We start from the raw sequence: 144,179 nt of genomic DNA, 5'->3' as shown, positions 1-144,179 counted from the left end.
CTGTTCCTTAGGAACACTGAGCTTTGCTATATTGCTTTTCATGTGTAAATACCACTATTTCTCTCTCTCTCAAAAAAAACAAAAAACCCCGCAGACATTAAATCTGCTCTCATCGTTTGATTCTCCTACGTCAACAATCAATTTGCATGCAGTGAAGGGAAGCACCACCCAAGGTTGTCATCAGCATTCTTAAATACTAATAGCACCTTCAGATGGGTGGGTGTGACTAACAGGTATATTCTACAACAAGTCATTGGTTTAATATTAATGCATTAGTGATGGATTGACACTGAGCCATCCACATATCAGTCCACTTTATTATGTGCTCTTCAATGCTTTCCCAATGTTACTGCATTATTGTCATCTGAAGGGGCAGCAAAAGCAGGGGAACACACACACACACACACACACACACACACACACAGGTGCCAACTGGAATAAAATATGGTGAGGCAGGTAAACCCTGCTCCTCATAATCAATCACATTACGTGACACATGCACACCATTTGACTAGCAATGCCAATCAACTTGGGGGGGCACGACCCCCTCAAATATTTTAGGGGGGCTGAAGGGACCTTGGCCCCACATATTTGACTCCTATGAGTCAAATGTGCACGTGCGCATGCACACACACACACACACACAGGATTTCAGCATAAATCATAGGACAGATACTGATCGGAAAGGAAGCAGTATGTCAATCCCAAAACCTTTTGAAGTGAAAATATTGGAAGTGGGGTTGCATTTAACCACCTTGATAGTATGATGAGCACAAATCATCACAAATACACTATAAAAAGGACATCTGCAGGGGTCCTGAGTGGCTAAGAGAATTAGAATTACTTGGCTGACTGGAGATATATTGTGTAAGTAAGGAAGTGCTAGGAGACAGATCCCATTCCCCCTGCCTGTTGCTTTGGAGAATTCATTTCCTTTTGATTATCTTTACGAAATTTTGCTGACTCTCAAAATGGTGGAGTCTATTCCATTAGTCTCTCCCTAAGAAAATAAAAGGAAGCCTCATTTCTGCCAAGTCATAGGTTTCATGGATTCCATAAAATGCTGCTGTTGAAATTCGCTATGATCTTTCCACCTGTGTTTGCTCAAAGATTGCACGTCTTTTCTGAGAAGTCTCGTAGGCGTTCCTCATTCTGTCCTAAGTATTCTTTTATGCTGAAAAGGGTGATGGAATCTCCACTCCTGCCAGAACTCAGGGCATGGCCCCATTTGGGGGCCAGTTTCATAAAGTGCCGGATTCTTTCATTAGTGCACCCCCAACTCGTATCTCTTTTGTTAATGAGAGGCATTTGGAGGGCAACACCTGGGGCATGTCTGAAAAGGCCGTAACTGAAGTGTTAAAAATCATATTGCATATTAATAACCAGATGTTGATTTTAATAATATTTTATTAAAAGTCTAAAGCTAAACTGCATAGAAAGTGAAATGTATCGGGCTGTGATTAAAGTGTATAAATCTTTCTGGGGAAATTAAGCTGATGACCAAGCAACTCCATCTTATGTCACTTTACTGGCTACTAGGGGCTCTTTGGGGAATGCACTTACCATATCAGAAGCTGTGCATTCAGCATGCACCACACCAGCCAGATGACTCTCAGTGACATGCTGAGTCTTAGCTTGTAACTAGAATCTCTTGCAAATATGTACTTCGAGTCTCCTTCTGCCTGGAAGACAGCTGCCAAAGGGTTTGCAACCCTTTGGAGGGATCCTTTGGCAACGGTAGACCAAGTATCAGAAATTATATTCATCTGGAGATCAGCAAGATAAGCAGCAGCTGGAACATATTATAGCTGTTCCTGATTGGTTAGTGCAGAGGCCAAAGGACTAAGCTATGAATCAGAAAGTCCCCAGCTCCATTCTCACCTCTACCATGAACTCACTAGGTGGTCTTAGGCAAGCCACACACTCTCAGGCTCCATTGCCCCTCTCAGTAATATGGAAGGTATGGATAAGATACTGACTTACTCAATCCACCACTACCTAGCCCAGCACAAAGGGGGTTTGGAGTGCTCTGCAAAATTCCCCAAAATATTGTCTCTTCTTGCATGGCTAGGTGCAGGTCTGAAGCAATTATTAGAGTTGTAACTAGGGCTGGGTGATATCTGGTTTTCAATATCAAGATATATCACCAGTGAAACATCCCAATGTACCAATATATCACAATGCCTGAAACAAGGACGAAGCTATATAGCGGCATTGGCTGGCTTCACGGTTATTCCTGCATCATGATTTTTGCATAGTATGCACGCACGCACACACACACACACACACGATTCACGATATATTGCCAGGTCAAAAATTATGAAACAGATATCACAATATTGACTTCAAACTGGTTGGGGACAATATATCAGTATATTGCCCAACCCTATTTGTAACCACCCTCACAGATACTTTCATTTTCAAAAGGTGCTGTTAGGCAATCTATTTTATTGATGCATCAGTGTCACCAAAAGAAGTCAATGCTACTGAAATAAGAAGAAAACTGGTTTTGTAGACTACTAACCTGTTTTATGATTACAACATAGTCTACCAACAGTGAAACTGAACACCCTAGAAGCCCGGAAAGGAACAATTTAGAAATACTGAATGAGATGTTCAACCTATAAACCCATAAAGAATGATAGAGCTATAAAACTGTTAAATATTCAAGAAAAGTCAGAAGCCCAATGTAACTTCATTTATTCAACAGCTCACTCCCATATTAAAACAAGAACACACTCTGAAAGCCCAACAACAAGAACTGCCCGTTGGCAGTTGACAGTTGACAGAGATTGCCATTAGAACTTTCGTCCACCTACGCTCTGCGATTGGTTAGAATCATAACGTGTTAAACCCAATACATAACACTCCTCCCCCCAACTTCCTAACAAAAGGAACAAACATAGTCATCAAAGTGTGCTGGCCTTTTCCGCTCCCGCTGGGACCGTCGTGGTTCCTGTGCCTGAATGGGTGACCCAGGAGGTTCCTCCGGTACCTGCGGTCTAAGTGGGGAGGCCAGCTCTGAAGGGGTCGTGGCCAATGGCACCATTGAGGACTCCGGCCTGAAGTCACCTTGCTGGGGTAACTCGGTCACCGGCAACCCATTTGGTTCCCACCCTGGCCTGGGCACAGATTTTCCCAAAGTACCCATTTCTCTGTACTCTGGTTCCGCTTGAAGTTCCCTGTTCGGAGGTGTCCTGGTTCTGATCTGGTCAAGGTGTCTCTTCCAAACCAGACCCCCCTCCAACCCTACCTCGTAGGAGACCGGACCTGTACAGCGGGCAATGGTACCTGGGACCCAACCCTGTCCGGGCCCATAGTTCCGGACGTACACAGTGTCCCCCGGGAAGAACCCTCTAGGAGCCCCCCGCACCACAGTCGATGGCCGTTGCTCAAGAGCCCGGTCGGGGTGCATACGATCAAGGAGGGTAGTGAGCCTCCTTCCCATAAGCAACTCCGCTGGGCTCCGGCCGGTCACTGCGCTTGGAGTGGTGTGTTGGGCCAATAAGAACTCCGCTAACCGGAGAGTCCAGTCACCATGCACTATGCGCCTAAGTGCGTCTTTGGTAGTACGGACCATGCGTTCAGCTTGGCCATTAGTGGCTGGGTGAAAAGGAGCGGAACGAATGTGGCGGATTCCATTCTTTGTTACAAATTCTTTGAATTCCGCCGAAGTAAAAGCAGTCCCATTATCACTCACCAGTGTGTCTGGCAAGCCATGTGTTGCAAATAGCTTCCTAAGCGCGTTTATAGTTGCTCTTGTGGACACGGTTGAGGTCGGCACCACCTCTAGCCACTTGGACTGAGAGTCAACCACTATTAGGAAGAGTTGGCCCTGAAAAGGCCCCGCGAAGTCCACGTGCACCCGGGACCATGGGGACTGTGTGGACTCCCAGGACTGTACTGGAGCCTTGGGTGGATCCGGCCGGGAGACCTGGCAGGGCTCGCAACGTTTCACCCAACCCTCTATCTCCGCATCTATGCCTGGCCACCACACATAGCTACGGGCCAATGCCTTCATCCGGACAATTCCCGGGTGAGACACATGCAGCCCTTCTAAGACTTTTTTTCTTAACGGGGTGGGGACTATAACACGGCTACCCCATAACACGCATCCTCGGTGAGTAGACAGCTCGTCTTTGTGGGCTGTGTAACATGAAAATTCTGGACCCGGCTTCCCGGGCCACCCCCTCCCCACCCAGTCCGAGACACGGGCCAATAGTCTGTCCTTTGCGGTTGCGGCGGCAATGTCCTTCACATGCAGGGGCTGGTCAGGTAAGTCTTCCAGCCGCAGGATCTGGTGGGCAGGAGCAGGGTCAGGGCCGCTCTCCGGCAGTGGCAAGCGGCTGAGCGCGTCTGCGTGACCCATGGCTTTCCCAGGTCGGTGCTGTAGTGAGTATTGGTACCCGGCCAGGAAAATGGACCAGCGCAATACTCGTGGCGAAAGCATCTGGGGTGTCTGGCGGTCAGGCGCAAAGAGTCCCAGGAGTGGCTTGTGGTCTGTAATGATTGTGAAAGGCCGACCATAAAGGAAGTCATGAAACTTTTTGACTCCTTTAACTATTGCCAAACCCTCCTTGTCGATCTGGGAGTAGTTGCGCTCTGCCGACGTGAGAGTTTGGGAGAAGTAAGCCACTGGAACTTCCCTCCCATCTGGGAGCTGGTGGCCCAGTACTGCGCCCACTCCATAAGGGGAAGCATCGCAAGCCAACACCACCGGAAGCTTTTCGTCGAAGTGTGCCAACACTGAGTTGGACACAAGCAAGTCTTTGACCCCTCGGAAAGCCTTGGCCTGTCGAGGGCCCCAGACCCATGGTGCTTTTTTGTCCAGGAGCCTGTGCAAAGGCTCAGCTACAGCTGCCTTGTGTGGCAGGAATGCATGATAAAAATTAAGAAGTCCCAAGAAGGCTTGTAACTCTGCCTTGTTCTTTGGGTCTGGGGCATCGCAAATGGCACGCACTTTGTCCTCTGCTGGATGCAGGCCATCCGCGTCAACCCGGAACCCCAGGAAATCCACACTGCTAACTCCCAACAGGCACTTTTTCTGCTTTACTTTAAGTCCTGCTGCCTGGAAGCGTTGGAGCACTGTCCGTAATCTGGTGGTAAAGTCCTCTTTTGATGATGCGGCAATCAGCACATCATCGAAAAATGGTGTGACTCTGGGAATGCCTTTAAGGAGACGATCCATTAGGCTCTGAAATAACCCTGGGGCCACGCAAACTCCAAACTGTAGGCGTTTGACCCTGAAAGCACCCCTGTGAGTCACGATTGTCTGGGCGTCTGCGGTGGCCTCATCAACGGGCAGCTGCTGATAAGCTTGCGCTAAATCTAACTTCCCGAAAATCTTGGCCCCAGCCAGGGTCGCTAACACGTGGTTCACTACAGGAACTGGGTATGCGTGGTCCTGTAAGGCCCGGTTCAGGGTGCATTTGTAATCACCACAGATACGGACTGAGCCGTCTGGCTTAACCGGTGTGACAATTGGGGTTTCCCAGGTTCCTGAATCTACCGGCTCTAAGACCCCTTGTGCGACTAAGCGATCAAGCTCCTCATCGATCCTGGGTTTCAGCGCAAACGGGACTCTACGGGCCTTGACCCGGATGGGTTGCACTGTGGGGTTCAGCCGTAGGGAAATCGGGGGTCCGTTGTACAGGCCCAGGGTTCCATCAAAGACTGATGGAAACTCCTGGCAGATTGATTCGAATTCTGCCCCTGGGGAAATCTGATTGAGCCCTGAAATGCTTAAGCCTAATGGTCCGAACCATGCTAGGCCTAGAAGGCTAGTGAATGGGCCTTTAGTTATGATTAGGTTCAAATTCTTGGTGTACTTCTTAAACTGGACCTTGAAGGTGCCCATACCCTTTAGCTGTATTCTTTTCCTCTGGAAGTCCCGCAGAACTATGGGGGCTGTGCGAAGAGGAGGACCGCTGTCAGGACAAAGCTCTTTCAGAGTCTTAGCAGATATTATGGAGTAGGATGAGCCGGTATCCAACTCCATAGTACACGGGGATCCCTCTATCTTGAGTCGCACCCTAAGCTTATTGGGCCCCGGGGACGGAAGTTGCAGTACCCTGGCTGAAGAGGTGGACTGTAACTCCTCCTCTATGTAGGCCTCATGGACACGTTGCTTGGGTCGTGCTCCGAAGGTCTTGGAGCGGCAGACTCGACCAATGTGCCCAGTTTTCCCACAGCGGCGACATGTAGCATTCCGAAACCTGCATGTCCGCCGCTCGTGGTTTTCTCCGCAGCTGGCGCAGGTCCCTTGAGGTGCGTCAGATGATCGCTGGTTCGACACTGTGCTCGTAGCTTGAGAGCTGTGGTGTCGGTCGGATCTGTCCGAAGCTCGGTGGACATCCCCATTGTGGGAATCTACTGAAGATGACCGGTCTCGCTGTATGCGGTGAGTTCTCACTTCGGCATGTAGGCTGTAGGCCACCTCATGGGCGTTATCCTTCTCAAAGGCTGTGGCCATATTTATTGCTTCCATCATTGTGATGTCATCTTTTGCCAGCAGCTTGCGGCGGAGATGGCTGTCTCGCACACCAGTGATGAATCTTTCGAGAAGTCGTTCCTCGATGTCAGTGAATTGGCAATACATCGCAATTGCCCGGAGCGCGGTGATGTATTCACTCGCTGACTCTTGCACTTGTTGCACTCTGTGCGCCAAGTCGTAGCGGCAGTGGTTCTTAGTTGGCTGAGGCGCGAGGTGTCTTGTCATAGCCTGTGTCAGCTCATCGAAAGTGCAGGCCTCTATGTCCCTGGGTGCCATCAGACCTTCCAGTAGAGTGATGGCGGAACTTCCCAGCACAGTGAGAAGTACATCTACTTTATCAATTTCCCTAGTAAACCCTTGAAGCCGTACATAGCTCTTTATTCGGCGGAGCCATTGTGGCCATTGCTCGGGGTGGCTCAAGTCGAAGTCTGGTGGTGGCCTAGTCTGCCCAGTGGCCATTTTCGTACCTTGAGCTGTCGCTTGTGTTGTGCTGGTTGATTGCGAAGGCGCTGCAGTGCCAACTCAGGCCTCAAATCCAGGCCTCCAACTCAAGCTCACTGTGTGTGGCAGGCCTCAAAACCGGGAGGGCCAGAATCCCATCCTCGTCGCCAGTGTTAAATATTCAAGAAAAGTCAGAAGCCCAATGTAACTTCATTTATTCAACAGCTCACTCCCATATTAAAACAAGAACACACTCTGAAAGCCCAACAACAAGAACTGCCCGTTGGCAGTTGACAGTTGACAGAGATTGCCATTAGAACTTTCGTCCACCTACGCTCTGCGATTGGTTAGAATCATAACGTGTTAAACCCAATACATAACAAAAACATTAGTCAACAACTGTGGCTTGATGTATCCTGCCTCAGATTTTCTTTGATTTCCCCAAAAGCAGCTGGCAAAGAGAACAGAATGGCAAACAGTGTAGCCATCAAATGTTCTGGTGCCAAAACTTAAATGCAGAAGATATAGTCCAAAGGAACATGTAAAAGATACCAGAGCGATTGACCTTCATTATCAATTTTCTAAAAGGTTGGATTATTTTAGATTCTAATGGAATACAGATCTGCCCAGTTCATGCATAACAAATACACACATCTTTATTAAAGGAGTTGATTCTGTTTAGAATAAACCCAATCAAATCTTTGCTTCTTTTTTGTAACACATGTGGGAGTTGGATGGTGGTTGTTTCATCAAGAGCCTAGTAAACAAACATCTTATTTCTATTCTCTAATCTTTCCTGCCTGGTTTGAAACAGCTAGCATCTGCTTTGGTATATGAGGTAAGGAGCAAGGTCCATTTGGGGGAGAAAGTGCACCATGTAAGCATAATGGGCAAACAGGTTTAAATAGCCAGCTGTGGGAGGGCTGTGAATCCAAATCACAGCTTCTTTGCATGTGTCCTTGTACCTTCCTACATTAAGAGTGTAGTCCTATACAATGAGTTCAGTGGAACTTACTTCCAGGTTAAGTGAGCATTGCAGCTTTGCAGATCTACCCAAACTATAGGAAGCCAGCATGATTTATTACGCCTGGGAAAATTGTGCCAGTACTGTATAACTTACCCCTACTTGAAACTCTGAGCGTGGCAGAAGGGAAACAAGCCTTTAAAACAAGTCTGACTTATATCACCCTTTTTGCCAGTTTAACATCTGCTGGATTGCTAGATCATATGACTAAAAGGAATCTGGAATAGGGGTAATTCTCCCCCTGCCCCATCCCACTCTCACCACTTCCCCAGAATGCCCCCTTCCCAGGACTTAATCCAGTCTTAGATGAGTCCCAGCTGAGCAGAGATGCTGGATTTGTACTAGTACTAGTGTATCCAGTTAAGCTGGAATGACAGACTTCAGCCAGCATAGCCCCAGCTGAGTCAGGGCAAGCTCAGCCAGAGACCCACCTATTCCAATCCCCCTTAGCCAGGTAGATCTTGGGCTTGGATTATTCCAGAACACTAGAATTGCAATCATTCTACACAGGCTCAAGACATACAGGGGCATTTGAAAGATTTTATTAGCAACCCCTTCCTCACAGCTTTGTACCATTCCAAAGGATAGATCCGTTTGTTTCTAATTATAATTCCACTTTCCTCCTTATATTCCCATTACAGTGGTACCTCTGGTTACGTACTTAATTTGTTCCAGAGGTCCATTCTTAACCTGAAACTGTTCTTAACCTGAAGCACCACTTTAGCTAATGGGGCCTCCCACTGCTGCCGCACCACCAGAGCACCATTTCTGTTCTTATCCTGAAGCAAAGTTCTTAACCTGAAGCCTTATTTCAGGGTTAGCAGAGTATGTAACCTGAAGCGTATGTAACCTGAAGTGCATGTTCTTAAGATTTAGTGTCAGGAATATAACGTAGTCCTGGACACAGCAGAGTTAACCGCAGGTTTTCTGGAAGCTTCTGGCTGTTGAGCATTAACTGGACAGCACAACGCAGGAACTCAGCAACTCACTTGGATAACTACCGGTATATACAGTATTTATTGAAGCAACTAGTATCCATAAGTTACTATGTACAGACTTTACAAATAAAAGAAACAAAACATAAAATCTCTCCTCTCTGTCTCTCTCTCTCTCTCAACCTACAGTACACCACTAACAACCAAACACCCAGCTCTCACACAGAGCTCATTCTTTAGGAACTCATTGACCAATCACAGGTCGTTGCTAAGGGTCTGGAGAGAGAGCAGATCTTGGCTTTCTGCCAACTGGTAATTGCTACAGATGAAAAGCTGACTTTCTGCACGTAGGCACTTTGAAATCTCTAACACATGTAACCCGAGGTACCACTGTATTGCAAACTGCTATAGATAATGAGAAATCTTACTGAACTGCTATCATGAAATGAATCATACACCATCTTTAGCTGTTCAGATTCTGTGTTAAATAAATACTGGGGATGAGCATGCCAGTTCTGCTCGCCACACCAATTATTGTCCTGGTTGCCCTTCATGATTTGGAGGGTGACTATCTGAATCTAGGAGCCTTGGTTACTCATGAAGGCTCTCCACATGCTTTGTCGAAAAAGAGGGGGGAGACAGAGAGCAATTTAGAATTTTTCCATTATAGCAAAAAGCAGGGGAGCCAACTTGGGCCCCAGGTTATGGGTGCCCAGTGCGCATGATATCACGTGCCCCCCCCCCGGCCTTAGAACCTAACTTGCAGTGCCACTGGAAGTCAGGATCCAAGGTCTTGCAAGGCCTCAGAGTTGACTTCCAGTGATTCGTGAGGCACCGGAAGTTGCATCGGGGGTCCTGTGGTGTGGGTGCTTGGGCACCCAGAGCCCCCTATAGTTGGCACCCCTAGTAAAGAGGGACAACAGCTGTTTGTTTTATGCAGAGCACCTCAGAGCCTGAAACTCAGACTGAAGCAGAGAGTGACTCAGAAACAAATCCACATTTTTTAAAATGTGCTAGGATACAGGATAAATCTTAGGTCTGGTGCACATCACTAGTAAATGTATCACTTCGAGAGCAAAAAATAAAGGAGACATTCTCTGAAAAGTGTCGTCAAGTCCGATGGGTCAGTTCTGAATACACTAGCGCTGTCTTTGTAGTTGGCGCAAGAGTTTAAGGTATCATATTCCAGCTCTCCAGTGCAAATACTTTCATTTGAATAGCTTTAGTTGCAGAGGTACCTTTGCTGGTTTCAATTAGATACACACACAATTTAAGACCAGATACCACTACTATTTACTATCAAGGAAGATGGCCTGAGGCACTTCTCGGTCCTCTAGTATCTCCCTAGTGTATTTCTGCCTCCCTTTCCTGGTTGAGAAAACAATACGTAGCATCCAGAAAAAATATGCATGAAAAACCTGTGCCTAGAAACTGTCATAGTTACATTGCTGCAAATTGTACTGATAAAAACAAACAATCTTGATTTGATTATGTGTGTTCTTTGGTATGCACAGGACTGGAGCTGTATATGAATTCAAGATTAATCCTGAACCAAAATCTTCGGATAGGATTTTGAGGGAGGGGAGTGTAAAAAAAAATAGAAAGCCCTCAAAGATGGAGTGGGTAAATTCCAACAAACTTTTCAGTGTCTGTGCATGTTGGAGTGGAAGGGTTTGACCTACTTTACTTAAAGAAGGTAACCCTGCTTATTAATTTTGAAAGATCAAACCTGATGGAGTCACCTGGAGCTTGGGAGATCCTCAAAAGTCATATAGTCCAAATCCCAACCCCCCACTGATACAAGAAAGGAAGCAAGCAGGTGCAAAGTGCACCAGAACCTACCAGCCCTGCTGCATTTCCTGCTGGCGATGGGCCATAATATATTTCGGTGCACCTAGTAAAAGAAAGGTAAAGGACCCCTGGACTGTTAAGTACAGTCAAAGGCGACTATGGGGTTGCAGCGCTCATTTCACTTTCAGGCCAAGGGAGCCGACATTTATCCACAAACAGCTTTCTGGATCATGGCCAGCATGACTAAACCGTTTCTTGAGCAACGGAACACCGTGACGGAAACTAGAGCGCATGGAAATGCTGTTTACCTTCCCACTGCAGCGATACCTATTTATCTACTTGCACTGGCATGCTTTCGAACTGCTAGGTTGGCAGGAGCTGGGACAGGACAACGGGAGCTCACTCTGTTGTGGGAATTCGAACCAACGACCTTCCGATTGGCAAGCCCAAGAGGTTCAGTGGTTTAGAGCACAGTGCTACCTGTGCACCTAATAGTAACCCATCCAGGTGGCCATATGAGGGTTCCCCCTCCCACCCCCCCAAAGTTAAAAAAAAAATAGAATGGTAGGACCTTGACTCTACATTTAAGTAAGGAAATCCAAACCTCCTCACCAAAAGGAAAACCTCCACAAACATAGGGTGTCCCTGCATTACACAGTTGCCCCCCACAAGTTGAGGAAGATGGATATGACAAAAGAGGGAGCAGAACTAGCATACTCATTTCCACTCCCTCTCACCTATGTTTTTTTGACACTTCATGGTTGTGCCCGCTTAGGACTTCTGTTTTCACCCATTCTGTGTTTGAACATAACTGCTGAATGTGCCACTAGGGAGTTTTTTTTGAAAACAATACCTGCATGGTGAATTCTCTGTCCCAGTTCAATGACAGGTAAAAGGCAAGTGCAGCTTGACAGAAAAAAATAAGCTTTCTGCTGTCCTTGATAGCATTATAAAGATACCAGCAATGTGTTCATTTCCACTGGCAATGTCTTTGAGAAATTTACCAGCTTTCTAGAGGCTCAAGGAATGGTTTTGAATGTGTTCTTTGTTTAAATATGGCACAGCCTATTCTCCATTTGCATCATGCTTTGTATATAGAACTGTCAAATGACAGTGTGCACCAGCTCCACAGAAAACACATCTTGCAGTGGACGGTGATGTAAAATGTCTGAGTGGAATCCATGCCATTAGCTTGCAACGTCAAGCATTAATTGGAAACACACTGGCAAGGCTTCCAGCCTGCAGATGTTTTGCAAGAAAAAATAAATTAAACTATTAAAATATGAAATCCATGGATTTCCCTGTGTGGTGTTCTGATTTTGTTGCTCTATGTAGATCTTTTAAAAACAAACAAACACACACACACACACAGAGAGAGAGAGAGAGAGAGAAAGAGAGAGAGAATGAAGTTTAAATGAAAAAAATGGTTCTATTTGTATGAGACTTATTTGTTTCCCGGCTTCTTTTCAGAGTGCTGAAGCTTATGTTGATTACCTTCAACCTCTAACCTCTTTTTTTCACTGGTTTTCTGCTGGTGAGTAGGGGCCCAACCCCTGGACAGTTAAGTCAAGTCAAAGGCAACTATAGGGTTGTGGCGCTCATCTCACTTTCAGGCCGAGGGAGCTGTTGTTTGTCCACAGACAGCTTTCCGGGTCATGTGGGCAGCATGACTAAACCGCTTCTGGCACAATGGAACACCGTGACGTAACCCAGGTTTACCTTCCTGCCACCACAGTACCTATTTATCTATTTGCACTGGTGTGCTTTCAGACTGCTAGGTTGGCAGAAGCTGGGACAGAGCAACGGGAGCTCACCCCATCGCACGCGGGGATTCGAACCGCCAACCTTCTGATCAGCAAGCCCAAGAGGCTCAGTAGCTTAGACCACAGCGCCACCCACATCCCATTAAAGTGGGTAAACTACAGCAGCACTACCATGGTACAAATATGTGGTAAAGCACTTAAAAAACGGATCTTCAAAGGCATGTTTGAGTTCCAGGTGGCACAGCAGAGACGCCCCTGTGTCAGTGCTCCTTTTCACCAATGCACAATGCATCCATTAACAATGGGAGCAGGGCGGGATTCAGATTGTACATTTTGTGCCTTAAATCCTGCAGAGATTTTACAAAATCTTTTTTAAAAAGCTCTCCACTGCCTGATTCACAGGACACCAGAGGCAAAGCTGACAGCTGAGGCAGACTTTCCCTTATTGAACGCTCTTATTATTAGTTATTGATTTACTTGTAAGAAACCGCAAAGAACAAGAAAAAGACATTGTCTAAGGCCACATAGTGAGCTTTGACAGATGAAACAGTCTATGCTCATGATTTCATGACCCCATGGATATGATTCACAACTACACAACTTTTGCTTTCATGCACGTGGAACAGGTGTCAAATTCTCTTTTTTTATAAATCATTTTTAATAAAATTTCCAAATTAACAATCCAATCAGAACCATATTAAATATTCCAAATTATACATATACATCAAATAATCCAAATATTCTATCAAATTATAATTTATATTTATTTTTAGGACTCCCCATGCTTCAAGGTTTGGAGGGTCTAATCTCAGGAACAGGTGTCAAATTCTCATTCTGTACGGCATATTGGTCTATTTATATCCCCCCTTTCACAAGTTTCTCAACTCCCCTAGTTAGGAGTCTGCAATTTTATATTTATTTAATTAGTTAATTCCGCAGGTATCGTATAACCTTGGCTGTCCTCCAAAGAAGAAGAAGAAAGATCATATAGCTGATGCGATACCATGTAGAGATTAGTGAAAGGACCACATTTCTGGCAGGAATAAGCACTGATTGAATGATCTGGTATGGATCTGTCAATCCTTTACAATGCCTGAAGTAGGAAACCGAAATACAGAAGAGCAGAGCATTCTGATTTCATTGTCAAATATTTGGGCCAGAAGAGGCGTGAGATGGGCCATGCGATGATAAGAGTGGCCCTGTTCTGCTGAGCCTACCCAGAAAGGACAGTTTTTCAAGCTTTGCCTTGCTTTAAGGAAGGCAGGATCCTCAAATGGTATGTGAGGAATTATTTGTCGGGCTGAGGGTGAACACAAGGGATCCCATATATCCAGGCTTAGCCACTTTAAGCCCTGAACTACTGATAATCAGCTGATAAAAAAGGTCAGAAGAAAACAGCATTATTTCTTCTTGAAATACTGGGTCTACTTCACTCATCAACTGACATCCTAAGCAAGTGTTAGGAAACTGAACTGCCCCAGGACTTAATGAGGATAATATTAGCCAAGAAATCACACACACACACACACACACACACACGTATCACAAGCACACACAGTAGGTTAAAAATTATGCTTACACTCTAAGGTGGTGTCAACAATGGTATACAGAAAATAAAGCTATCATTGATGGAATCTACCAAGTCTCGATAGCAAATATTCTTTGGGAGATATGATTGTGTATATCTACAGTTTGATATGCCTCAACAACAGTGAGTGTGGCCGCCCCGCACTCTCACAAGCATACTCTTGTACACACACAGGCACTCTCTCCTCAGATAATCCATGCCTACCCCAGCACTGTGTCCAATATTTATTTTTTGCTACTGCCACCAAATTCGCATGCTGTGAAAAATCCTAAGTGCAAGGCTAACTATATACACCCAGAGACAATACACAGGATGGTGCATGAGGTCAGTTCTGCAAGCCATGTTGATATTGCCTAGAGTGAGAATCAATTGCCCGTTCAAACAACATATGACCTTGTTTCAAACCTTTGTCAAATGGTTGCTGAAGCACTGACTCAGGAGCACAGCTCTATACAATTCAATTACAGTGGTACCTTGGGTTACAGACGCTTCGGGTTACAGATGCTTCAGGTTACATACACCGCTAACCCAGAAATAGTACCTCAGGTTAAGAACTTTGCTTCAGGATGAGAGCAGAAATCGTGTGGCAGAGGCACAGCAGCAGGAGGAGGCCCCTTTAGCTAAAGTGGTACCTCAGGTTAAGAACAGTTTCAGGTTAAGAACGGAGCTGTCATTGCAGCTTAACTGGATACACTAGTACAAATCCAGCATCTCTGCTCAGCTGGGACTCATCTAAGACTGGATTAAGTCCTGGGAAGGGGGCATTCTGGGGAAGTTCTTAACCCAAGGTACCACTCTATTATGATTTTTTTTAATAAAAAAAAAAACTAAGAGGCGACTATTATAACTTTTCTTACAAATGCAGAAGAGAAGTGAGGAGAAGGAGAAGGAGAGGGAGAAGCACATCCTTCCTTTAAGGACAGCTAAGATGGGCCATTATATGCCATTAAAACCACAATACAAAATGTCATATGCAATACAATATAACAATCAGTTTTGGATTAAGCATACAAAGCTACTCCTGTTATGCTCCAATGCTGGAAAAGTTTGGATAGTCCTGAATCCTGACATGCCAAACTTGACAAAAGTCAGGGTAAATGCAGAAAACACGTATCAGGACAAATTTAGGCAGATTGCTGGGTCTTTTTAGGACTGCCTAGGAGTGTAGACTGGGAATTTGCCGAACGTTAACCTGAAAATAAATTTATTTTCAGCCACTAAATCAGTATCTGGCAGAGGGAGTGCACCTTTGCATGTTTTCCTTGGGTGTATCTCAGTGCATTTGTGCTTCAGGTTTGTGCCACGACACGTATATTGCACAATTGCAGGAGAGTCTGGAAATCCCTTGAAGAGCTGCCTTACAAATTTAAAGCATCAATCTCCCTTATGCCACAGGGTTTGCTTAAGCCATTTGCTCTGTTTTACATCCCGCTAATACCTAGAGTCAAGATACCTGAATGGTGATTTGGGAGGAACTTCTGCAGTTGCCGCCCTTGCGCAACACTATAGCGTGTTTTACAAACGGAACATGCCTTGCATGCCGCTACCAATGCCAAATCGTGACGCAGAATTGCTATTACTCTGCCAAGTGGACACATGTTATATTTTTATGGGAATGCATTCTAATTTGCCCAGTAAAATCCCTTGCATAAGTAACCAAATACAGCACCAGTAGACTGTAGACAATAACAGATTTGGAGGGTGTTTCATGAATTGCTTTGTGTTGGTTTTGGTCATCTGTTTCAGAGAATGAAAGATGTGGAGTTAGCGAAGCAGCTTTTCTGAAAGTAGTGGAGGCTCAGATAGGGTGGATGCATCCATGTAGACAATACCCTTCACTCCCCTCTGTAACCTCTCTTAACCAAGTCATGACGTCATGGTATCTGCATTTCCCTGCTTCATATCATTGGCTGCTGCTGTCACGGAATGGATAAGTAACACTGGAACTTACAGAGGCAAGAATATACACATGGCTTCCATTTTTAGCAGCATTTGGATGATTCGGGCCTGTCTAGTTTGGGCCTAACTCAGTCCTGAACACACTTTATGAGCTTCTCCATTAGTGTGTCCATCTTCCCACCCACCTACCCAACCGCCAACAAATACCAGCTCCCTCTTCCTCCCCTTCCTCTTCCCAGAAAGAACACCACAAAAAAAAACCAAGGCACAGCATGCACCACAAATTCATCCGCTGCTTTGCTTTCTTTCCAAGTTGCATGCCCTCTATCCCACTCCTGGCTACTGTTTAATAAGGCCTTAAGGGCACATTGATTTGACACACCTGCCACTATTCAAGATCCTCCATGGTCTCCCTGTCAGAGGTCACATGTATTTAAAGCACTCTTGTGCCACTTTAGCATCATAGCTTCTCCCAAAGAATCCTGGGAACTGTAGTTTGTTAAGGGTGTTGGGAATTTTATCTCTGTAAGGGGTCGCAGTTGGTAATCCTGAGCTGCTTTTAGAAGAGAAATACCCCCAGAAGTTTTAAGCACAGACCTCCTACATACGGCTTGGCCCTTCCAAAACTTAGAGCATTAGCATGACAAATGGTTCTGACACATAAGGGTGGGCCCACCAGAGTGCTGGGTTTGGCCAGACTCTCCACCATATGCCTATGTGGTTGAAAATGATGGCTGCTGCTTCATATTAAGCAGACCAGTCCTGTACCAGTGCCAACCCAGGCTGCTGAGCTGATGTGGTGTTGTAGGTACCAGCACGGTATAACAGGTCATCTCTGGGGCTAGTACAGTTGTCAGACCCTGTCCCACCTAGAGATGGGAGCAGGAGAGAAAAATTTGGATCATAACCTGCACTTCCCAAAACAATACACAGATGGAAATACAGCTATCCTTTGAAATTTGTACTTCTCTGAATTTTGCAGTGCAGTTTTCCAATCCCAAAAATGTGTATAACAACATCATCTTAGGGTAGGGCTGGCATTCACCTGGGATTTGAAAGGTGGAATTAACATCTGGGGGGGGGGTTCCCAAAGGTGGAGCTTTGTCCTGGGTCTTAGACAATTCAGTTGGGGTGTCCTGGTTTTTACTTTTTTGAAAATGGCAACTCTATCTTCGGGCAATGTATGCATATAAATGCATATACTATAGAAAAAAATATATTTTGCTGGCCATATTGTGTGCATTAGACAAATTTCATTAGGTGAAACGTGAACTGAAATGGTTTTATTTGGTTTGTGTGAGGCCTTTTTTAAAAAATGCAAGCTGATTAAGGAATGTGGAGAACTGATTGGGAAAAAAATCTGAAAAAGATAGAAACCAAAATTGACAGTCACCCACCTCTTGTCCCACATGGTTATTTGCAGACCCAGCAAGCTTTTGGGTACTGTACATTGACCCCCCCCCCTTTACCAGCTAGAAGACTCTTTCCTTTGTTTACTTTCAGCCCCATATGTCCTAGCAAGGAAATGAAGAAGTCAAGATCATAGGAGCTTTTAAAAAATCACCTACACCTCCCTGATTAAAAAGCTGTGACAGCTTTCATTGCAGTGGTCTATGTCAGGGCTTAGCTGGTCATTATTTACACCATCCTAAGCTACGTGGTAGAGATGCGGGTGGCGCTGTGGGTTAAACCACAGAGCCTAGGGCTTGCCGATCAGAAGGTCGGCGGTTTGAATCCCCGCAACGAAGTGAGCTCCCGTTGCTTGGTCCCTGCTCCTGCCAACCTAGCAGTCCGAAAGCATGTCAAAGTGCAAGTAGATAAATAGGTACCGCTCCGGCGGGAAGTCAAATGGTGTTTCTGTGCGCTGCTCTGTTTCGCCAGAAGCGGCTTGGTCATGCTGGCCACATGACCCGGAAGCTGTACGCCGGCTCCCTCGGCCAGTAAAGTGAGATGAGTGTGCAACCCCAGAGTTGTCCGCGACTGGACCTAATGGTCAGGGGTCCCTTTACCTTTTAAGCTACATGGTGAGGATCAGCATTCACTCATTGGGTGGGGAAGATGCCTTTGAAAAAGAACTAGTATGCTGCCTGGATCACAAGTTATGTACTGCTACTCTCTCTCTCTCTCTCCCCTACACGATTCCTAATGTCAGGCAAGAAGAACTTGGATCATAAATCCTCTGTCCTTAACCGTTATTCTCCTCAGATGTTTTAGATTAGAATAGCTGTTGCATGAAAATTAGCTGCAGCTTGTTGGTATGTGGAGGAAGGTTTGTGTGGGTGATGACTCCCCAAGGTGACGGCTCATTTCAAAATTTACTAATGTGGTCAGGTGGCCTGGTTCATGCCATTCCGCAGAGCAATTTAAGTCACAGATGCTACTTGCAAACAATTCAGAAACAAAAGTATAAAAGCATGTTTTATGTGGTCAAGGGATACCGGGCCCTGCTTAGAAGATCATTGTTCCATGCTTTTTTAGCTTAACACATGAATCAGTTTTGGCTCCCTGTTTTGTTGAGTGAGTGACAAAATACCTTTTGATAAGCATGTCCCATTATGTGGGCTGCAGAACAAATAACATAACATATCAAACTAGGGCAATGTACCACTATTTCAGAACCATTTGTTTCAAGTTATGTGGGACTTGTCATTTTATTTGCACACAGATGTGAACATTAGGGTCATTTTTGTAAGAGGCACAGAAAGCAGTAGATATTAGTTCTCCCATATGCTAATAACTACCCACTAGTAATATATGGAAGTGAGAGCTGGACCATAAAGAAGGCTGATCACCGAAGAATTGATGCTTTTGAATTATGGTGCTGGAGGAGACTCTTGAGAGTCCCATGGACTGCAAGAAGATCAAACATATCCATTCTTAAGGAAATCAGGCCTGACAGATCCTGAAGCTGAGACTCCAGTACTTTGGCCACCTCATGAGAAGAGAAGACTCCCTGGAAAAGACTGTGATGTTGGGAAAGATGGAGGGCACAAGGAGAAGGGGATGACAGAGGACAAGATGGTTGGACAGTGTTCTCGAAGCTACCAACATGAGTCTGACCAAACTGCGGGAGGCAGTGGAAGACAGGAGTGCCTGGCGTGCTCTGTTCCATGGGGTCACGAAGAATCAGACACGACTAAACAACAACAACATGCTAATAACAAAGACAGGAACAGACCGACAGAGAGACAGACAGACAGACAGACAGACAGACAGACGGATAGATAGATAGATAGATAGATAGATACTCCTATCTGCACACCACCCTAATCTCCAAACGGTGCAAAATTCCAGGGGTTCCAGTCACTTATGTAGCATCCGTGTTTCCTTTTGGAAATGAGGCACAGTGGAGACTGTGGTGTCTTTATGATATATGGTTTATTTATACATATGCACATTCTGAGCCTACGATGGAGGGATTCACATTATTAACACTCCAAAAGGGTGTTGCTTCCTCCATAGGCACAGCTTAAGATCCAAGCAGAGATCCAACATCGTACTCTACCTGCTTCTGTGTGTCTCGGTCACATAAGGGATGGGGCACATGTGGCCTTCCAGAGGTTATTGGACTCCAGCTCCACAGCCTGAATGGTCGATGTCCAGAGATTATAGTCCCAACATCTGTAGTGGAACAACATCTGAATGGCCACACACTCCCTGTCCCCCATGTAGATAGGAATGATGGCACACAAGGAAGATGCTCCTGGCAGTGTATAACAACAGCCTTTATTTCTACACCCCTAAATATCAGAATCCTAAGGCACAAATTGGTGTTTCTATTCATAACCTGAACCTGAATGATGGATCTATCTGTTTATTTTACATGTAGTAGTTTATAATGCTTCTCTATCTATATCTATCATCTACCTACCTACCTACCTACCTACCTATCTATCATCATCATCATCATTATTATTATTATTATTATCTATCTATCTATCTATCTATCTATCTAGTTGCTGTGTGCAATAAATTACTGAATACTCTTGTACTTCCTTCTCATCACTCAACACTACACTGTATTAGTTAAATGCACGGCACATAACTTCAGAAATTTATTCCCTGACATTTGCAGGAATGCATTTGCAGTAGTCTGATTATGCAAAAAACAAAACAAAACAAAACGGGGAGGGGGAAACCGAAGAGAGTATACTTTGCCAACATTTTCTTTGGTCACTGCTACTGATTTCTCATTTCTTATGCCAGTGTGACTGAACAATAAGATAATTTCATTCCCTTGAAATATTGCCTCAGGACTTCCAGGTTATGGCAATAACAATCTAATATCTACTTGAGTAACAATGTTAGGGGAAGCAATAAAGCCAAAAAATACCCACACAATTATTAACATGCATTATATATAAATTGGGGGTGACGTGATTCAACGCCAAATTCAACAAAATTCATGAGCCATAAAAACACATCTCACGAAAAGCACTTGCAAGCTCCTATTAAAATATAGCGTGACTACAAATATTTATCAATTACTTTGCACTAAAGCTTGGCAAAGATGCTGAGAAAATGATCTAGCAGAAGTTCATGTATCTCCATGCTGGAATATGGAATGGAAAAATCTGCCATTTGGTTTACTGCCATCATTCTTGACAATGAAACCTTCAGTTCACACTTATATTTCAGTGTTTTTTTTTTTTGGTATCAATAAAGGTAAAGGTAAAGGACCCTTGACAGTTAAGTCCAGTTGTGAACAACTCTGGGCTTGCTGCACTCATCTCGCTTTACTGGCCACAGGAGCCGACGTTTGTCCACAGACAGTTTTTCTGGGTCATATGGGTCATGACTAAGCTGCTTCTGGTGCAATGGAACACCGAAACCAGAGCAGTGCACAGAATCACCATTTACCTTCTTGCCGGAGTGGTACCCATTTATCTACTTGCACTTTGACGTGCTTTCGAACTGCTAGGTTGGCAGGAGCTGGGACCGAGCAACGGGAGCTCACCCCATCGCGGGGATTCGAACTGCCAACCTTCTGATCAGCAAGCCCTAGGCTCAATAATACTACACTTATGCAGGAATAGCCAGCTGCACAAATATAAGATGGGGGACACCTGGATCACCAGAAGAACAGGTGAAAAGGATCTAGGGGTCCACAAGCTTAACAGGAGTCAAGCATGTGATGCAGCAGCAAAAAGAGCTAATGCTATTCTACGCTTCATCAATGTAAGTATTGTTACACGCACCCCACCTCCAAGATTCCAAGGGTCCCAGGTGCTCACCAATGGTCATGTTTCTGTTATGAATTCCAAGCATGACAGAGGCTGTAGAGTTTAAAGATATATTTTACACTTACATACTTCTAGAACTACCTACATTGAGAGGAAGAGACTTCACAACATTATATCTCAAGAGTGCCTCTCCTTGCTTCCCTCCTACTTTCAGCCCCCTTGAGCCCAGAACAGCTAACCTTGCTCCCCGTCTCTGAGCTGCAGGCTCTCCAGTTAGCAGCCAAGATAGTTCTGGCCCTCTAACCTGTGCCTGGAGTTCTGGCCTGGACTGCCTTTCTTCTTCCCAGCACACCATTCAAAACGCAGCCTCCCCACTTTGCCCCCAGCTACTGCAAGTGTGGTCCAAAAAGCCCCAAATCTTCCTGTGACATCATGCGCAGTTACCCGGGCAACCTTCCAAATCTTCTCTCTCTGTCCACTCCTCAGAGCAGGGGGAAAGGACAGCTCTTCTGCATTGCCAATGGCCCAGCATTATTGCTTAATGGCCGTGTACTTAGCTAGCCCAGCCAGGCTGTTTTGCATGGGCTAACCCAGAAATTGCTCTGCAGCTTGTATTTCCCCCTCATATTCCAAATATTATCTAAATACTACTGTTTATTAATTTCTGCTTTTCACTAATAGACTCTGGAACCCTAAATCTGTATCAGTGTCGTGTGCTGATCAAGGGGAAACTCTATTCTGCCTTGGTCAGACCACCCACCTGGAGTACTGTGTCCAGTTCCGGGAACCATAATTCTAGAAGGATATTGAGAAGCTGGAATGTGTGTGCAGAAGGGGACCAAGATGATAAAGGATCTGGAAACCAAGCCTTATGAGGAACAGCTGAGGGAGTTGGATACGTTTAGCCTGGAAAAGAGGCAAATGAGAGGCGATGTAATAGCCATCTTCAAATATCTGAAGGGCTGTCATGTGGAAGATGGAGCAAGCTTGTTTTCTCCTGCTCCAGAGGGTAGGAAGGATCCTTGGAGGTTTTTAAGCAGAGGTTGGATGGCCATTTGTCATGTTTGATCTAGTTGAGATTCCTGCATTGCAGGGGGTTGGACTAGATTACTTCCCAACTCTTTGATTCCATGATTCACTAAGTGCTTAAGAAAATTTTAATCATTAATGGGCCAACAGCCGTTACAGTTATTCGCTGTATTTTGACATATTGCTAACTCATGGTTTAGAATTCTTAGTGGGGTAGCTCCTACCCCACTGAAAATAATGCCAATATATTTCACATCTGGCAACCAATACACCCCTTTGGTTTCAGATGATACATGGGTAAACGAGTCTACAAAGCCTGGGACACAAATTTTCACAGCCCTCTAGCAGAAGTAATGTATTTAGTGTATACTCAATCCTGACCAAATGAAGCCTCCTGGGAGCACGGCCTTTTTTATCAGGGGGAACTCACAGGGGGAACTCACAGGAACTCAGTTCCAGCATCTCTCAGATGGAGAGTGGGTGCCATTGCCATTATAAGATAATGAGGGGGGTGTTCGTGGTTTTTTTCTAGAAAAATAGCACTGCCTATGAGGCTTTTCCTCTCAGAAGCTCAGCATCAGGCTCAAGGCCAGGAATTCACCCCGGGTCATGAACTGGGAACACTATGCCCCAGTCTTTCAATCTTGGTTACTGTTGGGCTCAAACTCATGGCCAAAATGTTGACAAGACAGGGTTCCCAATCACAGGGAGGTTTCTAGGTATGCTCAACCAATAAGGTTTTAAAGAGAAGTTGGGTAGCCATCTATCAGTGATTCTTTAACTCCACCTCTACAGTCCCAGGATTCAATGATCATGCTTACAAACCCTCTTCACACCATGGTAGACATGCAAAGACCCAAAAAGGAGGTTGGCCATGATGGCTCTGCTCAACCTACACTGTCAGATACAGTATGCCTCTTAATACCTGTTCCTGGCAATCACAGGTGGGCAGAGGGCTGTTGCTCTCATGTCCAGCTTACGGATTTCCTGTAGGGATCTGGTTGGCCACAGTGAGAGCAGGATGCTGGGCTAGGTGGTCCATTGGCCTGATCCAGCAAGCTGTTCTTAAGTCTGCATGTTCTGGGGACACTGTGGTGGGGCTTGCATGCTAGCCCTGACCCCACCCATGCTCATAGGCCTTTGCATGTTCAGGCAATCACCTGAATAGGGTTATTTCTGCATGTAAACTAGTTCTGCAACTGCAGCTTGATGCAAATCAGCCATGAGGGCATGACAGGAGCAGGAAAAATGGCTCCGTTTGCAATGCTGGCTAGCTGAGCATGTGTATATGAAGTCAGGGCTCAGCAATCATTGAAATTAGCATCTTTTCAATATGCAAGCGTTTTGCTTCCAAAAGCCCAGAGACAAAAGACAAATATGCTGTTTTCCAGTTGCTAGGCTTGAAGAGTAGGGCTTGAAATTTAATTGGCAGGGTTTCTGCATAGAGGCCTGTACAACGTGTGACCCACAAAGCTGAATGTAGCCCAGAAGACAGACATTTGTGCTTGCCAAGTGTTGGACTCAACTATCCTGCACATTCACCCCCATCTTTGTGGTCCAAGACAGGAAGGAAAATCAGGAGGTTTATCAAGACCTTGGTGGGATGCATTTAGTTTGGTGGGACACCAGTTTTTGCCGGCTTGATAGCGTGCAATGACCTATAAATATGATATGATATGGATGACATTGAAAAGCATGGGAGATACAGGAAGGAGACATTTTTTGTATTTTGCTTAAGGTGCCAAGACGCTTGAGGCTAACATTGCTCTACTCTCAATTCAGAGCCAGAGATTCAGAGCTGGATCAAGGCAGAATGGAGCGATTAAAGCAAAAGGCCCATTTCTGTAATTTTTAAATATAGAAATATTTACTTAAACTGAAAACTACTGCATAGCATTTTATAGGCATTTTTCAGTAACTGAAACTCTTGACAGCTTCTCTCATAGTCATCGGAAACAGATGTGCAGAATTCCTGAAAGGAGGAGGTGGTGTGTGTGGGGGGGGGGGAGATGAAGAACCTACAAAGTTTTACTGGAGGTTGTGTGTCATTTCAAATTTTAACAAGCTGCAAAGATCAGTGGAGATGCAGTCACTCCCTTTCGGATGACTGCACAACAACCTTTCGAGCAGAAGGAAGAGCAAGCCATGCTGGATCCAGAAGGAGATACCCAAAGTATCTGTTCCAATGGTAAGAATCCTGCTTCTCTCTAGAAACATGCTCCAAGACTGCAAGTGGGGGAACTAAATGGTTTTATGGCCATGGAAAAAAGAGAGAGAGAGAGGAGGTCTTTTCTTTTCCAGTCGGCATTTCAGATGCACAATCCTTTCCACTTTTCTTTTTGGTTTAATGGGCTTTCTGCACCATGCTATGTTAATGAGAGGAAACATATTGTTCCTGTTTATCTCATTTAAAACATAGAGCAAACTTGGGTGAGTTATGGCACATATGCAGTTTGGCACACACGATGCTCACTTGCCTATATAGAAAATCCCTTTCGCCCAGGCCAAAACTAAATGAGACGAACCATGCCCGCTGGCCCAATCCCACAAGGAGGCGCTCCATCACCGGAATATCTAGGCACCAAAATGCAGCAAACGAGACATATATGTTGTCTACCAGCTGTCTGGCAGCCCCACATTTAAACAGACTTCACCACCTGAAGAAACCTACACAGTTTTTCTGTGGGAAAAGGATTTAGATAAATCGCCATGGGGCGGTGAGCTGAATAAATTACTGCTGCGCCAAAATCTGTCCTTTCTCAAATGTTCTCTTCCCCTGTGAAACAGGCTGCCATTTTTCTGCCTCGTTCTCAGGACACCGAATGTCAGTTATTGGAAGATTCCAGACAGATAAAAAAAGAATGTAATTCTTCGCACAATGCATTGTCAAACTATGGAACTCACTCCCACAAGAGACGGTGATGACCACCAACTTAGATGGCTTTAGAAGGGAATTGGACCAATTCATGGGAGAGAGAGGGCCATCAATAGCTACCAGCCATCATGGCTATGCTCTACCTCCACAGTTGGAGATGGCAATGCTTCTAAACACCAGCTGCTGGAAACCACAGGGAGTGTGGAGAGAGTACTCTTGTGCTTGGATCATGTTTGCAAGTTTCCTAGTGCCGCACTATATGGGCAATTGGCCTGATCCAGCTGGCTCTTCTGACATTCTTATGGCACATTAAAACTTTGGTGGGTGCAGGATTTTCAGCTCACCTTTTCATTGCAAGGTGGCTGAGGATGGTATCATAGAGAATGGGTAAAAATTGTTTCAGTTTACATTTAAAGGTTAACCTTTCTTATTTGCACCTTATGAAACAAGATGTGAACTGAAACACAGACACTCTTTTGAAATCTGCACTTCAGATTTTGCAATGCCGTTCTCCAGCCAAGTAGCGTGTACAACAATTCACACACTAGGGCAAAGCGTGCATTAAAATGCACGTATTGGTGAAAATAGTACACAGAACACACTATAGCAGATAAATCTAGTTTGCACAAATATGTATATTAGGCAAAATTGCCTAAGAAAACTGTGTCTATGAGGAGAACTTTGTGCTAAATGCTGATGAATGTGGAAATGTGGAGAACTGAAGGCTGGAATAATGAGAAACTGGGAAAAGCTGAACTGGACAAATTCGTCCATCCATGGTCACATGTGTATGTTTTCCAGTAAAATTGCTTCAATAATCTGCAGTCTCCCTGACTGACTGCACTTCCAAAACTAAAAAAGCGCAATGGGAGGAGTTTCCTCATGGCATCTTCCCCTGAGCTTGGATGGCAGTAGAGGCACCTAGGAAGGCTGCAGAGAGCAGACCACTAGAGAGATGATTTGTTGAAGAATGGACACTTGCAGGCACACTTTGGCCAACACAAAAGTAAGGTAAAGATGACAAAATCCATGCTCCCCACCCCCCCCATGAAAATGTCTTTCTCCCCTTTGAGCATTTTCAAATCCCTTCTCAGTAATTGTTGGAGAATGGTCAAAAAACCATGGAAGAAATTTTCCAAACAGTCCTAGAATAAATGCATTCATTTTAACCTATTGTTATTGCACAAGGAAAGCTGTTCATAATAGGTCATAAACGAAGAAACTGGCATCATTTTGGCAATACAAATATGAGGAGTGAGGTCATATGAATCTTTGGGAGAGAGGGTGAGTGTTCTAACATACTTTAAAAACTGGATGCGTTTCTCAACATACATTAGGTCGAGGTAAAAACGCAGAAAACGAAAAAGCTATTATTGATACAAGCAGCCTATTTGGAAGGAAATTAATTAAAGCCCGGACCCTGATCCCAGATCTCAGCAAGCCAAGAAACACTGGAATGTGCTCAGGTTCCATCTTTTTGGTCCACCAAGCAATGTAAGCTCTTACGAAGCCAAATCATAGATAATTAAATTTCTATCTGATCGTTCGGTAAAAGAATACTGTGGAAGATGGGAAGTCTTTACAGAAACATCCCACAGACCAAATAGCTTAAAACTAATTTCTCTGAATCAGCAATGTGTGAGGGGTGCTGCTGCTGTGCTCACCGGAAAGGGGAATCAGGCAGGGGAAAGTGCCATGAAATCAGGGGTGCTCTGGGTTGAGAAGGCACCTGCAGGGTCATCATAGACAACCCAGAATCCCCCCAACTTCAGGCCACCACACCCTGCCGCATGTCTTTCCTGGTGAGCTCAGATCTGCTGCTGCTTCACCCCTTCACACGCCACTTCTGTTTCTCAGCGTAATTGCTAGTTCTGTGGCATTAAGGTTGCAATCCCATATACATTTATAGCAGTGGCACAGGGAAGTCAGCATTGCTTAACTGGCTTCCCAGTGCTGTGTGACAGGGCTGATTACTGAAGAGGGCAAAGACAATGGGGAGCTCTATGCTCCTCTACTCTTCCTCCTCTAGGTTACCAGCAGCAATGTGCGGCATCGGGGATGCCCCCCTGCCTGCACTGCCCCACTGATCGCTACTGCTTTGTTGAGTTCCATCAAACTCAATAGAGCTTACTTCTGAGTTGGCGCGTATGGGATTGCACTCTAATAATAGAAAATATTGCTCTGTGTGTGTTTGTGTGCATGAGAGAGCATTTGTGTGTATGTGAATATGAAGCCTTAGGTATCTCAGCCACACTTCGGTGCAACCAAGAGGTGGGTAGAGGTATGAAAATAAAGGACGGCTCTATGGAGATGCACAGGGACAGCAGGTTTCCTAGACTGGAATTTGGATCTAGAAAACCACCAATACCTTTCAGCTTCCAACTGATGCAACAGCAGATAGAGAGAGTTAGGTTTTTATCGCAAGCTGGACTTCATCAGTCAAAGAGTTGAGAGCAAGGCAAGATGATTAAAAAAGAGAGTTCTGGCTTAGAAGGAACAAGGTCCCCTCCCTTGCAATTGTTGTAATGGATTGCAGGGAATCCTTGGACACTACTAGAATTGGGGCAAAGATTCCCCACTGTACTGACTCTTGGGCCACCTATTGTCACAGCTAGGGAAAACATTTTTCCTCACTTAAAAAGTATCCCTAGAATAGCAGAAAGCAAAGTTCATGAGAGCCAGTGTGGTGTAGTGGTTAAGAGCGGTAGACTCGTAATCTGGGGAACCGGGTTCGCATCTCCGCTCCTCCACATGCAGCTGCTGGGTGACCTTGGGCTAGTCACACTTCTCTGAAGTCTCTCAGCCCCACTCACCTCACAGAGTGTTTGTTGTGGGGGAGGAAGGGAAAGGAGAATGTTAGCCGCTTTGAGACTCCTTCGGGTAGTGAAAAGCGGGATATCAAATCCAAACTCTTCTTCATGGCAACAGTAGATAATTACAGCAGGCAATCCAACAACCTCAATGAACTTTGTTGACTTGTCATATGGAAGAATTGCTATGGAGGTTTCTGGAAAAAACTACCAAAATGTGATTCCCCCCCAAAAGACAGAAGGAGGATCACATATGGAATTGTCCCAAGTTATTTCAAAACCTACAGCCCAATTAAGCTGTGATACTTGGAGTTTAGTGCATTTTTGCCTCTCCCCCCCCCTCCCCGGTTTAAGTTTTACATACCTTCTCTCAAATCCAGCATGGAGCCAGCCAATATCTCAACTAATGCACTGAATATAATCATGGCCTGCCAGTGAAAGCTAAGTTGATTGCATAGAAATCAACTGTAAATGGAGAACAGTCATCTTGTGTTTTTAGTGGGCAAAATATTAAAGAGCAGGCAACATTATACATAAATATTCACCGCAAAGGGTATGTTGCAAGGGTGAACATTGTAATTCATTTCTGAAATATGTTGTCTGCTTTATTCCGTCTCTTGTCTATGAACCCAAATGTGTTTTCAAGACTTCAAAGAAAGGAAATAAGATAAGACATTGAAAAATGACTGAGAAGGGGAACATTTTCAAATTACACATGCAAACCAAGAAATAGTATTTTAGGAATGATTTCCAGAATTACAGATAGAGCCTGTGAAGTTGTTGCAGATTTTGTTTTTTTGTAAGAAAATGAGGCGTAAAAGAAGGAAACAACACAGTAATGGAAAATGTCCATTTTGACATTAGAAAATATATATTAGGTCCTCAGCAGGCTCACTCTATGGATTGTCATGCCAACAGAAACAGAGGCATACAGCTTTGTCACATATGTGTCACTTTAAAATCACTTGTAAAGATTATTTATTGTTGATGTGCACACACAGCTGCTCTGACTAGAGGGATGCTGGGCTATTCAAACAGCTCTTTGGATGCAGTGCAAGGAACTGCCACAGGTTCCTGCTCTACCCCTAAGATTGCAAATAGTGCTCAGGATGAAATTGTTGGAGACTCAGGGGCTTGAATGTTGCAAACTGCAAAGCAGGCTCCTGTGAAATGTATGTGCGTAGCTCTCAAATCCTTTTCTGCAAGAAGGAAATGGTAATATGCAACACTGGGCCCTGCCATTAGTGTGAAACTTGTGGACTCGCCCCCCCCCCAGCCCATGGATTGAAATCAAACAACACAGACAGAGACAAAATGTTTTGCAAGCCCTGATAATCAGGTTGAGACTTCGAAGTTCTCTGCATGGGCTTTGTAGACGTCTGCAAACCCCCTTTTGGTCCAGCCACATCTTAATCTGCCCCACACCTAATGATACCTAATGAACCAAACAGAGAAGAAGAAGAAGAAGAAGAAGAAGAAGAAGAAGAAGAAGAAGAATTTGGATTTGATATCCCGCTTTTCACTACCCAAAAGAGTCTCAAAGCGGCTAACATTCTCCTTTCCCTTCCTCCCCCACAACAAACACTCTGTGAGGTAAGTGGGGTTGAGAGACATCAAGAAGTTTGACTAGCCCAAGGTCACCCAGCAGCTGCATGTGGAGGAGCGGGGACACGAACCCGGTTCACCAGATTACGAATCTACTGCTCTTAACCACTACACCACACAGAGGGCCTTCTTGGTAGTGGTGCCCGCCCTGTGAAATGCCCTCACATCAGATGTCAAGGAAATAAGCAACTATCCTATTTTTAAAAGACATCTGAAGGCAGCCCTGTTTAAGGAAATTTTTAATATTTAATGCTGTATTGTTTTTAACACTTGATTGGGAGCTGCCCAGAGTGGTTGGGGAATAATATTATTATTATATATATGACACCAGGTATAGGATAGTGGGTCTGACTTGTGGACCAAATTAAGGCTCAGGACTGGCAGTTCCCCACCCCGATATAATATTTTCAACAACTTTAAGAAACCTCAAAATTGAACTCTCTCTCTCTGCTTTAAACACACACACACACACACACACACACACACAGCAGTGTCTCTGCTAGGCATAAGAGTCACAGCACTTCACCAAAACGATGGGAGAAGAAACATGAAAGGAATCCTGCTTCTCAAGCAAATTAAAAATAATTTTCACGTTAAATGTGTAAAAAGAACACTGGTATTATCTAAGTTCATTTTCCCCTCAATAAATTAGATGAAACTATCATCTAGATAGTTAGATGAAACTAATTTGTTGTAATGTTGTTAAAAAACTGAATTTGAATGGGTTGGATTAATAATTGTTCTGTAGGATCTTGAGATCTGAAAATTCTATTATTGGTTTCCTATTAAAGCATGTTAAGGAACCAAAATTTTCTTGTCCACTCCTTGCTCTGCTAAAAATGCTAACACTACTTTTTTTTTAAATGTCTCACCCAATAGTAAATTTCATCCTCAGATATGGGGAATTGGTAAATGGAGAAGATGAAATGTTTTAACTCAAATAATATCCCTCACTAACTCTTCAGTAGTTTAATATATATATTTTTAAAGGAGAAAAAACATTAGGAGATTACAATGCCAAACAACTGTTCATGTTAAAATGTAAATGTTATGGATGGCTTACATGATATGATTGGTATCCAGCCATCTGCAAGGGGGGGTTAACAGACAAAGCAGCCTTTCCTGGAAGCCATCTGCACAAACACTGATTGAGCAACTTCATGAGATTCCTATTTGGAAATCTATGAATTGATGAGGTGGGAGACTGTTCCCAATTACTCAACTGCAGCTGAAACAATGAGGACATTATTATTATTATTTAGCTATTATAATTATTGCAAATATAGACACTGAAATAATAGCCAATGTAATCCACTGAGAGAGGGTCTCTCTGTTATACTACCACCAGGCTAAGGAATATCTTTCACCAACACTGAATTATTTTTCAGTTTCATGGTGCTTACCTAGTCCACAGGTGTGCTGGATTTGCCTCTTTGGAAGCTGTTCCTCTATCTGACTTCTATCCCCTCCTCCATTAACTGAATTACAAATGCTGAAAATCCAGAACACAAATGTCTCATTTGCCACTTGGGTTAGGAGGACTTATCTGGCTGCTGCAACTGGTTTTCCAGAGGTTGCCCTTGTCACAATGACACATGTGTTTATGATCCTTGGCTTGATTGCCAACTACAGAAAGCTGTCTTAAAGTCTGCTCTTAAAGAGGACTTGCAAAATGCCATGATATTCACTTTTCTTAAAAGGAGCCTTCTCACTTAGAGGTCCTCCTCTTCATTAATCCCCATCCCAGTGGTATGGACAGGTTGCATATTTACCTATATATCACAGCGTGAAACCCCATTTAGAGCTGCTCAAGATCATCCTCCATTTGTATTAAAATGTGCAGTTAGTGTAGGACACATATAAGGAATTTTTGGGAGCAGCCAATGGATGAGAAGTTTCTGAATCAAACCTTCTGAAGTAAGGTGAAGATGAGATCTGAGATAATGAAGGATTTTCTGTCAAGAAGCTGTTCTGCCTTCAATGTCATTAGGGGAACAAGCCATTGGAAGCTGACAGAGACGTTCGCATGTTCACCAAAGCTTATTTTTACCAATTAACTACTATAGGAAGCAGAACAGAGGCGTCTTAGCCTTAGAGGCTACTGGCGCAAGGCGCCAGGGCGCCACGGCCTGGAGGGCGCCTCCGCCACGCCACGCCACGCCACGCCACGCCACGCCACGCCACGCCACGCCAAGAGCCTCCTTCCTGCTGCCAGAGGAGCCGCCCTCCAGCCCCGCCGGCAGCACTGCTCTCGCCCACCTCTTATCGGGCTGCGGACTCCATCGCGGGGAGGCCGTCGACGAGCCTCCCGTCGGCATGGCAGCCAGGGCTTCCTGGATGGCAGCGCTGCTTTGGCCGAGCAGGTGGGGGCAGAGGCAGAGCACAGCTGGCAGCGTACCCAACCGCCGCGCCCTCCAGCTGTCTGCCGCGCCTGGCCCTCTTGAATGGGAAATGGGGGAGTGCCTGAGGGATCTTCGCGCCATAGCACCAGATATGCTTAAGATGGCCCTGAAGCAGAGTCTTGACTTCTATGAGAATTACCTGCTGGATACTGCATTTCCCCAGAGCCCTACGCAGAGGCCAAACATAGGTTTTGAGATCATTTATGACTAGGGTCCCATTTCCACTTATAATTACCACAGTCAAGAGAAATATTTTACTCCATAAACCGGTTTTCAGTGATGCCCTTAAGTTTATATATCATAAACCACAACTGTATTTCTATATGTCACTTTAAAAAAAAAATGAAAACGATAAACATCTGAGGTTCTACAAAAGCAGGAATAAGAGAGGGTTCCACTCTGTTGTATGAATGAGATGCTTATAAAGGTTCTCATAATGCATTTTCAATAAAAGGTTTATAAACGGAAACATCTGATTTCTATTTTTCAGGCTAACAACAACTTTTTAAAAAAACCAAAAACAACAACAAGGAAGTTAGGAGTAAAAGGTTCCATTAAACCACCTCATTGGATCTCATTTCTTGAACTCTCTAGGGAGCTATGCATTCATTCAGGGGGAGTGTAGTGTCCCTTTTATACACCAATAGAAAATAGAACTTACTGCATGGGTCAAAAGCTCCAGCAAACATAAAAAGGCTAGTTTTGTCCAAATCACAGTAGTCCTGAAAGTAAGCAAGGAGCTTTAATCTCAGATGTTTGATCAGGGGTACCAACTTGAATAAAATATTGGAGGGGTTGAGGTAAGCCCTGCCCCACATAACTGATCACACGACGCGGTGCATGCACACCATTTGAATGACATTGGCCATCAACTTGGGACTTTAAAAAAAAAATAAAACATTTTTTACCCCCCCTCACTGGCCGCCCCTGCAGCTCAGCCCCGGCAGCGCCGAAAATAGCCATATATTTTTTTTAAAAAAATTAAAAATTAAAAGCTCGGCATGGAGGCAAGGGGCGGGCCAGCGAGTTGGGGTGCCACCCCCTCCTTGCTGGCCCGTCCCTCTCCCTCTCCCTGCCCCGGCTTGCGCTCCACAAAGGGAGCCCGGGCGGCAGATTCGGGAGTCTTTGCAGCCCGCAGAGACTCCTGAATCCACCACCAGGCACCCCTTCGTGCAGCGGCTGCTTGCGCAGGCACGAGCAGCCACGGCACGAAGGGGTGCCACTGCTGAGGGGGTGGGGCGTCGCATGCGTCATGACGTCATGATGCACGCATGCACCGCGATGCCCCGCCCCCAGGGGTGCCGCTTGGCTTCCCGCCCTGGGCAGCCAAGGGGCTAAGAACATGGGGGAGCATTCGATTCTCCCATTTGGAGTCTGAATTGCGCACTTGAGCCTGAGCTGCACCACATGATTATCCTCATGGAGCTCAGTGTCGTGTATGACTTCTCAGGCAACTGAGAAAATCAAGACACCACATGTATCAGAGGTATTGTATATTTAGCTGAATTTGTAACTCATCAGCATGTCCGAAAATTGTCAGCGTTTTATGATAATTTACATACATATGGAGAATTTCAGGGATTTGATTAGTCATAGCCATGGAAAAAGAAAAGTCAGAAGTACCATTACTGCAGCAGCTGCTTTTTTCCTTTTCTTTACTTTTTAAAAATCTTTCATCTGGTTTCTCTTATTCACTGGCTTAACCTGTGTGTCAAGGGAGGGAACTTTCATCCATCATCTACTAAGCGTGTGTTGGGATGGCCTAGAAATGCAGTCTCTGAACTTCAAATTTTTGCTTTCTGTATTCCATCAGACAGTTCAATACATACTTCACTCTCACTACATGATTAATCGCTTTTTGAACCTTTGCATTTTTGGACACAATATCAGTACGCTTAATTTCTGCTTTGCACCATTGCGATGTTTGTTGTGGATCTTAAATGGCGGTTTCCATGTTTCACTTGAGGTTGTGACTAGAGTCAGTGTTGTTTCATGGTATAGTTCTACAAGATCACAGGGTTCAGAGGTTTAAAAGGCACAGAGACCTGCTGCAAGACATGCTTATACGTTCTTTGACTGAGCACAGTTCAGCCAACCCATGCGCAGATAGAAAATAGGCCTCAAAGTCCCACATTGAGCCACTCTGAAAGTGCCAACATATGGGGGATATTCAATGTGTTGAATCTTAGAAATCAATACAGGTTCAGCCTATGGGAAAGCGATCTTTGGTCCAGTGCCACTAGCTAACTAGGTCTTGGCAACGAGCTTGTGACCTACAACTGTCACCCTGCAAAATGGAAATGTTCAGCCAGCTAAGAATACTTTGGGGTTTTCATTGGCTACAATGAAGAAAGCACACAAAATATTTTCAGTTAGCACTGGAACAAATTCTGCATTGCACAGCTGTGGTGAAAGTGCCTTCCCTATGAGACCATCTAGAATATGGTGGAGACATAAAGGCATTTGCCTCCTCCATTAGGACTGTTATTGTGCTGACAATCACTTTTCCAGGAAAAGCATTTAAAAAATGAGATGGGAATGAAATCAAGGCACTCTTTACATTATCTCAGTGTATATGATTCTACCAGATCACTTGTGTTCTTTTAAATCCATCAATCAATCAATCAGTCATCGTTCTGAAAGAATCTCCTAGATGTCCAGTTCATACAATTAATTGTAGAAATAGCTTTGTAAGAGTTTATGAAAACGGACCCTCACTCGTGTAAGCAATTGTGCTGAAGCATACTACACTAACTGCAATCTCCAAACCAAGCACAAGGGAAGCCCCACTGCAGTAGTCCAGTCAAGAGTAAACAGAGTATATGGCCACACATCTTAGCCAGAGTATATGGTCACAAACCAATGTAAGCTGAGGATATGGTCACATATCATCATTCAATTTGGCATTCCGAAAGTTAATGAATATTGACCATTTCTCACACAGAATTTTCATGTGCCTGGATGTAGTATGTCAATTTATGCATTACAGATGTGCTCCAGATCCTCTAAAACAACACTCATGGCAGTGAGACTATGACATTTCTGCTGCCGCCAACAAATTTACAGCCATTTCAACACCAGTTTTAACAACAAATCCTGCCATATAATAGTATTGTAATCGTCTTGTCTGAGATATTGTACCCAGTTACATTTGTACCTATTGCCACATTTCCCAAAATATTTGTAAGGGATGCCACCTCATCAGCTGCTTCCTTGAATTAAGGGAGTAAAAGCTTAAAGGTCATACACTTCCACTGGCATCTAGAGTTTGGGACTAAGGGGGCAGCTTTGAATGTGGGATAGCTTTTTGAGTCCCCTCCACCCCGTATCATCAATCTCAATGCTTCTTGTTGACTTGAATAAATACTTTTGTACTCATGTTAATTATCAGGTTATGTGGGGCTTGGGTGGGGCAAATATTGCTATCCAGACATCCAAATTGGGGGTCCCAGTTTTTCTTGGATAGGGACTTGAGCCAGAAAACACAACCACAACCACCCAGGTGCTGAACCCAATCCCAGTGTAAATCACTCTGTATGGAGGTGAGGAAATTGATAATGTGATGTTAGCAGGCACATTTGCAAACAGAATTGTAGATGACTTGAATATTTCTTCTAAGACAGTGCACACATCATTATCTATATATTTTAAGTCAGATGCTGCTAGGAAATGCATAGAACGTTTGGAAGAAAGAACAATGGCTATTAGGTTGATTTCAGAATAATAACTTAAGTGCTTTTGCCACCTAGAGGACATTGCATCCGAAACAGGTTCGGAATTCAAACTTCTAGAAGTTGCAGATGAAGCTATGCATTTACAGTATTTAACTGGAAGAACAGAAGGTCTCATTGTTCACTGTAACTTGAAGAGCAGAAAGAATCCTTTCCTACCATTCGTATTACATAGTACAACCATAGTTGGGTTGTTGGGTTTAAAGCCATTTATAAATTTTATCTTAACTCTAAGCGAGTCTGCTCTTTAGCAGCAGAAAATACTATGATGGGCAGGGGCAGGGGAGCTGACCCTCATTCAGGATCCAGTATCTGTGGTGCCATCCATTAGTTTTCATAGGCATTGTGTAGCAGTTAACAGCCCAAGGATACATGGTGTTTATGGCCTGAATGCTGGGGCTGATGGGAGATGTAGTCCAACAATATGGGGAGAGTCAATGGGAAGATAGCATATGCACACATCCCCCTAATGCACACACTTGTGTCCATGTGTTTTGGTTGGGGAACTGCACCTAAAAAATTCAGAGAATTGAGAATTTTGAAGGATAGCTGCTTTTTCACTTGGCATGTTGTTTTGGAAGCTGTGAATTGCATTTTTCTCCCATCGCTACTTGTGACTTTAAAAAAATGTAAACAAACCTACACTTGGCAGTATTTTAAAAAATGCAGACTTTTCTTACTTAGGGCACAATCGTACACACTTGAGCTTTTATTTGGGATACTGTTGTCACAACATATATCTGTTCGCATTATTTACAGACTTTGCTGAGGCAGCAGAAGCAAACCAGAATCTGCTGACTCCACTTAATCAGAGGAGTCTCTGGTACAACAAGAGATTGACTCTGATGAAAAACCTAAGCCTTCCTTGTCAAGATGGCAATAGCCAGTAGAAAAAGAAGGCATCTGCTTTCATGTAAAATATTAAAATGCACAATTTATATAAAGGATTTTGTTTGAATTAATCTTCACCCAGACAACAAGGAGTTTTTAAAATATTACACAGCTGGTTTTACTTCTTGTTATCACCTGATATATTTTTTTAAATAAAAAATCTGCACAAATTCCTTAGCTACAATAGATTTATTACCTACAGCAGAGCTCCATGGTGTGACTATCTTCTCCCTCATTCATTTTGTCAGCCCGGCACTCATTCTGCATGCCAAAATCTCAAAAGGTTAATATTTTCAATAAAAAAATGTCTAACCCACAGGAAGAAGACATTTACTCAGCAATCCTGCAGAAAGTGGCATGGAAGGAAGTCCATGGACCTCCACTGGGCAGAGGAATGCAGCTTGGGGTGGGGGGGGGGAAGGGGAGGAATGAGAAGAAAGTACAGACAATTGGCTTCCATAAAGACGAAGGAGAACAGGACCACCCCACAGGCAGTCAATAAGCAAGTGGATGAAGTTACAAAAGAGCACATTTTAGGCACCGTAACACAAAAATCCCCCTAGCAATAAAAATGGTGGGGCAGTGGTCAGATTCCGAAAGGGTAGCCATGTCAGTCTCCTGTAGCAAAAATGGCCAAGAGCCCTATGGCATCTTGAAAACTAGGAAAGTTGGGCCGCTCTGTTTATGGGCTATCTTGGGCAGTGATGTTGTTATGCTGATTGAGTAGTCAGTGCACCCAGTTTTAAGCAATAATATATGGGAAACAGTGAAGTCTAAATAGTAATATACAACAATAGTGGCAAGACATGGTCTGAGATCACATTTTGCAATTGCCTTGCTCAAGCAAAGAGACCACCTCATCCCACTATATAAACCAGTAGGTTACCATGTTCTTCAGGAGAGTCACCAAAACATCAGAAGCCTAGTGATGAAGAACTTTCAGTGTTGCTCTCCCTGTTCTATGGAATAGCATTCCAGTAACCGTTGAAGAGAACTGAATGCATTTTTGTTTCTGCAAGTTTTCCCAGCTGGGTGTAAAATGGTCTCTGCCTTAGGTGTTTACTTTGCATTGTTTTTAAACTTACCTTTCGTTGGAGGTTTTGTACTGTTTTTAAAAAAAACTAATTTTGTTTTGTTTCTTTGGTGTGTTTGTAAATTGCCTTGAGACATATGTGGAAGGCAATTCATTAACCAAATAAAATACTGTAACAACAAATTTTATTAGCAAAGCACATCTAGGCCTAGTAAGGGCTTGGATAGGAGACACCTTGGATAGGAGGCACTGCCTTGAGTACCACAAAGGAAGAAAGGTGGGAGACACACACACACACACACACACACACACACACACACCATACAATACATTCTTTCACTAAGGGGTACATTTGTGCTTCTAGGTATGCACACATCAAATGGACCGATGGGAGCAAAAGAGCCTTCACTAAGGGCTTCCTGGACCAGGTTCTCCTCTGGAAGACACACAACACCAATTCCTGTTGCCATAGACTTTCAAGAGCTTGAGACCTTTGAGTATCTTTCAATCTCAATGACTCAGGGGGAAAATACCCCAGAATTTGTGCTTGTGATGTGTTCCGCCCCCCACCATCAGTATTTTTATGCATACCAACTCCATATCTTAATGTCTAGCTATGTAATGTGCATCCAAGGATCTGATTTTGTTGTAAATGGAAATAGACAAAATTTTCCATGTTCACCCTTCCAAGTAAGTGCTTGAGAATGTAAAAAAACATGAGCTCTGGGCAACTATTGCCTTTTTCATGCTAATTAGTGCAGAGCTTAGCAAAACGGATCGTTGTTGATCATTGGCATGGTGGTCTCCAGCATTCAGTACAATTCAGAAAAAAAAACCTGATTGATGTGATGCTGAGAAGTTGGATGCGTAGGTTGAAAATTCCTCTGATGAAAAACTACTGTAGGTTCATGTTGCAAGTCTTCATGATTATAGTCTTACACGTCTATAAAAAAACACTGAAGAAGCCTTACAAACCCATTATCCTTTTCCATCTGTATTATAAAAATCATCTTAAATACGAAAAGCTATTTTGCAAGATAAAACAGATGAAGAAGAAATAGTTTGTGAGTTTAACTGCCTAAGCTAGCTAGCTAGCCTGCTTATTTATTTATTTGTTAAAACTTATACCAACTTTCAACAGTAACAAGGACCCTCAAAGCGATTTACAACAAAATTAAATAATAAAGATGAATAAAAAATAAAATAGGTCATTAAAACATTTAATTAACACATAGCATTAAAAACCAAGAAAGGCAGAGTTAGCCTGGATCTAGACATGTCAAAGAAGTGATTCAGTTAAACGTGTTGTAAACTCATACAGGGAAATCCGGTAGTGAAAGACAGGATTCCACAGCGCCAACAACTAAACAACAACAACTAACATCACAGGGGCTTTCCTTACCACAGTGACTCACTCACTGTGACTTGTAAACTCTGCACCACTGAGCCTAGGGCTTGCCGATCGGAAGGTCAGCGGTTCGAATCCCTGCCAACCTAGCAGTTCGAAAGCACGTCAAAGTGCAAGTAGATAAATAGGTACCACTCCAGTAGGAAGGTAAATGGCGTTACCGTGCGCTGCTCTGGTTTCACCAGAAGTGGCTTAGTCATGCTGGCCACATGACCTGGAAGCTGTACGCCGGCTCCCTCGGCCAGTAAAGCGAGATGAGCGCCGCAACCCCAGAGTCGTCCGCGACTGGACCTAACGGTCAGGGGTCCCTTTACCTTTAACAGCAGCAACACTTAGGAGAGGAGCACCTGGCTCCTGCCTAGAATATCATTCAGGTGCATTGCAATTTAGCCCTTTCCTTGAAGCCACTCCGAGCAACTACAACTTATTCAAGCAAAATGCATAACATCCAACTTGCTTCCTGCCTTTCTACAGCCTTCAGTGGGAAGGAAGGAGTTTTTGTTTCCACACAGAACCAGAAGCAATGAAAATGCAAAGGCCAGCAGGGTATGTTACTAAACGGTCCTGGAGATGTGTGGCAGAAACGCCCTGCTCTTTTGAAATAAATTGTGGCTTCCTTGCCAACAAATTGTAATCCATTTACTTTAGAACTTTGAAATGGCAGAACCAGAACACTTGGTAACAAAACATGTTAGGTCATTTAGTGCTTTTAAATGGCAGTGGTTTAATGACCTTTTAAATGTTTAAAATGAAAGGAAGTGTGTTTATATATTCGCTAGACCTGCTTTCCCCAATACATTACATACGCCCTCCTCACTTTTACTGGACAAACATGTTTTTAACCATGACTTCAAGTATTTTAATTCTCTTAAGTTTACTCCCCTTGATATCATCCGCGATCGGTCATTCTGCTCCATTATTTGAATTTTTCCCAGAACTAGTAACAAAGTTACTGTCCATAAAATATGAAAACAGCCCCCATGTTCTTAGCTGGGCGTATTTATTTATCTTTGGCCAGCCTTCAACAGGGTTTAATCTAAGAGTCTCTTTCCAATGTTAAGTCTTAGACATGGCTTATGTAAAGAAGAAAGGATAACCATAACCAGCTGAGGCTAAGGAAATTACTTCTAGGGCTGGAGGTATGTTTTCTAGGTTTGGCCTATCATCTATATTTTTTAATTCAGGCCTCTGCTACACATGTAGTGGAGTTCTGGTAGAATCGATGTAAATGTGAGGTAAATATAAAACTAGAAAATATGTTTTATATTTTACCCCCCATTTGCCTCTATGAAGCCCTCAGAGTGGTTTATAATACACAGTCTCATAAAATACAAAGACCCCTATAAATGTAACAATAACATTTGCAACTACCCTTAAAATAACATCCTTAAAATAAAATAACAGCAGAAAATGGACATGACTCTACAGAACTCTGAAATACATATATGGGACATACTCTGAATTATCTCCCAGAAGCTTGAATGGATAAAAGTGCATTCAGCTGCCAATGGAAGGTCACCAATGAGGGGGACATTCTAACTTCCAAAGGGAGGGAATTCTGTAGTTGGGGTGCCAAAGCAAAGAAGGCCTAGACTACACTGCCCCTCACTCACTGGTGAGGCTGAGTAAGTGCCACAGGGTGCCTCCCCCTGCTGAAATTAGGCTTGAAAGAAGCATTCTGTTGTAGCCAATAAAAGATTTTATGGCGAGTGTGTGGTGCTCAGCATACACAGTTTTTCTGACTGGCAAATGTGCCTGTGAGCCCCAAAAGGTTGTTGAACACTAGCAGACTGTTGACACGGGAGCATTTTCTTACTTAGTATTAGACCACATGCTGGGACTACATTACTGAGGTTTTGTATGGGATGGTTTTGTTAGAAAGTGGTTCCACATCAACAGGTTACGTCTGAGCCATAAAACATGCAATATCATCCCTGCATGAGAACAGAACCATTTCTTTCTGCACATCTGAATCACCCCTTAGAATACATTAGAAAACAGCAAGGTCGGGAATCTGGCATTAACTCAATATTGTATGTGTACCCTTGATCCTAATCCTGTTCTTTGGAGATTTCAGTGAACGTTCAGGGACTTCTTTTCAAACAATACTTTTTATATTTTTATATAATCTGCTATTTCATGCATCTTCATAGCCTACTTCTCTCCCAAAGAAGGTGATGTGACCCAAAGCTGAAATTAAAATAATTGCAGGGAACAAAGTTTACTGACCTCTATTAAATTTCTAGAGGTTAAGTTCAGTTCAATTCAAATTCTGGGTGAAACTTTAACATGGTGCCAGATTGTTATCTGCAGTTGCCTGTTCTTCCCCAGTGTGGATCATATGGTCAGAGAATGTGATATGCTGTTGCCACCATGCAGGAACCTCAAGACATAAAAAGCAGAATTCACATCATATTTCATTGCACATTTTTATGTGAAACTGAATCAGGCAACAGATATTAGAACTGATGGAATAACATTAACCCTGTCTAGACACAATAAAAGGTACACTATATAACAGTATACATTTGATGACAGGGAGAAACAATAGATGTAAATACTATCTGGCTAACGTCTCCAATACATCTGTAGCAGACTTTTGTGGACGACGTTGATTTACAGCTTGTGTACCACTGTTGAGGATGTTCTTGCCATTTTTGTTGACACATTTGAAAATAAGAACAAGATTACCTACTAATGATCCTGGCTGGACCAGTTTTGCAGCAATGAGTAGGGTTAAGCACGCAGTTTCCAGGACTGAACAACTTCGCATTTGAGCTCCTTGATCAGTTACCTGGGGCTGCGGATTGCACTACAGATGGATCTGGCTAAGAAAAGCACAAAAACAAGCCTGTGTTTTGCAACAGGGATAGCATGAAATTATTTGGATACTGAGCAATGGAACAAGTGTGACTAGGCTAACTGTAAACTGTTTTGTGCTGTGTGGCAGCAAGCAGTTACCAGAGTTCATCTGGTGAGGACATGTGGTTAATTAAAAAAAGAAAAAAAAGAGGTTCTTGCATAGCCATCCTGCTCTAACCAGGAAACCCCAGGAAGCTCTAATCTCACATGTGCTAATATCTAGACACCAGGGCCGGACCAGCACATTTTGCTGCCAGAGGTAAAACAGAAAATGCTGCTGCTCCCCCACCTCTGTGGACCCCCACCTCCTCTTTTGCAGTCCCTGCACTTTGTAGGTGATGGGGAGTAAAAGGAGCCCAGAGAGAAGCAGGCAGTGGTTGGAAGCAGGCAGTGGCCAACAAGCCTAGGAGGCGGCATGTGGTGTGGTGTGCTCCTCAGCAGCTGTATCTGCTGCCTGAGGCGACTGCCTCACCACGCCTCATGAGTGGGGCAGCCCTGCTAGACATTTTGCAATCCAGTGTTGAGAAAATCCAGAACATTTAATTCACTGTGTAGTTTCTTGAAAATGTACTTTGTTCTATGAGGTAATGGCTATGAAGCCTGTTTGTTTGTTTTTTTCATTTTGTACTTTTCCTCCTCTTTATTTTACATTACTCCCTGGATTGTTATTTTAACTTCATAATAAAGTTCTCAAAAATTAATTCTTTAAAAAGTAAACCTTTTTAAAAAGAACATCTTTTTGTTGGGCCCTGGCAGTTTTGTTTTGTTTTGTTTTGAAGTTCCAAAGCTGTTGGAAAAGGTTCAGAAAAGGACAACCATGATGATGAAGGTGGAACAACTTTCCTACAAGGAAAGGTTGTAGCATCTGGGAATGTCTAGTTTAGAGAAAAGGCAGGAGTGCTTAGAATCACCCTTCAGACTTTCATAAATGTGGAAAGATTGGGGTGGAGTAGACACAGTGAGAAGGGCCAGTGCGCAAGGCCCCATGCTCCATACAGGCTTGACCCTCACAGATTCTTTTGAACACCTGATTAGGACTTATTTCATGCAATAATCTAACACTGTAAGTCATTACATTCTGTTGCATGTCATCTATGGAGTAGTGTCTAATAGTATAATACATTTCAAGTAAATTAAAAATGCCATCAAATATTAAGCAGTGTAATCCAATGTAATACCCAGAGGTTTAATGCTTGCTGAACATGAAGCATGAATTTGAACATCAATAAAATACATAGTGCATGTTAAACAACAACATTCACTAAGGAGATTTGTAAGAACTTTGGGGAGTAAGTTTGTTTCAACCCTAATTTAAATAAAGTTGTACTTTTGTGCACTAGGTAACTTTGTCTAAGAAAATGGCAGTAATTTCCTTTATTAACTTGTGTGATTGATTTTTAACAAATAGATCAAAAACATTCAGATCTGTTTATGTCCAGTGAAGTAGTTCACAAAGCAGCCATACATCTTCTCAAAGGTAACCGTGCTGCTGTTGCTGTTAAAATGTGGGTTAGAAATTGTGGCTAAGGTCCAATGAGCCTTTCAAGGCAAAATAATGAAAGACAGATTGGGAGGCAAAGAAAAACTATCTTTTCTGGCAGTCAAAACCCTCGCCTGTGTAACTTTAGTTCACTGATTTTCTTCCTTTAAAGGTTTTTAGGCAAACTGTTTTCCACAAATGGGGTGAATGCAGACAACTCTTTACCAAATGCTGGGTAAGTAGCAATATATATACAACACTTTTCATTTTGTGTACTTTTTGTTTCCTTTGTTCTCCCTCTCCCCCCCCCCCAATAGTAGTAGAAGTATTACTGCAAATTCCTGTCAGCACAGCTTTTCTGTATAAAGGTGACCTACTAATTCAGTTAATGAAACACATGATATTCCTTCACTGAGATAATCTGCAGAGGCTCGCTTAAGGTTAACTGCCTTAACATCTGAAGGCAGCCCTGTTTAGGGAAGCTTTTAATGCTTAATAGACTATTGTATTTTAATATTTTGTTGGAAGCCGCCCAGAGATGGGCGGTGTGTGTGTGTATATATATATATTACAGACAGGGCCTTCTCAGCTCTTACACTTTAGTACTTCTTCCTAGATAGGCTGCCTTCACACGCTCCCCATTTGTTGGCTTTTAGCAGCTGTGCAAAGACTTTTCTTTTTTTGATAGGCATTTAACGTGCTCATTTTTAAAACATCCCTGGTATATTATTCTCAGCTGTGTTCTTCTTCTGCTTTTGTATTTGTTAGAAATGTTATATTCTGACTATATTTATTATCCTATTTTTATGCTGAGCCTTTTTAAGGGCTAGGTGGACTATTTTTAAATATATATATATTCATAAATAATGTTGGGCATGGCAACCTGGTTGTTGGGGTCCTTTGACAATTTTCCTTTGAAGAAAAGTTTGCCACACAGAAATCTGGGGAAGCAAGGGAAGAGTAAAATTCTCCTCAGCAAATAGCAGGATAAGCCGTGTGTTTGCTTACTATATTTTTAGAATGCCTGTTATTTCGGAAGAATTTCAAGGTTGTGTCCAACCAATAAAACCTATGATTAAGTTAAAATGAAATTAAAACTAGATGCATAAACACAAAAAATAATCAGAGTAGCATTCTCCTACTCTCCTCAAATGCTTGTATGAAAAGGTGAGTCTTAAGCAATACCTCCAAGAGAAAGGAACTCCACAAATGGGAGACCATTACAGAAAAGGCCTTATATACCTGTTGGTGGGACCCTGCAATAGATCTCAGCATTCCTTTATTGCCCTCCGCCCATTAGATCTAATAGTAGCTTCCGAGGATTGATTGACTGAGGCAGAGATATGATACCGCCTCCCCTCAACATCACTTCTGTAATCAAATTCTGAGCCTCCTGCACCTGTACTGTAGTTTTAAGAAATGTTGAGAGATGCAATCCCGTATTTTTCACATAGAGTAGTTGGGTCTTTCAGCTGCTTCCCACACTGACAGCAGCTTCAGCTGTTGACCTCAAGATGAAAAGCACATAGTGCACGTGATGTACTGGCACATTGGGGTGGGGTGGGGTGGGGTGAAACGATCCACCTTCCCAAGGCCAATGGCACTACTGCTTACCTGTGTGGGGCTGTGTGGGTACATGGGCAGAATTGCCCTGGGATCCGCTGGTGAAGGGTGGGTAATAAATTTCTCATCAACAGCAGCAGCAGCAGCAATGATAACAATAATGCCCAAACACAATCCTATCTTTTTCTGTATCAAAGGTCTTGTCACAAAAGAAGCCAATTGAATTTTGTACATATGCACATGAAGAGTACCAGATTTGCCATATTAACTGATGATGTGTTATTCTATTAGCTCATCTTTATACTCAAAGCCAGTGAGGTGTCTGGTTTTTATCATACCCTTACCAGACTGAAAGAACAATATGCAGTGCAAGTACTACATGTATTATTTTCTTTTCAGAGTGATCAAAAAGAACTTTTTATGGGGCCAAACAAAACTGTCAACATGTCCGTTGCTCAACAAGCATTTCACATACCGATGAGCTAAATTCTTCCTTGAGTAAAATACCTTTTTATTGCAGCAAATTGTACTAGTAAATGATTGACCCAGGATGTTGTTTCTGCTACCATGCCATGTAATCTCTGTTACGTTGTATAATTGGACTGCTTAAGATATGCCATAAATGTAAGTTACAGCACCATAATTTATGAAAAAATGTGTGTCCGTGGAATAAGTAAGGTGAATTATAACTATCCTTCCTGTAAGAGCTTTAAATCAGCGGAGTTATGTGAACTGTGAATATGCCCAATTATACTTACATTTTGAATTAATAGGCACTAGGTGCTAAATAAACTAACTCAATAAAAACAGATTGTATAGCAAATGAACTTTCACTGGAATGCCCACTTAACTACATTAAATTGCACAATTAAAGAATAAGAAATAGTGTGTCATGCTTAGTATTGTCTGGGGAATATGCATTCATGTTCACACACACACACACACACACACACACACACACACACACACACATCCTTAGTCCATTTTAAGTAGAAAAAATATATTCACAAACTGAAGTTTACTTCCCCACTTGCTTTGGGAATGTTATTCAATAATATTATTGGCCTTTTAAAACTGAGATTATCAAAACCCTAAATACAGAAGAGGTTAGGCTTTGTGATCAGAATTGTTAACTGAGCTGTCTATAAGTGACTAAAAGGTATAGGTACCCCTGATCATTAGGTCCAGTCGCGGACGACTCTGGAGTTGGGGGGCTCATCTTACTCTATAGACTGAGGGAGCCGATGTTTGTCTGCAGACAGTTTTTCCGGGTCATGTGGCCAGCATGACTAAGCCGCTTCTGGCAAACCAGAGCAGCGCACGGAAATGCCGTTTACCTTCCTGCCGGAGTGGTACCTATTTATCTACTTGCACTTAACATGCTTTCGAACTGCTAGGTGGGCAGGAGCTGGGACCGAGCAACGTGAGCTCACCCCGTCGCGGGGATTTGAACCGCCGATCTTCTGATCGGCAAGCCCTAGGCTCTGTGGTTTAGACCACAGCGCTGACCGTGTCCCCTATAAGTGACTACTGTTGTGTTAAATTCACTAGGAAGAGATGGGAAGACATCCTTTTCTGAATTTCCAGTGGTCCCAGTATTCTTGAATCACTGGTCAAGAGTGTAAACTACCATGGCGTACTTATGTGACAGAACCAAGAGTGTGTGCTTTGATATGAAATAATGCAAGGGCAGCATGTGTAACAATCAATCCGTTCTTCGTAGTTCTGACAAACATTTGAAGAGGAGTCGTCACTTTTCCTGTCTTACACACTTTCCCCCCTCTCTGCACCAAGAAAGGAGATGCCCAAGCTGTCCTTATACTTGGGAGTTTATTTCACCAAGATGAAAATTCCACTTGTTCTAATGAAGTGCAAAGAACTGAAAACATAAGTGACTCACATTTCTTGTTCGTTTTATATGACGAAGGTGTTAAAGAATTCTGGGCTCTTGTTCAAAACAATGCACTTCAGGTTCTAAGGTATAAAACTTTAAAACTTATCTATATTTAAGACCATAAGAGTAGCCATACTGGGTCATACCAAACACCTATCTTATCTAGTATTGTCTTCTTACAATGGCCAACCAAATGCCCATGAGAAACAAGAAGCAGGACATGAACACCACACCAACATCCATTTGTGGTTCCCAGCAACTGGAATTCAGGCCCATATTGCCACTAATACTGGGGGAAATGTAAAGCTACCGTGACTTTAGTAGCCATTGCCTTATCATCCATGAATTTATATAATTCCCCTTTTAATTGTCCAAGTTGGTGGTCATCACTGTATCCCATGGTAACAAATGATCGCGGTTGAACTATGTGCTGTGTGAAGAACTTACTTTCAGCTCTCCCGAATCTCCTAACATTCAGCTTCATTGAATAACTTCAAGTTTCTTCAACTATGAGAAAGGGCAAAGGTTTGTAAAATGGGTGTCCCCAAAAATAATAATTCACCTTGCTCAGACTTTGTCCAGAAGTGTTAGCTTCTGTAGCACATCAGGTGCAGTTTGTTTACCAAGACTGTATTTCACATACTCTCTTACATGCAAACACTGAATGGGACATCAAACCTGAACGCCATTTCCCACACATTGAGAGATTATCATAAAATCTCACAAAGACTAGTCAAATTTTGAAATTACATGTATTTCTGCCAAAATATTTGGGATGTCAAAATACTCTTGCATCAGAAAATAAACAGTTGGACTATAAAAGAAAATCTTATCTACTCATTAGTAAGTCTATAAAGCTAAGATGAAACCAACCTCATGCTTTAGCTTCATCTACATTAGCAGGCTGAGCAACTTTGCTCCCTTTGAAACTGGTTTCAAATTACTTGCAGATGGCTGGAGATAGATGAAAGACTCTATAAAGGTGTTCCTTATTCTATTCTTTGGTCCCCAGACTATTGGACTATGTGCTGACACTTGGATGCTTGTTTTACAATATCGTTTGACATGTGGGATTTATGTGTCAAAATTTCAGTTAAAGCCAAGAAAATGTCAACTGGTAAGTATAGTGAAACAGCAAAAAGGCTGTGTGTGTTGTTGTTTTTTCAAACAAGGAAAAAAGGCAGAGGACAGAAGTTGGCGAGTGCCAAGTCTCCTTAACCCAGTACCAAACGCACACAAATTTGAGTTGACTGCCAGCAAACTCTGATTCCTTTGGTGTGCTCTGCTGAGATTCCATTACTGCCTTTATCATTAAGAAAATATTGTAATAAAAATGGTACCTTTTCTCTTGAATCCATTAATAAGATAAACTTGTTGGTCCAACTCCAAAACCACTGGAGCCACATTTAATTTGCTGCTTTTTTATGGATCAAGGTTTTAGTATGCTGAGATGTTCACTAACATAATGTGAAATTGCAGCAGCTTATTTGAAGAGGTTTTGGGATCTGTAAGCCAGCCTTTACAGCCCCACCGTTTTTCATATATTCACAATTAAATGCAATCCAATTATTCTGTAATGGTACACATGGTGGTAGACCATCCTCAGATGAAAATAATGAAAAGAGAAATCAGCTTACCTTTCAGCTTCTTGTATGGGGGGGGGGGGAGAGCTCAGTTCTGTATTAAGCCCAGGACACACACCCCTCCCCCAGCCAATGCTGATGTGCTAAGAAATAAGCCCATGTTGGCTTTTGTGTTTGTTTTTGCTAGGGTTGGGGCATGGCTCCCACCTGAGTGAGAGAAGGTGGAGTTCTGCCAGAGTCTATGTGTGCATTTGCTTCATAAAATATTAGGTGACATATTTCTTTATTCGGAGACAAAGAAAAGCAGTGAGCTAAGCAAACATGTGCCTTGCATACTGCAACCCTCACAGAGTTGTTCGGAAAGGCAGTTCATTTTTCAGAGTTGTCCTCTGGCTTTGCAGGAGCTTCTCACCAAGACAAAGAACCTTCAAGGAAGCTCTGCAGCTGTGGGATTTACCTGCCAAATAAGATGGAGTTGAGAGGCTATGAGGAGCACCCTGATGGATCTGGCTCCCTATAGTTCAAGATCCATAGTGGCCAGAGAGATGCTTCTAGGAAGACCACAGCCCCTTCCCTACTGTTTGCTCCCCAGCAACTGTTGCTCAAAGGTTCATTGCCTTTGAAGCTGGAAGTTCCATACAGCTGTCACAGTTAAGAGACACAATCTATCTTCTCATGAATTAGTCTCATCTCTTCTTAAAGCCATTTATAAGCAGGTAGCCATCACCATATCTTGTGGCAGTGAATTCCATAAGTAGACTATGCATCATATGAAGCATTTTCTTTTGTTTTTCCTGAATGTGCTTGCAAGGGTTTAAGTGAGGATAATGGCACTGTTGTACTTGGTCTCGATGTTGTTCTACCAGTACGTGATCCCAGCAGCTTAAAAATGGGTGTGGTCAAAACACCAGGGATGAGCTGCATGTCCAAACTACAGTGGCTGCCCTATAACTGCCATAGAGGAGACAAGCAGGGGTGTTAAAGAGAGAAAACGGGAAGCCTGTGTTGCAAGGAATGATGTGGACTAAGACAGGTTTTGTATTTTAGGGACTGGGGGAGAGTAGAGAACTAGAAGGTATTTTAAGGTCAATGGGAAAATAAGGACATTAAATTTAGATGCTGTGTCTAGTTCAAACCAAACTTTTGTCCAAAATGTTCTTCCTATACCTATGTCATAATTCAAGGATCCATTATGGATCTTATATGCCAGAATTTGGTTAAGTCATGCAATTTGGCTGCCATTTCTAATTCTTCTACAATTACTTGATGAATGCCATCTTCTTCTGTTTTAGGAGCTGTTTATAACTACAACAACAGGCCAACATGAGCTCCTTCTCTTTACCAGAGGACTCTTCTCTTCACGAGTCCATGCCAGCTTATGCAAATATTTTTGTGCCTTTGCGTGATGCTCCAAATGAAACCTACACAGGGGTTCTTCTGGTTTTGTCCATTAGTTTTGTTGCAGCAAAGAAGTCACTTCAGCTTTTGTACTATACCACAGAGGTTAGTAAATCTGTCACTGAACAAGATACTACTTGAAGATACTATACATGAGAACTACTGTCTGTCTTCTCTGCACTTTGATTTAAGTCACTCTGGCTGCAAGTCTAATCCTGTCTACTCAGAAGTAAGTTTCATTGATTCAATTGGGCTTTAGGAGGAGTTAGGATTGCAGCCTCAATCTATCTTGAAAGATACTCCTCTTTGGTTGCATGTTTGACTTTGAGATTGAATATGAATGGTTCCATAATTCAGTTTCTCCACAGTAATTTTGAATACCCATACCAGCTATGGAAGTATTATTTGTTTTGTATCTTTAGATATATGTGGAGGAGTTTCTTCTGCCTGTGGTCAACCCTTGAGGGAAGTGGAAGTGAATCAGGGCTGATTCCAGGTCAAAGCCACAAGAGATGTCAACTACCCTCGCACTGTGACCTGTGTTGATGTTGGTAGTTAGCACCCGGTCTTTAGAACAGGGCATTATGAAGCGAATACTTTCTTATTAGCTTCTGGGCATTTCATATAAAAGTCATTAGCATACATGGTTGGGTTTCTTCCAAGTGAGAAAGCTACCATTACAAAGAAGGATGGAGAGAAAAAGAGAAAATGTTTGAAGATTTTTCTCTGAGCACAACTTTTAGACCAAAACTATTTTTTTAGGGGAGGTTGAAGTATGCATAACATTTGATGCAACAACAAGAGAAATACTGGAGTCTGTATGTCAGTGTTTGCTGCAAACAAGAAGCCTTTGCCAGAAAGGAATATCTGACTATGTGTTTCTTGACAAAGATTCAATGGGCCTGCTAAATGTGAAATCATATAAACAATGTGAGCAAATAAAGTGCTATTGATGCCGACTATTTTGCAAAGGGGACAATAAGCATGAAAATCAAGATAATACAATGTATCAGTTTCACGGGCACAATATATTAGAAACAGAGAATTGACGTGGTGTTTTAATTTGGTGGATAAAATACTTTTGCTTGCCTCATTGGAAACCCAAGTTTATTTTCAATAACACTCAGAACCTATTCGTGTTTGCCTTCTGAGATGTGTTCCCAAGAAAAAGTAGCAGACCATCTTGCTGCTAAATGGGCTTCCTATGGCATAAGAAGCAATTTTGTTAATATTGGAGATGGTTACAGAAGGTATGCAAAATGCTTTTCCGCACCAAGATCAAATTCACATTTTCTATCAATTGCTTGCCCTTGGCAAGTAGTCTTGGGAAGCTGCTGATGAAAGAGAAACAGGATACAGAGTCTCCTCTTACTGTCCTTGCCTCTTGGTTCTATTTGTCAAATTTACTGCAAAGAGCCTATCAGCATAGCTTGGAAAAGAAAATGCCTCTGTGGCTACCCTCATCTCTTTACATAGGCCCCAACCTCAAAGATATCAGTAGGATTTGAACTAAACTGAAGCCTGTCATCAAACTCCGTGTAGTTACAGATTCTTGGCAGTTTTTCTTCTTCAGGATGTTTTAACCATCTGTACAAACAACCCAAAACCTGACTGTAAAAGGTCTTGGGGTATTGTTAAAGTAGAAAAGAAAGAAAAGAACTCATGGTGTGAAAGTCTGAAAACATGAATTTTATATCAGCCCAGTATTTAGAGCCACACAAATCCCTAAGATAGTAATAATAGCTTCTCCATTCCTGTCTATAGAAGGGGGCCTCCCAATATGGTTATTACCTAGAAGTTGTGGAACTTTGCTGCATACACACAGCTTCCTGTGGCAACAAATGTCCCACTGGCATGCATATTTCTATGGTGCTACCAAATATTTACATATAGGGCATGTATGCAAATGCTCCATGGAGACATGACTTGGCAGCAGTAAATGTGAAAATGGTCTAGATATCTTAGTTGATTACAAGCCAGAAGTGATTAGGAGCCAGCATTGCAATGCAGCTGCTGGAAGGGCTAATGCAATATTTGGCTGCATGAGCAAACGCATAGTGTCCAGACCATGAAAAATAATACTTCCACTCTATTCTTCACTGGACAGGTCACATATGGAGTACTGTGTTCAGTTCCAGGCACATTGTTTTAAGGCGGACACTGACAAACTAGAACATACAAAGGAGAAGAACTAGGGTGGTGCAGTTTGACAGAAGATGATAAAGGGCAGATTCAATAGCTCATCAGATAGTGTAAGGGCTACCATGGCCAGTGGTATGCTCTCCCTTGCTGGAGCTGTTTTAAGCAAATGTTGAACAGCAATACGTGTTTTTGTGCATTGTTTAGAGACTAATTCAGTAGTATATAAATTGTCAAAATACATCCTGTATTGCAGATCCTGTCCAAGGTTGGACTACATGACTGCCTAGGTCCTTTCCAAATTCCAAATATCTTCCATGTCCATTTCCAGACACTATCTTAGGCAGAGATCATTGGCCTTTAGTCAGCTCAGTGAAACAGAGATGAGTAGATTACACTTTTTCCAGTTATAGCAAATAGATGAGGAGCTTGCTTCTGGAACCTCTCTCTTTAGTTTGTGTAGCCCTTTGGAACATCTGACCACCTTAGCAAAGTTTTGGAGCTGAATTATTTCTGGGCACTGGTGACTGGTTTTTCTATGCCAAACCAGCCTTTCTCAACCTTGGGTCCCCAGATGTTCTTGAATTACAGCTCCCACAATCCCTGACCACTAGCCATGCTGACAACTCCTTCTTTGTAGCCTGCATAATTCAACACTTGGCTTTGGCAGTCATTAAACCCTATGCTCAAGGTCTGTGCTTAACACTTATTATTTCCAGCTATCTTTAATGTACAGAATAGTCTTCCTGAATTTTCTGGCAGTTGGCACTACCATTTTTTTTACCATTCGGAAGAAAAGTGTCCCAGGGGTTGATTACTCCAATGTGGGCACATATGGAAATCTGTTTTGCAAAATGAATTATCCCTGGGAGTATATTTCTTAAAATGAAAGTTTTGGAATAAAACAAGCACCGTACTTATATGTCCTGAAGTTGTGCTGATGGACCTAGACAGTTTTGTGGACAGAGCCCAAAATTGGCAAGCCATGAAGCCCAGGAGTATAGTTTGCCTGTCCATCATGGGTTTTCCCTACCAGAAACCACCAGGTCAATACATTGACTATTCTCCATTGAAGCTATTTTAGCTATCATTTCCCATCTAAGTCAGTTTGAATTACATTTTTAAATAAAGAATGTTATTTTCTTAAACAAATTAATAATCTTTACTTCCGCCAGGAAAACATTTGCTGCCATATCATCATAGAACAGTTTTGTAATTTTATGGACAGTGACATTTTTTTGAACTCTTTATAAACCTCTACTGCTCAGCAAAGAGTCATGCATCCCACTCTCACCAAATGTATGCCTGCATAACCTGAGCAGTACTTCTCTCTTCTGCCTATCTCTCTCCTCTCAAATGCATGCTGGCCAAGATCCAGCAGACTATCCACTGCCATCCTATGGGGAAGAGACAGATCCTAGTAAGTTTTTTAGGAGATAGAAAGATTATTGGTGTCATATCACAGTCTCATCCTGGAAAATGATGCTAACGTATTTTAGCATTCTCCACTCAGCAAAGTCTTTCTAATAACTTGGGTGTTTGTGAACATATTCAGATATCTAGATCCAACTCAATTACAGTTTAAATTTGGTTGGGTAAAGAGGAATTGCAAAGCGGGGGAGGATGACCCCCCCCCCCAAGTCACAAGGTTTTCAATTTGAATAATTCCAGTGTGACTGTGGTTGTCCTCTATGACCAATCAAAGCATGCCTGACCCACATTTCGGCATTTGTATATGCCAAGAAATCAAACTTAAATGATATTTAATCACCATATACAGTGATGATGAGATTCCTGATGTAATGAGGAAGTCAATAACAAAAAAACTGATTTCTACAGTATGGGATGGACTCTTCAGACTCACATTGAACATGAACTTAATAAACAATGAATGAAATCTTTGTAAATTGTTTGAACTTTGTAAATAGTTATTTGATGCCGGTATGTACTCTTGCCTGATTATCAATTGGTAGTATAATGTATCAATTGGTTATCAATTGGTAGTATAATTTTATTGAGCTTTACTAACATTGTGTCCTTGTTTATGATCAGTTCACACAATGAAAAGTGAGTAACATGTTTATTTATGAAGTAAAAGAAATATACTATTCCCAAAACAATGCTCAATGGAGTGTACTCCTTGTATGTGCATTTAGGGCTTCAGCTTTAAATACTAGCACACAACTTTCAAACTCATATTCACAGTCTTAAGATTTTTCAAAGCATGCAATGCAAATGTTAGAAATGGCAAAGCAGGCAATTTATGTTATTTATTTACTTTATCATATATCTCCCATGTGTGACCACACTCCAGCAATCAGTTATTAACTCAGTCAAGAAGATGCTGAACACTGGAATTCAAGCAAGAAATATATACCTGATTCAGGACTGGTGGGCCTTTCAGAAAAGAATAGCAATCATAGTTCAGCTTTGAATGTATGGGACTCATTTAAAGACTATAATAAGAAGCAAATTACCTCTGTGGCATCAGCTAAAAAGGACAGCTGAATGACAGATTAGAAGAGACAGAAAAGGAAATGAAGGAGTTGGAAGCTAAATAAGCAAGGTCTGAAGACCAAAAAAAGAAGAGGATCAAGTTACTGGAATTAAGAAAAGAATGCAATTTTCCAATTATATATGAAGCAAGACTTTTCTGCATAGTCATAGGGGGATAACAAATCCAGCAAAATAAAAGCCCACTCCAAACTGAATTACAATGAAGTTGTCTCTATGGCACTTATTTTGATTCCTACAGAATATGCTTTATTGTTAGAAGTCTCATCCAAAGGCCAATAAATCCATGGAAAGACCCCTGCGCCAACTGCAATTTTGTTCTTATTGCACTGAGGAAAAACCTTTTGATGTTGTGTTTGAAACCTATTTTGAAGCAAGGTGGCATGATAAAAGTGCACATGGCTACCATAAGCCATTTTATTTTGTGGGCAAAGGTGGGTTGTTATTGTTAGTGGAGACCCTATTCTAGATGACTCCCAGTTGGGCACTTTCTTTATCTGTCTACATACAGAGGTCACATCCATGCTATAAATTCAAAGGACTCATACCACTTTAACAGTCCTGGCTTCCTCCAAAGAATCTTGGAGGGGCCGGCAGTTTTGTCAAAGGTGCTTGAAAAAGTAGCTCTGTAAGGGGTCCTCTAACAACTCTCAACACTTTTAACCACCCTTCCCATGTTTCTTTGGGGGAGCCATGACTGTTAACAGGAGTGTTCAAAATATATGGCATGGGTGCGACCTGGAGTGTAGGGATGTGGAACCTGCAGCCCTCCAAATGTTGCTGGATTCCCATCAGCCCTAGCCAGCCTGGCCAATAGTCAAGGATGATGGGAGCTGTAGTTCAACACCTGGAGGGTCAGAGGTTCCCCATCCGTCTTTCATCTGTATTCAATAAAGTTGTGGCCTTTTTTTTTTTACCCCAAACCCAGTCTGATTTGTCTCTTATTTATGTAGGTTGGGGTATGGGAAGTTCGATGCCTTGTCCTGCAATAGATTCTTGCTAAATCATAAGGATATTCGCTCCAATCTTGGCATACAAATGTGCGCACACACTCACATTTTTCTGTGTTAGATTCCAGATTCTTGATGTCTCTTCTTCTGAAACACATTCCCTGCTGTTTTATATCCACTACACTGAAGGGAATCACTTCAGTGCAGCCAATTACATCACTGGTACTCTGTTTCTCCCAGGTGCTGCGTATGGGCTGAATCCAAGTCCTCCTGCAATCTGTTTGTCCTGGCAGGGTTGGTTCAAGCCACAACACTATTCTGTTCTTTGATTTGAATCAATCTTCAAGTTTCTTTAAGAGAAGATTCTGGAGAAATGTGGCCATTTAGCCCTTAAAAATTAAGCAAGTTTAAGTTTTAAGAAAGTTTGTGTAAAACATATTCTTCTATATTACTGGGGGGGGGGATCAGTGAAGACATTTCCTCAAAACAAGAGACAGATTCTTTACTCTGAACAGGCAGAACCCCCTAAACCTGGAGTAAGGAAGCCCAGCCCGGTTCAGAGCATTCTGACAAGGGAAGAGATAATTACTATGAACATTCTGTTACCCAAAATTTTGCAAGGGGAGAAGACTAGGATGCAACGCACTCGTGTTTTGCAGCACATGAACTTTAACTAAACAAACCCCTACCAAACAAAACCTAAATGTTTATGGTCAATAAAATATGCAGAGGAATAAGTAATCAGTGAGTAGTTATTGCACTAGCAGTTGACTCTACAGCCATCACCTAGAGGGTTGGCACTCTTGGTGTAAGACCAGCACAAAATGCTGATAACAATTCATGTGTCCAGAATGAGTCTGAAGCCTGAAGCCTTCTTGTTTTCCTATCTTATCCTTAACAGGTGAAATTCAATTGCTCAGAGTAGAGGCATTAAAATTAATGAATAAGTCAGGTCCATTAATTTCAATGGCTCCACTCTGAGTAAAATTTAGTTGAAACACCACCCAACAGATTTATTATTATGGTGTATATTTTTGTGAGGCAGAGCTCATGTGTTAGATGCATAAAATATCACTTGAAATAGGTTAATATATTAGAAAGAAGAAAATGAAAAATGATTACTTTTAATTGAGGCCAAAAGGATAAGCTATGTAAAAAAAGAAAAAAGAAAAGCTGTATGTACGCCACTATACTAAGCAAAGCACTGTGAAATACTCATTCAGTTAGGAAACCAATTTGCACATCAGATGAAGTGGGTTCTGGCCCACAAAAGCCTTTGCTGCAATAAAATAGTGAGTCTCTAAGTGCCACATGGATATAATACTGCAAGCAACTCTTTGGAAATGACAGTGCATTTATATCTGAAATCCAATAAATGCAACTAAGTTCTTTATTTGAAGCAGAACACAACTTAATTAGGATTATAACTTATCCTATATAGGCTATATATAGGGAAATCCCTATGGTTATGGGCAGTGCTCTAGAAAAGGTTTACCCTACCTATATCCTTTAGGAATTAACGAGATGTGCAGCACATGCCTACATAGGCTAACTATGAATTAAAAGTTGGCATACTCACAGGCTCACTTCACTGCCTTAGACATAACCAACTTTCTCTAGATCAGGGATATGTTTTTCTTTGTGCAAAAAAATATTATGACCAATAGATCACATTTTCTATTCATTTGACCCTGAATTACACAACTATAATTCACTGGCTGTTAAGCAAGTCAATTCAGAGTGGCAACCCGCCAAAAACTCCAACAAACCATCTTATTTTATAGTTTTTGCACTTTGGGCTTAATATATTTTTCCACTAACAAATCCTGCTCCTCCACCACTAGTACATACTGATCTTTTCTCTCTCTCCACTGATCAGACAATAGACTTTTTCAGGCAAGTGAAAACTAAACTCACAATAACTTAAACAAATTACATTGTTTACACAGAGAATAAAAAAGTGAGGTGAAAAGAGCTGACATATGATTTACTGCAGACTCTTTCCTTGTATATTCACATTTTTCAGTCCAGCCACACATGAGACAGAAATACATCTGCTTAATGTAGTTCACAGTTTTGGACACAGAATTAGTAAATATATATATTAAAAAGAAAAATGATTTTTTTTAAAAAAAAAAAAAAAACCTTGACGGAACAAAGTTTCTTAAGTCTGATTATCCCATGCAGAGTGTGGCATATATTTGCTAAAGGGGGGGGGGGGAATCGGTTTACAGCTAATGTTTTCAAAAAGGAGTGCAACAATGACAACTAGATTCAAAATCAGGAGGCAGACTGCAAGGAGTACCAATGACCTTGTTGGCCAATACAGAAAATGGGCATTTTGTGATGAAGATGACTGGATAAGTCCATTGTTTAGCGTACTATCACCTGCAAATACTAATCTAGAACATCTACCGTGTTTCTCCTAAAATAAGACACCGTCTTATATATTTTTTCGCTCAACAAAACACAGTATGGCTTATTTTCAGGGGATGTCTTATTTTAACCGTGTCGCATCGGTACGCTGCATAGCCACGCCTCTCCAGGCTGTTTTAATGGGAGGTACCACGTCACTATGGCTTATTTTCGGGGTATGGCTTATTTTTGGGGAACGGCTTATATTTCGCAAATGCATAGAAATCCTGCTATGGCTTATTTTATGGCTATGTCTTATTTTAGGAGAAACAGGGTACCTGAAAGGGAGAACAACAAACCTTTAGCCTTGTCGTATCAGTTTTCCACCCTATTCTATAAATCAGATTTTTGAGGATGACAGCATGGTAATCCTAGGAAACAAAAAGAGCATGGGTGAAATCACTCACTGATTCCTGACAAACATGCCTGGATATGACAATGGCATACGATGTTCTACTGACATCTTCTGTATATAAGAACTGGTTTCTGGTTTCATCCTCATGTGTTCACATGATAGAGAAGATCTCGGGGACAGATCCAAACTGGTATTCAGAATGCAAAAGGGGAGACGATGATAGAGGAAAAGAGAGGTGCAAAGCTCAAGGTGCTGGGATAAGATTTGTTCATTCAAAAGTTCCAACAGCATCTTAGGTGTCTGGTGAGTTTCTAGCACTTGTCACCAATGACTGTTTGCAGATGGAAGGTTTATTTTATTTCATTATTTATTTCAACAATGTGCGTACAGCTGAGCAGCTGTGCACTCTCTTAGCAGTGTACTATCAGGTAACAAAAGATACATTTTTTAAAAAAATAAATGCTTAAAATAACCATAAAAATCAGAGGACCTTACTGAAAATGACTGCTAAAATGAAAACATCTTAGGATGCCCGGTGCTACAGCCATGGCGAACTGCAGATCCCATGATAGCGTATGCTAGCTGTGCAGTTAATTAAGGATAATCTGGGAGTAATTACCCTTGCAAGCCACCACCCCCAAGGGTCGGGGGAAGGGAGCTTTCACTAGCAGATCATCCGATGGAATGCGGGGACAGGGACGCAGAGGGCACAGCACTGCATGTATTGGAAACCCCCCCAACGCAGTCGCCATGAGCGGAGGTACTTCTGTTTCTTTTAAGATGGATCCGAATTTGGACTTAAGAAACAGACATTGCTCTGAAGGAGAAAGATAACCTGCTAAATGAATCAGTGCCAAGGTTTTGATCTGGAGAGGACTCTCGTCGTAATTGGATTGCTATGTAAGTGAAGGGGAAGCCTTTGTTCTCTTTTCACATTATATTTGCTTTGCTATGATTCAGCAAGCCTTCACTGAAGAATTAATTAATTAATTAATAATGGAATAAAATTACTAATGAATTACAATTACATATGGAATGCAAGAGGGATTCAACAAGAACAATAATTTTCTTTACGCAGTATTGGAAAGAATAGACAGTGTGAAATACTGTGATGATTTGTGACAATGCCTACTAAAGAGGGCTCTGATTTATTACGGTTTTGGAGAGACACCAGCTGGTTAGTAGATTGTTAGTAAGCCAGGAGTCACGGCTGGATGCTGGAATACTTTCGGTTTTGTAAAGGCAAAATGGAAGCTGTGGCATAATGAGAATTAAGTCCTTGAGGGGGGGGCAATGTTGAAGAGGATTGATCGATTACAACATGAAGGAAAAGAAAAATGTAAACAAATATTTCACACAGAAAACTACAATAAATAAATTCCCATTGCAAGTTAATGGATATGGATTTGCTAAATACGAACGAAAGTCATCACACCAGTGGCTGTTAAAATAAAGGATAAAGATCGGAATTGTTGTATTTGGACTAATTAAGAGAATTGGTGCAGGACAAAGGAATAACATCAACTCCCGACAGCCAGAACATGGGAAGGCATCCAAAAATGTTGAATTCGGAACTGATTAATTGGCTCTTTTGATTGTATTATGATTTGGTATTGTATTAATGTGGCCTCCATTGTATTGTTATTAATGAAAAATTAATTAATTTTTTAAAAAAATAAATCAAAAAGGTATTCAGCAAGCCTTAGAAGTAATGAGGACTAGAAGAAATGATCAAAATGCATCAGGCATCTAGAAAATGGTTGCATTTTTAAAAATAAATAAATCCATGTCCAAGCACCTAGGTTTCCTTCCCCTTCTCTTTTTTTGGGGGGTAATGGTGGTGGTGGTGGTTAGAACATGTCTCTAGAAATCAAATTGCTAAATAATCTACAGAGGGTGATTATTTCAGTATGGCACATTCCAGCTGCGCAGAGATCTTCCAATGGTAGCTACTGGGTGTCCAAAACTACATATATATATGTATTAAAAAGAGTAGGTCTGGGGATAAGCTGTGACTGGAACCAGGCCCTGCTTAGAAATGCAAAATATGTCAATTCTCTAAAAACCAGTTTCCAATCAGGAGAATTCAGGATCATCTTCTTCTCTTACAACAGTCTTCTTCCTCAACTGCTTCCTTTAGTAGGGCTGGGTCAGGAAATGCCCAGAAATCCAAAGCCCTTGACATCCTTACCGTTTAGTACCTTTTGTACATTAAAACCAAGAAAAATAAAAACTAAGTTTTCACAGTAGAAAAAAAATATAAAAATTATATTTAAAATACTGTTACATTATTTAGTTATGCAATTATATAAGTCACTGCCGTGACTTTACATTTTTGGTTATACTTTGTTATATACATGTATGTATTTTGCAAATACAGAATTCATAAATTAACATCGCCCATTTCCTTTGTTTTGTTTGGTATGCTTTCATATCATGGGAAAATAATTCTGCTATGTGAGGGAACTAGTGTGGCAGATCTTGATAAGCTTTCATGCTTCCTATAGCAAGTCAGAAGTTAGAGCAAAGGGTCCTGGCTATAATCCAAAAAACCACACAAGTAGATGGATCCCACTGTGGGTATGGAAAGCAAAGAACCATGAGTACAAGCCAGTGTATCCCTAAAAGCCAGAAAATCCTGGCTGCACTCAGATATCAGATAAATGTCACTCTGTCACTTTTCAAAGATGTCCAAGGGAATGTAGAATTGCACAGGTCAGGGGCCTGAAAGAAAGCACTCCAGCGACACAGAATACTTCTTTCAGACAATCTCAGTATAAACTGCATTGGAGATTCACTGAAATCAAAGGCAAAAATACCAGATGCCGTAGTCATTCTACATCCACTACGAATGTATCTTTGATTTGTTTTGCCATTCTGAATCTCTGTGATTCTACCATTACTTCCAGTGTTATCTGGAAACAATGTTAATTCTGCTTTTTTTATTCCTCCAGCCTTTGGTGGTGCCACTTCTACACAGAAGTAAAGAGGATCAAGATATTTTGAATCTTGAGCACAGTCATTCAGAATAAGCAATCGTTAAATGTGAGCCCAGAGGGTCAGTCTAGGAAGCATTTCGTTCCATTGCTTGTTCTAGATGAGACTAGGGGGAAACCAAACCTTTGTAGGGCCTTTTCATATTCACCAAATGCCAATTCTAACTTATCCTGGTTTCATTCGAGGTAATGTAAACAAAGGTGCAAAGACATTTACTTATATAATGAAGCAAAAGAAAGCTGTAAAAATATTGGCAACTATATGCTGATTTGATACAACAAATGTGCACACTCCAAATGTGTGCGTGTCTGTAAATATACGTCTACATGCACTGAATATTACGTAGCACCAACTTTTTTCTTTCTTTCTTTCTTTTTACTGCAGCTGAAGTGTGCTTGGCTCAGGTATCAAGAGTAGTTTGGGGGAAGGGACAAAAATGGCAATGCCTGTTGTGCCTGACTAGCAGCACCAGAGCATATGTTAGTCCAGCTAAAATAGCAACTCTAGGTGCTGCATTCTACACATCCTCAACTATTCACCTGAGTTTAAGAGTAAGCATTACGTGAAAGTTCTGTTCCACCAGCGATTTCCCCCTAGATGTCTAGAACATACAGAACACAAATAGCTAATGTAGGTAAATTCATAATGAATAATCAAGGAGGTCCCTAACAGATCTGGAGTACACCCTGCAGTGAATTAATTAGGCAGGTAAAATGTTTTAACTTGTAAAAAATATTTTTCTCCCTCTTACAGATACAGAGATGACATGCAATGCTCATTAAGGAATATGGCAAAAACATTTAGCCAAACGTTCATGTAACACTTTAAGTCAATGATAAATAATCTATACTTGAACTTCTTCATCTGCTGAAAGTTCACACTTTGCGCCACCAGGGCATATTCCCTTCAGGTTAGGATGGGAGGCCACTGGAGATGCTGTAGGGGTCTGTGTGGTAAGCAGAGACAGAGAAGGTGAAAAACTGGGAGTCATAGCAGATGGAGGATACCTCAGATGATGGATGAGGGGTGAGCGGGGGTATTTCTTAAATGCCTGACCAGGCAACAGATTTGGAATTCGCGGGGGGACTGTCTTTAAACCAGGCTGAGCTACAGAAGTAATTAGAGGAGGAGGAAAGATGAAAGATTTCTTCTCCTTAGGAAAGCTATGCATTTTTAAGCTTTCATCCTCCAGTTCTGCAATATCACTGAACACAGATGCAAGTGGCTTAAATCTGGGTTCCCAATTAAGCAAGTAATCCCAGTTATAGCTGCCTCTGAGATCCTCATCAGAGTCAACTAGGGTAGCAAGAGATCCATAATGGGAGTTCTGATCATCAGGTATGAAGATATATTCTCTTGTGATGTCTGTCATGATGTCTTTTTCCTTCATCCCCATGTTGTGAAGTGTTTCAGACAGCATTTTATTGCAAGCATACTTTGTGTCACATTCTTTTCCCTCTTTTCCATTTCCATCTTTGAAAGAGTGGGCAGCCTCTATGCTTTGAGAAATGGCCACGACATCAGTCTCCTCAGACTGACACGAAAGCTGGTCAGAGTCTCTTGGAATTCCTGAGTCAGGTATACGTGAGCCTCGGTCACTTAAAGCTGATCCGGAACCCTTCCTGCAGGGATGCTCATTGATCCTCTTTATTTCCTCATCTTCTGCAGTTTCTCCTTCTGCAGAACCATGGCCGCTGGAGTCCGAATGCCTACAATGATTGCCCATGTCCCTTCTCTCTCTGATGCCTACCAAATTTAGCCACTCTGCTATGGTGCCTACTGGAAGGTTACCGGTTGCATGGATTTGGGATTTCCGAACATCTTTAGGAGCACTATTCTCATGGTCTAATTTCAAATCAGCAGATGAGGGACATGGCATCTCTTTCTTCATGCTAGAGTTTGCTGTGTCTTTTCGTCTGAATCTAACAATAAGCACAGCAAGACTGATGGCCAGAAACAGGAATGCTACAGTTGAAGCGGCGATGCTAATGGACACTGTTTCCACTGGCAACATGGAATAACTCTCCGGAGCTTTAGAAATGTTCACCAGAATTGTGCACGTGCTAGACTTTGAGTCCAGCTTTGGGCTATGAGCTTTTACAAGCAGTTCAAGAGTATCGCCTGCTCTCTTCATGCCAATTCTCTTCCTGTGGAAAGGTCTAGTCAAGTAGAGGGCCCCACTGCTGTGGTTCACAGAAAAGAAAGGTGACTGTTTTAGCAAAGTGTAATGAATAACACCATCCAATCCTCCATCATAATCTGATGCTGTGACTTTGCCAATCAACTGCCCTGCTTCATTCCTTTCAGGGAAATCAAAAAAATATTGGTCTTGGTTAAAGACAGGGTCAAATTCATCTGTCCCCTCGACCTCCACTTGAACGGTGATAGTGGCTGTTGAGTCGCTTCTGTCTTTGGCCTGAGCTATGAAGCAATACTTGTCCTGGTCTTCAAAATCAAGCACCTGCTTGGTGCGGATCTCTCCAGTCAGAGGATCTATGAAAAACATGTCATGATCTCCAGGAGTTCCATGACCAGACAAACACGATGACTGGATGGAATATGAAAGGTGACCGTAGGGGCCGGTATCAAAATCCAGCGCAGAAATTCTGCAGACAAAAGAAAAAGCAGGCAGATTTTCATGGATTCTGCAGTCCTGGGTGGGAAATACAAATACTGGGACGTAATCGTTAGCATCGAGGATGCTGATAAAAACTACAGCAAAGGCCACATTTTTTATGCCAACTCCTCCATCAGAAGCTTGAATAGTCAGACTGAAATTCATTGTTTCTTCATAATCCAAAGCTCTGACCAGATCAAGGGAGCCGGTTTTCCCATCTAAACGAAAGTGTCCCTTGTCATTTCCAGAGGTGATACTGTACGTGACGTCTCCATTAGGTCCAGCATCGCAATCACTAGCTGAGACAGCAGTAACATGACTGCCTACAGGGATATTTTCCCTGACATGAACTTTATAGTCCAAACTGCTAAATATAGGTGGGTTATCGTTAATATCCAAAACAGTGATTGACACTGTAGCTGTGGCGTTTAAAGGAGGAGTCCCACAGTCAGATACAAGAATTAACAACTGGTAAGATGAACTGCTCTCGCGATCTAGAATGCTTCTCAACACAAGGTTTCCAGCCACTTTACTTGGAGATTCTGGCCCAATGATGCATTTTTCCACCTGGAACTTATTACTACCATTACCACCAATAATGGCATATTCAACATAGGTGCTGTCATGTGTCCTGTCAATAGCTGAGAATGTTAGCAGCATTTCTCCAATGGATACATTTTCACTGATACTGAGATTATACGATGGCACAGTAAATTGAGGGATGTAATTATTCACATCCTGGATCTGTATGAGCACTGAAGCAACAGCAGTCAAAGGAGGATTCCCACTGTCACTGGCTTCTACACGGAGTCGAATAACTGGATTCTTTTCCTGGTATGTCACTGTCTTAACCAGATATAGTGAGCCTAAAATAAAAGTTTTAGAAAAACACATTTCAAAACAAACTTTCAGTAATAGAAGCATAATGGTTCAGTTAAAATCCCCCCTCCAGCATTTCCTAAAAGAAACAGTCATCATTTGAAATGATTTTAAGGCAACAATCCTATACCCAACTGGGAGTAAACCACAAGAGTTTAAAACAATAGCAACATGTCACATAATTCTGCAAGGCTCAACATTTTCTTTTCCAGTTGGAGCACACCTAGGCTATAGCATAGGTGTTCCCAAACGTTCTTCCCTGTGGATCTCTTCAAAATTACTGAGGGTCTTGGCAGGCCATTTAATGTTTTTCCTGCTCACTGTAGCAATTGTAATCCACTGTGTTAAGCGCTGTATGAATCTGAACTGTACTTTTATTGTTTCTTTTATTTCTTATACATTTTTATTACAATTTGAATTTCATAGAATTCAAGTTGCAATACAATAAAATACAATATAAGAAATAAGAGAAACAATAAAACTACAGTTCAAAATCAATATGAATATTTAACACGATGGACGTGCTGTCTGCTATCTTTAGTTACAAATCCACACATGCCAGGGACCAGAGTTCGGGAAACCCTGCTCTAGTGGGCTTCCCAAAAAGTTTGTGTAAATTCTTTTTGCAAAATTATTATATGTGGCAGATCTCTTTATTCTTTATGTCTCTGGAAAATCCTGTTCCTACTTGAATGCCTAAAGGTATGCTGTAATTTAATGTTTTCTCATTATTACTTTTTTCTCATTATTACTTTAAGTAATAGCATGGCACGTTCAACAAACAGGTAAATAAACAGACTGCTAGATGCTCATTACATGCTCTCTGTTCATCACTTAAATCTTCCCATCACCCACTCTCCCAGTGCTGTAAAAGCAATTGTATTACAGATATGGATGACAATTTCGGCTGTGTTTGATGTGTGGATGACAAGAAGCTTCAATAGGCATCCCAGACAAAGCACTACATACTGTACGTTCCATACTACAAATGATTAAACATACAACGAACTCACCATTTTGTGGATCAACAGAAAATTCATCAAAGGGGGTCAGAATTCCGTAGGTTAGTTTTCCATTGTACTCTGAATCTCTGTCTGTGGCATAAACAGTCAAAAGAGCGGCAGGTACAGGCATACGTTCTGGTATCATCACCTGAAAGGGGGTGGGGAAAGTCCACAGCATCTCAAGGTCACATGTAGAGATGTCTTCACAACAAAAGCTTTAAATTACTTACTGTAAAGATTCTTTTCTTACCTGATATGCATCCTGAGTAAATACTGGTGGGTTATCATTAATATCAGATATAAATATCAGAAGTTGTTCTGTAGTTGGATGCACAGAATCCGAAACTCTGACCAACAGTTCAAGCTGAGTGATTTCTTCAAAATCTAATGCTTTCACCAATGTGATTGTTCCATGGCATTGGTCAATTGCAAATTTCATCCCAGGATTTCCATTCTCAGCAAAACTGTAGTGAAGGGGTGGTCCTAGGTCCACATCATCTGCCAATACTTGCATCACCAGGGAGCCAAGTGGGGCATCTACAACCATCATATTTAAGAGTAAGACTTATTTATCACTGTTGTTCTTGCAAGTTGTGAGCCCTCTGGAAATTTTCATCAACAAATTTATATGTACCAAAAAAACACATAATTGCCAGAAATCTTAGGAATATTTTAAGGGTAAGGTTAAAGATACTGTGGATGACAGTACTAAACTGTGTATATGCTGTTAAATCCTCTAGCAAAGTTTTGCAAAAAAAAAAAAAAATCCCTCTCCATACTGCAAATAAGAAAACATATTTGCTCAAGAAATAAATGGCATAATCTTCAATGACTTCATAAAATAACAGTTTAAAAGGTGGCTTATTACCTAAATGTTTATGTTGTGAACTGCCCTGAGATCTACGGATATACAGTGGTGTACAAATTTAATAAACAATAATAATACATGCTAGCTCTTCCCAGCCTTTTTGTATTTAGACTACTCAAAGCTATTCCAGGGCAGGGTACACATCTCTTACCCTTTGCAATCTTGGTCACAGCAAATGAAAAGCCAGACCTTTAACAATATACTGGCAACACAAACACTCCCATGTATATTTGGTGTTCATATGAGACCACCATTAAAAGGAGGAAAGGGGAACTAGTAGGAATGAAAAGCAAAAAAGCAAAGCAAAGCAAAAGGAAGTTAATAGCTTACTGGATGGAACTACTCTCTTCTTATGTCAGGAGTTATTTTGGAAGAATATAATTTTGTCCAGATGTTTCAAAACTGGTCCTTGTTTGACGCCTGAGTACAGTAATGAATATCTGGCATGCAAATTGCAGATTTTAAGGTCTAAAGTTCATCTCCCAGTCGATTGACAATTTTCATCCAGGTGTGTTCTTCAAGGTCAATTTGCCTGAGTGAAACTATAATTCTGGAGGAATAGCTACATAAACCAGATACGGATAAGCCAAGCTATTTCTGGATTATTGGCATCCCCACGTCTGGCTGGTGGGTGGCAAATGCATAAATGTTTTTCACTTCTGGGAGTGACATGCATCACTGCTGTGAGTGAAAAATCAAAACATAGGAAGAAATCTCAAAATGGACTTTATTTTTAATGGCCGATGTGTCACAACTCCTTCTTGTGCTGCTCTTTAAAGGCAGCAGTTCCAAGTCACATGGAAACTGTCCTTCTCTCGGTTCCCCAAAGTGGAGATGCTGGCATGGGGAGCCATAAGGAAGAGCCATTCCATGTGGCCTCAAACATGTGGTAGAAAAAGAGGCCCTTGGAATAGCTACTGTGCCACAAAATGTAACATCAGAAGGACGAAGAACTGGAACAAAATTGCTGAACATTCCAACACAAGCCAACAGCTTCAGTTGATTCACTGTAAAGTTACTTAACTTTCATAACAGGAGTGCTACTTTAGTCAATAACAATAGAATTGAAAAGTTAACAGTTGGGAACTCTGGCTTAAGAACTGTATTTCTTTCACCAAAAGGGAAATAGAAATTGAAAATAAATCTTAGGAATATGACATCTGAACCTCGCAGTAGGGTCTTTTACCAATGTTTTGAGATTTAATGCACCAGACGGCCTTCTTTTATATGCTGTTTTTAAGTTGCTCACAGATATAAGCGTCCCAGCCAGCAGAAATATGCCACAGAATATGTGCTACTCATTAAAAAAAAAAATCCCATTTGAGAAATTTCCCCCCTTTTTATTACAAAGGCGTAAAAAGACAGTGGCCCCATTTGCACAGAACTCTAAACCATGGCTTGACATGACAAACTGCAGTGTGCCCCAGGATCAAATGCTCCTCCCTCCCGTCTCATTCTATGGCATGGCTGCAAGTTCAAATTCTGCTTCTAATTTTGGTTGACCACATCTTGTGATACTTCTGAGCCTTACATAGCTAATTGTAACTATGGTTTGTTGAAACAAGCCACCCTTCAAAACTATGACATGAAGTTGACTTTCAATAAACCATAGCTAAAATTATCTACGTGACATGCTGTGATTAGTTTAAAACATAAGAGAAAGCCCTTGAATGAGAGGGAGGGGAGGGCAAAATGTGTGAGCACAAAGCTCCCTGTGGTTTATTCATGTAACCATGGGCTAGCATTTTCTAACTAGGTGCCCTACAGATGTTTTGGAGTATGACTCCAATTATTCCTGACCATCCCAGCTGCCTGTAGTCCAAACATCTGAAGGGCACTGGGTTGGGGAAAGCTGCAGTAAACTATGGTTTAGCAGGATTAGGTCCAAACAAGCACAATCTCTTTGCTTGGTGTTTGCCATTCTTACTTTCAGGGAGTTCAACGATGCCAAACGGCTGGAGAGTTGGAGCATTGTCATTGATATCCACAACTTGTATTTCTATTGTGCTTGTAGCAGATAGCCTGGGGGTTCCTCTGTCAACAGCTTGCACAACTAACCTGTTAAAAAGAGAGAGTCAAAAATAGGATCATTTTCTGTCAGGAGTATTACAGAGATTATTTTATATACCTATCCCTTTATGTCTCAAAAGCAGTGCTGGGCAATGGTTCATAAAATGAGAGGGATGTTTATTATCTATTTGCTACATTTGTACTTTCCGCATGTCCATAAAATGCCCAACGCAATTCGAATCATTTCCAAAGTGAAATGCAATTGTTTCCAAAAGGCAAGGAAAAGTTTGCACAGGGATGAAGAAAAAGCATAAGCACCTCTACAGATTGTTTAAAATAATATGTAAATGCATAAAATTCTATATCAGTTCCTCCAACAATTCTTAAAAGGTGATTAACAAAACCATAAGAAAAATAACGTCAACAGTAGTCTTACATTCCATACAGTGTGGTATAGTGGTTCCAGCAGCCTTTCTCAACCTTGGGTCCACAGGTGTTGTCGGACTACAACTCCCATCATCCCTAGCTAGGGGGACCAGTGGTCAGGGGTGATGGGAGGTGCAGTCCAAGAACATCTGAGGACCCAAGGTTGGGAAAGTCTGGGCAAGAGTGTCACAACAGAACCTGGGAGACCAGGTGCAAATCCCTACTTGTCTATGAAGCTCACCTTGGGCCAGCCACTGCCTCTTGGCCTAACCTACCTCACAGAGTTATCATGGAAATTAAACGAGAACCATGTGCACCACCTTGAGTTTCTTGAAGAAAAAGGTGGGATATAAATGCAATAAATAAAACAGTAAAATAAAGCTCATTTTTCTCAATCCAGAGGCATCAATATAAGAAAGGATGTACTACTAGTATTGCTCAGGACGTGCATGCATCTATCCTCACATTAAGATGTGGCTAGCTAGTTTGGAGGCTCATTAGATGGTGGCAAGTAAACAGAGCAAACTACCTGTGTTTAACAGCACAATCTTAAGGGTCTTCTCCTAGACTTTGGAACTCCCATCCTAGAGAAGCGAGACTGGCTCCCTCCTTGCTATCCTTCCACCAGCAAATGAATACTTTCTTCTTAAATCAGGCCATTGGGAACTGACTGCTTTTAATGAAAGGGTTGGTGCCATGCTGTTTTTATTGAAATTATTTGTATGGTTTTAATAGGTTTTACTTATGCATATAGTGGTGCCCCGTGTTATGTACACAATCAGTTCCGGGTCACGCCATGTAACCTGGGCGTACGTAAAGCAAACGAACAAAAATAAAAAATAAAAAACCCATAAGTTTGCGAGTTTCATTAGGGACAGAGGTGGGGTATTAATAATAATAATAATAATAATAATAATAATAATAATAATAATAATAATAATGTCTACCCAGAAGGAAGCTTAGTGAGTTCAATGAAGCCAACTCCCAGGTTAAGTATGCATATAGACCTGGATGTAAACTCCACATGTTTGGAGTAGACATATATAAGATCGTGGTGTAAATATTTTAAAAGAGATGTTCTGTATCTGTAAACCATGACTTTATATCTAATTAAAAGTTACACCAAAAATGATAAACTATTTCCAAAATTATCCTTCTGAAAATTGGGGGGGGGGGACCTTGAAACTTTAATCTTTATCATTTACATGACACTTCTTTTTCAACATGTGACGAAGGGATTCAGTTCAAGAACGACAGAGGGTTAAATGGGAACTAGAACAAAAGGAGCAGGACTCACGGCTGGCATTAACGCTTCACGGATGTCATGTGTTTTACATATTGTAAATAGGTTTAAATTGGTAAGCAGTATTTTTCTCTATCTCCCTTTGGAAGTATGTATTTTGTAGTGAATGTCATTATAATCCACTTCAAAGCTTGGGAAAGGGCAGAATATACATTTGTTAAATAAATATGCAGAATTCATCTTCTCTTTCATCTCTGACACAATAACTTCCTTTCAAAAGTGACAAACAGCATTGTTTCCCATTATTCACATGACAGCGCTGAACACAAAAAGCTGCAATTTGATATGTGGAGTCTAATGCCATTCATCTACCACACCAGTTCTGCTCTTGAGTTTTGCGGCTTCAAAATTGTCAGAACACATTACTTGAATTACAGACTTGCATTCAAAGTTTGTAAACATGCATAATTTCATATTTTGTCTAGAACATATATCAATAAGGTACACATGGAGATATTTACTAAAATAACCAGTTTCTTAAGTTTCAGTGTGCAAACACGCACGCACGCGCACACACACACACACATCCACACAAACCAACTTTCATGGGGAAAAAACAATGTTATATCCAATACATTCAAATTTAAGCTTCTGTCAGCAGTTCCCTCTGAAGCTCTTAACATTTAACATTTCCACCCAAGTATATTGTTTAAGTCAAAGAGGAGATCATTTGAATTTTGAAAAAGCAAAGTTCATAGCCCTACTGAATATTTTCCAAGACAATAATGCACACTCACACTACAAAGAGCTTATAACCCCCTACTCTCAGCAGCTAGGAGCATCATAGCTAGACACTGGAGGGACTGGTACCAAACTGTATGGGACCCAGCCTTACTAAAAAAGCTAACCAACAAACTGAAACTAAATTAAAGGAGGACACCTTCACCACCCCGGTGTGCTTCCCCTTCATTACATAAACAGCCCAACAAGATAACAACAAGAACCCACTGACAACATACAAATTGATATGGCTAACTTGACCCAACAACCCCTCCCCCCCATGCAAACAAAACTCACACCAGCTATAGATCTTGTATTTGTTATAAACAAACCTATATGATGGAATGTCTTCACGGTCTAGGATTGCATTCGTTGATATAATTCCTTGTGCTGAATCAATAAGAAATGCTTCATTTGTGTTGCCAGATAAAATTGAATATTCAATTTCTCCGTTAAGTCCAGCGTCATCGTCTGTTGCGTAGATCTGTATGGAGAGAAAACCCATCCTTATGGCAAGGCACTCAGCTCTACATCCTGGAGTAGAAATGGATCTTGGATGCACATGTGGCACTTGCTGCACTTTGTTTGTGTTGCAACTTTGCTTCTATTGGCCAGGTCACAGGACGTATTATTTGCCCACATACATGACAATAGGTGCATGTAGATTTCAGATGGTGTTGGATTACGGCCAATGAAGCTTACTCTCAAGGATCAACATTCCCTCACACTTAAGGCTGCTGCAATGTCACATGCAGTAGCTTGCCTTGCATAAGGGGAAGGATCTGAATACAGTGGTACCTAAGGTTACATATGCTTGAGGTTACATTCTCCGCTAACCCAGAAATTACGCTTCAGGTTAAGAACTTTGCTTCAGGATAAGAACAGAAATCGTGCTCTGGCAGCCCAGCGGCAGCGGGAGGTTCCATTAGCTGAAGTGGTGCTTCAGGTTAAGAACAGTTTCAGGTTAAGAACGGACCTCTGGAACAAATTAAGTACATAACCAGAGGTACCACTATACTTAGAACAGCAGGGCAAATTACAAGTGTTGGTAGTGAGTGTGTGCATGCAGTCCCATGGCTTCCTAAATGCTGGTTCCAGTTTTGGATTCAAGTAAAACCCATGTTTTCTCATATATGTTCAGCATATGGCTTTCTTAATTTTGTAGTGACCACACTACTTTTTATTGCTCCTTGTTGCAGAACAGTGCTGCATACTACAGAGCTGAAATTTACATTCATTTTCTTTATGAGATCTACATTTCCTCTTTTTGTCCCATGAAGATGAGCGCTCTCTCTCCTTCTACTTGAAGACAGACAGAATGTTCAGCCACCAGGGACCCTTGAGAGAAAGGATGCATTAAAAAATTGAGAGGAGTAACCCAAAATAGGTATTTCAAATGGTCCTGTCAATCTGGAAAGTTTGGTTAGATAAATTAACTGGCTTGTAATGACTGGTTTGTAATGATGATAAAAAGCGGACAAAAAAATACAGTATTCATTAAGAAGGGAAACTTCAGACAAAAATAGTTTAAACACAAGTTTGAGGTTACCTGCATGATGTAGGTGTTGTAGACTTGACCTTCCCACACTGATGTTTTGAAATAGTTTTGCTCAAATCGAGGTGCATTATCATTCACATCCTGTATAAATACTGTCACCCCACACACCGCTGAAGTTAAGCCATTTCCAGCTAAGACTGCAAAATGTACTTTTTTCCTCACTTCATAGTCAAGAAATTCAGCTCGTTTTACTGTGATGTCACCTGTTTTGTTTGATGAAAACAAATAGATGACTGTTATACCGGTATATTCAGGAATATACATACATAGTTAAAACAGCAGTGCATTCTACATAAAAAAATAAGTAAACAAGGTAAATACATTTGTAAATGAAAGAGAAGACAACTGTATGCCTGATTATCTATTTTAACCACTTTAAATTGTAGATCTAGAGTTTATTCATTCACTTCAATCACTCTCTAAAAAGTGCAGAAAAAATGAAAACCATAATGGCAATTTGGCAAAAAGCAATTTTTATTTTTTAGAGAATCTTAATAAAAGTAATCTAACCAAGCAATCTACATTAAAGTGGGACTGCATCTGCTTTTTATTAGTCTAATTCAGGATCCACAGCAGCCAAAGAAAGGCTAATGGAAGAGGTCCAGATGAGGGCTGGTGGCACACACTTATCTTAGTGAATTCTTACTACCCCAGAAGTCAACATTTACAAGGCAGGACAATCCTACCCTTCTGCCACAAATATTTGTCTACTCCACTACCATTGCAATGGGTACAGCCTAGAGCTCTCTCTGTGAAGGAGGCTGCGTTTCAAAGGCCTAATTAATGACCCACTGCCAGTTTTTCTGGTGTCTTATTTTATCATTTGCACATTCTTTTCTATATTACCCCTGCATCAAGGTTGCACAATGGGCATTTGAAGAAAACTCCTTATTCATGCACTGCATTTATGCTTTGCATTTATTCCAGCATGACATTCAAGGTGGTATACAAAGGACTCAAATCTGGGAAATGGACCAAACCCAGTCCAGCTAAGCTTCTGCAAAACCTGCCATGATTTAGACCATAACCTTGGACCCAGGTATCATACTCTGCAGCTACTGATATATGTTTCCACTAGCCAACATCTGCACTGTGTATGTGACCGGGCTTTTAGGCCTACTTCTCACCATGGTGGTAAAACTATGGGCTGTGCCACATCAGACTACAGGTGAGAGAAGGAACGGAACTGATAGGGAATTGTGCATCATAACAAATATTTTTACATCTCCCTCTTTGTCTGTCACAGTGAAAACAATGAGGAGTCTTAACACTTTGTTCTTCTTTTGTATCAATGGTTGGGGCCACAGTTCTCTTCTACCAGCACCCCCTGAACACAGTTATTTTCCTGGTGCTTGTATGCTGGCATGGGTAGGGGAGGTGGGAAACAACTTTTCCAAAGTCCTCTCTCCTCCTCGGGTAAATGACACTGGGAGCAGCAGAGGAATGGGAGAATTGGCAAGAGTTACTTCCCTCCTCCAACTAGTGGGACTCCCCTCCACTGGATCAAATGCCTCCCGTGGACAGAAGTACTTTTTCTGTCTGCAGTAGGTGAAGTCTAGATTCAACCACATTGATTTTTAACCTTTTCATAAAAGTATCAAAAACTGTGCATTGTTGGAACTTACACAGCATCTGGTTTGCACCACATCTGCTTTATTTACATTTTCATCTGTTGACCACTGGGAGAGCATTTTGAACAAGTAGTTTATAAATCATATCGAAACAAACAAACAAACAAATACTGGCCCATTAGGTTTATATGTTACAAGAAGAAAAACTTGCTGACAAGTTTACTTCCGGGAGCAATCAAACGGAGAACTGGGGCTGGGTAGCTTGATCTTACTCCACAAGCAGAGGCTTCCTAAAGGAACATCCTAAAAAAAGCAGAGTACTTATAAAGAATGCGTGTTCTCCTTCCTAGAGAGCACGGGTTGCGGTGGGGGCCAGAAAATCCACCCTTCCAGTGTGGGTTGGTTCTGAGTTAGTTGCTGTTTTGATTGGGGCATTACTTGTTGTTGGGGAGAAATTAACGTTGCAATTTTGGTTGATGGACAGCTACTGGATTAAAATCCTTGGCACGCCCTGTATTATTTCTCTTTGCTGCTTGCAACAGATCGCCCGCCCTCCCCTCCCTCGTTTTAGGCCTCTGCGTTGACCTTGCTATGCCTGTCATGGGGTCGTCTGCCGTTGGTGCAGGGGCCTGGTAGGAATTTTTCCAGTTGGCTGATTGGCTGGTGCCTTCTGGTTTTCGCCTACTGCGTAGCAATTAGTCACAACTTGTAAGGTTGGCGGTTAGGCATTGGTTTCGTGTTCGTTGCTGGAGGGGTAAAGATTGGCTGTGTCTGCCCCTCCAATGCTGCTGCTGCTGCGTGGGAATTCCGTTAAAGGAATCCAGGGGCTCGCAATGCTTTTGTCTGTATCCCCCGGTCAGGGGCCAGGGCCACACAAGAGCCCCTGGGAGCATTTGGGGAGAGTCGTTGTGTCTGACCCCCCCAGCTCCTATTCTCTCCCCAATATGCTTTCCCTTACTGACGGTCGTCAGTTCTGTCCCCAGTGGGTCAGATAGTCTAAACCAATGCCTACGCAACCACTCACATATCTTGTATTTTAATAAAGTTGTGGCCGAAATTTATACCAAAAACCAAACCAAAATTAATGTTTCTGTTGTGAGTTATTTACTGGAGGGTGGTTGGGGACCTCAACACGCAACCCCGATAAACCTTGCCACTAAGTTCTGCCAGCTGAAATCCAAGAATGCACTTAGGATTTCTGTGGCCGTGCCTCTTCTCTCCCACCTGCCCTGAAAAACCAGTTGGATGCTGGCGGCTTCCCTGTGCTGGATTGCAGGCACAGCAGTATCAAGGACACTATTTCCTGGTCTAGAAGAATTCAGTTATGTTCCTATAGTACACATGCTGGCACCCTGGTGCCACATGCTAATCAAGGCTTTACTGCACAGCAAAGTACAGGATGAGGCTGTATATGCGTGTAAATAGTCGCACTGAGCACCTATAAGCTCCCATCTCTCTAATCATGCCTCAGAATCATCTCAATGGAAATGGATCTTGGGTTGGCTATGATTATTCTGCCAGCACAAGTAAACATATGTGTACACACAGAGAGACAGACATATAGCTTGACTCTCCTCTATTAACAATCCAGTTGTTGAAAACATCTTATGTAAACGTTCCCAAATGCGTACTTGATTGAGATTAAATGAGACAGTCATGTTAATAAAATAATTGATTATTAAAAACATACTTGAGGTTTAACTAAGCAGTAGATCTCTTTCCACAGCCAGAAGGAAGTTCTTTTCAGCTATCAGATGGTATTCATTTAGCACACAGCGACTTTACTCATAAAATCTAGCCAGTGGATGGTTTATGTAAAAATCTTTTAAAAATACATACTTTTATGTTTCAATGGATTTTCCACAAATATGCAAAAATGTTTACAGCCCTTTTCACATCCATATTTGCAACACTGTTGAAGTTAAATATGAAAAATGTCACATTAAAGCTGGCTAATTAAAATTGTTATGAAGTTTGCAATCACTTTGCCTGATCACAATGGATGTTCGATAAATTTTCTTTCTGATTATTTTAATGAGAAACATAGCGAACCTAAATTGCAACCTCCACCTAGGAAAACAGCTGGTATTATCACAGATCAAGGCCATATTCTAGCCAGGCAAAAACATTTGAGGAGCTGCAGAGCAGGACCAGTAGGGGATGTAGCTTGGGGAGGGAACATAGCCAAGTGAGGATCCAAGTGAGGGTCAGACAGAGGAAGCCTGGAGGGCTGCATTTGCCCTGGGCCTGAGGTTTGCTACCCCTCGCCTAGGTGATAGAAAGGATGGCATCTGAAGGCTAACAATTGGCTGTTACCAGCAAGACACTAGTGTGTTACTACTAGCAAAAAATAAACCTTGTTTCAGAGGATAACTTTGTGAAATCTATTCTGATCATTTTCTCACCTAGGGCAAGTAAATAATGTTTCAGATCTCAGTTCCGCTGCTAATATTACCATGGAAGAATGAATCAGGCCCTGAATTTGTTTCGTAGAAAAGCAATCCTAAGAAAGTTTGATTTTAGCAAACACATCTTTGTTAAATTTAAAGGCCAAAAGCCAGCTTCCACTGGCACTTAAATAAACTAACACTAACCACTGAGATAATGTTTATACAAAAGCAATCATAATTCAAGTGTGGAAAATATTTTACAAAAGCCTCAAATGGTTTTTAGAACAGATGCAGATAGATAGGTTGATTTACCCATGATGGGATGGATGTAGAAAATATCTTCATGTTCACTGATGATTGTGTGTTTTAAATTCTTTCCCGTCAAACTACGGTCATATGCAGCCACAGTGAAAACAGAGGTGCCTAGAAAAACAAGAATATGTTGCAGTGACTAAAACTTGGAAAGATTTTATCTTAACCAGTTATTAATTTATTCCATGTGTGGTCGAACTATGAAAGTGTAGCCATCCGTCTCCTATCTGGAGAATTTTTGCACGTTGTTTATATAGTCATATAATAACGACAGGTATTATTCTATTCTCAAGAATAGCTCTTGTCAGCCTCATCAACCGGTCAAACCTATTCATCACACTAATTAATGAACATTACCAATCCACATTTTGACCGTGTAAGAAAGTGTTCTAAAAACTGCAAATGACATTGGAGAGCATCAAATATTGCAAAAGGCTGTGGAACTCATTTATTCTAAGAACAGGACACAGTTAAGCTTAGGAACTTAATGAGAGCCGGAGGCCTATCTCATTCAGCACTCCCTTCTCACAGTGGTCAGTCAAGTGGCCACAAGCAGGACATTAGCACAACAGCATGCTCCTACTCATGAACTTCATATGGCCTCTGATACTGCGTACAATATACACACCATGACTAGTAGCCATTAAAAGTCATGAATTTGTCTAACCCCCCTTTAAAGACACCCATGTTGGTGGCTATCCCAACATCTTGTAGAAGCAAATCCCATAGTTTAACTGTGTGACTGCTGCATGAATCAGTTCTTCACTTTGTCTGTCCTGGGTCTCCCAATGTTAAATTTCACTGGAAGACCACTGGCTCTTTTATCATGAGAAAAAGATGGGGGGGGTCCACATTATCTACTTTCTCCACACCATGCATAATTTTATAAAGCACTATCATATTCCCCCTTAACTTTTCCATAAACCTCAAACTTTGTAACCTTTTGTCATATACATGAGATGTTCTAGCCCCTTTATCATTTTGGCTGCTCATTCCTGAACCTTTCCCAGTTCTACAATACCCTTTTTGAGGTGCAGCAGCCAAAACTTTAGACAGAAATTTGGACAAGGATAATAGCACCACCACCACCACCACCCCCCATTTACAGTACATAAGCAGCAGGAATGGGTGGGTTTCCCTGGTTCAATTCCTCTGTTGATCTGTGAGTTCATCTGACCCTGTATTCTGCTTAATTTCCTTCTTTCCAATTTAAAATAGGGAAGTGCTAAAATTTATTCACATCCCCAGTTCGTTGCAGATTTGTTTCCTTTCATTTGTCCTTGCCTCCAGAATTAAGATTGCCAGAAGAAATATCAACAACCTCAGATATGCTGATGACACAACCTTGATGGCAGAAAGTGAGGAAGAATTAAAGAACCTTTTTAATGAGGGTGAAAGAGGAGAGCACAAAATATGGTCTGAAGCTCAACATAAAACAACAACTAAGATCATGGCCACTAGTCCCATCACCTCCTGGCAAATAGAAGGGGAAGAAATGGAGGCAGTGAGAGATTTTACTTTCTTGGGTTCCATGATAACTGCAGATAGTGACAGCAGTCACGAAATTAAAAGACGCCTGCTTCTTGGGAGAAAAGCAATGACAAACCTAGACAGCATCTTAAAAAGCAGAGACATCACCTTGCCGACAAAGGTCCGTATAGTTAAAGCCATGGTTTTCCCAGTAGTGATGTATGGAAGTGAGAGCTGGACCATAAAAAGGCTGATCGCCGAAGAATTGATGCTTTTGAATTACGGTGCTGGAGGAGACTCTTGAGAGTCCCATGGACTGCAAAAAGTTCAAACCTATCCACTCAGGAAATCAGCCCTGAGTGCTCACTGGAAGGACTGATCCCGAAGCTGAGGCTCCAATACTTTGGCCACCTCATGAGAAGATAAGACTCCCTGGAAAAGACCCTGATGCTGGGAAAGATTGAGGGCACAAGGAGAAGGGGACGACAGAAGACGAGGTGGTTGGACGGTGTTCTCGAGGCTACCAACATGAGTCTGACCAAACTGCAGGAGGCAGTGAAAGACAGGAGTGCCTGGCGTGCTCTGGTCCATGGGGTCACGAAGAGTCAGACACGACTGAACGACTGAACAACAACCCTTCTCTTTGTGAGTATGTACAAGCATCCACTGATGAAAGACAGCATGTTGAAACACATGATTATGGGGATAGAAGAACACACGAGGGCACAAGGTAATGATCAGACAAAGATTTCCATTTTGTACCATGTTTAATCAATGCATGCAAATGTACCAGTAGAGTAGAGGGCAAAAGAGATGTTAACGGAAACAAAAGCACAAGCAAACAATGTTTCAGCCCTTACAAAGTTCCAAAATCAATATAAAAGAATGGCAGTTTCACAATGCACTAGTGATGATCCACAAGCAAGACCAGGTCATTTAGAATCAAAAATATAGAGCAAAATTTGTATGATGTTCTAAGCAACCTGGTCTTGCTTATTTTCTGATGTCTGCTTCAAATCCAGCTTGTTCTTCATTTCAAAAAGTTACTCACTGTCACCTAATTTGTGCAACAAGTACCTCGCATAACGTCTGCTACAACGTTAATAAGACTAACTGGTCCTTTTGAAGGATGCTTGCGGCCCCTGATTTCTTAAGCAGCCTTATGCTTTCTTAAAGAAAATGTTTCTCACAGCACTACTAAGGAAAAGAAAGGAAAAACCCAAATAAACAAACATTTTTTAAAAAAAAAAAAAACCCAAAATATATTCATGTTTCAAAGAACCAAACCAAACACATTTACTTAAGTTTCTCCCAAACAGAAGACCCCCACCACCATATACCACATGGCAAATGCCTTTTGAAAATGAGATATTTCAAAGTCATTTTGTGATACGTTTTGAGTGAAAGGGGTGTTCAAGCTGGTCAAAGAAAAAAGTCAAACATTTCAGTGGGTTACACGTTTTTTAGTGTTGCAAGAATTAGCCTCAAGATGTTTCACAAAGATTTGCACAGTTTGTTATTAACATCAAAGAAAGTATACCGTTGTTCACTGAGATCCCGAATCCAGAAGAGAACTGATCTATCATAGCAAAAGGCATGAAATAAACAACCATTATGTTTGTAGCAAAAGTAGGAAGAACAAACAAAACACGAGGCATTATCCTAACCAAACACATCACATCTAACTGTGATTAAGTTTAGAAAACAGTTACCAACATAGGTTTTTGTTGTTAAGGTTTCCTCAAGATCTAACAAGATTAAAGCTATGGGAATTTTAGCCACTTGTGAAACCAATTCTGTAACATGGCAATTGATTTTAATCAGTTGTGATGGATTCAGGTTACTGTATATTGACCTTTTCCAAATGAGATTTTATTATATTACAGGAAACATTCTGTAAATACAAACAGACCCAGGGGTCAGGAACATACCATCTCTATAGTTTGGCTTGATGCTAGTACAAAATTCTCATGTTTGTACTTTACACTGTAATTTCTAAAAACAGGAACAAAGGAAATGTTAACTGCCTTGTTATTTGCTGCCTACCTGGCCACAGAAGCAACAATATCCACGTAGAAACTACACATGATGTTATCGCAAGGGCTCAACTGCTTCTGGGAAGTTCCAAACAAAGCAGGAATGATTTGAAGTTCTACAGAAGTAAAAAGGTGGAACTGACAGGTATGCAAAAGCTGAAATTAATCATGGGAACAGGAGTTCTGATTGCTGGTCAGAGTCATCACAACTACATTCTTAGAGTCTCGCACTATCACATAATAGAAACTTTCAGACAAAAATGACATAGGGTACATTCAGATGTGGGGATTAATGCATTTTCCTGATAATACTAGTGCTTTTAATTCAGATTCAAATGTTCCTTTTAAGCTGCATCACCTGTTGTGTTGTAAAACAGTGGCTTTTTGATCAATATATCACCACGTCACACTAAACTTAAATATCATCACATGAAATTACAATGCATGCAATTTTCCCAGGTTTTTTTCCTGGAAGCAAATAACCTGCTGGATTATTCTAGTTTTCCAGAAATGACTTTTATGTTGTGTGAAAGATTACATGTTGGCATCCGTCTGTCTTGGGAGACAATGGAGGAGCTGAGAGTGAGGTCCAACTGTTGGAAGGTTGCAGCACCTGCTGTGGCTGTAGACATGTTTTGTTGCAGCTAGGGCAGATGAAGGCATCTGGTTGTGCTGCTGCAGATGCACCATGGCGTTTCTTCTCTCTGGACGCCTCCCAGCACTCATTCCTCCTTTGGTCACTGCTATGGCTACATGACCTGACTGTTTGTCTGTCTGCAGGCACTGCTGTTGTCTGCAAGGGATTCCCACATGGCAGGGTAGATGTTGTCACATTTGCAGACATCTTTGTAATACAGAGTTGGTTTGCCAATGGGCCTGGTGCCTGAAGCTGGCTTCCCATAGAGCACATTCTCGGGGATCCTGCCATCTTCCATTCTGTAGACATGACCAAGCCTGAATAGACGTTGCTGAGACAGTTATGTGAACATGCTGGGCAATATGGCCTTGGGAAAGCACATATTTGTTTGAAACTTTGCCCTGCCATGTGATACCCAAAATCCTCCTGCCATAGGGCATTTGGAAGGCATTGAGGTGCCGTGCCTGATGGCTGTAAGTTGCCTACGGCTCACTTCCATAAAGCAGTGAGCTCAATACGCAAGCCTGGTAGACCTTCATCTTGGTATTGGACATTAGCACCACATTTTCCCATACTCTTCTGGAGAGTCGAGCCATTGCCACAGCTGCCTTGCCGATGCGCTTTTCTAGCTCAGCATCAATGGAGGTGTTGCAGGTTATGGTGGAGTCCAGGTAAACAAAACCACCTACCGTCTCAAGTGTCTGGCCACTAATGCTGATGCATGGAGTGCTGGCGACACCCTCACTCAGAATGCTAGTCTTTGTCAGGCTGATGGTAAGGCCATTTCCCTAATGTTGCCCTGCCTGATAATTTCCATGCTGGACATCTTTGGGAGAAGAAAAGCCTAAGGAGTAAGCCCTACACAAATCCAGAGTGGAGTCCCTAAGATGGTTGGATGGCATTTTGTACGTCTTCTTCTGGCAATTCCTGCAGCCTAGTTGGTGCCAAACGTATTGCTCTGCTCTCCTTTGGGCCATATCAGTGAGGCTGAGAAGATAGTCCTGTCATCTGCCCAGGACCTCCAAACACACTGCCAAGGCTTGCACCCCAGGGTGGTCACTTCGGTGCTGCTAACACCGAGGGATGTTTGACTTCACCCCCAGTTCCATTGTCTCTCAAGACAGACAAATGCCAACAATATCCCTCAGATTCAAAATGTTGCTATGTAGGACTGGGAGCCATTTAGATATTACAAGTGGGGCCCCACATCCAAATGTGTATCCCTAATATGCATACTGTTACCTAAGCCTGTGGGTGAGGGAACTGTTGCCTCAGAATTGAAATAATTCACCCTCTGTGGAGAGGTGGGCTCCTCCCATGGTTAAAGTGTGCCTTTTTGACAGACTAAGGTTCTAGTTTCCTCAGAAAAGCTGTAGAGTCTCTCTCTCTCTCTCTCTCTCTCTCTCTCTCTCTCTCTCTCTCTCTCGTCATCTCCTTTGCTGCTCATCCAATCTTTTTCCTCCCCTCCACCTCTGCTCTTGGTTTTTGCTTTTTCTTCCCCTCCTTTTGTATCTTTGTCTTTCCTCTCTCTCACTTGAGCTATGCCTCATCCATCATCTTCCAAAGCTACATTTAAAATCTTGCATTTCTCCACTGATTTCTTATAGGCAGGCCTCACTTCTGTTCCTGGAGAAATTTTAAAACATGTGAACCCAGAAATTACTTCTCTAAATAATGAGATAGTTCTCTTTGCTTTTTAAAAATATCTAATGCATCTCTTTCTCCACCCTCTTTTGCTGTTTCGACTCTCTTCTTTGTGCTTCTTGCCTTTTCTTTCAGCTAGCTGCTGGAGCCTTAAAGATTACCAGGAGGCTGCGACTGTGCACCTTGTTCTTCAGCTACTTCCATTCAACTGCACAATTTCATCTCTCCTTTCTTCTCCAGCAGATGCTCAATGTTCCATAGCTACTAAGCAGCTCAACCCTTATGAGGCTGTTTGCTTCCTTGCTTGTTTTACCCTCTCAGGTTCAATTTCTGAACCTGTACTTCTGCAAGTATCTTTGTTTCCCTCAAGCATGCTGGCTACTTCCTTCTTGTTGCTCAGTGGCCCCATTTGGGATCGAGCTCAGCATTAGAAGGAGTGGTGGTAAAAATAAATGAATGCATGTTGGGCTGGGATGGTACTACCTAGCCCACTGCAAATTCCCATGAACACAGTTTGCCATGTGTGGGAAAAGGTATAAAGAATGATTTTCCTAAATTCTGACTTTCTCCCTTTTGGTTGCCCATATTTTTGAGGGCAACCAAGTTCAAAACAGAGCAAAAAAAAAAAAGTCTAAATCTCTTCAGAAGAACTTCTAGATCCTATCCTGCAAACTGTTTCTCTCCAAGAGCCAATTCCCAAGTTAAAGCAGGCAGTCTCCCACATTTCCACTCTAAATATTCCCTCAGTGTGCTTTAATCAAAACTATCCAAATTTATTCTTATTTTTGTTTATTACTATTTAGCAGCAGGCTGTTTCTATTCTCTTACCACAACGCCTTAGGGAATTTCCATAATGTCAAACTACACCCCTTACAAAGCCATATTTGTAACAGACCATTTCAATAACAGATTATCTCATTGAATTTTAATAATCACATGCATATTTACTAAGCCTTGTTTTTTTATTAAAAAAAATGAAAGATGAAAAAAAATCATTTGTGAGAGAATTGAGCTTAGGAAAGCACCATACATTTTCACCACACACATGCACAGAGTTTAAAGAACCACACATCTCTGCAACCAAGAACTTGAAAATCCCACTTAATAGCGCCTTGTTTCAAAATGAACAAACTCACAGACAATCTGCTGATCCAGGCAGTTAAGGGCAATATGAAGCAAATGTTGTGCTCAACTGATGTACAGAAATGCAAAACAAAATTACTGCATTTAACAGAGAAAGTGAAATATATTTGCAAACTAGAAATCATAAGAAGGTCCTTCACTGACTATGACTTTTCTAGAAGACCAACACTTTGTTGTTTAGTCATCTAGTCGTGTCCGAATCTTCGTGACCCCATGGACCAGAGCACGCCAGGTACTCCTGTCTTCCACTGCCTCCCGCAGTTTGTTCAGACTCATATTGGTAGCTTCGAGAACACTGTCCAACCATCTCGTCCTCTGTCGTCCCCTTCTCCTTGTGCCCTCCATCTTTCCCAACATCAGGGAAAGTGGTGACCAACACTATTAGCTCCAATTAAAGCTTAGACAGGCTGTCAATGAGAAGACACTGAGCAAATAATTTTCCCAAGTGCTAAAACTTACACAGCAAAAGGTACAATAAAAATTGTACCTCCTATCAACTAGGTTATTTAAATAATACCAGATTCCCCCCCACACTTTTTTGCTCATAGGTACACCTACTGATTACATAGTAACATTAAACCATGATCGTGTGATCTCAGGCAGTTATGCAGCCTAATTTATTTCTAACCTGGTTTGTGTGAACACAACTCCCACCATTTTCAGTACTTAAAATTTGAGTCTGTGTCTGATGCAACACCTTTCTTCATCTAGAATGCACAGTACACATACAGAGAACAGAAAAATAAGGTAAGATACCTGAGCAACAACTCAGGCATGATTCCATCCAGACTCAGTCCTCAAGAACATAAAATTCTTATTCAAATACCAACAATTAACTAATGACTGCATTTGCTGTAAGAGGTTCTTCATGTCCCTTACACAAATCCCTACAATGACACATTTTTGGCTGTAGAACAAAAACAAAGATCATGATTAGGTACCCACCTATTTCACTATTTTCAGGAACTGCTGCTTCGTACTCAGTACGGCTGAACGAAATAATATCTGCCTGTGCTTCTGAATAGACGGCCAAAAGTGCAGTAGCTGTTCTAGCTGGGACTCCTTGATCAGAAGCCACTATCAGGAGATGTGAAACGAGGCCTTCATGAGGTACAGGTTCTTGAAGAAAAATTTCTCCCGTGCTTGGGCCCATCTGAAACATGGTTTCTGGTTTCAGGAACCTAAAATTCACAACTCCATTTAGTCCTAGGTCAACATCACTGGCTCTCACAGTAGCCAATGTCTGATTTACAGGTGTGTGAGAAGATACATGAACTATGACAGGATTCTGTAGGAAAAAGGGACTATTGTCATTGAGATCCTCGACATGCACAATTACAGTAACACTCGTGCTTCTTGGTCCTAGGATGCCAGAGTCTGTTGCCAAAGCCTTAAATACATACTGAGATTTTAATTCCCGGTCCAGCAGTTTGGTAGTAAATATCACACCAGTAATCCTGTCAATGGTGAAGGCTCCAAGGATGTCCTCTGTGAGAGAGTATGTGACCTCGCCATTTAGACCCTCATCTGCATCTGCTGCAAAAAGTTCAAGAACTGCTGACCGTTCTCCGAGATCTTCTCTCACTGACACTTGATACTGGTTTCTTGCAAACAAGGGACTGTTGTCATTTTCATCCAGGACTTTGATATGCAGTTGGGTCACAGAGCTTTTTGGTGGACTGCCCAAGTCGAAACACTCAATAACCAGGGTAAAGTTGCTGTCAGTTTCTCTGTCTAAGCTGCAAGTGGTGAAGAGGTCTCCTGACGTTTTGTGTAATGCAAAATATCCTTTAGCATTTCCACCTTTAAAATGGAGCAAGCATTAAAGAAAAAGAACACATCGGCTGAGCATTCTCTTTAAAGGACCACTCAAAAAACAAAAAACAATCCACCTGATAGCATTTTTTTGCAACTTATGGGCCCCAGGTATGCTTTTATGAGACCTGCATTTCATTTAAATCAGGTCACAGTAGTACATCCGAAGTACCACCTGAATTTACATAGCAACTGTTCTGCCAAATGGATTCTCTTCCGCTCTGCCCTCCTCAAATCAAACTTGCAAGATCTGTTGCTCCTGAGCAAGGTACTCTTTTGCCAACTTCAGTTACACAATGGAATCTACAAAAATTGTTGACCAAAAGGAGTTATTTTGACTTGCTACTCTCCCACAAGTTTACCTATGGGAAGCAAGGATATTTGGTGCTGTAATATCTATATCTATCGTTTCTTATATTCTGGGTTGTTACTGTTTATGCTTTGGCAACTAGGGACCCTTATACAGTGGTGCCCCGCTAAACGAATGCCTCGCTAGACGAAAAACTCGCTAGACGAAGGCATTTGTCTAGCGGGAGGCTGCCCCGCAAGACAAAAAAGTCTATGGGCCTGCCTCGCAAGATGAAAATTTTTGTCCTTTTTTTTCCGTCTAGCTAAAACCGCGGTTACATTGCTGCTTCACTAGATGAAAAACCCGCTAGACGAAAATACTCGCAGAACGAATTATTTTCGTCTAGCGGGGCACCACTGTAGTTATTTTTCCTTATCCAGACAGGAAGAACACCACTCCTCCTCATTGCAAGCCTATTTCCCATTTTGTTTATCCATGCCATTGCAAGATAAATACCAAGTGCAAACAATTTAAATAATAAAATAAATTAAAACCTCTAAAGAGATCAGAAAATATTACACTGTGACATTTTTAATATTCAGAGTATAAAGCAATTCAGCTTACCAATGATGTGATATTGCACAGTCCCATTACCACCAGCGTCCTTGTCTACAGCCAACACAGTTGATACTGTTGAAGGCTCTTGGTTCTCCATAATTTGGATCTCAGAAACTGGAAGGACGAACTTGGGAGCGTGGTCATTTTCATCCAGTACTCTGAAGGTTATTGTCGCTGTACTGGATAAAATGGGAGTTCCACTGTCTTGAACCAGCACTAAATAGAAAAGCACATTGGAAAGCTAGTATACAAAAGCAAGGTACAGTAGACTGCCTGCCAACAACATGAAAACAACAAACTTTGCATGCTGTTCCTCCTAAGACACAACACAACTTTATGTTTCTGAACACATTGCACTGCTTTTGTTTCATTAAATTTCGTTGACCTGGCGTAGAGACCACAAGTGACAACCTCTATAAAAAATCTCGGTTTTTTTTAAAAAAACAACCCACTGATTTACTTGCAAAATTTTGTGCAACACCCATTAAACTGAAGTAGATTCTTACCTTTAATAGTGAATTTATCTTGAGCCTCCCTGTCAAGCGAGATGACTGTTGCAATTCTCCAGTATCTGGGTTTATTTGAAAAGTTTCATATCCAGGACCTGGTAAAATTTCATACTGGAGTAGAGAATTGATTCCTTAAAATACAATGGGAAAACCAATAAATCATCTAAGTCTATCAAACCTCAGTATTAACAGTCCAGGTACTGGCTTACTAGCTATTTTCCTATGGAAATATTTTGGTACAAAGGTAACTGAATTCTTTACTACTTGTATAGAATCCCTTGTATAAAACAAAAAAGCTCAGGACAGCTTTAGCAATGAACTGAAAGACAAACATAAACCTATGAAAATCTGGAGAACTCTTGCTGGCTTGCACCAAGGACTTGTGTGAGTCTAGTGCAAGTTTTTTCTTGCCAAGATATACAGCATTAGAAATCATTCCTAATTCTCCAAATATTAAAAGGTGCTTGCTATGTAGCTCCTCGGGTGACCATCTAAGAGACCCCTGCTAATCAGGCAGAGCCACTGTTGTAGTTTTACGCAATACAAACCAGAATACTGTAAACAACACAGGGTTTCTGGTGTACAAGATCTAGTAATCAGCAAATCTCAGTAAGTCAGAAGTACCCAGTAAGGAGAAAATTTATGTGTATGCCCTAACCAACTTAAGAGAGTAAGAGGGAATTCATACAAGTCTTGTTTATCTCTTAATGGAGGGAAACTGTAGCTCTGAGATAGAGCACATATTTTGCATGAATTCCCAGGACCTCTATTTAAAAAGCATCAGGTAGATAAGGAGGTGAATGATCCCTGCCCAAATTCAGCTGCAGCCACTCAGAGAAGCCAATATTGGGCTAGGCGACCAATAGTCAAACTCTGTATACAACAGCTTTCCAAGTCGTTATGGACACATAGCCCCTGTATTTCTGCATTGCCCACAAGCAGCTGAAGCAGCCTTAATAAAACAAACAACCCCATAGTAAAAATAGGGTAGTTTAAACACAATTCTTATCACATTACGAGGTGATATTTTTAACTACTTTGTGGTGAAACCAAATGAAAATTGGCAATGGAACACATGGTGTTGGCAACTATAATAAGAACCACAAGCCAAACATACTGTTTGTTTGTTTGTTTGTTTGTTTGCACTTACGTTCCACCTTTTTCTCCAAGGAACTCAAGGTGGTTCTCCCCTCATTTAATCTTGCCCCCTCAATTCCACTACAGATTCAGTCTTTCACCCTACCCAGTTACACATGGACCTCACCATGAAAAGACTGATAACTCTGATCTAGAATGCACTTGTCATCATCCAGCAAATGCCCAGCCACCTAAAGGAGGTGTTTCACTACTTGAGAACCCTGCCCTCTTGATTGTTATTCATGCACCTTACTTGAGAGATGGGGTAGCTGCAACTACACAGTTTATATGACGTTCCGTAATACTTCGTTACCATGCAAAATCAATACCACTCTCCTCAGTGCTGCGGGAGAAAATGTTGTTTATGAACTTTAGCAGCTGTTTGCTTCTTCCTATAGCTGTATGCCTTCTGTAGTGGGAACTCTGTTTCCCATTCACATCCTTTATTGCTTCAGAATAAATTGTTCCCATATTTCTTGTGGTTTCAGTGCTCTCCCGAGGAAAGCATGGCACCATTTTCATAACGTGTTATACAGCAAAATAACCGGTGCTATTAAGTATAATGGATTTAATCCTACATTTTGCAGAGAGGATAACAAGTATGCATCTCAAGTTATTGTATATGACTTGCAGCTAGGTAAAAGTTAAATATTTGTCTGCATTACAGATACAGACAGACAGATTCAGTTTGCGGACCAGCTTGCTAAGTGCTACACTGGGTTGGAGGAGGTTTCCAAGGGAGATACTGAGAAACCCCACCTCTTGCAAAGTACAAAATGGCACAATTAGGCCATTTTAGATTCTGGATTCAATGCAGCTTATTGGTATGGTAGGGTTCCTCTTTGGAAGTTAATTTGAATTGCTTCACCTCAAAAACTGTCAAGTCAGCAATGCTGTGTCTGGGACCTGCCTATTCTTTTAACTGAGACCCTGGAGACCTGCCCAAAATCTTGCCCTGATGAAACCAGCAGCAGTGCACCTCTCTGTACTCAAGCCTCCATCTTTTAAGTAGTCTTGCTTATACTGCTGTAGTTAACAGCAACATTAAAAACAATGCAATATGATGATCTGGAACCACACAGGTCCACCAGGTAGCTGCTCCACTTTAAGGTTACTTGTATAAAGTCTATGTATAAAGTTGTGGTGCAAATTTATGGACCAGTCTGATTTGCCTCCAGGAGAGTGTTTTTATTCTGTTATCTCTGCAAGCACACATATGAAAAACATGACTTTGGAACTCTTCACGGGTAGTGCTATTTCATGGAACCCCGAGAGCAAGTTCCTAGGCCCTTCCTGGATTCTTGTAACAGCATCACCACACAAAAATTTGCATGGACCACTAATTCCAATATAATGTTTTCAGGTGCATGCTTCTGTGGGAATAATTACAAAAGCATTCTTCATCAGAAATGGCAATATTAGACATGAAGCTTACCGGACAAGAGAGAAGCGGAGAGGCAAATACCTTCCTCTTTGGCTTGATTTGCTCAGGAATTATGAACACCTATAGCCAATTTCCTATCAAGTCCTCTGTTGCTCAAGCTTCTTTACAAGACCAGCGGACGCTCTCCCGTCACTGTCGTTGCATGCCCAGCTAGGTAAACTTATTTCCCACTAAAATCCATGGGACATTAACAGATGCAAGCAATCCTGTACCCTAGAATTTTGTAAGTATTTTTTGCTTAGTGAAAATTCCACAGGAGCTGAACCTCTCCTTTTACTTCTAACGTTAGTATTTGGGGAACATTAAAATGCAAAGGAAGTGTTTGTGCTGTTACTTTTTATGTTTAGAAAAGGTTCGCTCCTGTAGGTCACAATCTCTTTTCAGTTATAATGGAGGGGGGAAAACAGATGCTGGGATTACAGTGCCCCACTCTGGCCAAATAATATTAATGCATGTTTGCACTTTGACGTGCTTTCGAACTGCTAGGTTGGCAGGAGCAGGGACCGAGCAACCGGGAGCTCACCCCGCCGTGGGGATTCGAACCACCAACCTTCTGATTGGCAAGCCCTAGGCTCTGTGGTTTAACCCACAGTGCCACCCACAACCCATGGCCAAGAAGAGTGCTCCTCAAAACACTAAATACCCAGTTATCCTCAGAAATGTAGTGTGGCTCACTAGTACACAACTGCTGGAGGCATTCAATCCATCCAAAGTTGGGCTGGTGGTGGATGAAAGACAAAACTGTCCTCCAGATCAGTGTTTTTCAACCTTTTTTGGGCAAAGGCACACTTGTTTCATGAAAAAAATCACGAGGCACACCACCATTAGAAAATGTTAAAAAATGTAACTCTATGCCTATATTGACTATATATAAAGTAATTCTCTTGAATAGGAATCAAATAAACACAAAGAAAGTATTTTATAATTACTTTATTATGAAATAGTAAGTAACAGAAATATGAAAAATTATAAAATACTTTATTCAGTGCGCAACCAGGGCCTGTTTGGGCTGAACACAAAGCTGATATTCTGGCTGGAATTTTTCCCACGGCACACCAGGCAACATCTCGCGGCACACTAGTGTGCCGCGGAACAGTGGTTGAAAAAACACTGCTCCAGATCATCCACTCTTCTTCATTTACTCCTTTCCACAGACACCTGGCCTGTAGTTTAACAACTACAGTCCCAAAGGATGGGCTATAGCAAAATGGAAAGCATGTTTTGCATGCAGAAGGCTCCATCTTTGATTATTTGCATCACTAGTTAAAAAAGAATCAGATGACAGGTGATAAGAAAAACCTGAGATCCTTGAGAACCACTGCTGATCACAGCAGACAATCTATGGGGGGAATCAATGTTCAACTTAGGAGCTTGTGAATGTATATATCAAAGCAGATGATTGTTGGCATTTTTTTCGATTCGAAGGTTGATATCAAAATAATGTGAATTTGTCATTTATTTATTTTTGTAGAAAGCAAACTACCTGAATCTTTATCTATGGCTTCAACTTTAATGACAACTGCTCCTGGATCTTCATTTTCACAGATGAAAGCTTCATATAGAGATCTGGTAAACACTGGAACTTCGTCATTTACATCGACAACAATTATTGTCAGACTCTGAGTTGCAGACAGAGCTGGGTACCGTTATCGAGGGCCACAACGGTCAGGTTGTATATTCTTGGCGTTCATGATCCAAAGCAAAGGCGGTAGTTAGCAGTCCTGTTGTAAGAGGGGAAATTGTTGTAAGGGTATAAATTATCCAAATGCAGTTGCTGTTTCAGTAAAGCTTTGCTATGGCATAGTTTCCCTCGTGTCAAATCGATGGTTTGTGCTAACTATAGTTTCAGATGCCAAGCCAAGGTCTGAGTTCCTAAAGTACAGAGAAAACATTACCATAAAAAAGATTTGCCCTTTGCCTGCTATAATCCACAAGGAAAAAGTCCCCTTTTAAGGGATCATTTCCATTTTCAACAAAATGATGCCCCATTCCTTGAGCCACTCATTCTCCACTGCAGCAGAAGAGATATTAACATAAGACTTTCTGCCTCAACTTCTCCAGGTCAGCTGGAAAGTTGGCCTCAAGGGAACAAACACCCATGCCTTATTTTCACACACCCTGTGCGATACACTAGATAGCTCCTATATCCCTGCTGACCTTCTCCCTTTGTAACCTGCTTTTTGTTGCACAAATCAGAGTGCAAAGCATAGTTTGCAAATGTGCTTCAAACCATTGCTTCCGACTCTGGATTGTGGACCAAGTGCTGCTAAATAAATTACTAGTATGTGCCTTTTCCCTTACAGAGGTGCTTAACTTGCCTGTTTGCTTCTTTCCTTGACACTTTGTCACTGGGGCTGAGACTGATACTCAATTGGACCATGCATTTCTACAGTCCTTTAATAACTGTTAAATTCTGTGTGGAATCTGGTGAATGTTTACAAGTTTCCACAACACTTTTGCTCTATGTTCAATCAAAAAGTTGCTTTCAAGAGTTCAGTTATAAAAAATGAGATGGAAATAATCCCCTGTGCAACTTCTATGGGGCTAACTTAGCCCTTTTTACACTTACCTGCAGTTTTATCTATTACAAATGGATGGTCTTCGTTATTCGAGAGAAGATAGTATGTGACTTGTCCATTCCTTCCTTGGTCTAGATCCCGTGCAAGTATGTGATGCACTAATGAGCCTACCGCTGCGTCTTCTCTAACGTAGGAAAGAGGAGATGAAACGAAGCTAGGGGGTTATCGTTGACATCTAAAATGATGACTTTTGCTGTCAATGAACTCTGCCTGCGATCAGTCAAGTTGCGCCTGATCTGCTGCCGACACTGTCAGGACAACAAATGGAGTCATCTCTCGGTCAAGGGGAACTGCTGTGATTAAGCTACCGTAAGAGGGGTGAATGAGAAATGGATTTTCAGTGAAGTCATTCCCGTGTATAGAATACTGAAGGTTGCTGTTTAAAAAACTGCCATCTCCATCTTTTGCATTAAAGGTGTACACCAAGGTGCCAACGGGCACATTCTCCTCTATCCCAATTACAACAAAGTCATCCTGGAAAGATGGTGAATGGTCGTTTTCATCTTTGACATCAATACTGAGGAAAAAAGTATTATTCTGTGGAGAACTATTCGGGTAATCATTCACAAACAACTCTAAGGAAGTAGTGAGAAACTGTTTCATAATCAAGTTCTTTGGAAAGAAACAGATCCCCAGTAGCACTGTTGATTTCAAATGGAGCATCAGAATCTTCTTCAAATATGCTAAAGTGCTGTTTTCTGTTGGAATACGGGTGCTGATGAGGCAATTTTAGTGAGCCCAGCATTTGCGCAGGCCTAAAAATTTTCTGGTAGGACAAAGTGTCTGATGTTTGGGGAGGGAACAGATCTCCCTTGGGGAAGTGGGGATTACCTGAAACGAAAGAACAAAGTTTGAAAAGCGAAACAAGCAAACAGCACTATACTGCTCTTATTTACTGAAAATAGACTTTACTTTTTCTAGGACATTCATTGCTCACCGCCTGAGCACATGTACTTCAGCTAATGCTAATATACCTCAGGAAATTCAACAAGCAGCACAAGTGTTACATTAAGAAGAGGCTTCTTGTCCACGCCCATAGTCCTCAGTCACGAATTATCATTCCCTAATAGCCTAAAGAGTTCCTGTGCTTGTAATAATACAGCCCACACAACACACGATAATGGTTTAATCTATCATTGATTTTGCAGAAAGGTTATCAAATCACAGCAGGAATTGCTTTAGTGCAAATCTTTCTAACAGTCTCAAGCACTTCCAAGAATCATGACCCAACAGTCGCATAATCAGGAAAACTACTAGAGGATTCTTTAAAACTAACTAAGTTACCTTCTTCTTGGTAATATGCTAATGAATCTTATATTTTATCTGGCAACAGAGGTCTTGATGAAGGCCCATAATTGAGGAAGGAATATTGGAAAAAGGAGGCTGCATTATTTCAAAAACAAATTAAAAGTGGCAAACTACAAAAGGTGCAAATCTCCTTAATACTATGCAATCTTGTGCATAACTGGCACAGTACTCACCCCAATGTGTGCAAACCATAAACATTATCTCAGCACAGGTGTGTGTGTGTGTGTGTGTGTGTGTGTGTGTGTATTTACAGTGCTCGTACTAGCAGGCTTCCTCAACCGTCAGCCCATCCAGATGTTTTTGGCCTACAACTCCCATGATCCCTAGCTAGCAGAATCAAGTGGTCAGGGGGTGATGGGAATTGTAGTCTCAAAACATCTGGAGGGCCGAGTTTGGGGGGGTGCCTGTCCTGCTAAAAAACGTAAATTATTGAAGGTATTTATTCAAACTTCATAAGGTATGGTCTTTCTACACAGGGCCTAGCAAGTCTCTTTTACTGAAGCTAATCAGTAATTATATCCTCTACAGAATAGCAACTGTGGTTTGAAATGCACCAGGTTAAATCATGTTCAACACTGCATGCATTTGCACAATTCCAATTTGTCCCTTTGTTTGGTCATAATGGCACAAAACCAACAACAGTTATGATAAGTGAGTGTATTCAGAAAAGCAATCTCAGGAGGTTCCCAGGTTTGGGTTCAGAGGACAGTAAGTTCTCTTTTAAAAGTCTCTGATCAAGCCAACAGTGTCAGGCAAAGGAACAATCTGATAAAGACAGAGAGTTGGAACCAGTCTAAATTACTCATACTGGTAATTAGGTCCCATTGATCACAAGCTGTAATTGATTACAATGAAAGTTATTTCACATTGCTTTCAATGGGACGTAAGTGCAACTAACTTAGTTTGCAACTAACACACACACACACACGTGTGTGTATGTGTGTGTATTTCACAGTGTTTGCAAGTTTCCCACTAATTTCTCTTTTTTAAAAAAAGTCTATTGCCTTTGTCACTCTCCCTGATGGCTTCCCCTTAATGGGGCAGAAATGTTTGGAACAAAATTTGCAGTTCCTATATTTAAAGTTGAGTGAAACATTTTCCCTTTCCAGTGTATTGGCTCAGCAGAGAAATATATGATTGTGGGGGAGAGGGTGCTCCAGGCATGTTCTAACTGGTTTGTGCTCCAGATACTTCAAGAAAACCATGTCTGTTTTAAATCAGTACCTCCACAGTGATGACTACTTGTCCTTGAAGAGGAGGGACCCCCTGATACAGCTGCAGTGATTGGCCATTTGGTAGCTTGAACCGCCAATTGTACAAAAGAGCTTCAGTGGTCCTTAACCTCACCACTGCTGCTGTCAATCTGAAAATTGCCTAACTTTCCCCTGGAAAAGATACATCACTATTAATATACTTGCACATTACGAAGTGCTATAGAAACAGCACATCACAGAACAAACTTAAGTCCTGAGGTCGTATCACAAAGTAGTCCCATTAGGTTCGATTTCTGGTTGCACAGAACTTCCCCTCATCCTCGCCTCCATATGCAATCGCCTACAATGTGTTATGGGGGGTTCCCTGAGCCAGAGGCAAATCTGGGAGGGGGAGAAAAGTAGCAGGAGAACTTCTATCACAGAAATGAAAATCCTTGTGCTAACAGAACTACTTTGTCAAATACAATCCTGAGTGCTACAACAGATGGACTTCAATAACATTGGGTGCATACTGAAGATAGAACAGATTGGTTACCGCTGCATAACTATCAATATAAATGCCCATGGGTATCCTTACGGACCATAAAACAAGATGAGAAACAATTTGGTGAAAAATTGGCACAAAAACTACATAAAAAATGGTTTCTTGTTGCTTTGGAATTATTTCAAGTGGTAACCAGAGCAGAACAAAAAAACCTGACAATGGGGATAATATATAATTTATGCAACCATTCTGCACTTGACGTCATTTTACAACAATTCCCAAATATTGATTCTGCTCTATTAAATATTTTCATAAATAATCTCCTGCTAAATGCTGAGTTTAGGCTATCGGCATCAACTGACACCTACAACTTTTCTTCAGTCTGCGAGGGAACAATTCTTGTCAGAAAACCTCCACTAAACAAGAGATGGGAGCCAGTAAACCAGTGCAGCATGTTCTGAAAGTCACTGGCTGCAACAGCTAGAGTGAACTGAACTTCCTCCCAAGCACCTTATGGGTGTACAGAACTTCTGTCTCTTGTCCTAATAGCAAGTACATGCATAGTTCAATGGACAAGACACAAGGGTCACAGCTGTAGAAAAACACGTAGAAATGATCCAGAGCAGCTGCAACAAGGTGTGCTTGCGTTTGCCCCTGCAAAGGCACTGAAGAGCCACTCCAAAATCCTTGTGTAGCATCCATAAGGATTTTAGGCCCTCTGGAAACACAGAGGGTGAGGTAACAGCTATGTTGGCCTTACCAAATATTAAAGGACATGGCCTGAAGAGCAAACAGGATGCCTGGGGGAGGCCTTCATTATAAACCTTTAAGTGCCAGGAAAAAAACGTTCCTCTTCAGCCAACCTTCTGGCTGATTAACATCTGATACTCTTTTAAATGTGTTGTGAGAGTGAGGGGGGGGGTTATTCGTTTTTGTTTTTATTATGTATTTGTGTTTTTTTATCTTGAAATTTTTATGCTGTGAAACACCCTGAGATCTATGGATGAAGGTCGGCATACAAATTTAATAATGATAACAATAACGTCCTACTGCCCAAGGACTCTGCAACACATGCTTAAGTCAAAACCATTTTACTCTCCTAACCCAGAATCCAAATCAGAAAGAAAAGTGCATGGTAATTGTCAGTGAGTTAAGTTTATCATGAAGAACAATGGATATTTCCCCCTTTTTTTAACCTAAGGGCCAGTGGGATTTCTTCATGCCTGCACCCAAGAATAAAAACAAGAAGAAGAAGCACCAGTATCTGACAGCCCATTCCCTCAGGAGCCAAACTATGATGCTCTGCACCAGCTGTAGTCTCTGAACAGTGGTGCAATTTTATAGCATACCCTAACCCTAGTGGTTCAGAAAGGCAGCCTCCAACTTCCATGGTTTACTTCCATGGAGAGGCCCAGAAAATAGGTTTCACATATCCAGTTTCTCACAATTAGGAATGAATGAGCTAGTCATTGTGGGGTTAGTGAAGTCTGGATTTCTTGCTTTCCCCCAAGATATCACATGCAGTATGTGAAAGTATGTTAGGCTACAAATCTTCCTGGGAGGACTTTAGGAAGTAGTTACTGTTCTTTCTGTTAAGGAAAAGAGGTAATTTGGTTTTCATGGTACTTTAGTTAGAGTTCATTCACCAACAAATAATTATGACAAGTATAAGCTGACTCTGGGATGCAAATTGGAGCAAAGTTGAAGCGTAGCAGTTGAGAAACGTAAAATTCATCTGTATTAGGATTGCGTTATTCTCTACCAGTTTTAAATTTAGTGACACCAGTTATTCTCGATTCAAACGGGCTGATAATCACAACTTTGCTAAGAAAAAAAGCCAACTCATTTAAGGTATATAAATAACAATGATATTTGAATGCGAATAATGTAAAAAAAAATGGTCGTTTCAAAAATGAAATTCAGCCATGTGTTTGATGTTGCAGAAGTGGAGAGTCATGTTTCAAAGATTAATAAATGTATCAAGCAGTGTTAGAAACTGAGATATGAAAGCTAGGAGCTAAATGGCACCTCTCAAACCTAAGTTATGGGTGCAACAACGGAATGTCAAGGCAAACTTTTTTATAACAATAATACAAAGCTGAAAATGAAAGAACTGCAGCTAAAATGTTGTGTTCATTTTTCACGTGGTCTGGTCCTTTCCCTGCCCATCCCCCTAATACTCTTCAGAGTGTCTCTTCCCCAGTCTTCAGAGAGTAGCTGGAAGTGGAGAGGCAGAAAAAGCTCCTCCTTTCCTTCCACTCTGCAGTTTTAATCCAAAATCTTAGGCATACTACTGCGGCCAGAGCTCAGAAACTGCTCGCGCCAATGAAATTCCCAGCTGCAAAATGCACCTAGAACAATGGGAGTTTCAAATACTGGTATCTAGGCATGAATTTTAATAGGCTATAGCCTAACTCATAAGACAGCAATAAAATATTGGTCTGTTAGGTTTCCATGGGACTTTTTTTAAAAGTTTCCTCCTTTTTCTCTTTTTAATAAGGACTGTAAAAAGCTGGAGGCTCTGTCACTGTTTTCTGTTCAATGACTCCAGAATAAATGTGCAGTGCATGATGACAGATAGCACTAGAGAGGGTCATTTTAGACCTGCAATATATATATATATATATATATATATATATATATATATATATATATATATATATATATATATATATATATATATATATATATACCGAAACTAGGACCTACTAAAAGGAAAGATAAGAACACTTCAGGATTAGACCAGCATACTGCTTTCAGAGTCCAGTGTCCTGTTCTCAGAGTGACCAACCAGAAGCCTGTGGGAAGCCAACGAGCAGGACATGATCGCAAACACAGTTTTGCTGCAGAATTCTCTCCAGCAAACTTTCCACCCAACAAAGGATGAAACAGGATCTACACAAGCCCCCATTGTTTGCTCACATTATCTTTTGATCCCTGTCCCAGACTGTCATGGTCAATTCCTATAGGAAGAAGATTTCCAGTTAGTCATGGGAAAGGAAAGGTCATTTTCCCACTGGGACAGTGAAAGCATTTGCCTATAACAGATGAAATCCTAAACTATACTGAACATGTTTTACTTAGTATTACCAACTTAATCCTGGGTGAGCTAAGTGAGTGATTTCGATTAAGAATTCTAAACGCAACGAAAACAAGCGTGGAAGGATAAAAAGGTAAAGAGAGCTACTCCCGATATTACAAAGATCATGAATTCATGAAGAGAGACATGTCAATAATAGTAAGTTTGAAAATTGGACATTTTTTCAACTCTCACATTTAAAACTATGAATATACCTCATAATAAACAGGCAGCTTGCCACACGTGATGGAGAGGTGTGGGAATTCCACTTAATAAACTTGAATTGGCGTTTGATGCAGAAAAGAGAAGTTTTCAAGTGCAGCCAAGAACAGATCTTGGCCCTCAGTTTATGTTGTACGGTTACAACTTTGCCCAATGTATCTGGATATCATGCACTTTCTTATCTGTACTTGAGAAGTAAGGATTTTTTTTACCTGAGGACAATGAATATAACACGATCCCACTGTTCCCAGAATCAAGGTCCTTGGCAAACATGGTGGCAACCAGGGTTCCTGCTGGTTGCCCTTCCAAAACCTAATAGCAAGCAGATTGATTAAAATTACACTTTCCACAGAAAAAAGACAACTAAATTAATATACATTAAAGAAAGGTTCAAAACTAAAGTGCTAAGAGGGACTGGCAGAGTGCAAAAGGAAAGGCTTTTTAATGGGCATCTGGTGGTGCTGTGGTCTAACCCACAGAGCCTAGGGCTTGCCGATCAGAAGGTTGGCTGTTCGAATCCCCGTGACAGGGTGAGCTCCCGTTGTTTGGTCCCAACTCCTGCCCACCTAGCAGTTCGAAAGCATGTCAAGTGCAAGTAGATAAATAGGTACTGCTCTGGCGGGAAGGTAAACGGCGTTTCTGTGCGCTGCTCTGGTTCGCCAGAAGCAGCTTAGTCATGCTGGCCACATGACCCGGAAGCTGTCTGCGGACAAACGCCGGCTCCCTTGGCCCATAGAATGAGATGAGCGCTGCAAACCCAGAGTCGTCCATGATTGGACCTAATGGTCAGGGGTACCTTTACCTTTAGACCCATTAAATGGGCTATTAGAGCGTGGGGGAATGGGCAGTTCAAAAAGAACATTTGGGCAGGTCAAAATTCCAAGTCATGCAGAAGTTGCATTATGTTAGGCAATGTGAAGAACTAATTGATAAAAATGTGAAAAGTGAATTAAGTAGTTTGGGTCCCCCAGACCCTGATCAAGCATTCCCATTCTGTGGGATAAGCACCAGCATATAACCAACATGTCTATGGGCTAGTAGCATATGCAGCAAATGTCGGCTACAGTAAACTGAAAATTAAGTTTAAACAGATTTTATCTCAGTAGTTTGTTATATTAGAATCAGGCTTGCCCTGATTATGTACCAACTGTGCTTTTCAGCCGTTTCCCCATATTCTAACCACAAGATGGTGCTCAAAACAAATTTTTAAAAAATTATTGTGTGCTGCAGTAAGACACTATGAGGCTTAAAAAGGCCTTTTTGCTTGGTCTGTAAAACGCAAATTTAACACCTTACACTGGTTGGAACATGCGTTTCATTTAAAAACAACTCTTTCGCATTCTGTCACACATTGATAGCATTCATATGTGACACAAAGGTGCTTCTTCAAGTTACACATGGATAAGAAATAAAGGAATCTCAATCTGTTCAAACCTTGACATGTAGCTCTGCTCCAGACAGAAGCTGTGGGAAGCATGGGTGGTTGTCATTGAGATCCGTAACAGAGATATAGACTGTTATTGTGGCATTATGTTGCGGGACCCCGTGGTCAGTCACCAGAGCAATCAGGTAGTGGTGAGCCTGCTGTTCATAGTCTAATGCAACCCAGTTTATAATTTCACCTGGTGGGGGGACAGGACAGTGAAAAGAAAGAGCATTATGGGCTGCATGTAACAGGTTTTAACAAGCTGTGCACGATTTATAGCACACTCTGCCTTAACCACGCCAGTCACTTGATATGCATACTGTATACTATACAAAGCCAAGAGAGATCCTGTCACTCAGCATATATTTGTGTACCCTGGGGTCATTATAACTTCGCTGGACTCCAAGTGACTCCACTTCACACAGAAACAGCTAACTTTAAAGCCAGATGGCTGCTCTAAAGAAGCCAAAATATTTCCTTCTTCCAGCCAGCAGAATAAAAGAGCGAAAATTATTTTAGTTGTTAGCCAGCTGGACTAGACATCATATACCAGGGACTTCTCGTCACAGACCCTTTGGGGTGGGGGGACCAGCCAGCATTTTATTCACTTTGCAAAGGGGCTGAGGATATTCTGCAGCCTTGCAGCCCCTTACCACGACCAGCTGGCCTTCTTTATCCCAGGACTTTGGGTGCTTCGTAATAAATCCACTCCTATGGAACTGTGCTGTATTTCTTTGATCTCCACACTATCTCTCTAAACCCAACTATATTAGCCATTCTGCTTTCCTCGTTTTCCAGACGGCAAGCAGTGGAGAGCAGTCTCAGATTCCACATCTGTGTAGTACAAGGTCTCTCCTGCCAGCTAGATCTGTCACTCGTGCCTGATTTTTTTATTATTACACAATCCCTTCTGATTGATTTTCAACGTTTCGTTTTATCTTGTTAAAATACCTGTCTTTGTTTATCCTGGGTTTTGGCATTCGAATCATCCAGCGACCTTCACCTCCTCAAATGCTAATCCTACATTTCACATAAGAGTTGCGATACAAAATTATTAGACATTTTCACACCAGTTTCCTTGAATCATGTCCAAAGCCACAAGAGTTCCAGCTACGGATATAGCACGGTGGAAGGGAGCAAGCAGTAGGTATAAATTGAAATCGGAGTAGATCCTTCACCGGGAAGAACAATGGAAAGTCAGCTGATAGCAACACAACAAACTGATCAGTGAAAGGAGAAGAGATGTCAGGTATGGTAAGGATGGGATAGTATTAGGAAGAGAAAGACGTAGGCAGGTCCCAGGGCAGGCCTGAGAAGATACAAATGGAAGATAGCAAATTGTTTAAGAAAACGTTTTAAGATTCAGAGATGGGTATGAAAAAAGAATGGAGGTATCAGACTGGTAAGTCGGACCAGCATCTGTCCTGGAAGTCATCTGCTCAGACCATATGTAATGTATGTGTGGAATAGTGGAACTGCTTGCCATCCAACTTTGCACTTTTGCAGGGGTTTGAGTGTTGTCCCTGACAGTGATTTGCAACCATCTTTGCTAGCAGTTTTCACAGATACTTGTGATGGCATCAGCAGTACCATGCTCATTCCTTTGAGCTGCTGATCACTGCTCAATAATAGCTCAAAGGTAAAAGAAAGAAAGAAAGAAAGAAAGAAAGAAAGAAAGAAAGAAAGAAAGAAAGAAAGGAATACTATTATGTGACCTGCAGGTTATATTATTTACATATCTGACTTAATATACTGACAATTCACTTTGCAAAGTCTATCATGAGTTTTGAATGTATGCAGAAGCTAGATCCACCAGTGGAGAGAATTCAGTTGTTCTCTCCTTTGTTTGCCTGTTACGTCCCACTGTTTTCACCCTGAATTCGGACATGCAAATTATATTCACACAGACACACACACACGACAAGCACTCTAGTTTAGCAGAAAACTTAACATCCCGCAAGGAGAACAGGGAAGATTGTTAAAACATATTACCTGTATTGGAATTGATTTTAAAATATTTTCCATCTGATAAGAGGAAATAGGAGAGCTGCGCATTTCTTCCAGAGTCCTTGTCAACTGCGGCTATTGTGCCAACCACACCTTGGGCCAACGAACTCTCCTCCACGTCAAAAAAATAGGCATCACGCAAAAACACGGGAGAATTGTCGTTTTCATCCACTACGTTAACTATCACTGATGTACTTGCATTCTGCCCTGACTTATCTGCTGCGCTAGTAACAAAGGCTCTAAAACTATGCATTTGCGTACGTTCGTAATCTAAAGCATTCCGTAGGTAGATCACACCTGCTTCTGGATCAATTCTAAATGAAGCAGAATCCGTGTTATGCTCCAATGAGTACACAACATTCCCAGGGGGACGCTGGGGATCTAACTTCCGGGCTTGGATTTGCAGAATTCTGACACCTATGGGTGCTGCTTCACTGACTTCCACCTGATACACCAAATTTTCAAAAGTCAACATGGGGTGTCCCTTATGCTCGTCGATTACCACTCGTAGGATCAACACAGAACTCAAGGGAGGACTTCCATGATCTTCTGCTGTAATGTGCACCACTGTGTGTTCATGCTGTTTATCACTCTCCAGAGTTCTGGCAAGGTACAGTACCCCGAGAACGGGATCGATGGTAAAAATACTTGATCGATTGCTTACAATGGCATACCGGACTGCGCCATTCAGCCCACTGTCTTTGTCCTCTGCATGAGCGATGTAAAGAGCTGTGCCAGGCACCGTGCTTCGCGATATATTAATCTGGTCAGATTCCGACACAAACACTGGAGGGTTGTCATTGACGTCAATCACGGTTATGTTGACCTGGGCGCTGCTGTAGACAGGGGAGCTTCCCAACTGTGACTGCACTGTGAGAAGGGTGTGATAATGGGCTTCATGGTCGAGCTGCTTCTTAGTGCGGATGATTCCATACTCAGGGTCAATGGAAAACCTTCCGTAGGGATCACCGGAGGAAATTCTGTAGGAAATCGTTTCCAATAAATCTGTAAAGAAGATTAAAAACAAAACACACCCCCGTGTCAAAGAAGAGGCATCCAATTTGTTAGAAGATCCACTTAGCTGAATATGCTCTAGAGCATTTGAGAAATGTATGGCACAGCAGTGTTATGCGAGTTGAGCAGTTTAAACGCCTCTCTGGATGTTTGTTTCCTAAGTTTTTGCATTTTCTTTCTTTCTTTCTTTCTTTCTTTTTTGCTGTAATCTCTAGGGTGTAGTAGGAAAAAAATGGATGCCGTGCAGACTAACTTAAAGGCACGCAGTTAGCCCATTTACGAGACCTGTATTTTCACCCCATAGGTGTGATTAAATTTTATGAAGAAATAAATATCATTTCTCACATTTAAAATTCTACAGGAACTCTTTCCAACTAGGTCAGGTTGAACAGAGGAATTCCACTCTAAGCAGACACATAAACATTCCAGTATAGCCTAATTTTAAGACTCTGGTATAACTGTTGTGAGAACTAAGGGTCAAAACCTCAACCCACTGCACAAACCAGGAAGCTGTAACATATAGAGAGCACGCATGGAGTGGGGGAAGGAGAGGCTCTCAAAGCCTAGGGAAATTGACTTTTCCCAGGAAACCATGGAGTGTCAGTATCAAACCTTCATAGGCCACTGCCAGGCCACATCCTGTAAGTGTTGCAATGTATTAAGTAATTAAAGCGTTTGCTTATGTAGTGGAGAAAGGCAAAATATGTGAAGCCACAGATGCATCTTTAGTTTCTCACTGTGCTTCTCAATATATATATAGTGTTCAAGCTGCCTAAAAAAGAACAAGAGTCCCACGGCACCTTAAATACCCACAAATTAATTGCTAAAACCTGCCATTTCACCTCACCTATTCAATTCAGTTTTAACAGGCTTGTTTGAACATAACACTAAGCCACTGTTTATCAGCACAGTGTTTGCCAACCTGGTGTTTTAGACCACAACTCCCATCAACCCTTACCACTAGTCATGCTGGCCTGGGATGATAGTAGTTATAGTCGAAAGCATCTGGAAGGTTCCAGGTTGGGGAGGCTGATCCAGCTTTGTTTGAAAGTGTGAACCCAGCCCAGCAGACTAACCATGGTTTGTTTTCTGGCATTAAACCATAGCACAAACCCACGGTTTGTTTTTTGGCTTATGAACCATGTAATTTTTTAACAATAGTTTAGTGTTTTGTCTGAAAACAGGCTTGCTTCATCATGGTTTGTCTGGGCACCCTGGCCCAGTTGCTTGTCAAGCTACAAAGACATGAGGTAGGAACAGACAGAAAACTAACCGAAAACCAAGGCGTGGTTTTGTGTGCTCATCTGTGAGGCAAATTATTGTTTATTGAATGAACTGCACCTTAGCGTTACGTGTGACTGCAGCTGTTGTGACAGAAATTCCTTTAAACATTCAGACTCATTTCCCCCAATTTTCATATATGCCATATTTGAACACTAATTGTTTCAAGCAACTTTGCCTACATATAAACAGTACTCATCTTTCACTACCACAATTTCTCCTAGTCCATTTAGGAATACACACATAGGGCACAATCCATTTGCATGCTAGCTACAGTGCCCACACACTGAAGATTCCAATAAAGCCTCCTTCCCTCTTTTCCTAAACCATGCACACACAGAGGGCCGTCTCGCCATAGGGGCTGGGTGGCGCGGCGCGCCAGGGCGTCGGGCCCCCCAGGGGCGCCCCCGCGAGCCCGCCAGCATACCGGGCGCCCCCTCCCCAACCCGCCCCCGCCCCCACAGACGGGCAGGCGCTCGTGCGCCGGCGAGCGAACTGCAAGCCAGCCGCCCTCCGGAGCCCCAGCTAGAGCGCTGGGAAGGGCGCACAAAGCCCCGCGCCGCTCCAGCGCCACACCCCTCACCCCCCACTAGCCCACCCCCCCTCCCGAGGGGCGGCCAGTGCAGGAGGGAGGCAGGCGGAGAGGTGGCACGCCGGGGGCGCTGAGGGATCACCACGCCACGGCGGCCGATCCCTCGAAGACGGCCCTGCACACACACAGCATGAAAGCACATTAGGGAGCATGGTGGAAGGGGGCCTGCGAGCCTCCCCATCTCCACATAGCAATATCCTACCTTGATATGCCTGCATGACTCTCCATGCGTGCAGGTGGGGAAACAATCCTTACCTCCACCCTGTCCATGGTCAAGTGAAACGAGCCCAGTGTATCTTGTAAAGTTTAACTGTTATAATGGGAGTACTTATTTTTAAAAAATACTGTATGTATGTATGTATGTATGTATGTATACATCTTTGCTTATATCTCTTTTAATACTGTGTCCCAAGAAACCACAAGGAAACACTCAAATGTGGGGAAATGCACTAGTTTCTTACTATTGCACTAATTCAAAACCTAGTTTCACATTTAGTTGTGTGCTTTCTCCACTGAAAGAATAAAAATAACATTTAACACAATATTGGCTGCATATGTTTGTAGCCTGTAACAAATCAGGGGACGCTGGAATCTGTCTTAATGTCTTCCAAGGCCACTTACTCAAGGGTTCCCTTGCTTTCACTGTTCCGACGGCACTTCCTTCAGGGGCATCTTCGGGGATGGAAAAAGTGTAACGTGATCTCTCAAAAACAGCAGGAGCCACAGCCGTCTGCAGGATCTTCACAGTCACAACTGCATTAACAGCAGAACCAAGGCCACCTCCATCCCGGGCAGAAACAGTCAACAGCACATTGGTAAGTTCCACATTACTGAGAGATGCTATCAGGTAGACAGTTCCTGGAAAGGAGAAGAAAAGGTGAACAAATGGGACAAGAAAATTATCTCTCCCTGTCATTTTTGAAGTTCAGAAGTGTTAGCCACAGAATTGATATGTACGTACTTAAAAATAAAAATCTGTTCAGAGCACCACTGCAAGAGTAGAAAAAACAAAAGGTCATTTATATCTTCTATATATTTTGGAACGCGGTTTCTGTTTGCTGTGGATTTGGACACCTCTTGGGATAGGATGACCAAATTTGGCACGATGGTTCCTGAGTTCAAGCATCAGGATAGAGTGGGGTGTTTGAATGTAGAAACCAGCCTACGGTGCAAGAGTAAATTTTATATTCACTGCTCTGCACACTTTTGCCTCTTGCCCAATGCACTCCATCCTGGCCTAGAAGAAGGCAATCCAATCTAGCTCTGCCTACTTGCTCATGTCTTTAACAATTGTCCTGATTCTTCCAAGCCTCCTAACCATAAAAGAATCTGCAATGCAGACTTTAGCTTCTTTGCCCTTCCAAAGAAGCCTTACCATTATTTCCATTTTGGATATGTGAGCAGTGATTTAAATCCAGTTCCTCCATTTCCCAATACCCTATCCATGGGACACAGGTGGTGCTGTAGTCTAGACCACTGAGCCTCTTGGGCTTGCCGATGAGAAGGTTGACGGTTCGAATCTCCGCAACAGGGTGAGCTCCCGTTGCTCTGTCCCAGCTCCTGCCAACCCAGCAGTTGGAAACCATGCCAGTGCAAGAAGATATATAGGTACTGCTTTTTATTCCTTTTTTATTCCGTCACGGTGTTCTGTTGTGCAAGAAGTGGTTTAGTCGTGCTGGCCACATGACCCGGAAAGCTGTCTGTGGACAAACGCCAGCTCCCTCGACCTGACAGCGAGATGAGCGCCATGACCCCATAGTCTCCTTTGACTGGACTTAACCGTCCAGGGGTCCTTTTTACCTTTTACTCTATCCATCCACAGGGTCACATGAATGATCCTCATTCCATGCATTCCCTCAGATGGAATAAAACACGAATTAATTTTAGAGAATCCAAGTTTGTTTGTTTGTTTCGTTACAGTCCATTACGGGTCAAAGCTGTTACTAAAAACCCAGATTTCACCCATTTTCATAATCAGGACTATCGATTGCACTTCAGTATCATACCACTCACACAGATACCAAAAGGAATAAACTTCGGGGGGTTGGGAGAGTGAATGCCAAGTTGGTGGAAACCACAGGAAGTGTTCTTGTGCTTAAATCCTGTTTGTGGGTTTTTCCCACAGGCATCTGATTGGCCACTATGAGAACAGGATGTTGGACTAGATAGGCCATTGGCCCAATCCAGCGGGCTCTTCCTATGTACTTAAGACCACAAGCATATAAAAAGCACTTTACTTTTTCTTCAGGACATCCAATATCTGTCTCATTTTGTTTAAAACATAATCATACACATATGCTTGATTCTAGGTGGTGTGTTTTCTAGCCAAATGCACTTGTGCGTGTTTTTCTCTTAATACGGTTCAAACTAATATGCTATTTCGTCTGTTTTGAGCATTATTGCAGAAGATACCATGTTAGGGCTGTTCTGCTAACACTTGCCTAAGAGTTCACCCTGTGCTAGAATAGGCAAGTTCTCACACTTCTGTCTATGCAAGGGAATGTGCAAGTGGAAGAACATATTTCAGCTAGGCTCTACTTGTGAAAGCAGCCCATCCATGAGTGGGAGATGCCTTAAACATCTGAAAGGGCACTTCTGGAACCAACCTATTACCTTTAATTCTCACCTGTTATAGACTGAGGCACAGAACTAATGACTTCAGTTTAGTTTAGTGCAACTCAAGGAGGCAAGATGATCACGAGTGCTTCTCTCCAATAGCAAAGCGCAGCTTTTCAAAAGAGAATGTAGGGCAATAGAAGGCATGGAAATTCCATGAAAGATCAGGTGAGAAGAAGAAGAAGAAGAAGAAGAAGAAGAAGAAGAAGAAGAAGAAGAAGCCGCCACCCTATATGTACTCACTGGAGATCAAAACCACTTCATATGCCTCATACAGAGTCAGACCATCAGTATTTTCTATACTGACTGACAGCAATTCCAGCATTTCAGACAGGAGTAGGAAGAATGGTGAATAACAAGATCTGACTTAACAATGTAGAATTGTTTAATCAGCTGAATGACTAATTTGGGATAAAGCGTTAAGGAGGAGAATGGAAAACAGATGAAGCAGATAAATACTTACAGACAACCAAAAGGTGCAGTTCACAAAATTTCCATTTTACACTGCCAGACCACTACAAAAACAAGCTGCCTCTTGATCACTTTAAGTGCGTGTGTGTGTGTGTGTGTGTGTTTTACAGAAAACACAGAAAACAACAGATATTGTTTACCCAGCGTGGAAAAACACTGCAGTAATTCAGCAGAGATGGAGTGAAAAACACAGCTACCTCCATGCCTTGGAGAGTAGCAGAAAACCCCCTGGGCAGCATGTACAACAAAGGGAAGGTAAGCTGGAGATGGACTTTGCACTTTGAGGATAACATCCCACCCCCACCCCAACCAGTAGATAATACTACCCAATTTGGCTTCAATTGATTCTTTCACCTAGTGCACCATCCAAAACTGTAGTGGACACTACAGTATACATACTGCCAGTGTATTCGTGTGATTTTGCATCTAGTCTACTAAACCATGGAAGGGGCATGCCAGCTAAGGTGCAGGTGTGCCCATTGGCTCTCTTGCTCCTGCCAAGATGTGACCTCAACACCTACAGCCTTTGCTGCTTCTGCCACTCATTTTATAAGGGAATCTCAGAGATCCTCCACTGCAGTGGTTCCCAAGGTTCCCCTCTCCCCACCCCATTGACCACTTGAAAATTGCAGAGCATCTTGGTGGAGCAATTAACTATTTTTCTGCCTGTTGCAGCAACAATAGTAATGTGCTCTGTTAGATGCTGTATGATTTTTTAAATTGTATTTTTATTGCTTCTTTTATTTCTTATATATTGCATTGCATTGTGCTCCACAGAATTCAAACAGCAATACAATAAAATAGATAAAATAAGCAACCAGTCTATTGAATGCAATGGATGTGCTGTCTCCCATCTTCAACTACAAATCCACAGACAGTGAACCACCTCAATGAAGCTCACAGACCACTGGTGGCCCATGGACCACAGCGTGGCACACCCTGCTCTACTGAGACTTCCACATTCACTTCAATAGCAGAAGAACTTCCATTCTGAAGGTAAGGAGAAAGCGGTGGAGTATGAATAGCTCCATTTGCACATTGGTGCTACTGAGCCCATCTGTCTCGTTCATGAGGATGTTTGAAGGTGAGGGATTTTCTTATCTCGAGCATATAATATTGAAGGAATTAGATCTGTTAAACAAGATCTACATAGAACTTTCACTCAAAATGGGAAACATATTTCATATTCAGCTTCAAGTAATCAGAGAAACCCTATACTAATAATAGGATTACTCTCAGTGCATATATTATTATTTTTTGCAGCACCTGCTGCACAGAAAATAAGATTTTACCCTATGGTACATGTAGGGTGGATTAGAGCGAATCAACGGAATTACCTTTGTTAGGCATAGGCTTGCATTTACCTGGATACAAATCTGCTTACCTCCAGGTAAATAACAGGCTGGTGGCTATACTAAGTTAAGTACTGGTAACCTGACCTTTGAGCAAATGCAGAAACCACCGCCCACATTTCCCAGCATGAGCCAAGCCTACAGATGGCTTCTACTTTGCCACCAGCAATTAATACAATGAAGGGCACAGATCACCTTAGTTCTGAGCAGGCGACTCATCAGTTCCTTCCTGGTACAGAAACAAAGAATAAGCTATGAGGTACACCCAAGCCATAACTGGGGAAGATTCTTCAGGTGCTTGACTGGTAAGTGAGACTCTCAGCTGGCTCACAGGGAAGATTAGCAGATTAGTGATCCAGCCCACCCGCCAGATCCCCACCCCTTGTGTAGAACTTTGATTCATTTTTACCATTCTTGCTGTTCCAGAAGAAACTAATCTACAGAATCCTCTGGCCAGCAGCCCTGTGGCTGGTTGGAAACCAAACTTACTGCAAACCTCAAATTCATCTGTGCCTGCTCTACCCACCACCCTGCATCACGCAGCATTGCATTCTGGGCATTGGGGATTTACTTTCAATCAGCTGCATGGTGCAAAACAGCGGCCATCTGCCTACAGCTTCTAATTGGTTGACTTGGTTGTTCTGGCAATTTATTTAACATTTCTGATACATAGCACAAGCTTTAGTTACCTGCCGTTAAAGAGCTAAGTATGCATATGTTAGTAGTCAACAGGTTTACTTCTAACCATTTAAAGGTATAATTTTCCAGATTTCTAGGCTCTTCCAATTAGTTATCACCTACAGTAGAGCAAACCTACACCAAGAGAGTTGTTTTGGGGTTTGGGTTTTTTTATTTTTAAAAAAATAAGCTATTAAGAAGAGGAAAAATTTAGATTAACTATAGGACCTACCCAGATGGCTTCCAACTAATACGATTTGACAGCCAACTCAGACAGAAGGCAGATGGCTAAAAAGGTATGCACAGTTCGTCACCCAAACTCACCTTCAAATCTGGCAGCTGAACCAACTTAACATTCAGGCAGGTCAATGCTCATTTCCAGTGACCTATTCAGAATGAATTTTTCTCCAACCTGCCTATTTGCCTGATCTATGAACTAAGAATTAAGTACAAAAACTTCAGTCTCTTGAGAAACATGAGTCAGCAGTGCACAAAGCCTTTAATCCAGTTCTGTTATTATGCCGCTTTGCTGTACTGTTTTTTAGCATTGCAATTTATTAATGCTTTAATTACTGCTTGTATTTTTTATGTTGTACATCACCAGAAGGGCAGCTTATCTTGGTTTACTGGATTTTTGCTGCCTGTTACCGTTACAACCTTATGCTCTGGATTGACTAAGGCCGCTTTTCCTGATGGTAACCACAGCAACACATAGAAAAATGCCGGACAAAGAATACAGAACAGAAGCTTTTTGTGTTCTTGAATGTTACGAAAATCCTGCTTTACCTCTTTTTCTTATGACACACACAACCCAGAAAGATAGTTCTGTTCAGACAACAAGCCAAACTCATGGTTAAGGAAGCTCATCTACATATTAGCATATTGGTTTGAACACCATAAAGGGAGTTCTTAGTTTGTAAACTATGGTTTATGTTAACTACAGCTTGACTGATGTCTGAACTGGCAGACCAAGGGGATCCACAGCTTAGCGATCATGTAGATGCTTTGTACACCAAAGGTACTGGGTTCAATCCCTGCCATTCCCTACTAAAAGGCGCAGGTAACAAGTGATGGGAAATGTCTCTGCCTGAGACACGGAGGAGCTGCTGCCTGACTAGACAATACTGGGCTAGATAGATGGACCAATAGTCTGACTCAACAAAAACGCTTTTGTTATTCCTATATACAGACAATGTTGCATCTCTGTAGGCCACTGAATCAAGTGGTTGGAGTGCTGTGTAGACACACATTGAAAGCAGACAAGTGGCACTAAGCATCTATAGTTGGAAGCTCATATCATGGTTTGGCATGATGTCCAAATTTAATCATAAAGGAATGGAATATGTACATCAAAATATTAAATCATCTCACACATTTGCAGTAATTGATATACGTATTGATCAGTCGCAGCAATTTCTATACAAAAGGTCAAATGCTTTTCCTTCCAACAATCGCAGGAGTCATTGGCCTCTTTGTGAAACATTCCTTGAACTGGCTACTTTATGTATTCACTTATTTATTTAAAGTAACGTATGCTGTCATTCCAGGGCAGTTTGCATAACAATTAAATGATAGAAAACAAAATACTGAAAACTTAAACAGCAATGAAAATAATCACATTTTTCAAGGCTGAAAGCATCAAAAAAGTTTTTCCTGATGGCAAAAGGAAGAGAGCCTCCCTGGGGAAGGAATTCCACAAACAGGGTGTCACCACCAAAAAGGCTCTCCTCCAATCATAACCCACTTAATTTAGACAGAAGGAGCCCCCCAGAGAGCTTCTGAAGAAGATACCAGTGATCCTAATGCACAGACAGGCTGTTGTGGAAGCAGCTGCTCTTCAGGTAACTGAGCCCTGAGTCATGTGAAGCTTTAAAGGTAGGCACCAGCACTCTGAATTGTGTTTGGAAGAAAACTACTCTCCAGTGAAATTCTTTGAACACTGGTGAGATGTGTTCCTAATCACCAGTCTCACTTGGCTACCTGTATTCTGAAGCAACTGCAGTTTCCAGAGAGTCATCAAAGGCATAAATTTATACAGGAAGTCTGGCTTTTGAAAAGGAGATGCCAATCTGGAAACTACAGACATTTGTTCTTACCACTTAACATTTTATATTAACATACTTAATATTAGTATAACTGTGCCTGGATTCAGGAAAACTGCAAAATGGAGGAAACACAGAGATACCAAAGCCGTAAGGATGATGCAAACCTTGTTTTAACGTGTAATGTTTTATTATGTTTTTATGTATGTTGGAAGTCGCAGAGTGGCTGGGCCAACCCAGCCAGATGGATGGAGTACAAATGTTGTTTGGGAATACAAATGCAGTGTCCCATAATTTGCTCCATGCTTGGGGAAAGGATCAAGAGAGAGAGAGCGCAAAATCATTCTTGAGGAATCCTAAGCTAGCAGAAAGAAGGGTAGCAGTACACATTTTATGGAGGGTTTTGAGCTGTGATTTGCTCTGTTAGGCGAGCTATTGGATCATCAGAACAAGTCCCCATCCTCCAAGGTGCTCAGTTACTGGGTCAGGTTCTAGCCAGTACTCATTGAACAAATCTCATACACAAAAGTGCTTTGGATTAGTTCCAGAAACCTGTACTACAAATTCCCCCCTGAGCCATTTTAAACCCTAATTGTTCCCAGTATTCTCCATACCTGAAAGTTCCACTCAATCTTACTTAGGTTAAATTCTGTGGTGCTTTTTAACAGAGGCATGAATCCATTAGTGGCTAAGTTCAGACCACGAATAGGATTTCCGTTACTGAACAACTAGTTCTCAAAAGGTCAAAGCCAAACGCATTAACCTAGTCCCATTTACTTTCAGTGGTCTCAATGTGCTATCAATTACTTATGCAGATTGGACAAAAAACTAAGGAAGGCTTTCTTCAAAAGGATGTGGTTTCAGAATGTTCCAAAATAAACGATTTCAATCTCACAATCTGTCTTTACTCATGTCAACCCTTTCATGTGTGCATTGATTTTGCTTTATTACACACCATATAAAAATGCCATGTGTAGTTTAGAAATTAAAATGGATTAATTCTTCCTGTAATAAAGTGTAAGACGAAATCACATTCGCAGTCAAATTGGGATTAAAAAAAAGAAAACACACAATCCAATGTTATTTTACTGCTGCATTTGTCAAAACCTGTGTCAGAATAGGTCTTCTACATCAAATGTTTGCTTTGCTAAGCAGAGCCAATGATACCAGCCACTAAGACTGAGGTAAACCATCATGGGCCACAAATAATACCTTATATCCAGAATGTTTTACCACTCTAAAGACCTAAACCTGTTCTGAAGCAAGCTCTTCTGAAATGATTTCAGAAATCCAAGCTGGAACAAGCGATAAGCTGCATGTTACATGGAAGCAGTCATGACCCACATGCAGGAATTTCCAAGCAAGTTAACTGCTTTACTGGAGAAGATTAGCTTCAAAGATAAACAAAGGAATCACTCAAAATATCTTTGCCATATTCATGGCTGTGCTCTTCATATTCTGTGTGTACTTTCACAAGCTCATCTCTAGCATATGTTACAATTTCAGCAGACCAACTGTCTCCTCACAAAACCCAGCAACCAGGGAAAATCAATTTATATGATGCATAAATGCATAGGGAGAACATGATTTTTCACTTGATGAAGAAACAATGTTCAATAGGACATGGTAGGGGCCAGGCAGGTGAGGAGAGACACAGAATTTAACTTGCTTAACCCCACTGAAACTGACGAGATTAAGCACACCTAATTCTGCATTGGGTTTAGCCCTAAAGCCACACTCCTATGCACACTTAACTGGAAGGAAGTCTTGCAGAATGCAGCAGTAACAGAAGAGTAAGCACTGTAACAAGATTTATTAAAGCCCAGGTTTTCATGGTCTTGGTTCCTCTTCATGAAAGACATTCTACTGAAATACATTCTATGTCATTTGAAATAGTCAATTAAGGCAATGTTAAATACTGACATTGTCTTCAGTGGGAGGGTAGTGCAGAGCAGGTCGTTCTCACAAAAAGTGTATATTCCAAAGACATCATTGGATACGAACACTAAGCGTGGAATTCCATGTAGCGATAAGCAGATGGTCCCATCAGAGCCAGCATTTCAGCTTGCCCAACAAAACCATCAGCCCTCTCCTCCCTCTGCGCAGTGTTCTGGGAGTTATCCCGATCTGTATCAGCAGAATATGATTTTAAATTGTGGGTCTCATGCACCTTGTATCATACCTGTAGATGTATCCACTGTGAACAGGGAAGAGAAGTCACCCGGTAGCAATTCGTAAGTCACAACTCCATATATTCCAGAATCCTTGTCCGTAGCAACGACACTGATTATTTCTGTTCCCGGCTGCGTATGACTGCTGATGCTTGTCGTGTAAGTCACTGGGTCGAAGACAGGGTGATTGTCATTAATGTCTTCTATCTCTATGCGGACGAAAGCTTGAGCACTCAGGCCACCCTATTGAATGAATCACAACAAATGCCAAGTCAAATCGTCAGTTACTGAAAGGATCCTAGTTTATATTTTTTTTTCATTTTTCCAGTTTATTAGGAGTAGGCAAAGAACAATAAAAGCAGAAGAAAACATTGTTATAGTAAAAAACAACAATATATTCTGAAAACATATATGTCTCCTTCAGTCCTCCACTGTGTCAAGCAGACATAAAGCTCTCATCTCCATAAAAAGATCATAGCAAGTACAGCTAGAATCCACATTTATAATGCAGGAACTTGGAGGACACGCCAATCAATTTTCCTGCCACGTGGGGAATGGACAGAGATTCTCCCACTTGCAGTTCAATATCAATTAACAGCAAGTTTGCAAAGCTAGGCAGCCAGCCACTCATAAAATCAATAAATTATGCCATTGCTTATTTGGGAATGTCCCTTATTGCAATTCAGTAGATACCTCATCTCTGCCATGGACATTGGTGACAGCCAATCATGTTTTGACTCTGCCACGATCTTGCAATATTCCTGCTTCAAAACTCTTCAATATACACAAAGTGTCACTTCTCCTACAGATGTCAACTTGGAAGTAAGACTAACTGTGTTAAACTGCCTTGCAGGAGTGTTTTCGATTGCTGCCTAACTGCTGTAAGAGACTAGAGTTCTACCATCCTCAGATACAGTGGTACTTCTGGTTACGTACTTAACTCGTTCCGGAGGTCCGTTCTTAACCTGAAACTGTTCTTAACCTGAAGCACCACTTTAGCTAATGGGACCTCCTGCTACCGCTGCGCCGCCAGAGCACGATTTCTGTTCTTATCCTGAAGCAAAGTTCTTAACCTGAAGCGTTATTTCTGGGTTAGCGGAGTATGTAACCTGAAGCGTATGTAACCCGAGGTACCACTGTACATAATTCTTCTACAACTTGGCATCGGGGTTCTGCTACAACAGCTGAAACTGCTTTGCATTACTCTCAACCATGAACCTCTGCCCTGCTACTCAAGCAGAGGACTTCATACAAAATCAACTGTGTAAAGCAACATCACCCAGAAAATTATAATGGGGCTTTTATTTATTGTTTGCACATCTTGATCAGTGATTGCTGTGGAGTTGAAGCATCCATCAACATTATTTCTCAATGAGCCTTTCATTTCTCCCAAGAATAGCTCATATGGCTGTATTGTCTATTTAGGCTGGCACCGAGATTTTCATGCTGTAGTTACAAGACAGCATCATGAAATGGCTGGGAAGAAATAAAGGGAATTAATGTACAATGAAGGCAACTTGAGTCTGTGCATGCTATGAATATATTCGGTACTGGGCTTCACAGAAAAGCTAGTTTCACAAGTGAAGGAAGAAGGAAAACGATGTAATTCTTGGAGTTGTAAACCTCCCCAAGGACATTATTTTTCCCACCAACACTAGTCAGATGCAGTGCTTTACATTGCTGGTCCAAAGTGTTTGGTGTTTGCTTTCCCAGATGATTTTTGGGGTTGGGAATGGGATGAAAAACGATGCCCAAGAAAGAAATGTGTTTTCAGGAGCATGGGTGAATGCGATGAAAAGCGACCTCCTGCCTCCTTCCTTAATACCTCAAGCCTAGGAACCAACAGAGCCTGCACAATTCCACATCCAAATGTTTGTGGACTACCCTCCACTTCTCTCACACAAAGACTCAGCAAACTGTTAATTAAAGAAAATGTAGGAAACACCTTAAAGACACATGGTCACTTGAACCTATCCGATTGCAGCATGTGAATTCCCAACACCTATTGATTAGTTTAATAAATTGATTGATTGATTGATTGATTAGTTTACTGCGCTCCCTAGAAACACCTTGCCAGAATCTGGATTGCCAGATTCTCTTTGGCTTTCACACTATTGGTGAAGAGTCAAGGCCTGGCTCTGTTCCTACAAAAAACAAGGTAAGTGTCCATTTCCCCTCAATTGCAAGCTGCTTGGAAATGTGGGTAACCAAATGTTAGCTATCCTGATAAGGAAAATGTAGCTAGTTAATTATGTGTTTTATGTTCTTTTAAAAGAAACTCTCCGTTTTTAAATCTCTCTACTAAATGCTTAAATAAATGTACTTAAATGGAACTCAGGGGGTGATTATGTCCTTTTGCAACGTCTAACAAGGTTTCACAAACTTTAAAAGGAAACCCTGTGAAAAAGTATGCCTTTCTCCATAAGTTTAAACCATCAATATGAATTGTCCATTGGTCCACACTAAGGAATAAGTGGTGAACCTTAATGGCTCCACAGGTCAGATCCTTATCAAGATCAGTATTGCGGGCCAAATTTGGCAGGTGTGCAGAGCTGCCCACCTGTTGATCGCTTGATGTTATTATGATGTCTCTAGGATGTCACATAAATGACAGGAGGTTTGTCCCACACACCTGTCAAAATCCCCTGCAGAAGTCCCACAAACTCACTGCTACTGAAGTAAATCCTTACATAATACAGCTGACCTAGGGAACTCCCTGTTGCCAGATGTAGTCACAGAAAGTGGCCTGGTTCACATGTAACCCTGAGCTATGGTTTATAAACTATGGCTCACTAAACTATATTTTAAGTTGATCGTCAGAACACGGCATGGGCTTTATAGTTTATTAACACGACTGCATTGATACAACTGATCTAGGTTACCAGATGTAGTGACAAACAGTGAGTATTACCTTCACACCTGACGAACAACAAATGGTTGCTAGAGTGGAATTATCCAAGTGTGAAACTTACCCCATCTACCGCTTTCACCAAGAGATCATATGTGGATGGGTCCTCTTCCCTGTCAATGTCCTGTGAGACACATATGTGGCCGCTGCTCGGGTCAATCTGGAATGCTTTTGATTTTTCATAGTTATGGAATCCATCATATAGAAAATACTCAATATGCCCAAAATTCCCTGAATCTCTGTCTGTAGCCTTGACCTGCAGTAGCACAACAAATAACAAATAAAAATCCATTAATTATTTCATTATTATTGATGGATCCCACACATTCATTGTTTTTCAAATAAGATGTATATTTTTACATCATGACTTAGTCTGCAATCCTATATATATATATACTTATTATGGTCCAAGTCTCACTGAACCCAATAAGACTTCTTTCCTGAATAGGTATGTCTAGGATTACGCTGTTTATTTTCAAAAGTATCATGATGAAAATTTGAACAGTGCTCTAGTACTGAGACAGAAAAGACTACCATTTACAGGCCTAGGCTGGCTGAATGGTATACAGTCTTGCTTGGCGAGGCTCCGGGCCCCACAGTTCCCCTCAGAAATAAACACACAGACACAAATATGTTGGGTTAATGGGATAAATTAGGCCACAACTTTATTGGTTACAGATGTGAGCGGTTTGGCTTAGGCATTTGGGTGAAGCCAAACTATATCCTGACTCTCCTGCCTGTCTGCAGGAAGTCTCTCAAGGGTCAACCACCAATAGGGGGGTCCCTATGATATACATCAGTTAAGAGCACCCCCAGGGTCACTGATGGGGTCGTGGCATGGCCCTAGCCTACGCCCAGGCTTCGGACAGGAACCACACCCCTGGATCCCTTTAACAGGATACCCTTAACAAAGAGGGAAAGGCGGAGGCAACAACCTCACCTCTGCAGTTTAAACAGCAAGCAGCCACACCCCCGGTTGACCCGATTGGTCAGCTGGGGGGGGCATGACATTGCCGGGAGCCCTAATGACATGGGCAGCATCCCTCCACCCACTTCCGGGTCACTGTGAGGTCCCGGATGTCCGCCAGCCATGCCGCGCCCCCGGGGAAGAGAAGCGGTCATAGCAGAGCAGTGCATGTTGCTTGGGGTAAGGCAATCTAAACAGTCAGCTTCCTTTTCACTCCCCAATACACAAGGAAGTGTCTTGCAGGAAGGAAGAGAGAGATTTCCTCAAGTTGTTGGCATAAAACTGAAGGATTTACCTTAATAACTATAATAGTGCAACTAGAGGAATACTGCTTAGTTATTCCACAAGGCACACAATCATCTGTGTTACTCTTCTATGCTCTCTCTCCATTCTTATGTGCTGTAATCTTTATCTCTTAAAATCATTAATACCTAAAAGAAGCTTAGGGGCACATGCAGCTACACAGAAGCAGTTAATAACTATGCTGCAGCTCAGGCACATTAATGGCAAATCGTTTAATAATTAAGATTATAAATGATAATTTCTATAGCACTTTTTGGCGTACAAACTCAAGGTGGGAAATAATGGATATGTGTGTGCCCATTGATTACTCTTAATTCCTCACTGCAGTCTTTGAAATGCAATTAACTAATCTTCTACTAGATCCCTCTCCATTAGGAAGGGCTGATAGCCACTGTTAGGAAAAGCACGTGGAGAAAAGCATGTGGTAAAGTCAACCAACATTAGCACTATACCGCTTCCGAATGCAGGCAAGAACTGCATGTTTGATGGAAGGAAGCATGTTATGGAGACGGCTAAGGGAAGACACTTCTTCCCAGCACATTCCTGGTATACCAAGTGGGGGTGTTGGGTTGACACAAGAGGACATTAATTCAGAATTGGTATAGATCCAAAGAGATATTTACCTACATGCAATTGTCAAAATCAAGAGTGTGCTACTCCCTGACTGCAGCAATTGCATGCACCAATGTACACGTCCTTCAGGTTCACACCAATATATACGGGACCCTGAATGTGTGGCGGGTAGCCTGTCCCACCAACATACCAGAATTTAGAACTGAAATTACTAAACAGCAAAGCGGTCAATGAAATACTCCTCAGGAAGCTTTTGCAGCTATGCATAAAACTTTAGACCTGAGTTACTTTTTCTGACTTTTAAAACCATACAGATAAACTATTAACCCTTTCTAATATCCCCCCAAGAGCCATTGCAGCTCTTTCAAAAGTGTCCAAAGCTTAACTTAGTACAACTCTCTAGAGAGGTTCATTCTTACTCTTAAGGTATGAGTTACAGGTAGGTAGCCGTGTTGGTCTGCCATAGTCGAAACAAAATAAAACAAACTCAGTTGGTCTCTAAGGTGCTACTGGAAAGAATTTTTCTTAAGGTATGAAATCTCCATCTTCTGAAAGGAGTACTTCCCTCCTAGAACTGTTGTGAAGATAAATGAAGTAAGAAGTTCCATACATTATATAAAAATATTGTAATAAATATTGTGATACTTCCTGTCTGCAGTATAACAGATGGCAACTCACAGTAGGACTACTGTATGCTTATCAGCTTACTTTCCAATTAATTGCATTTGAAATATTGTCTCTAAAACACACTACAAAAGCCATGCCATTGACGAGGAAATCAATATAGTTATGCAACCTTTTACATGATACAAATTAGTGTTTCATTATGCATTTAAAGTAATAAGCAAATCCATATGCATACAGTTTTATTTAAGATGGGAAACTACCTTTTAGGTATCTTAAAGGTAATGTAGTGTGGTTAATGTGCATAACCAATGGCCATTGTGCATATTCCCCTGGCATCATGGAGAATGCACACATGTAATTCCTCAGCTAGAGAAAACTTCCCTCCTCTGTGATTGCCATGGTAACTGACCTCATGCTGCTATTAAACTTTGTCCTTAGCTTAGCTTAATAAGGGCGTGGAAAAAGCAAGAGTTCATCACTAAGGAAATACTGAGAAGATTACCTCCTTGCACTTTAGGTTAACCAGAACTAGCAAACCCCTGGTTCCAAGTTCAGAATAGCTGTACCACATTAGAATCCTTCAGTTCATCCACAAGCACCCAGCCCAAATCTTAGCTGCCGCCACCCCAACCAAAAGACGGTTCCAACAACATAGAAGAACTGGTTCAGAAGACAACTTCTGAAGTCACCACCTTGCTAGAGACTTCCATGGAGGAGGTAGAAGACCTTCAAGACAAACAATACCTCCATCCTCTGTGTGCCTGAAGAGGTTTCCTGGACCTTATCCTCTGCTTCAAATGACCTTCTTAAAGATCATTTGCAGCTTGGGAGAACACTGTCTGCTGCCATATAGTAAGTGTATTTCCCAGGCTGGCTATGCAGCCCCTTCAATTCTGAGCAGTTTTCTACTTTGGCTCCAGGCCAGCACTGAAGCAACGCTCCAAGCTCCCTACTTGACAGCTGGTCTTACATCTGACTATCTTGCATCCAGCCATGCTGTGAGCTGTCAGCAGACCTCACCACACGCTTATTACCCTGAACTCTTGCAGGTTTTGCTATTACACCATTGGGGGCTTCAGTCTAGAGAAAGTATTAAAAGTGGCATGAGTCTTGTTGAATACAACCAGAAAGTTCATGGCTGTTAGAGGATAACTAATTCATGTTAAGTGATCTTGAGTTTGGTCTCAATAATAAATTACTGTACTGTGGTCAACACAAGAGGAAATGAAGGGCAGGATTGCAGGTGTATGGGCAACAGAGCAGAAAAGTCAACTGTTCTTTGAGATGTGGGAGGAAGATGAATTCTGTCACATACCTTTCATCTAAACGGTTTGGATGAGAATGGAAGTATTGTATTGCAGGAAAATAATGGGGTTAAACTCAAGGTTTCTCTTTCAGCTGTGGGGGGGGGGCATGGGGAGGGAAGGAGGGAGGAAGAGAATGAGAATGAAATATATAAAGTATAGGAACTCAAGTTACATTTCCAAGTTAAGTTTGCCACACCAGTGTTTGCCCCAAGTTCGACCCTTAAAATAACAGAACAAAGAAGTTGCCTGCTGGAAAATTAACTTTATTCTGCTAAATTTTAGTAGTTTGTCCCGCATTTTGCACAATATATTTGGACAGACAATAGCTCGGTGGAAGGATAGAATTATATTCTGTATGCCTATACCGCACAAGCCTATATATACACCCAGATGTCAATGCTTCAAATAGCTACATAAATATATTATAATTTTGCCTGTTTTCAATTATGCATGAAGCCTTTGAACTATAATATTTTACAGTAATGACTTCAGAGTCACTGCTTTATTGTCTTAGGCAACAGGGTGAGTGCAGACATAATCCTCTTAACCATTCTTAAGAGACTGGAAGCAGGTCATGGTATCACATGCTTTATATATGGGCTGCATTGCATAGAAGGCCACATCCTGGCTGTATGGCTGTTTTGTGCTCCTTTGACTACATCCAGATACAAAACTGAATCGTGGATATGTGTTAAAACAGCATGCTACAGCAAGACTAGAGCTCACACAATTCACCCTTCGCTTTTCGCACGTGAGGAGTGGAAACTGAACACTACTGAGTGCAGGTTCGAACAAGCAGCAGTTTTCTATTGTTTCTGATTAGAGAAAACTGATGTAGAAACCATTGCTGGTTAACAAACAAGAATCTCACATGTGGTACAAACTAGTTTTCCCACATAAAAAAAAAATTAAAAGAGCAGTAAGTTAAATAGAAAGTACCCACAACGTACTTAACACAAACTCTCTTGTCAATACACATCTAAAGGCATGGATAAACAACCAAGTCTTCAGTTGGCATTTAAATGATTTGACCATCTGGAAGTTTCCTGGGAGGGCATTTCACAAGTGGGGTGGCACCACAGAAAGTGTTTTTTCTCTCTCAAGTACACCCCCCCCCACACACAAGCACAACGTAAAACTGGGGAGACTGGTATTGGGAGAGATGCACTAACAGATACTTGGGTCCCAAACTTTTTAGGGCTAAGAGCAATACCTTGAAGTGGGTCCAGTACTAGTGTAAGAGCACAACATCTGTATTGTGGTGAAGCAGTCATCTGCATTGTTCTTCGAAATATGGCTAAGTATCAGAAAATGTAAGTGCTGACACTTTTCCAATATAATGACCACTTGCTTTAGTTTAGAAGTTTAGAACCACTGCAGGACAAACGTGTAAAAGCAACATATGGCTCCTATTAATCACATTTTCCTTCTTGGCATTCCTTTAAAAAAAAAAAAAGTCAGAACTGGTTTTTGTTTTTTACAAACACCAGTGTGGCTGCTGAAGTTAATTAGGACAATTAGAATGTTTTGCTTAAAAGAACTGAAGCCATTATTGCAGTTAGAGAGTGATACACAATACACTATAGCTAATCATGTGTAAATTGTAAGCAGTGCATTCTGAAATGTGTCTGCCTAGTATTGAATACCAAGTAGGATGTGACTCCTGCTACGCTGACAGAAGCTGTTGGAACATATTATCAATTGATTTATTCAGTGTAAATCCTGAAGGAGTACACAACCCATGTGCAAACATCAGGAAGATCAATATTGAAGCAGATGCTGAGAATCTAGTTGAATCGGTCTGTGACGGTGTCGTACCATCACCGGAAGGCCATGACAGTGACATGATCACCCATAGCCAGTTGGGTGCTTTCTCCCTGTTTATCTATTCTAACAACACATAGGAATTCACAGATCCTGTGATCCAAAATAGATTATACAATGTAGTATACTTTTAGTACTTTTCTAGCTGCAAAAACACATGCAAAAGTATGCATATACATGCTAGTACAGAGTGGGGAGGGAAATATAATACAGGCAACTTCCCATTTACACGGGGGTTACTTTCCAAAGCACTGCACGCATCAATGAAATCTCATATCGATAAAGCCTGCAAACGCCACAATGGCACCCTCTGAACCTCCTTCCTCAAACTCAAACTCTCTACCTTAAAGACCAATGCATTTTTTTACAGCACAAGCCGCTTCATCAGATGCTTGAAGTGTAACCCTGAATTGAGGAGAAGGGAATGTAGACCTGTTCCTGTAATATGTGACACTCAAGTTTGATGGAATTTATATGCATCCTGTCTTTACTAATTACTAATATTTACAGGCTTGGTCACATGTCATGTGAAGACAAACCATGGCTTAGTGCAAATGCATGACCATGCAGGCTCCTCACAAGGAGATTGTGGCTGATTTGCTCCTCCCCAGCTTTCTGCGGCTGCACTGAATTAACACAGTTTGGCTTGCTGGAGTAACTGGACATGATAAGAGGTTAATTTCCTTCATGAGCATAAATTAGCTCATCTCATGGATGAGCAAATCACAGGTGCAAGGTCAGCTAAGTCAGTTGCAGTTCCTCTGTGTTACTTGTCTGGTGTTATGTCTTGAATTGCTGAACTTATGTAGAGCAAGAGATACTCTGTACTTGCATATATCTGTATATCTCTATCTGCCAAAATCTACTACACACACACACACACACACACACACACACACACACAGCTTGTAGAACTGTTTTACTTAGCCTTATCTTCCGCAGCTGTAAACTATCTGAACCTTTCTCAGCTTCCGTATGGTGACTGGTACTGGGAGAAACTTCCACTGCGCATCTCACATGGCTTAGTGTGTCATCCAAGCCTGGTCTCATGTGTAAGCTCTCTCCAGACTAAATGCAAGATGGAACCAATGTCTGTTCCTATGGTTTAAAGCTTGTGTTTTGTGCAGAAGAGCTAAACCAAAAGCTTGGGTTTGGATGACACACTTTAGCTCAACACAGCATCTGAACAACAAGGAAGAGCCTGCACACTCATATGAAGCCATGGTTTTGCTCAGCTTGACATGCAGGCTAGACCAAGTGCTTCTCAAATGTGATTCTGTAACTATCTGCTGAAATATCCACATTTGTTTATTAGCAATTGATGCCGAATTGCAGAGAAAGATTTTAAGTAAAATACAGAATAATTTAGCAGTTCTAAAAAGATTTGAGGCGGATAAGCTACTTTGATGAGCCTTAAGAGATACGGCCTTCTGCATGTATTGGTACTTTTGTATAGAAAAAACAGCAATAATTTATTAAAAAACAACAAGTAATGCTTTATAAGCCTCCTGCCACTATCACTCTTTTGTAGTAAGATATAATATTTGAAAGTGAAAAAGAGAACCACATTTGTACCTGCAATAGAAGCAGATGAGTTGTAAAAAATACAGAGTCTGCAAATCACAGCCATAATTACACTAAGAAATCAAGTGTGTCATAAAGCACAGGCTGTTTGGGTTAATCTTTTTTGCCAGGGTGTATGGAAAATTTAAAACATGGCCAACCTCACAGCTTGTCTCATTTATGCAAACTGCTTTTTAAAAAGCTCTCCCATTTTCTCAACATAAATAATAATGCAGTTGGCAAGAGATGATATTTCTTCCAAGACATCTTGTAATCATATAGATTCATTTTCCTTGCCCCTTCCCCCCCATGACAAACTTTACCTACATTTGCCCTGACCAAGCATCACGCACATTCTGTCAAAGAATGTGGAGCTGTCAGCCTCCTTTTCAGGATGGGACTGTTCTTCATAATCAAGCAGGGAATGAAGAAAGCTCTGGATGTGTCACAAAGCCATCCTTCACTTCTGCTTCTAAACCAAAGTTTATCTCTGTGAAGCTTCCTGTAGCACGCAAGCGGCAGATCCCAGATTCTCACGCTTCCACTAGAAGCAGAAGTCTTCAGAAGAGCATGCTTTCAATAAAACGAATGAGTGTGGCGCTTCTTTAGCAGAAATGAAAAATTGTTTATTCAAGGGAATTCAGATTAACTGAAGCTGAATGCGACTTGCTGGCTCAAGCTGTCAAAACCCAATTCTCTTAAAAAAAAAAAAAAAAAGTCCAAGAAGAGAAAACGCACAACTGTGAAACCTGAAAAAGAATGTGACTATGGAAAAAAAGTCCATGTGCACCTCCTTTACTGACAACCAGCACAATAAAAGACATTTGCTGTAAATTGCATGTGGCTGTAGACACAGGATAGCCATGGTCAAAGACTTGGGGATGGAATAGGATCTAGTTATACCTATTTTTCTCATCAAGCCATAACTATGAGGACCGCCACCATATGAACCTACCCAGACTCTGAGATCATCTTCTGAGGCCCTTCTTCGAATGCCTTCTCCTCAAGAGGTCTGGAGGGTGGCAACACGAGAATGAGGCTTCTCTCCCCAGGGAAGTTTGCCTGGAGCCTTCATTATACAGCTTTAGGTGCAAGGCAAATATGTTACTTTTTAACCAGGCCTTTGGTTGATTTGATTGACATCCTATGCCCTTTTAAAATGTGTGTGTTTTTGGGGAGAGTTGTTTTTATTCTGATTTATTGGGTACTACTGTATAAAAGGGACGCGGGTGGCGCAAGGGACACGGGTGGCGCTGTGGGTTAAACCGCAGAGCCTAGGGCTTGCTGATCAGAAGGTCGACAATTCGAATCCCCGCGACGGGGTGAGCTCCCGTTGCTCGGTCCCAGCTCCTGCCCACCTAGCAGTTCGAAAGCACGTCAAAGTGCAAGTAGATAAATAGGTACCGCTCCGGCGGGAAGGTAAACGGCGTTTCTGTGTGCTGCTCTGGTTCACCAGAAGCGGCTTTGTCATGCTGGCCACATGACCCAGAAGCTGTACGTCGGCTCCCTCAGCCAGTAACACAAGATGAGCGTCACAACCCAGAGTCGGACACGACTGCACCTAATGGTCAGGGGTCCCTTTACCTTTACCTTACCTTGGGTTAAGAACTTAACTCGTTCTGGAGGTCCATTCTTAACTTGAAACTGTTCTTAACATGAGGTACCACTTTAGCTAATGGGGCCTCCCGCTGCCGCCGCCACATCACCACCACACAATTTCTGTTCTCATCCTGAAGCAAAGTTCTTAACCCGAGGTACTATTTCTGGGTTAGTGGAGTCTGTAACCTGAAGCATCTGTAACCCGAGGTACCACTGTATTTTGATTTTATTCTGTGAGCTGCCCTGAGACCTCCAGGTATAGGGTGGTATATAAATTCATTTAATAATAATAATAATAATAATAATAATAATAATAATAATAATAATATCAAACACAGAGGCTGAAGACACATGGAACGCTCTTTGCAAAGCAGGAATTCAGCTTTTAAACTTCAAACAAGATGTTCTGTACTGCCTTTCTGATTGTGGAAGGTAATCCCAAATTACAACTAGAGATGCGCTAAAATGTTGCAGGGTATCCCTTCTCCCCAAGAGCTCCTGTTCAGGGCTCCAACCAGACTGGAACAGGAGTGAAGGCTCTGTTTGTGAGTCCAGAGGGAAAAGCAAAAAGAACTTTTGTGTTCTAAAGATAGAATATCAAATCTTACAGATCCTTGTGAACTGAGTTTTGGGAAAGGGAAATTCCAAAGCTCCCCTCTGCTTATTTTGCCCCTTGAGATGAACTGCTCATACATCCCTTAAACAGATTAGGGTATGGCAGGAGGCTTTTCTGGCCTGGAAGCACCTTATTGCAATTCTTTTGCCGGGAGCCGTACATGCAGCGTGTAAAGGAACATGTAATGAATCATGTTCACTTAGTTGCAATCCTATATACACAATCACCTGGGAATTAAGCCGCAAAGAATTTAAAAGAGCTCACTTCTGAGTAGACATACACAGGAGTGCACTGTTAGTTTATTTAGTTGCACAGATTGCCAGGCTTGACTTATTCATTCCTTGCATGTCTTAGGGCTGCTTTACTATTACCGGTTTAGCAGCAAGCAATAAATTAGAAATCATAACTCAATACACTTTAGGTATGTTTGGATAATTAAAAGCATCATTTTGGTTTCCAATATTAGTTTGTATCTGATCATCTTCTGAATACTAAGACAAGACCATGATGTATGCCTAGGTGCTGCTAAACCATACATTCAGCAAGCATGTGAATTGTTCTTATAAATTTTCTTTGTTTCCCCCCCAATCTCTAATATCAGCAATATAGCTTTTTCAGCATTTTTATGCATAGATATGGAGCCCCCAGAATATTCAGAATCCATTACAGTATTTTTGAGTTCTCTTTGACTACCTAAGGTTGCTATTAGTATATAAAAGTGGGAGCTGAAATTAACATTGCAGTATATTCTCTTCCGTATAGTTAAAGCTATGGTTTTCCCAGTAGTAAAGTACGGAAGTAAGAGCTGGACCATAAAGAAGGCTGATCGCCGAAGAATTGATGCTTTTGAATTATGGTGCTGGAGGAGACTCTTGAGAGTCCCATGGACTGCAAGAAGATCAAACCTATCCATTCTTAAAGAAATCAGGCCTGAGTGCTCACTAGAAGGACAGATCCTGAAGTTGAGGCTCCAGTACTTTGGCCACCTAGAGAAGACTCCCTAGAAAAGACCCTGATGTTGGGAAAGATGGAGGGCACATGGAGAAGGGGACGACAGAGGATGAGATGGTTGGACAGTGTTCTCAAAGCTACTAACATGAGTTTGGCCAAACTGCGAGAGGCAGTGAAGGATAGGCATGCCTGGCGTGCTCTGGTCCATGGGGTCACGAAGAGTCGGACACGACTGAACGACTGAACAACAACATATTCTCTTTGAGAAGGGCTCAAAGTTGCAATCATTCAATCCCTTCAAGAAGGGTTTCCCTCCCCCATGTTCTATTTTTCTTCATTATTATTGTTATTATTATTTATTGTGGTTTATGCTGCCCTTTATCCCATAGGAAACCAGGGTGGTTAACAAGAAGAATAAAAATACATTCATTCAATACTTAAAATCAACATCAACAATAAAATACAACACAGCAGAAAGCAATACTTGGGACACTGAGCTCTATTACAAGTATATCCCAAAGGCCAAAAAATAAAAATAATAAATAAATAAACTTGTATGTTTTAAGTTGCCACCTGAATGATAGCATTGTGTCTGATCTCCATAGGGCAGTAATTTCACAACTGGGCCAGCAGCACCAGGAAGGCTCTGCCAAATGTCACCATTATGTGGGTCAAATCTGTCAAAGGAACCACAAGCACGGCCTCCCTCCCTCATCTCAGAGCACAGACCAGTACATACTGGCAGAGTATTTACCACCAGCTGGAGTTACCTGGTCAATGCCTCCCTGCTAGATCTCACAAGTCAAGATGTGCAAGGGTCAAGAGGACAAGTGGTCCACAGGACCTGCCTCAATTGTGGCACAGATGTGAAAGACTCTGCCCTCAAAGAAGGAGAGAGGCAGAAAACAGGGGAATAGAAGAGAAAGAAAGAAATAAAGACCAGTAGAGATAATAGATGTGATGAAAGATTGATTTACTGTTTACAGAGTCAGTGTGGTGTAGTGGTTAAGAGCCGTAGACTCGTAATCTGGGGAACCGGGTTCGTGTCTCCGCTCCTCCACATGCAGCTGCTGGGTGACCTTGGGGTAGTCACACTTCTCTGAAGTCTCTCAGCCCCACACACCTCACAGAGTGTTTGTTGTGGGGGAGGAAGGGGAAGGAGAAAGTTAGCCGTTTTGAGACTCCTTTGGGTAGTGATAAAGCGGGATATCAAATCCAAACTCCTCTTCTTCTACAAAAGCCAAACCATTTTAAATCTTCATATATATCATTATAAATCACCATTTATGATACACCAAATCTTCAAAAGCACTTCGTATCCATTAGCTTGTAAGGCTCTCAAAAACCTTGAAATATAAGGCAGCTTTACTGCATATAAAAGCTGAGGCTAGCAACTGTTGGTGGTGAAGTGAGATTAGAACATGGAATGCCAGCAAACTTACAGCGCTGTGCACTTACAATATAGCTGCGAGTTGTTGCTTCTTAGTAGCTCTTTTGTTAACATAAGCAAACAGAGTTTGGCCATTTGTATACTTTTGCTTACTTTACAAATAAGAAACTGCACAACTGTTCCGCATTCTTAAACTGCCATTATTTGCCATAGTGGGAAGGGGATATCTGTTGCATTTGTCTTGAGTTCGACAGCACGTTATTTGAGCTCTGTCCTTTTCCATTAACACTGCGTACACAATATACCCTGTATACCCTCCACCTCCAGCACACTCCCACAGCTGGTTTGCAAACTTGTGCACACACATCATTAGCCAGATGCCACCTGTATCCTGAAGCTTCTGAAATACTGTGTTTCAATGGGTTTCCCCACAAACTGGCTTTGATCTGATTGCAAAACATACAGCATATGAAGACATCCTGGCTCACTCTCTGCCTACTGGTGTAGGCAGAAAGCAGGCAACTTGGAAACATATCCAGCTATACTGATGTGCACAGCAATGTGCAAATGCAATCTGAAATGCAGCAAAACAGCCCTGTTGCCCCTTAAGCCAGTAATGTGAGCACAGCCTGAGACAACAAAAAAAGCACTTTGGGGGGTTATTACTATTATTATTAAGCGGTGTATAAATATATAATTCTCGTTAAATAAAAAATGAACCCCGAGTGCCTTTAGGCATCACATACAAGAAAGTCAATAAGCAAGCTTATGGCAAGGAAGTCCATAGAACTAAATGCTTCATTCATCAATAGAAAAACACATGTACTGGCTCAAATGCAGGCATCTACTGAAGAAAGCAGGTTATTAACCACTGCACCTGGGCAGTTGCTCAGATAAATAGAACTGCCAAGCATCAAAGGACCGGTGCCAAATAGTAGATTACAGTAATTATGCAACGGCTCAAACTACTAGGCTCAAAAAGCTTTATCAGCAAAGTATAAAGAGTTTACTATCAGTACATATTTATTCAATATTTCTGCCCTTCCTTCTCTTGCCTGAAGGAGGGGAGAAGAAAACTTCTCCATGGTCTAAAAGGTGACTAAATATCTGAATTAGTAAGTTCTGTGTGACTTTAAACCTTTTTTTGAGGGTGGGAAACATAGTGTCTAAAGATTTAAAAAAAAAAAAAAACATGAAGAGAATGCAATAACACAAAAAATTCCTTTAATAATTGAAATTCCACTAACAAAAATGTATATACGACACTACAAAAAGAAAATAGACACTAAAACCAAGAAATCTTTTATTTTGGCATGCATTTTCACTTTCCTGAATTGACACAAGTTTCATCCCCTTAACAACCTAATCACTAACTTGAAGCCCGTTAACATTTGCAAAATCTGTATTGCAGGCAATTCTCTAAGGTATATCCCATTAGGAAACTTCAAGCGCAAGCTTCGAGAAATGGCTGCAGCTCAGCCTGACAGCAGAACTCAATTTCAATCTAACCTCACAGCGACCTGCTTCAAGCCCAGACAGGTTCCAAACAAAAAGAAAGAAAGAAAGTCATTAATTGGAACCAAGCATGAAGAGGGAGCTCCATTTCACAGTATTATCATCTTGACTGTGCTATTTCAGACTTCTACGACTGAATTCTCCTACCCATTAATAAAAGCCCTGCAAAGAGAAAACCAGAAATCAAGGAGAAGTGCTCTAGTCTAGTCTAGCCTTCTTCTGATCAAAGCAATCGTTCTGAGCAGGATCCTTTATTATTTATTTAAACAATTTATATACCTGTTAACCACAAAAGTCACAATAGTTTCTAAAGCAGATTACAAAGATTTAAAAAAAATCAGTTAAAACTACAGAGTCAAACTGCAATTAAAGTTTGAAATTACTGCAATTACTACAGTGACTCCTCCCCCCAAGTCCTCAGTGATTGGGCAGGGATAAAAGGGATTACGTAGTCCTTTAAGTATGCTGGACAAAAATTAAGGGCCTTGTAAATGAATGGAAGAAACCTGAACATGTCCCAATAGCAGACTTTTGAGCATGGGAGTTATGTGCTGGTGATAATATGTCCACGTTAGCAGTCTAGCCACAACATTTTGCACTAGCTGGAACCTCTGAACCAGGCCCAATGGCGCCACACCCTTTCTTTTTGGTGGAGAGGTATACCTCAGATGATTTGTCTGAGGACAAATCTCCAAAATCTCTTCAACTCCTGGCTGTAAATCCCAACCTGCACTCTGAAGTGGTCCAAACAAAATGCAGATTTAACAAAGAGAGAGAAAGAAAATATTCATAACCATAAACACGATTGAAAAGTCAAGGACAGAGGACAATACTGGAAAGTATTTCAGTATCAATTAACCTTAAAGGGTAATAAAATAGGTTGGATTCGACTTGAGAAAGCGGAAGACCACTTGTGACCCTCTGCTGGCCTCCCACCCGCAGAGATCTACTGCATCCCTGAGAAGCCCCACCTGAAGGTCAGGGGCCCTTCTAAATAGTATATGTGGTGGTGGTGGTGGTAGTGGGCTGCAGAGGAAATGAGCAACTCACCCAAAAAAGTATTCTGTAGCAGTCATCTAATCAGCTCATTGTCAGGCATTGCCAAGAGCTCTGCAAGACCTGACAATCAGCTGGTTGCTGGTTCATGCAAAAGCCCTTTGGGTGCCTCCAAACACCACTCAGCTGAGCCAGATCTTTATCTGACCCACCTCTTATGTCCTATATGATGATATCAAGGCTAGGGCAGGTGGATATGGTTTGGCTGAAATGGCCTGACAGGCCAAATAAAGAGGTTTGGCAGGCTTAATTCAGCTAGTGGGCTGTAGGTTCCCCACCCCTGCCTGAACTGAAAGCAACAAATAGAAGATCAAAGTGCAAAACACATATTGACATCATAATCATCTTAAGTGTATAATGGATTGGCTCCAGAGCGGCTGTCAGCCCTAAGGAACTGGTGAGATGAGAGAGAGCACAGAAGAGGCCAGGGCTGCATCCTAAAAGCTCTCCAGCTGTGGCAATGGGCTCCCCAGAAGATTCTCAGCAACTCCTCACTGGCTATGATGCAGCAAGCAGACAAGACATTCTGCCAGCAGCCGTGCAGCTGGCACCTACTCAATAAACCTATACTGCTGTGGTATTCTGCAGCAACACGGAAGAAATATGCATGCTCAACCTCCAAAGCATTTGTGTGTGAAGCATAGCTGTCAACCTTTCCCCTTTTTTGCAGGAAATTCCCTTATTATAGCACTGGGAAACAGCAGGGAGGGTTGACAGCTATGGTGGGAAGTCAGCCATTCAATATGGATAAGGGATCTTCCAACTTGAAGACTGCAAGGGTGGCAAATGGACAAATAGCAAATGGATGTTTGAGCCTTACCCACTACGAAATTGTTAATAAAGTTCTACGAAACATAGGAAGTCGAAATATATTGTCTGCCAAACAATACAACATTGTTGTGTTTAAGCTTTCCTAGCTCCAGCTGCTGTTCTGTGTTTCAATATCTTTTCCTCTTCTGTTACCACATTTCCAGAGGGGTTCCCTTGGGCCTCTGACTTTGGCCCCTTCCTTTTCTCCACTGGCGTTTTACTATGGATTATTTAATTCATTTACTTGACATCTGTTCCTAGCACTACACCAACAACTCCTGAATCAATTGCTTTGGGTCTCAGAGATCCTTTTGTCCAAATTATAATTGTTTCAACATGTAAAAATCAGGGAGAAATAGTTCAGTTCACATTCTAATACACAGTGTAGGTATTCTTCAAAATATGCTCCTCTCTGAGTTTTGTGGTGCAGCTGTCCAACCCCCCAAAAGTGGAAATTACAAGAATTACCAACGATTGATGAGTGGCAGACGAAGATGGTGGAATATGCTGAAATGGCAAAACTGACCAGCAGGGTCAGAAACCAGGATGATTCAAGGTTTCAAAGAGATAGGAGTAAATTTGTGGATTATTTAAGATTGAATCGAGGAAGTTTGAAAACACTAGTAGGATTGGAATAAACCTTTGACAAAGGTTAATAGATTGAACTGGTAAAAACTGCGCGATAGGATTGGACTAGAAAACCTGCTGACGAGAGGGAGGGGAGTCGAAGCTCGGCAGAGCATAGATTTAAGTTTGTATGTTTGTAGATGTTTTATTTGATGTAATCTGAACTAATTGGAAAATAATTAAAATTGTTATCAAAAAAACACAAAAGTGTACATTAGGTCAAAGTGCACATTAAAATGCAGAAATTGGTGAAAATACAACACAAAAAATGCATTCTATTAATTCTACTCTAAAAAATGTTTTAAAAATCTATTCTAATTACTTATACAGAAGTGTAGAAAAAATGTGCATTAAATTGCTGGCCATTTTTTGTGAGGATTAAAAAAAAAAAAAATCCAAACCAGAACTGGGAATGTGGCAGACTGAACTTAAGTTTTGAATAATATGAAATGGAGGGACACCCAAATTGACATATCCGCCCACCCCTCCTTCACCAGCATAACTTTAGGAACATCCCACAGACACCTTACACCAATTTCCTACATGCTACTTGACACATTATTGGAAAGCAGTTCACATGAAGTTGAATTAATGTGAATTTTCCCTATACTGCAAATGCAGATCTAACACTCTGGGGGGGGGGGGGGTTTCCTGGATTTTTTTTTTGGCTGAAATCATTGGGTGGCATTTAACTAAGTCATGCACACTGGAATTAGTGGGTCTACTCTGTGAGATACCCCATGAGTCCCCTTTCATAAATTTCATCAGATGCTGAAGAAATAGAAATAGAAGTCGCTTTTCTTTTACAAATCATATGTTGCATTTTAAAAAAAAGGATTTCATCCTCTAAAAATAAAAATCCCAAGACATAAAGTTTAAAGGGGTTTAAGAAGAAAAGAAAAGGAATCCAATCCCCAAATTTATAAAACATTTCTTGTAACTGTTTTTGTGCACCATGTTATAGATTACTAACAAACTGAGGACTCTGTGCATTCATTGAAAATGACTGAATGCAATTAATATGTCTAAGCTTTTATTCTTAGGAATTTCATTGTCTTCAAACTGACCACAAAATTAGCTCTTATTAACAGGCTAGATAAAACTTTGATCTGTTCCTTTAATTACTCCTAATCACTCAGCATCTTAAATGTAGCATGACAAATTGTGTCACTGGTTGTTTAATGGCTGTGTCAAATAACACTGTGATGAGCGAAACATGTGATTGTAATCCAGAGAATTCAGCTGCTATGGGACTTTGTATTTGTCTTCAGAACATGAATACATTTGATGACACAAAGGGCAGTTAATGAATCAACAAAGAACAATGTAACAAATCCACCCAAGATGAAGTTGTAGAAACAACTCTAGTATAGAATGGAAACATCTAAATGATCATTTGAGGCTTATAAAGTTTGAAAAGTAGTTGTGTGCCTCAAAAAGTCCAAACTGCAGGCAGAGGGGATGGGGAGTAGGATTAAATGCAGGGATCAAATGAGAAAGAGTTTAAAAAGTGCACAGAAGGCAATTTCATAGAATTGAAGACTTGGAAGGGACCCTGAGGGCCAGCTCGTCCAACCTCCTACAGTGCAGGAATCTCAGCTAAAGCATCCATGATAGATGGTCATCCAACCTCTGCTTTAAAACCGCTAATGAACAAGAGTCCGCCACCTCCCAAGGGAGTCCATTCCACTGTTTTTAACAGCTCTTACCATCAGAAAGTTCTTCCTGGTGTCTAGTCAGAATCTCCTTTCTTGTAACTTGAATCCATTGGTTTGAGTCCTACCCTCCAGAGCAGGAGAAAACAAGCTTGCTCCATCTTCCATGTGCCTGACAGCCCTTAAGATATTTGAAGATGGCTATTATATCTCGGTCTCCTCTTTTCCAGGCTAAGCATATCCAGCTCCCTCAACCGTTCCTCATAAGCCCTGGTTTCCAGACCCTTTATCACCTTGGTTGCCCTCGTCTGCACACATTCCAGTTTGTTGGTATGTTCCGGGTGCAGTCGGACAAAGGCAGAATCGAGCAAGACTATGACTTCCCTTGATCAGGACACTATGCTTCTGGTTGATGTAGCCAAGAATAGCATTTGGGGGGGGGGGTTGTTGCTGCTGCATCATGCTGTTGACTTCTGTTAAGCTTGCGGTCTACTAAGACCCCTAAATCCTTTCCACATGTGTCCTCCATCTTATATTTGTGCAGCTGGTTCTTCCTGCGTAAGTGTAGAACCTTACATTTGTCCGTACTGAATTTCATTCTATTAGTTTGGGCCCAGTTTTAATAGAATTTTAATATTAAAAAGTGGGAAATAAATAATTCTGCTGTGCACTTCTGACATCCCATCCTTTTCAAACAGCCTAAGGTGGATCACAAAAATATGTTCAAATTGGTCCAAATACATATTTTTCCCAACAACCTTTAGGAGACCATTTATCACCCACAAAAATAATGGAGAGTATTGGTAATTTTCAGGGGGAAGGTGAAAATAAAGAACTTTTGGGAGAGGCATGTAGACCTTTAAGTGTGTGTGTGTTTCTCCCTCATATTTAAAGATATGCCCACACCTCCCAAAAATTGTTCAAGAACTTAATCACTTCTTCAAGTGGGGGCTTGACTGCCATTCACAACATTCTCATTGGAAGTTGGGCCAGAACAAGACATTCTTGGGGAGATGGATGGAGATGGCAGCACAAAACTTTGGAAAGAATTTTCATCTGAAGATACTAAAAATCGCTGAGTGAAATCCTTTAGCCCAGCACCCAAATAAACACATACAAAAGAAAGTTTGGTGAATGAAGCTTCATAACGTATGCTCTTCCTGGTAATCCGCTCCACCTCCTCGTGGGGAGGAGTTGCGGTGGACCGCAGAGCCGCTCTCCACACTTCCTGTGGGCGGGGGACTTCGTCCCTCGCTGCTCGGAGGAGTCCCCGGCCGCATCAGCAGGCAACCGGCCAATCAGCCGGCTGGGGGCTCCCTTTCAAAAGGAGAGGCGCGAGCCGAGAGACCTCCTTTCGGCTTTCGGGACTCTTGTGGCGGTTAGGCATTGAGTGACCTAATGTTGGGGGAGGGGAGGCCTGGCCATCGCCTGCCCCTCCAAGCTTAAGGGTAGTCCGTTAAAGGAATCCGGGGGTGTGGGATCTTGTCCGAAGCCTGGGGCGGGGCTAGGGCCATGCCGCGACCCCATTGGAACCCAAGGGGAACTCGAGTTGGTCTGAATCGATGGGGCTCCCCTTATCAGTGGTTTACCCTTACTGGACTTCCTGCTCTGCGGGCAGGAGTCAGATATAGTCAGGTCCACTCAATGCCTAAGCCAATACCGCTCACATGCTGTAACCAATAAAGTTGTGGCCAAATTTTTACCCAATCACATTAACCTTATATTCTGTGTCCTGGTGTTTTTATTTCATTCCCGGGAGGGCGGCTTTGGGGTCTCGACACGCAACTTTACGCAGCAAAATCTTACTTTGCTGTTGAAACGGTTTTTTGTGAGGATCATGTGGCAGCACCAAGCAAACAACAAAATGGTCTGAACCAGAAACTGGCACCAACGCTTGCTCATCCTACGAAAGTACTTGCTACAATATGCAGGTCAGACACACACTGTCTCAAGAATTTGCCAACAGTAATGGCTTTTGTGCTTAAAAAACAATATATACAGAATTCTGTCATATACTGTAATTATTTGTGCCATGCTCCTAATCGCAACAATGAACAAAACAAAAAAATCATTTGCATAGTAAAGCAGGGGTGGGATTTCCATGAATTAAGAAAAATGTTCACTTCTGTAATGTGGGCAACAAAGATAACATTGCTTATGAATACAGCGCTTATTATTCTATATTTTCCTCAGTAACTGGTTGTCACATGGAGAGACCAAAACAAGAGAGTATGGCATTTTGATCTTATGACCAAGCCACTCCGTATGCAAAACCAGCGAATGCAAGTCCCCTGGTGATATGGGAAATGTCTTAGGGCTGGAAAAGCAGCTGCTGAATTTCTCAGGCTCTTCCAAGCCCTAATTTCACAGTGAGGTATCCTGTTTTACGATGGAAGTGGTTGTGTGGTTTCCTTTTTCACGGCAGAACCTGAACTGTTTGTTTTGGAGCTTCCCAGATGAAAGCAGATGGACACGCTACAGCTGCAGCGCTCAGGAAGATAGTGAATGGAATGCCACAATAAAACCCTGCTCTTGGTTGCTTCGGTGGCATAAGGGGTCTGAAGTGGAACTTTATATTTGGGGGGAATTGCATAGTCATTACGTTTACGTGTTACCCAATGAGCCTTCACAGTTGGCTTTTGACCACTTTCTGCGCTGTTCAGGCAGAGGAATGGGAAGCAGAGAAGAGTGACAGTTATACTGTGGGCCAAAAATAAACTTTTACAATGCTTCAAGTCCTAAAAAAGAAACACAACAACACAGCTCCACGTTTTGCTTCTTGCACTGTTAAAATTTGGTTTTGGGTAAAAGGTGCCGGTTTATGATGCACACAGACTGCATAGCCGCCACATGTTTCAAGCACATGACTTCCCACAAGAATCCTGGGAACTGTAGTTTACTCTTTACAGAGCTACAATTCCCAGCACCTTTAACAAACTACAGTGTGCTTTGAAATGTATGACACGAATGCTGCCACACACATTGTCACTGCTCAAAACAGTGGCCCAAATGGGTAGTTTTATTCCCCAAAATTATAGCTATGATTTAAAGGTCAAATCAAAGGCAACACAGTTGAAAATATATATTCTAAAGTAACAAACAAATGTTTAAAATATTTGTTTGAAGTAACGCAAGCATATGAAATTCATGTACCGGTATTAGGAAAGTGCCAGTATCAAGACTGCTATTAGAAGACAAAGACTGGGTTTGCATAAGCAAGTTTATTCATTCTGGACAGAACTTTAGACAGTCCCACTCAATGTAATAACACAGTGTGTTCAAACAGCCCTAGTCCTATGAGCTGCTGTGGTGGCACAAAATGAAGACAAAAATGACAGGGCAAATTCAGGGGGGGGATTTTTTTGGGTCTTATTTGACATTATAAAAGCACAGAATTTTGAATATTTAGTCGTTTTTGGATTAATCTTTACAATTTATAAAACAAATTTCAAAATGGATATAGCTTGTGCTATTATAAGAACTGACAACTCACTATTTATAGATTGCTTATGTAACCTTTAATTTGTATAACAACAACAACCACACGGACACAAAGAAGATAGTCTGACACTGCAATCCTATGCATGTCGACTCAGAAGTCCCTAGTCCCCTGCAACACAATCAGGCTACTAACCTTGTGCCAACACCTTCCACTGCCAGTTGTCTTACACCCCCAAAGTGACTAAGTAAAGCAACCTTGGGAGACGTGCGCTGTGGTGCCATAAGGAGGGTGGGGAAAGAACTCGTCCCCTTGCACAGCATCCTGCAGGATTTTCAGCAATGCTGCTGCACACACAGGAAGAGAGAGGTGGAAATGCTTGGTAGAGAGGCACAGCTGGCTGCCATCAAAAGAAAGGCTCCCCAGTTTCTTGATGTGTGTTAAGAAGATATGACTTTAAAGTGCACTCAGTATGGAGGCTTCAGATGGTGTCTCAATCCCTCACTGAGAAGTGAAAGAAATCTCAGATCATCCTACATTACTGCACAACTACCTACATGAATCAGAGCTTTCTCCGAATTTCACGAAGCTTTCAATAACATACACAAGAGCAGGACAGAAATCTTTGGGAGATAAACAATTGAGCCATTTCCCACTGAAATTATCTCTCTGGTGTGGTAAAAATCTTCAGGTTTCATTGTTTTGTTTTCAACATATATATATATATTTAACATTCATTATGCCCAACGAAACCCTCCATTTTCCCTCTGCAAATGATTCCATTATATTTATTTCAAGAGCGTGATGAGGCCATTTGCATTATTAAAAGCACATTCCTCACAAGTAAAAAAACAGAATATTCCAGTCACCTAGGTCTTACTTTGTACTATCACAAAAATCTCACGATGACAGTTGCTCCATCCCTCCCTTATTCACACATTTTCCCACCAGCTCTCCTGGGACAGGGAAGCCTTTTTTGCTCCAAAGCTTCTAGGTCTGCTAAACATGGGCATAGAGATATGTACTTTAAAATCCTCAGAACTCACTCATGTGGTACCAGACCCAGAGCTGTTCCTGGCGGAGAGAGTGACTTAGAGTTTGGGGGTTTTACCAAGCTGAAGCCATTCCTGGAATAGGCTGACACTATCACAATTATTACTTTACTAGGAATCTCCTCCAGGCTGGGCAACTTGTGGTGTGTTCCACTCCACATGGAGCAGTGCTAGAACCTCAGATATATAATTGCCAAATAGCACCTTAAACCTAGGTTAAAGTCGCCACAATGGAATGTCTAGGCGTCTCCCCCCCCTTTTTGCAATGGAATTTATATTTATTATTTATTTATTTATTTATTTATATTATTTCTATACCACTTTATATTTAAAAAAACAAATCTCAAAGAGGTTTACAACACAATAAAACATCAAATAAAACAATCCAGAATAAAACTAATTCAAGCTTCAAGGAAAATCTTCCAGATCCTCCTATAAGTGACATTTTGCTTTCCCCAGTCGCCAACCTGGCATCCAGAGAGCTCCATGTGGTCACAACTGGACCTGCGCTAGTTGCAAAACGTGCCTGGCGCCTGGTTAATTTCTAACACTGGCATAGGGCTGTCTTTGAAAAGCATCCGTAAACGTCCCACAGCAGCCTTTTGGTGTATATACTACAGTGTGAGAGAAGATGTGGGTTAAACTTCCCCACCCCAGTTGCCATCCTTCTAATAATCACCCCTCTCCACATGATGCAATTCATATAAATAGGACTTCACACACATCCTGCAAGTCTAATTGCCTCAGGATGGAACCGAGGCAGGGAGGGGGAAGACCAGGTACAACAGCCCCCCAGGTTGGCTCCACCCACAAGCCAGCCATTCCCCATCACTGGTCTTAATGCTGCCAGCAGACAATTCTCTGGAACTGGCCAGATGAAGCCTACTGCACCACTCCTTTCCATCTTCATTAGATGCCTATTTGCTTCCAACTGAAGTAGCTGGTTCTTACCTTTCTAAAGCCCTAAATGACTTTGGCCCTGCTGCTTACATTAGGGGTTGCCTTCTCCCACCTAATTCCCCACTCCTCCGGGCTGCCCTGCCACACTATCCAAAGGTTGAGCAGCAGGGCCTTTCCCCGTTCTGACAGGAGTCTCCAACCATGTGGGGCTTGCGGGATCATTTGCAAACCAGAGAAACTGTCGTGGGCACCACACTCATACCACAACCAAGCACACACCACAGTATATTCTACTGGCTAAAACAGAAGAATTTATACTTTTGAATTATGGTGCTGGAGGAGACTCTTGAGAGTCCCATGGACTGCAAGAAGATCAAACCTATCCATTCTCAAAGAAATCAGCCCTGAGTACTCACTAGAAGGACAGATCCTGAAGTTGAGGCTCCAGTACTTTGGCCACCTCATGAGAAGAGAAGACTCCCTAGAAAAGACCCTGATGCTGGGAAAGATGGAGGGCACAAGGAGAAGGGGACGGCAGAGGATGAGATGGTTGGACAGTGTTCTTGAAGCTACTAACATGAGTTTGGCCAAAATGCGAGAGGCAGTGAAGGATAGGCATGCCTGGCGTGCTCTGGTCCATGGGGTCACGAAGAGTCAGACACGACTGAACGACAACAAAAACAGAACGCTCCTTGGAAACCTAATTCCAGGAAGGAGAGGGGAGGGGACCTTATGGGGTTGTGCCAAGGCCTTGTTAATGACCCCTCCTACAGTGTGGGGGGCGGGGCTGTGGCCCCAGGATGCCTGTCTGGCCCCAACCCAAAGTTCACCCCACTGTCAAATTAAGACATACTTTCTAGCTTGGCTTTTGGCAAACTTATGCTTTGTTTTGCATAGGTTTATTTTTCCGCTACTACGCTGACAGTATTAGCTGGTCACCTGCTATTATTCATCCCCCCCCCATCCTGTCCTTTGCTATTTTTCCATCTGCTGTTGTTTGTCCACATATATTTATCCACATTTCCACTATTTATATACAAAGGGTGTGCCAAATTTACATGAAATGAAGTACACTAATGAGGATGGCGAAAGCATCCCCACCACAAGGTCACCCAGCTCCTCCACATGCAGCTGCTGGGTGACCTTGGGCTAGTCACACTTCTCTGGAGTCTCTCAGCCCCACTCACCTCACAGAGTGTTTGTTGTGGGGGGGAGGAAGGGAAAGGAGAATGTTAGCCGCTTTGAGACTCCTTCGGGTAGTGATAAAGCAGGATATCAAATCCAAACTCTTCTTCTTCTTCATTACCTCACAGCACTTCATTTCTTGAAGTTCTTTTTATCTCAGATTAAGCTCCGAGATCAGAAGTGAGATCAACTCACCTGTTTGCTTCTTCTTAGATGTTACACATCTCAACTCATATCTTTCATATAGGTTTTGGAACCAATATCTTAGGCACTACTCAAAGTGCTTTAGGTTATAGCAGCATGTGTACAACAATATTTTATATCAACATAAGTGGTTGGGTTGTTTTTATGACAAATGGTTGTTTTTCTTCATGACTGGTCCTTTGAAATCAGTAATTTTGTTGTGATTTAAACAAAATAAAGTATTACATTGTAACATATGCTTCCCAGATATTTATTCTCTCTCTCTCTCTCTCTCTCTCTCTCTCTCGTTTGCTTATATGCTAAATTATTTGCATAAGGAGAAGAAAACACGATCTTTTTGTTCTAGGAAACTGCCACACTTTTTTGGCAGCTACAAAAGTTCCCTTTTAATCCCACTAGTTTAAAATGTTTACAGCTATGAATATTAAATACTGTCAGCATGTCTTTAATTATATATTCAGTGAAGCAAAAAAACAGCTGACTGAACCAATATACATTCAAATCTAGACCTTTCTTGAGAAGGCTCTTCATCACCTAAGTTAATAATAGCAGCCTCATCAAATACTGTTAATAAACAAATAAATTAATTCAGGTTATTTTATTTTTTAAAAAACTGTTCTAAAGAATGGCCACTATCAAGTTTGGGTATAATGCATTCAAATGCATCCATTTGTGTATTATTTTCACTGCAAGCTTTTCCAGTGCTCCCGTTCCTTTCACTTGTTAGGGAGTGAACAGCTTTCCTACCTACAGATTTAAATGACCCCCTATGATGTTTATAATTGCAGCATGACCTGGGGAAACTTGCAAAAAGCAAATCAGAAAGAGGCCGACCAGACAAAGAGCAGCCAAGGAGAAACATGCTGTGGTTCCCACCAGCAGCAGCCTAATGCATTTCACATGTTAGGCTTTACCCTTAATTCAACTACATTTTGCAACAGATGGGGAAGGGTGGAAAGGTGAGGGATTAGGCCACAACATTCATTTAATTCCCCCATTTAGAAGCTCAACAACAAAAACTTACAGACCTGAGGGCGCATGTGAGGCATCACACATTTCTCTACCCACCTTACCACAACCCACATTTAGGTTGCTTCAGAAACCTCTTTTGACATTTCTGAGATGCTTGTCAAGTGGCTTGGAAGACTCCTGTAAAAGAACTGGGAGAACTCTCTCACACACTCGTACACATGACTCTCTGGATCTCCAAAATAATACTTAGCTTCCCAGTTATAGAAGCAGAGCTGTTCTCCCTGAATTTTTTACCTGTCACTATCTGGAGGTTTCCAGCTTGTCAGTTTCTAAAAGTTTCTACTTATGCCGATACCAAGGCGGAAAGCCAGATTCTGTGAGAAAGCATGGTGTGCTCCATGAATCCAATCAATAACTCTTATTAGTGTTTAGAAAGGCTACAGTAAACTAGGATCAATAAGTGTTTCATGTAGGCCTTCATTATTTACTGTGTCTGCAGGCATGATTTAGAGAAAGAGTGCAAAGTAATGTTACCGTAAGCAAATCTTCGGATACATAAAATTATTTTGGCAAAGGTTCCTTTTCCTTACAGGTTGCATTATTTATGGGAGAAAAGCAATAACAGTATTTTGATGACCACGGTCTGGTCAAAATTGCCTTGTAGACCAGAAGCAGAGAATATGGTGACCGGCATTGCACATGTACCCACAGAGGCCTTCTCTGGCACCCAGAGGATGCCTTCCCCTTGCACTGCTGAAAATAGGCTTGAAATAAACATTCTGTTGCAGGCCACAGAATCACCTGCAGTGTGTGCTTGGTTGCTTTGTGTGTTTTGCCCAGAACAGTTTCTCTGATTTGCAAATGAACCAACCGGCCCAAAAAAGGTTGGTAATCCCTGTTTTAGTCTATACCAGTCATTTCTGTAATCAATTTTCAGTCATTCAACAAGAGGTTCATATCATATGAAACGATCATCTGAAACCTACTGTCTACCTCCTTATGTACCAGGCCTCTGTCTGATTTGTTGTTGTTGTTGTTGTTGTTGTTGTTGTTGTTGTTGTTTTGTTGTTTTGTTGTTAATTGAATTTGTTAGTCGCTTTATCTTGCCCAGGAATTACATCCAATCAGACAGACAGAAAACCTCACACAGATACATTAAAACCAAGAGGAGAAAGAAATACATTAAAAACATCCTGCCCAAATCTAAAGATAGTTGCTAAAAGCCAACATCCTGGTTATAGAGGAAAGTTTTTGCCTAGTTAGTTTTGCAATGGTGATGACATGGACAGGATTGGCACTTAAGTGTAATAAATATGGAATTAACTTGGCAGCGCTGGATTTTCCCATCTAGATACTGCTGAACTTGGAAATGCATGCCAGAGTCCATTTTGGAGTTTCCGTGTTCTGGCTCCAGTAACAAACGCTGCTAAATTCTTGCTGGTTGCAGGAGTAGCAGAGACTTTGTAGAAGTGCTCAACACTTTTATCACCTGGACCTGTGCAGCAAGATCGGCCACAGAAGGAATGCTTCAAATCTGTGAAGTTCTCCGAATTCTAGGTCTGTTCTGGAGAGCTTTTGTCCCAGGGCAAATCATTAAAACTCCCCACAAAATTTTACCTGCTCTCATATCCACCAGCATCTGAAAAGGCACTCAAGAAACCAATCTAGGCTTAGGCAGCTCCACATTTGACAGATTGCTTTCACACAACTAGAACAGCTTATCAAGTGCAGATGGAAGCCTTGCAGGAGCTGGGGGCTGGGCTAATGGACAGAACATGCAATGTAAATACAGAGATTATTGTCTACATTTGGCCTGGGTTACTTTTGCCACTACCTGACCCACACTGGGTGGACTTCAGTTACCTGGGTGCTTTTGCTGACCATGCAAAAGACCCTACAAAATGAGCTTTCATGGAAATCACCACATGAAGGTAACGGGAGTAACAACCTAGCATTGTGCTTATCTGATTGAAGCACGTGTTGCTTAGTTCCATGTCGCAGCCATTTAGCGTGAAAACGCCCCATATGCAATTTTTTTAACTACCAATGTAAATTGGGAGATCGCTGGCAACGCCACATTAATGACATGCACATTTAAAACTATGGTTTTTAATTTAGAAAATCCATAGCACTCTCTTGTTTTTGACTT

General features: G+C 41.8%; 1 protein-coding gene across 1 annotated transcript; it reads right to left on the bottom strand.

Annotated features, from left to right (window-relative positions):
- Positions 1-61,571: 61,571 nt before the first annotated feature.
- LOC117053224 (protocadherin-23-like) lies at positions 61,572-117,187 on the bottom strand. The gene is given in 26 exon segments (XM_033160811.1): positions 61,572-64,534; positions 65,561-65,699; positions 65,802-66,088; positions 68,347-68,477; positions 71,211-71,362; positions 72,428-72,639; positions 76,710-76,820; positions 84,585-85,442; positions 86,368-86,577; positions 86,868-86,918; positions 86,921-87,001; positions 90,935-91,093; positions 91,096-91,128; positions 91,131-91,172; positions 92,021-92,191; positions 92,194-92,258; positions 92,260-92,597; positions 92,599-92,790; positions 92,792-92,855; positions 94,558-94,723; positions 98,550-98,649; positions 99,772-99,959; positions 101,756-102,775; positions 105,279-105,515; positions 113,999-114,230; positions 116,960-117,187. Coding segments are annotated over 26 exon segments (8,106 nt in total). The 3' UTR covers positions 61,572-61,895.
- Positions 117,188-144,179: the final 26,992 nt, after the last annotated feature.

The sequence above is a fragment of the Lacerta agilis genome, chromosome 9, assembly GCF_009819535.1.
Source record: "Lacerta agilis isolate rLacAgi1 chromosome 9, rLacAgi1.pri, whole genome shotgun sequence".
Taxonomy (NCBI): domain Eukaryota; kingdom Metazoa; phylum Chordata; class Lepidosauria; order Squamata; family Lacertidae; genus Lacerta; species Lacerta agilis.
This window is presented reverse-complemented; position numbering and strand designations above follow the sequence as displayed.